The sequence below is a fragment of the Aphidius gifuensis genome, linkage group LG3 (genome assembly GCF_014905175.1).
Source record: "Aphidius gifuensis isolate YNYX2018 linkage group LG3, ASM1490517v1, whole genome shotgun sequence".
In the NCBI taxonomy this organism is placed as follows: domain Eukaryota; kingdom Metazoa; phylum Arthropoda; class Insecta; order Hymenoptera; family Braconidae; genus Aphidius; species Aphidius gifuensis.
The window spans coordinates 23,816,276-23,938,954 of NC_057790.1; the positions used below are offsets into that span (position 1 = coordinate 23,816,276).

Here is a 122,679-nt window from a genome sequence, read left to right on the forward strand (position 1 = left end):
TTATTTTTTGCATGATTTGTTTGTGGTTTAAGGAGAAAACGAACGAGCGACAAAAATTTTCACAATTATAATTATACATAATCTATCAATATTTTTAATTTTAGCATCTTTAATTTTATTTTTTAATTTTTTCATCTTATACTCTAAATAATAATCTTCTTTTTTTTTTTAAATATATATATTTATATATAAAAAGAAAAAAAATAAAGCTGTATTTCAAATTACACGTTAATCTTTTTTTTATGATAAAAAATATTAAACATGAATTTAAAATAAAAAGACGAAATAATAAATTTTATAATTCACGGGTATCTTGTGCTTTATATACAAGGTCCACGTGCAAATAATTATAATCTCTTGAAATATTAATATCTTATTTAAACAGTAAAATAATTTGTTTTTTAAATATATTTTTTTCAGTAAGAAAAAATTTTAAAAACTTTACGATTATTATTTCAAGCCTCATGTTTTTATTGAGATTATTTTTATCGATAAAAATTAGCAAGGGAGGATTCAAAGGAAAAAAAAAACTAAAATTATAAGCGGAAGTTTTTGTTTTTTAATGTAAAATAATAATAATTGTAACAATAAAATGACAAAGTTGCCGTTTGAATTTTAGCTTCATGCTACATTAATTATATATTTAATTTTTTTCGTCATTATTTGATTTATCTTAGGAAAAAAATATTATAAATTGGTATGCACGTGTCATAAATACTACAAGAGAAAAAAAAAAAAAAAATTATAAAATATCGAAATAATAAAGCTGTTAAGCTTATATTTTTGTCGTAAGAAATTTTTAGTGTTAAGAAAAAATTATTATTATTTCTTCTAATCATTTATTATTATTTTTTTTTATGTTATATATTTATTGTGGGCGTTACCTCGACAAATAATTCGGGATTAAAAGAATTAAATAGTATTTATCGTTTTTTTTTTTTGTTTATATTTTTATATATATTCATAGAGGGATATTTATCTTTTTATTTTTTCGATATTACAATATTGAATATTTTGTTAATTTCTTCATTTTCAATATGACTTTTATTTATCTTTGATGGACAATGCATCTATAACATCTTTTAAGAGCTAATTCATTTGTTTTTTTTTTTTTATATAATAATTTTGTCCCAGGTGAGGCGTTAAATTATATGGCAGTAATTAAAACGCAAAATGATAAATTGCTAATCTGCGCAGCAAATAAAGACTTTATTTTATTTAAATTATTTTATTTATTTTTCATAGCTCTGGTACAATTTGTGCGTTAATTTTAAATAAAATACGAAATTTTTTTCGAATGATATTTACTTTAAAAAATCAAAGTTAAAAATTATATATAAAAAAATAAATTTTATAGTCAAAATTATTGATGAATGATAAATCAATATGTCATATGAGTTATAATTTAAAAAAAAAAAAATTTCAGCCATTCAATTTTTACAACAGTCTTTTAGAAAATTAAAATTACAATCATTAATTGTCACGCATCAAGTACAAGAGCTTGTTTATTCATTTTTTTTTTTTTTTTTTTTGATATTGGTATTTAACAAAATATAAATATTTTTAAAATATAAAAAAGACAGTATAAAATAATGAAAATGTAATAAATTACGCTGACCTGGGACAAGATAATATTACATATTGTTAATTTTTTTTTCTTTTTTTTTACTATCATAGCGATATTGCAGCCAAAATATGATTGACTTTTTCAACAAGTCAATCGTTTTTAATTTTTATTTTTTTATGCATTATTTATTTTCTTCATACGAAAGTCAAATTTATTATGAAATTATCAACTTGACTTTGAGATGTTTATGGCCTGGTCGTCTAATTTATTTTAAATATTTTTTTTTTCTTTTTAAATATCTTTTCTTAATATTAATATTAATATTTTTTTATTTAATTTTTTTTTCTTATATTTTCGGTGCTTCTTATCTTGATTGTTTATGTCAATCATTGGAGAGACAGGTTCTTCAGACAAATAATATATCCACTTCATTGCTCCAATTTAACTGAAAAAATTAAAATTAAAACATTTTTTTAAAAAATTAAATTAAATGTCTTGTTTATTGTTCGACTATGTAGAAAAATATGAAGATAATTTGGAGAAATGATTATTAATGCAAATACGATAAATGAGACGATGATAAGCGAGTCATGATTTATGAATAATGAACATAATAATAGTACAGTGATAAGCTAAAAATGATGCATGATACTTGTCGACATCTACAGCAATGAAAAAGAAAAAGAAAAAAAAATCCAAATGAATAACACAAGTCAATGAATTACAGCCAATTTGTTCAGCTTGAAAGAAGCTCAAGTATTTTTTTTTTTAATTTTACTTTCTTTTAAATCGATTAATAAAAAAATAACATGAACTTCATTCATAAAAATAATTTATTTTCTCACTACAACTGGACTTGAGAAAATAATAATATTAAGGAATTATTCTCGCTCAATATACAAATAAATAAATTATTTGCCTGATAAATTTTAAATAAATTAATAACATTTCTTCTTCTCGATATATAAAGACGTCATTCTGCATTCACAATTGGAAAAACATTCCTTTCGCATATAATAAAAATTAACTAAATTGACAATATTAATAGTTCAACTAACAAATATGGAGATAATAAAAATAATAATCAAAAATTAATTAAAATAATAAGGAAAGGTTTATTTATCATCAAATCGTGCATAATATTTACGACGTTAACAAGCTAATATATTAACTTGTGTGTATTTATGCGACTCACCGCATTAAAATGTTGTTCCAATTGTGTAACTTTTTATGTCATTGAGAAGATAATCACTTTCTATTTTTTGGCTTTTCTAAAAATATATGATAAATATGCGAATATGATGCGGGTGCAATGATGTGTGAATGATTTTTTTTTTTCAAATAAATACTATATCCTAATTAAATTAATTTTTTCTTTTTTTAACAACAACAAATACAAATGAGAAAAAAATTTATAAAAAAACAAGCCTGAAAAAATATTTAAATATTATTATTGATATAATGATAATATTAACTTACTTTTTTTTGAGTGTGAAGAAGCTTCGTCTTTTAGTCTCAGCTTGTGTTGGAGCTGGTAGTGTATGTGCTTTCGATGAGCCAGCACCAGATGTACCTTGTGCAGATTGTTTCAATGCTCCAACCCATTCATTCATTTCAGCATCGTCTTTGGCTTGGAACAAGTAATCTGCTCCACTTTGTAGTCTATTGAATAATTTATAAATGTTATTTTTTATTTTTATTAATATCATATTTATTGATTTATGGTTTTTAAAATTTTTTTGTTATACTTACTTAACCCGGAAGACGTGTTTCTTCTTTGTATAATCACTTGCAACGATAATTGTTGAACTTCTAAGATCAAGAGCAACTTCACCTTTGTATGTTTGATCTGGTGCTGATTTATAAGATTTTTGATCTTTGTATGATACCAATGTTTGTCCACGTATAACCATGTAAAGCTTGTCCCATGAACGATTTGATGCTTTTTTAGTTGTACTTTCCCATTCGTGTTTACGAACAAGTAAACCTTCAAATTCATCATCACTTGGACTTCTTTGTTCTGTGAATAATTTAATTCAAAATTTTAAATTAATATTTTCATATATTTATTTTAACATTTATATACAAATATATTTTTTTAGTCACAATGGGTAATAATCTAGTTTTAAAAAAATGTTATAATATTGTTATTTATTTTCTGCAACTCCATCTCCGTAATAATACCTGAAATATATATATATTTTTTTAAATACTAGTATCTAATTTATGATATTTAATAATGATGAATGAAAATTTGGAAAAAAAAAATATATAAGTAAATAACATAACACAATTCATGCAAAAATATTTAAAGCTTTTCTTGCATTGCAATTTTAATATATGGGGTTTTTTTTTTTTCGAGAGAGAGATAATTTAATGGGAGTTGGTTTTTCTTTTTTTTTTTTTTTTTGACATGACAGACTTACCGTGAAAACTATGATCATCATCACTAACACCGCTACGATCTAAGCTCGGTGATTTTGGTGTTTTTTTCCAACGAAAACTTCTGAATGGTGATTTACTGCGACTTCTGGTATTACGTTTCAATGTACCAGATTCAGAGCCACTTCCACCTCGAGGAGCTTTTTTTATATCAATACACAACACACATAATTTATTTACTACTTACTTATTTTTAATTAACAAATATTAATTATATTTATTTCATTTTATTTTTATTTATTTTTTTGTATTTGTCCATTCCCAAACTAAATTATAGTTGAAGAAAAGTTTATATTTTTTTTACTTACATGCAAAACATGCTTACATGCATTTATCTATTATTTTTTTTTCATCTAAAAATACTAATTATACTTTGGGAAATTTTTTAAGACAAAAATTAAATTAACGAGACAATGAAAATAATTTTTTTTCTTTTATTTTTCAAATTGAAAACAAAAGAACATCAAAACTATTTTGTTTATTTATTTATTTAATTATTTATTTATTTTGAAAAAATTTAATAAATTTATTCAATCTTGTTATTTAGGTATTTATAATTTTTTTAATATAAATAAAATGTTAAAAATTAGTGAAGTTTGTTGTGAAGACGAGTATGATTCAATGAAAAATTATGAAAAAACTCCAGTACTAATGAAACGTGCACCATTTTGGTCTGGTGCAGCTGTACAAAATGCTAAACTTGTTAATATATCAATGAAAGATTTTATAAATAAATACATGGTGCTAATATTTTATCCATATGATTTTACAATTGTTTGTCCATCTGAATTGATTCAATTCAGTGATAGATTTGAGGAATTTCAAGATTTGGGTAAATTTTAAAAAATACATGACAATCATGTTTAAATATATTTTGTATATATTTTTTTCTTGTTTAGATAGTGAGTTGATAGCAGTATCAACAGACTCACAGTATACACATTTAGCTTGGACAACAACACCACGACAAAACGGTGGTTTAGGAGGAATGAATATACCAATTTTATCTGATAAAAATCATCGTATATCAAAACGTTATGGTGTACTTGATGAGGAACTTGGTGTACCACATAAAGCAATATTTATCATTGATAATAAACAAATACTTCGTCATGTATCAACAAGTGACATGGCTATTTCTCGATCAGTTGATGAAGTACTGAGAGTTATTAAAGCATGTCAATTTGTTGATAAATATGGTAATGTTTGTCCAATGCGTTCACCATGTGATGATGATACTTGCGAGTCAAAAAATACTAAAGATAATGATTAACAACTTCAAATAATAAAAGCAAAAAAATTATTTTCTTTACTTTTTTTTGTCTCGTTAATTTTTTAATAAATATATTTTCTTTTTTTTTTCAATTAATTTATATATTTTTCTGGACTCATTATTGAGAACTTACTTGTCGGAGTTGACGGGAGAGAGGCTCGAGATTTCGGGGTTGTTGGCATAACACTTTGTATCTTCAATTCATCAGGACGAGATAATTCTTTCTGCCTTTGATCATGCACTATACCATACAAATTAAAAATAATAATTCATGCAACTTGCTAAATACATTATAAACCATTAAAATAGAATAATAAAATTAATTTTAATAGTGAAAGTTTGAAAAATTAATTGTAGAAAAATAAAACAACCAGTTTTTTTTTTTAGTAAAGTTTTAGTGAAAAAGAAAATAAAACGTGCTAACTTACCCTTGACCGCCAACCCATTTTTTGTTAAAAGCCAAACTTATATTTATTTTAATTACAATAAATAAAAATAGCAAACATTTAATGATATGTAAATGATAGAGTATGTAATTTATGTGAAAACAGTCAATTAGTTGAATAAATTGTACGGCAAATTTATTATAATAATTTATCTAAAAATAAAATTTGTTAAATATGTGTCGCCTTCGTTACTGTAAATAGCTCCATCACCTGTTTTTTTTATATTATTAAAATTATAAAATTACAAGCATGCAATGAATAAATTAAATGGTGCACATGTGAGCATAATAATTGTGATAATATTTAGTAAATGGGACAATATTTAGTAAATATATATATTACTAACCAAAGGACACATTTAAAAATGTTTTTTTAATTTTTTTTATTATTTTCTACCGAACACTCACCTTCCTTTGGTTTTTCTTGGGATAGCGGTGTTCGTGTAGAAGCCTTGGACAGTGTCACTGTGCATTCCGTGCCGCATTTATATTTTAATTTATTATTTCAATTTTTGTTATTATATTTAAATTGTGAGGGTAATATCATTTTAGATATTCATGATATTTATTTTGAAGTAGAGCGGAAGATGCTCGTTGAGGGAACAAGTTAGCAAAATAAATAATAAATAAAAATAAAAACGTGCTGTTAGCAATTTCATGCTTCACCGCAAAACCATGTTTTTAAAAATTATTTGTATTATTTTTTCATCTAAGTAAAGTCATCTGTATCAACGAGTTAATCTACTTGTAATTTTTTTTAACTAAAAAAGTGATTTTAATTTTTCAACTTGAGAAATTTGAATAATTGTTATTTTTTTTTTGTCTTTCATTTTTAATAAAAATAAAAAATAAATAATGAATAAATTTGCACATAAATTTGTGCTGATTTTCTATAATAATTTATTATGATGAAAATTTTATTTGTTAAAATTAATAATAAATGAAAAATTATCTTACCGTGATCATCATCGCGGTCACTACGATCAACACCATCTGCTTCGGCTCTAAAAAACCAAAAAATATATTAATTTATTTGTGGTTTATATAAATTAAAGATGTTGATGATGATTAATTTGTTATTTAAAATTACCGTTCGCTCATTGGTTCGTCTGGACTTGTTACAGGAGTTGCTTTAGCTAATCGTGCAGCTTCAGCAGCAGCTGCCTCCTCTTGTTTACGTCTTTCTTCCTCTTCACGTTCTTGTTCACGTCTTTTTAATTCTTTCAATTCAAACTGTAATAATAGAAATGAGAATAAATAAATAATTCATATTATAAATAAATAAATAAATACATACAGTTGTTAAACGTTCCAAGGCACTAAATCTTTCTTCTTGTGCAGCTGCTGATTTTTCAAATGCTTCATGTTTTTTAATTAAATTTTCAACTTCATCAATTGTCAATCCAAGTTCTTGACTCAATAAATATGGTTCTTGTGCAATAAGCCATGCCTCAGCAACAGCAGCATCTCTAGCAAATTGATAAACTTCCAATATTAATTGTAAATTTTCCCAACGTTCTTCCCATCTATGTAATAATGCATTTCTATGATCAGTCAATGATGTTAATTTTTCTTTAATTTGTAAACTTGCATAATGATTTCTTGATAATAAATCTTTACCAAGATTAATACATGCAAGTAAATTATCTTCACGTGTATCAATTTCAGCTTTTAAACTTTGATGATTATTCATTAATAATTCAACACCCGATACATCACGTGGTTTTTCAGATGTATTCATTTGTCTAACAACATCATCCATCCATATCATTAATGTTCTAACCATATTAAAGAATCTGAATAAATCACCAGTATCTTCAAGTTTCATACGTCTACCTTCACACAATGATTGTAAATTATTCCATGCAGCAACAACTTCTGTTTCACGATTTGTTATTTCATTTGCTTTATCACCAGCATAACTTGCTTGTAATTTTGATGATTCATCTTGTATTTGTGATACTTGATTTTGTAATGTTGATAAATCTTGAATAAAATTAATATGTTTACGTTGTAAAGCTGATACTGAACCAGCATCACGTCCAAGTTCATCAGACATTGAATTTTGTTTTTCCAATATTCTACCAAGTACATCTTTACAATCATGGAAAAATTTATGTAATTCTCTACTTGCTGCTAACATTTGTGTACGTGTTTCAATTAATTCAAGTAAATCTTGCCATACTTCATTTAATCCATCTTTCCATTCGGCAATTGTTGCTGCATCTGAATGTTCAGTTGCAATTAATGAATCAGCAATACCATTAACAGCAGCAACTCTTTCAGAACCAATTGTTTCAGTATCTCTTGCAAATTCTTTAAATCTTTCCCATAATAATGTAACATGATCATAATCAGTACCAAGTTCTTGACTACCAGCAACAAGTTCACGTTCAGTTATCCATTGTTCTAAATCATCAACTTCACGATTAAGCATAAATAATTGTAATGCTTCATCTAGCTTGGCACGTCTTTCACCAGCTAAATCTTTTAATCCAGCATATAATTTATCAACTTGTGATTGTTTAACAGCAATTTGATCAGCCAATGGATGTTGATCATTTATTAATTGTCTTGATGTTTCACCAAGTTGACGTATTGTATCAGCATAATCTTCAACAGCATTCTCCAATGATTCATGTTTTTTCATTAAATTTTGAGCTGATATTTCATCTTTACCACGATCTTCAACCATCATATATAATTCTTGTTCACTCATCCATGATTCAGCCTCAGTTGAATCAAAGAAATATTGTTGTGCTTTTTCATTTTGTAATAAATTTGACATACGATCATTTATTGAATCTTTTAATTCACGCCATTTTTCATTCAACTCAGATATAAGACGTTTAAATTCATCACTTGCTTCATGTTTTTCATCAATTAATTTTTGTCCATTACTACATACTGAATTTATTCTAATTTCATGATTATCAATTTCTGTTGATAGTGATTGATTTTTTTTCTTTAACATATGTACATTAAATAATGAATTACCATATTCTGAACTTGTTGCTTGTGGCATTTTTTCAGCAATCCATAATTTTTCATCTTCAATATCACGACGAAATTGAAATGCTTCTTTTTTCTTTTCCAATTGTCTTTGACGATCAATAAGTGGCTCTTTAAGTTGTGCAAATCTTTGTGCAACTTTTTCTTTTTTAAATTTAATTTCTTCCATTTTTTCATCTGGTACAGTACGTTGTAAATGATCAGCTTGTTTATCAAGTTCAATAACTTGACTTGCTTTAACAGCCATTTGTGTTTCAATCATTTGTTGTTTTTGCATTAAAATATTAACAGATGCTAAATCAGTACCAGTATCTGTATTTTCAATTTGTTTTTCAAGTTCATTCATCCATGAATCAATATCATCACATGTTTGATGTATAAGTACTTCACGATTAGCATCAAATAAACGTTCACCTTTATCATGTGTTGTTGTTTCAAGTTCTTCAAATTGATCAGCAAGTTCACTAACTTTTGGTGTTATAATATTCATTAATTCTGGTTTTTGTTGAATTAATTCATCAGCAGCACGTTGTAGCTGTTCTAAACGATCTTTATTTGATGCAATTTCAGCTTCAAATGCTTGATGACGTGTCCATTTACTATGTACTGTTTTAGCACTTCTATATGTTTCATCTTGTGCTGTAATATGTTTTTCTTGTACCCATTCACCAAGTTCTTCACAATCTTGTAAAAACATTTGTAGCTGTAATTGATCTTTTAATTTTTCCATTAATTTATTTGATTTATCACGATTAATATTACGTCTTTCATTAATATTTTCAGCTTTTTTTTTAACTTTATCAGCAGCAAAATGTCCTTCTTCAATTAAACGTGATGCAAATTGTACAACTGAATTAACTTTATCATCATTTGCATCCATTGTTGTCATAAATGCTTCATGACGTTTTATTAAATTTTCAGCTTGTTCATAATTTATTGGTGTTTCATCTTTAGCTAATAAATGTTCTTGTTGTGATAATAATACTTCAGCTTGTCTTGCATCACGATCAAATACTTGTAAATTAAGTGAATTTGATAATAAATTTTGTCTATTAACCCACATTTGATGAAGTTCTTCCCAGCCCATTTTTAATGCATTTAATCTTTCACGTAAAAACATGTATTGTGTATCACCATCACCAGCTTCATTTGTTAATTTTTCACCGTATTCCATCATTTTCAAATAATCATCAGTATAATTATCAATTTCTTCTTTAATATTTTGATGTTGTGTAAGTAATTTTTCAGCATCAGCAAGACTTGTTGGTGTATCTTCACTTGCAACATCTGTTTGTGTTTTAGTTAACCATGTTTGGAAATGATCTAAATCACGTAAGAAACGATGTAAATCACCAGCTTCTTCAAGTTTTGAATCACGTTCTTTTAACATTTGTGTTAATTCTTCCCATATTGTTTGTATTTGTGTTATTCTTTCACGTATTAATACAGCTTCTTCTGGATGTTCATCTTCAATACTTTGTGCTTCTTTTTCTAATGCATCTAGTTTAGCTTGTATTGCTGCTAAATCACGTTCCATACCACTTAAACGTCTTTGTAATGTCATAACACCAGTTAAATCCATTTCTAAACTATCAGTTTGTTGTAATATTCTTTTTTTATCCTCAATCCAAGATACAGTTTCACGACATTCAATATGAAATGTTTGTACACCATGTGCTGAATTAAGTGCTTCTTTTTTATTATCAGCTTTTTCACGTAATTCATTCCATTTTTCATTTAATTGATTATGACGTAAATGTATTTCCTCAGAATTTGGATGTTCAACATGTAATAATTGTCGTGCAAGTTGATTAACAACAGCAACACGTGATGCATTTGCATGCATTTCTTTTTCAAAACCATCATAACGATGTTTCATTATTTCAACATCTTCAATATCTTTTGCTGGTACCATTGTATCTAACATACGATTTTTTTCACCAATCCATTGTTCAACACCATCAGACTCACTAAATAATTTGTACAATGACAATGCATCAAGGAGTCTTTGTTTACGTAATTTTGCAAGTTCAAGAAGTTCCTTATAACGAGAATCGATTGACGCGAGTCTTTCAAGTACTTCTGATGATTTTGAATCTTGTTCACCAAGTGAATTAACTTGTTGATGTAATTGTTCAATAACAGTTGCATAATTTTTTAATTCATCAGTAACATCTTTATGTTTTTTTAATAATGATTGTACATTAGCTTCATCACGTCCAACATCTTCAGATGATACAAGTCTTAATGTATCTAACATCCATATATCAATATCAGCAGCATCAGCAAATAGCTGATGATAATCAACAGCTTCCTCAAGACGTTTACGTCTAAATGCTGATAAATCAAGTAAATGATTCCACATACCTAATATTTCTTGTAATCTTTCTTGTATTCTATCTGATCCAAAATGTTGTTGACGTACTAATTCATCACCAACAGCAGCAACAGACATTAATTGTGGTTCATGTGATGATATTTCATTTTCAAGTGCTTTATGTTTTGATAATAATAAATTAACTGTTGTTAAATCATGTCCATTATCACCACTTGATACAATTTGTTCTTTTTCTTTTGTCCAATTTTCTTCATCAGCCATATCCCAATAAAATTGCCATAATTTACGTGATTCTTCAAGACGTGCACGTCTTTCAACAGCTAAACGTACTAATTCAGAATATGCATCTTGTAATTGTTGTACTCTTTCAACAATAATTGTTGGATCACATGGACGATAACCTTCATCTTGTTCTAAGAATTTTTGACTTTGTTGTACAACAGCTTTAACACGTTCACCAAGTACATTTATATCAGCTTCAACTAATGAATGTTTTTGTAATAAATCTTCAACTCCCATTAAATGTTTACCATAATCATCAGTTAATAATCTTTGTTTAATTTCTTCCATACTATCAAGTATATAAAGCATTTCTTGAAAGTTTTGTTGTAATTGTAATGATAATTCAAGTCTCATTCTACGTGCACGTAATAGCTCAAGTAAATAATTCCATAAACGTAATACATTAACTTTTCTTTCATTAATTTTTAATATATCATGATAATTTTCAGTTTCAAGTTCTTGTGATACAGCCATAACAGCTTGTACACGTTCTTCATATGCAAATATATCTGTTTCAATTGCTTCATGTTTTTTAGCAGCAGCCTCAACAGCAGCAAGATCAAAACCAAAATTATCTTGTGATACAAGACGTTGATTTTCTGATAACCATGTTTCACGCATACTTGCTTTTCTATTAAATCTTGCAGCAAGTTGTTCTAATTTTTCTTGTCTTATTAGCTCTTCACGTAGTGCTAATTCACGTTCATGTTCAGATTTTTCTAATCTTTCCCATGCTTTATTAATATCAGATATCATTTTACCTTCTTTTGGTGTATATGGTTTTTGATTATTAGCACGCATTTTAGATTGTAATGTAAATAGCAATACTTCAAGATTACCTTTTTCAACAAATTTTGGTGGTTTTTCAATAGTACGATAATTTGAAAATTGTGATAGCTGTGATTGTACACCAACAAGTGAATTTGCAAAATGACGATCACCAAGTGATTCAATTGTACCCTCAATCCAACGTAATAAATCACTAGTCATACTTTCATATTCATTAATCATTCTATCATTTTCCATAGCAATACCAACAACTTTACCAATACGTTTACCATGTACTGTTTCTTGTTTCATTTTTGAAAAGTAATGATAATACGTTACGACATATGTTATTATTGATTTTTCATCTGGATGATCAACAAATATATCCTCAGCATCTAATAATTTAACAAGACCAAGTTTATCTTCAGCAACATTAAATGCATTATTTAAATTATTCATTGGATTTGATTTTGATAATTTATCAAATTGTATTAAATCTGGACGATGTTTATGTATTATTGCATTAAATGCTAAACCATCTCTCCATGATGTTGTAAAATTACGTACATTTACATTATGATAACCAGCTGTTTTCATTTGACACCATAATAATAATGCATCTTTTGCTGATTTTGTTTGTTGATTATCTGTTTCTTCAATTGTAATATCTTGTATTTGAAAACGTAATATTATTGTCCATATTAAACCAAGACTTAAACGTGGATTACCATCAACAATATCATGTGATCCCATATTTTCCAAATGTACACGTTGTTCACGTAAAAATTGTAATGCTTTATCAACATTTTCTAAACAATGAATACGCATTTTACCTTTTGTTGGACGTGGCAAACGTTCACCAGATAATATTTCTAATAATTTTATCAACATTTTACCATCACGCAAATCAACATATAAATCACCAATTCTACATGAACAACGTACCAAATGTGAATTAACCCATTTTTGAAATGTTTTTTTTTGTACAGATTCACGTTCACCTAAAAAACAAAAAATAAAATTAATATTTTACTCAATTAAATTTATCAACAACAATAACCACCTCGACGATCCCAAATAACTTTATCATAAAAAATTTCTAAAGAATCATTTACACTCCACAAACTAAGACTCGACATTTTTTTTTTAAATTAAAATTATTATTATTTTATTTTTCGCCAAGTTAAAATCAGTTAAAACAAAAAAACTAGGTGTGCCACTCTCTCATCAAGTATTGATGACGATTAAATTTATTTTTTATTATTGAGAAAAAAAAAAAAGACAAACAAATATCGCACCGGGTGATTATAAAACTGATAACAATATCATAAAATGATAATACCTTTCTTTATTGGTCAAAAATAAATAACAATAATTAAATATAAAAAAATTAATTACCTGCTAATGCTTTGATTCTTGAACGTTCAAATAATCTTGAACTTGAATTTCCACCATCGTATTCGTATTCGTCGACAATCTCCTGTTGTAACGTTGGATCCCATCCTGTACGCTGAACCGAGATGTCGGTCGTCATTTTATTAATTTGACCAACAGCTCAACAATATATTTAATTTATCAACCCTTTTTCAAAAGGGTGTTTATCTAAAAAAAATAATAATAAAACAAATCAATATAAAATATTAAAATCATCATTATAGACAAAGTTTAAAGTCTATACTCAATTATATAACCACACTCATCCTGCTTCATTAATGTACATTTATTTTTTTAAAATAAAAATTCATGAATAATTCATTTTTATTAATTTTTTACTTGTATGGCTTTTTCATATCTATTTTTAAATTTTTTACAATATTATTCAACTGTTATTTTTTTTGTTATCATCATTATCGATTGATAAACATTCAATAAATTTATAATATTATGCATTAAACAGGGCGAGGTCTTATTTGTAATTTTTTTTGTTTACAATTATCATCTGTGTGTGTGGGCAATCCAATATTAATGCTAGAATCATCATCATCATGGGTTACATCACTCGTATGATCTCATGATGATTGAGGAAGAAAATAAAATACCCAGACTACTACTCGTCAACATAAACAATAAATTAAACTAAATTGCCACACACACACCAGAGAACAAGTGTTGTTTTTTTATTCATCAAGTAAAGGTAGTTTTAAAAGATAAAAAAAAAAAAAAAAAAGGAAGACAAATATCATAAGGAAGTGTGCAAATAAAAATAAATAAATAAAAAGTAAAACTTTCTCATTTAACAATTAATTTAACGCTTCCAAGGCACCAAAAGATTTTCACCATCAAAAATGTTAATTACGTTAATTATTTCTACAAAAAAAAAAAAAAAACAATAATATATATAAATTTCTAGATTCTTTTTTTCTTTTTGTTCCAGACAATGAATCTTAAGTTTAGCGAAATTTATTTTCAAGATTATTACTGGCTTTGAATGGTAGACTCTGTTTTGGTACCGAGTCTTGGAATTCAAGTGGAAAACATGTTATCCAAGATATTTCTCAACGAAAATGGAATGAAACAGTTATGGAATTGAATGACTTTACAAGCTTGTAAAAAAAAAAAAAATGAAAATATTTATATTCTAAATTTAAACGTTGATGTATCATTTTGTCTGTTGACTGAGTTTGCTAAAAAAAAAATTGTGATTTAAAAAAAAAGCAACACATTTATCTGGGTTACAAGAATCAACATTTATTCACAGTCAACATTTGTCTATTGATTTTTTTTTTCTTCATCTAGATAAGCTAAGGCACTAAAACGATTCACACCCACTAATCAAGCTCATTTTATCGTTAATTTATTATTTTTTTTTGTCATAGAAAAATCATAAGAAATAAAACAAAAAAATAATTTTTTGAATATCATATATTTTTTACTTTGACGTTAATATTTGATGACTACTGTTCTTTTTATTTTTTTCTATTTTTATTTAATGTTCTAATCAAAGACTGTGTCATTGTAAACATGAATGAAATTTTACCAACGCCCATCATCACTTGCTTTGTAATTTATATCAATTACAGTATGTCATCATAAAAAAAAAAATGAAATATAAATTTTTATAGATAAAATATGATTATTGTTTTTTATTTCATGAACAAAATTATTATTAATGTAACCATGACAAGTTTTAAATTGTCACAGACAACAAGGCACGTTGACTTTTTTTTTTTTAATTTTCTTGGAGTAACTAACAATCAAGGAAGGCGTAGCATGATGAATCATCATCATGATGATGATGTCAATGACACTGAAGCAATGTCAGCAATTTGATACAATTACTGCAATGAAAATAGAAAAAAAATAAACAATTTCTAATTCTCTAAATACTTAATATTAATAAGAAAACGAAGCAGCTAATAAATTGATGATTTAAACAATGCCAATGTCAATTATCATTAAATAAATTGCCAAAAAAAAATTAGCGTTTTAAATTTAGAAAAAAAAGACAAATCAATGATGATTTTTTTTGTTTTTTAAAAAGGGAACAAGGGTTTGATATAAAAAAAATTTTAACATTTATAAATGTTTGGCGTTGTCATTTACCCTGGTGCCAAGGTGAGACAAACTACCCGAGACACACGCACACATAACAGAAATTCAAAGTTATTGATTTTCCGATACAGTCAACACGGCGCCAAGTTTTTTTTTTTTCTCTCGTATATATTACAACAACTAGGTACTACCATCATATAAAGTACTAATTTAAAAATATGTTATATTATCCCCTTGTACTATAGTGTATTTATTTTTATTTTCTTAGAATACGGTTTATGCTTTATTCAATTTTCTCACTGTCATTTTAACTCGCATTAAAACTCGATTCATTTAACTGGCCTCATTTCAACTCGAGTCACATCATCAACCAGCATTATTATCATTATCAGTATAATATTATTATAAAATATATATATTATCAAACATACAACACCTGCCTCGACTCACTTCCTTCCGTTTTAACTACCTCTATTATTTATTTTTATTTATTTTTATATATTCTTTGTTTTATCATCATTGCTTGCTCTTTTTTTTTTTTTTGCTATTCAAAGAGAAAAAATAAACTCAATACCATTTGTATAAATTTTTACAGCTATATATTTTTTTGTAGTTTGTATTTTTTATATTATTGTTGATACAGGTACACCGTTTTGACATTTATTTACAGCATTTTGCTATTACTGGTTACGACTGGAAAAAATGTAAAACAATGTCTTAGAATTCAAATCGAAACGATGGATTTCGATATAGAAATATTTTATAATTTTTAATGAAATTTGGTTTAACCTTTTTTTAATTTATTTAACAAAGTATCGTCAGTATTATTTAACAGCCCAAGATGAAAAAAAAATATTCAAGACGAGGGCAAGGGTTAAGACTATATATTTTATTATTATTATTTTTTTTCGTCTGACCTTATTGGCTTCGTTCACATACACGCCTCTAATTACGAAATTTAACGATGATCAAATCTTTGAATGAAAATAATAAATAAAAAGTTATGGATATAATAATAAAATTATTATTAAAATTGTGAGAATTATTTTTAAAAATATTAATTAAAATTTTTACGATTTATTTTAAACAGTGAATTATTGTTTTTTAAATTTTTTTCTTGTTTTTTTATTATTCAAGATTAGGATTGTACATGTAGTTTTATATATTTTAAAAAATTATTTTTTGTGGCTTTTAAAGTTGAAGTTACAAAAGAAGGAAGAACAGCCCTCGGGTGTTAACCGTTGTATGACGACAACGTCACATCCGCATTTACGTTAATCTACAACAGTCACTTTATTTGCCAGTTCTCTGACTTTATTGAATGCTAAAAGGAAAAAAAAAAAAATTGTTCATTTTCCGGTTGTATTTTCATGTCTTTTTTGAAAAAACATAAAAATTTAAAGCAAAATTTACAGTTAACAAAAAAAAAAAAATACTCTAATTTATTTGAAGTTTAAAATTCATTAAAATAATAATAATTGAATGATTTTATTAATAATAATTTAATTAATTAATAACTCAATTTAAACAGGACATTTAATTTATCAAAAAATAATGTAAATTTTATTTTTTCAAGAAACTTGATACGACTAGAAATTAAAAGCATCTCAAGCAATTCAGAAAATGAAAAGTGAAAATAATAAAAAGCAAAAAAAAAGGGTGCGTATTTGCGTGTTAACATGTTTTACATTTTAAATTGTAAGGAAAAGTAATTTTGTGTAAAAACTAGAACAACTTGACGACTTGATGAATCCATAAAAAAAAAAAATATATTTTAAATAAATAGAAACAATATAAAAAAAGCAAAGAAAAATTAAGGGCGTGGTTTTTTATAAAAAAAATCATTTATTTTTTTTTTTTCCAAATCATTGACGATAAAAATCATTCAAGTATTTTTATCTATTTAAGCTACGAATAGTGCTACGAACCCTCTCGTGTTAAGCATCATATATCTAAAAATAAATATTTTTTTAATTCTCTAAATCTATGCCATCGTCAATAATAACTACCCAACTATTTTTCAAATAAAATAAATATTTATAAATAATTTCAGTTAAAAAATTCATATTGAAATAATAAATAATATAAAAATAAAAAAAAATATATACACTTGAATAAACTCAATCAAGATTTCATTGATTTATTTTATCAACTTTTATAAAATAATAATAAAAAAAATTTAATAAATCACGAAAAGATAAAGTTTATCTAAATCACATAAAACTCAGAATTAATCTTAGCAACAATTTCAAGTCTCGACCAATGAAACTCATCTATACTCGTATAATATTTTTTTATTTTTTTATTGTTTATATATATATTTGCAGTACCTATCGATAAAGCTGACCGGTGAGTTTAACAACACACACACACCTGAGTTATTTTATGGGCCAGACAACTCCCTTGATTAAAACACATAATTAAAACAAAAAATAAAAAACAAAATTATAAATAAAATAATTCTACTCTCAATAGAAATACATTGTTGATATTTTTTTTTTTTTCTCAACAAGAGTCACGTTTCAAATATAGAATAAAGTTACTCCAAGAATTTTCGTTTTTTTTTTTTTCTATTTATTTATACCGAATCAATGTTTATTTAATTTAATTTATTTATTTATTTTTTTTTATTTGCATATATTGTTGTTAGTGTTACTTGTTTTCATTCTTATTTTATTTTTATTTCAAGGTCTTGATCGTGTTGAGACGATCCAAACGTCGCCAAAAAAAAAAAACTTTATTGGTAAAAGTTTTATGATTGATGCAGATGAATAACACGCGATTTTTTATCTGCAACAGGCAGCCGGTTTTTTAAATTCAAAAATACATTGTATATTTAAATCGCAACTTGTGAACTGTTGTCGCTGATGACTCGGTTAATATATTCATTATTCATTAATTCCAAAGATGGAAAATTAAAATTAAATACAAGTAGACATGTCTTCCAACTGACGTAACTGTAAACATAGTTTTTTTTTTTTTTATCTCTCCCAACGCGATTCAACCATTTACGCTTGTCAGTTTTATAATAACAACAATATTATTGTATAATTTAACTGAATGACTTGAAATATATCAAAAAAAAAAATATATTTAATTGTTTAAAATAATTAATTTTTGTTGAATAATTATTTCTTTTTTTAAGCTGGTTTAATTGACAATTAAATTTAAACTTAATCTGACGTGAATAATGTAAAAAATAAATATGACATCATCGACAATAATAAAATAATTTAATATGTCAAGTTTAATTTAAATTTGTCCAGAAATTTATATAAAAATAACTCTAATTTATCATTGTTATTATTTGCGCAGGAGCAGAATATTTTATATGAAAAAAAAATTCATCAATTACATCGATAATTGATTTTAAAAAATATATTTATTACATAAATAATAAATAATAATAATAAAAATTAAAAAAGATGAAATAATAAGAAAATTTAATAAGAAGAAAAAAAGATGATGCTGACAAAAATGGACTTTTATTTTTTTTTATTTCCTTTTCATCTTTCCCATCTTTCAATAGAACAAAAATTAGGTCACCATCGAGACAGGTTGTCACTTGACAGGTGAATCGTCAAAGAAATACAAAATTTATTTATTTTTTTTTTTTCCAGTCGAAAATACACCCCTTATTTGGAGCCAGACTATCGACCAGTTAAAAAAATAAAAATAAAAAAAACTTATCTCATGCTCCAAAAAACATAACAAATCAATTACAAATAACAACAACAATTACAGCATCAACAATTAATAATTAAACTTTAAAATCACTTTGTAAATTAATTAAGACACTATTTTATTTTTTTTTTATTGTTTTTTTTTCTTTTTGTATTTTTTTTTTCACTGAGAATTTGAGTGTTTAAACTTTGATTATTGAAAAATTTAATTCATAAATTTTTGGGATATTATTGATCACCGATTATTATTAGATGAATTTATTATTTATTTATTTTTTTAATCAATATGTTTTTTATTTTTTATTTTGTCTCTCTTTCTCTCTCAATCACTGAACGCCATTTTTACAACGGGCGGAATCTCGCCGCATCCTCTTATGACTTAATGTTATGTTTTTAATTTAAATGATAATTATTGATGAATTATTGTGATTAGTTGATGACTTACTTAGTTTAAATGATGATTAGTTAAATCCTTATCAATGCTGCACAAGACACATACAACCTTCACGTCAATAATATATAATTTACACACAAAATACCGTAATATGAAATACACTCCTTGGGTCTTTAATCCACCGCCTAGGCACTCGGCAAACACCACACCACACACTTTTTTTCTCTCCTTTTTTTTTTTTATTTTTTGACCGGTTTACAAATGAATGTAGTAACAAGGCGTCCTACTACGCCGTTAAAATATAGATCCAACTATTATTATACGCATGCGTTAATAATTTTTTTTTTATTTTTAAATTTTTATTGTTAATTTTTGATAAAAAATATAATCATTTATGAAAAAATTAAATAATAAATGAAATTAAAACAATAATTTATATTCATTTCGAAAATTTTAAATAGAAAACTTATTTTTTTTATAAACAAAATTATTTGTTTACTAATTTCGTAATTTTTTTTTTCATTTTAACAATAAATAAATGAATAAAGTTATTAATTTAAACTAAAGAAAATTAATAATGATAATTACTTAAATTTATGTGATATTTATTTATTTTTTTGTAGAAACTTTTTTGGTATTTGTTAGCTATAGAAACTATTAAAATAAGAGAATAAATTTTGAGTGTAATAGACGATTGATGGATATTTAATTTCGATAATATTAATATAATTAATATAGACTAATTATAAATAAATATAAAATAAAGGTGTGTAGGGTTCGAAACAATAAAGTTTCGTACCTGATAAATTTTATTATTGTATATATTTCTTTGTTTTTTTTTTGAAATTTATTATTTCTACGTACAGTATGTACATAATATTATTACGATAGTGGCGTAGTAATACATGTTATCCTCATGACATCATCAGCCCAGTTTACACACATTACTCTGGACCTGGTCACGCCCCATCCTTCACCAATTTTTTCGTTAATTAATAACAACAAATATTTCTATTCAGTATTCACAAAAACTAACTAAAATTAATAGCAAAATTAATAAAAGATTGATAATAAAATCACTTTTTTTTTTGTCATTAAATACACATTTATTAATTTAAAATAAGAAAAAAAATAACATTGTCTATTTTTAGTTTAATAAATATCTTTTAATAAATTCGGAAATATTTATCTATATATTTCTTTCAATTATTAATCATTATTATTTTATGTAAAAATTTCTAATTAACTATTTTGCAATTTTTACAAAATGTATTTTCGTCATTTTTTAATATTTTATCACTTTTTTATATTATTTATTTATTTAAATGTAATCTTTTTTTTACGCTTTTCGATCTTGACATGAGTAATGAACAATTTCACCATTTGGATATCTCGCAAATGCACTAAAAAAATTAAAATAATTATTAAATATATTTAGTTGATTAGAAAATAATAATTATAAATTACCTTTGATTGCCAAATCTTTTTTTACAAACTGGACAAATATTAAATTCAGTCATAAGAACACTTTGTGATTCATAATGCATTCTTTGTTCTTGAACTTGTAAATGTTCAGCATGTAAAAGTCCTTTTAGTACTTGTGTTCTTCGTCTTTCATTCAACTGATTTTGCAAACTTGCTTCTAAAAAATGACGTATTCTTCCAATTGGTACATTGGCAGGTAAAACATCAAGTGCTTTTATTGGTGATATTTTTGATGCATATTGTTCAAGAAGTTCAAGAGCTGTTTCAAGATCAGATTGAGCAGTTTTTTGTATCTCTGGATGTCCTTCATTAAAAGAAAATATTTATAAAATCAACTGAAATTTAATTTTTTGTTTTTTCTATATAAAATACAAACCAGTCATGAAAATTGCTTCCGGTTTTAATAACTGTTGAATTAGAGTTACATAAACTTCATCAGCACCATCCTGTGTTGATTGTTCATCTTCAGTATTTTTTTGATCTTTAAAAATACCACCACATTATGACAATGAAAATAAATAAATAATAGATATGATTTATCTTTAAAAATACTAACTTTCAAATGTTGAATAAACATTTTTACAATATGTAATAGCCTTGGGTACATCATTCAACAAATTAACATATATTGAAATTGCCTGTTGATGCCTACCAAGTCTTCCTAAAATAATTGCACGTTCTTCAAATAAACAATCAGATGGAAATTGTACAAGTACTGTTTCTGGTGTATAATGAATTGATTTTTCCAAAAATACTTGTAATTTTTGACGTACATGTTCACCATTTTGTTTTTCAGCTGGTGTTGCTGTTGGGCTCATTGATGCTAAACATTTTTCTTTGTATTGATGAACAAGTATATTATGAAATAATGGATTTTCATCTTCCCAAACACGTACAACATACTCCAAGTATGTTATTACAAGATTTTTATGTTGACGTAATAAATAATCCAGCACTTTTGGTCTTGGTAATTGTTCAACTTCCTTAAAATTAAAATATTAAATTTATAATCAAGAAAATATGGATAAAATAAATTTAATTATTACCAAAATATCTTCCATAAATATACGAAGACCATTATCAGGATCCTTGTCCAAAACCCAACAAGAAAATTTAAGAATTAAATCAATATGTTCACGTCCAAGATGTTGAAGATATTGAATTGTTCTTTCAGTACCACGAAGACTTGAGTCACTTTGTTTTGATTGTTTTTCTAATAATTCAAGTGCTTTTTTATGCTGACCTTTTGTTTGATAAAGAATTATTAATTCTGGATATTTTTGATGTGCCAATAATGTTTTTTCAGCTTCAGCAAGATGACAATGATTTAATCTTAATAATGGAGCAACTAACGCATCATTCGTTTGTAAATAACATTTTAACAATGTCGTGTCAATAATTTTTAGTAATTGTTCTGTTGCAACTTGAGTCATGGCTTTTTTTTCTCTGTCTTTTTTATCATTTTTAGAATCTTTATTTTTTAAATCAGTACCACCCATTAAGTTATGTCGTACTTCAGTTAAAAATCCAATTAATGCTAATAATCCATTTTCTAAATCTCTGTCATGTAATTTTGGCATTACACTTACTGGCTCATTAATGTCATTTACATTACCAGATTCAGATACAAGCTGAGGAAATAAACGTATAACTTCATATGGATCTGTTCCAAGTTCATGAAATTGTTTCATAGCTTCTTGAAATTTTTTATTACAAAATAAATAATGTGCATAAAGAGTTTGAATTTTATATGTACGTTTTTCTTTATCATCATCAGTTGCATCAGATAGACTTGTTAATTTAAGAGCAAGTTGAAATTGATTTTGATCTAATAATTTTCTAATTTGTTGTTCAACATCAACTGAACTAACACACCATACTTGACTCATTGATGCAACATAAACTCTACCCTGTTTACATCTACACAATAATCTAGCTTTATTTAATTCATTTAATGTTTGAATATGAAGTGAACCATCAAGTGTATATACTTCTAATGTATCATGAACAATACCAAGTAAATAAGGATCATCCCATGCTGTTGCACTTGGTGAATCACTCCATTTAATTGGATTATGTTGTATTAATTCACCCATTGTATTCATTATTATTGATTGTGAATCTTTACCCAGTGCAAATGAATTATCTGATAATTTTGTTATACTCGGTTTTGGTGGTTTACCAGTTGGAAATAATTCTTTAATTTTACCATCAAAACTAATTAATGTATATGATAAACCATGAAAACCAACAACAAGTGTATCACCACACCATTCAATTTCTTTTGGTACATCTGTTAATGATAATTCATTTTTACCACCATATGCAAGTTCATTAAATTGATTTTCACGTATTTTCCAATAATATAATTGTAATTTTCTTTTAACAACAACACATAATCTAACACATGTATTTTTACCGTCAGTTAAACTTTCAGCATATTGTTTATCAAGTGCAAATAATGTTGCACCTTTTGTTTTTGGTAATTGACTTATTTGTTTGACATTTGGTGTTGTTAAATCATGAATACAAATAATATCATCTTGAATAATAAATTTAAATAAATATCAATTACAATTTTTTTTCTTTTAAATAAATGAATACCCTATTATTAAATATTTACCTGTCAATAAAATTAATAAATCATATTCTGGAACAACATCAATTTGTACAATTCTTTTTTTACTTATATTTTTATTGTAACGAAGTAATTCAAGTTTTCCATACTCATTAAATTTTAATGGAACATTGTAAATTAATAAATGACCTTCTCTTGTTGCTATTAACAAATTGTCATCTATAACAATAATAAAAATAAGTAAACAATTAATTATTATCATGATGACATGTTGAAATGATAATAATACAAACCATATGCAGCCATAGATTCAATTTGAACAGCTAATTTTAAAATTGCATTTGATTCGTAAGCGTCATGCATTTTGATGATTATTTATTTATTTAATTTATCTAATTATAAAACATTTACAATTATTATTAATTTAATGACACACAATGATACACAAGGGGCGTTATTACAATTGTCAATTGTTATTTATTTATTTATTTTTTTTGACATAAGGGTGTTTATCAAAATAAAAACTGGGTGTATGCATTTTCTATGAGACAAACAAAATAGTGCATCAAGAAAAACAAAAATGTGACATCTAGCTTATATCCACGTTAACCAGAAACAAATAAAATAATAATAATAATAAATAAAAAAAATATGTCTGACAGTAGAATTGTTAACCTCAAAATTTATGTTTTGAAAATTTACTCCAAAAATGAGCAATCATTGACAATCATTTAGGTCAAATGATTATTTATAAATTAAATTAATTTAGAATCAAAATTAATAATGTTTTTATTAAATAATTGTTGGAATAAAAAAGTATTATTTTTGTTTTAATTTGAAATTTAAAAAACAAAACAAAAAACAAATGATAAAATTGTAAAATTATTATTTATTATTATTATTTATTTCTGAAAATATAAACAATAAATTTGTTGATAAATTTATAAAAAAAATTGAAAAAAAATATGGATATTAATTATAATCATGGCAAGGTAAGATAATTATTAAAAATTAAATTAAATATTAATAATATTTATTAATAAAAACATGGAATATTTATATATTTATTTGTTTGTTATAAATTTTAGACAACACCAGAAGAATCACCAATGAAAACAAAATTAAAATCATGGCTAAATCGAACATTAAAAATACGAATGACTGATGGAAGAGTATTGATTGGTGCATTTTTATGTACAGACAGAGATGCAAATGTTATTCTTGGTTCATGTGAAGAATATTTATCTGATGAGCACACTGAACCACGTGCCCTAGGTCTTGTGATGGTACCAGGTCGTCACATTGTAACAATTCATCTTGACTGTTGGATGCCAGATGATTTAACAACAAATAAAATTAAATTCCAAGACAATCAATGTTTAGAAAATAAAATTTAATTTTAAATAAAAAATACAATTTAATCATCATTCACATCAACGTTATTATTATTTTCTAATTTTTCTGGAACTGTATGAGCTTCATCTAAAAGAGAAACAAAAAAATAAACATGTTAAATAATTTTTCTTGATTTTTTGTTTTTTATAACTTACTTTTAATAATTTGTTCTTCAAGAAGATAATATTGTTTTTCTAGCTTTATATTTTCTTGTAATTGATGATCTTTATGACGTACTGCATCATCAATTCTTTCACAAAGTGAAATTGATAAACTATCCATACCAGAAAGATAACCGAGTGATGTTACTGATTCAGCCATTCTTTGAGCATTCTCCATGTACCCAATTAATTGCTGAAAAGAAAAATACAAACAATTAATTGTTGTTTTTTTGTTAATTGATTTCTAAATTATAGTTAATTACATTTAATAATTTTTTTTTCGTCTGAAGTTCTGATCTCAAAGCAATCATTGTATCACGATGTTCATCACTAACTTCGTACAGTTGAGTGTCTTCCATCAAATGCATCAATGATGATAAAATTTGCCTAGAAATTCAATTGTTTAATTAGCTCAGATTATCAATTTAATTATTGGTGATTAATTGGACAATTAATAGTGGTACCTGTATTCATTACAAGTACTTTCAATTGCAGAATATGTAACAGTAATTACTTGTGTTGCACTGTTAACTGAATCAATTGTTGATTGTTTAATCATGTAATCAAAACTCAGCTTTTCAATATTAATTGGTTCAAATTTTAATTTATTATCTGACTTTGGAAATTCTGTTTTTTCATTAAAACTTGTAAATATACTTGCTCCAATCTTGAAAATAAATTTTTGGTTATGCATTTTGTTATTTTTGTTTTTTATGTTAATTAATCAAAAAATCTAATAGATATTTGTTTATATTTACCACAGTTGAAATCATATTTTTTCTAATCATTCTTAAACACTGACGAAATGCCATTTTATATATTTAAAAAAAATTTTATTATGTTAAATTTTGATACAAATTTTATTGTTTATATTAGGAAGATAATAAATGATAATAAAGCATGTGTTCACATGCGTTTCGAAATGACATCATGGAGGCGGCCATTTTGTGTGTTTATTTTTATCAGCTGCTTCACGAAAACACTCTCTCAAATATTACATCTATTTGAATATAAAATAATTTATAATTAATGAAATAAAATTAATTTATAAATAACAGAGGAAAAAATTATAAACAATTTAAAAAATGAAAAAAAAAACCTCAGGAGTTATATTTTTTTCAATTTTGTTTTTTGATAATAACGTTATAAATTTAAGCCATCAAAAATCAATAAATGCATTATGTAATTATCAGCATTTCAATCAAATTACATTACTGTGATGATTAGAAAATAATTCTAATCATTTTGGAGTAAAAAAAAAAACGTGAGAGATATTCAAAAATTCAGCCGCGAAAAAGTAATCTACTTATCTTCAATTGATATAAATTTTCAAACTGCCATCTATAAAACATATGCAACTCTATAATTTTTTTTTTCTATTATAAAAAAAAAAAAAAAAAAAACTAAGTCAATGTAAAAAAAAAAACACATACACATAAAAAAATAACGACAAAAAAAAAAAGTGTCCCGTCAAGTAATGTGAAACTAAGAGAGCCAGTTCTCGATAGTGCAATTCTAATAAAATAAAAAAAATAAGTGTCAGGTGTATTATTATAATTGTCATGTTAATTAAAATAAAAATGAGTTTATTAAGTTAAATGTGTTCAAGTGTATCATTGACCTGTAATCATAATCATAACAAAACTTATTTTGTCAAAGTCAAGCTCCAACAATTGTCAAAAAAAAAACAAAGAAAAATAAATAATACAAATCAACAAATAAATTAATTGTCATAACAAGTAAACAAATAACTCAATATGAATTAAACAAAAAAATAAAATAATATATAGTCAAAATAATATATGTATACATATACCCACACAGATAAGATAGAATGACGATGTCTCTAGTTTCACAGTGATTCATGATATATTTTTCATCATCATCATCTCAATGAGAGAAAAATAAATTAACAAGAAGAAAATAAAATTATTATAAATTATATAAAACTAATGAGACAAAAGTTGAGATTATTTAAATTTTTAATTGACAAATAAATATATAAAAATATATTTAAAAAATAGAGTAAAATAATAACAACAAATAGATATTAAAGCTACAAAATAAAAAAAAGAAAAAGAAGAATAATATTGTGATGGAAAGATGTTGATTGTTTATAACAATAATTGGCATGGGTTCACAATCATTGGAAATATTGAGACAGGGTATTTGGGCGAGTTTGACAGGAGGCTGGTTTTACGATCCTCATCTAGATTCATTTTCAAATGTATTTCATCTATATGTTTGGCTCTTTCTACTTTGTTTACCATTCACAATATACGTGGTATGTTAATTAAATAATAATGATTAATAATTAATTATGATTGTATAATAATATTCATGTATGATGATTGAATGACTCATGATGTTTTATTATTTTATTTTATTTTTTTATGATAATATAGTTTTTTCCACCAACTTTTTACGTATGGCTTACTTATTGTGCATCAATTGGTACGTTATTTGGTACAATAAAATTTATAAATCATGCATTACACAATGTTTACGATACAAACGAATGTGTGGAGGAACCAGGACCATGTGTTTGTCAAAAAAAATCAGAAAGCGAAAAACGAGTTACACGTAGTAAATGTCATGATAGATGCCAGGATCAAGTTGATCTTGGTATTGAATTACAAGTTTTAAATGGTAATATATATTTTATTATTTATTGTGTAATTATGTAATTAATATTTATTATTTTATTATAAATATAATATTATACAATTTGTAGGAAAAACAGATACACCACCAGTTGAATGTTCATCAAGAAATTCATATATTGAACAAAATTTACCAAATGGTGATGGTGATAGTATAACATCTGATTATCATCGTGATAAACAAAATTCAACAATTGATTTAAAAGTTGAAATACATAGAAAAAATAGTTCTGAAAGTTCTGAAGAAACTCAACAATTAAATAAACCAACAATATTAAATATAAATAATGAAAATGATAATAATAATGAGTTAGTATCATCATCATCACAAGAACATGAACCAAGACTGAGAAATAAAATGAATGAATGGCGTTTAAAACGTCAAAAATGTGTTGTTATTGCTGAAGAAGATAGAGCTGTATCAAGAAAATTATGTAGACATGCATCTGAAGATTCACAAAGTCGTCATACAAAACAAGGTACACTTGGTAAAACTGGATCAGAAAGTAGAATAAAACAAACAAGTTCACTTGAGCTTGAACAACACAATGAAGATTATCCATATTGGAAATCAAATCAAAGTGTTAGAAGATTAACATCAAATTCAAATCCAATGGATAATAATTTAACAACTGATCATCCACAAAGTTTAGAAGTTATTTCAAAAAAAAGTGATATGAATAAAATTAAAATGCCAACACATCCACAATCACTTGAAGTTATTGCTAAAAAACTTCATCAACAACTTGTACATCCACAAAGTTTAGAAACAATTGGTGCAACAAATAAAAATACAAATTCATCTGATGACAATAATTTACCATTATATCCACAAAGTTTAGAAACAATTAATACTAAAAAATCATTACCACAAAATACATTAAAACGTAATCAATTACAATTACTTCCATATTTAAGTTATGGCTCAGAAATTGTACATCCAATTGCTGAACAAAGTGATGAACAATTTACGAATGATAATGCTGGTGGTTTTAATTTACGTAGTTCATATAGTCCATTATTAAATATTAAAAAAATTGGTGGTGATAATGGTGCATGTTCAAGTCGTGATAGAAGTCTAAGTACTGGTGGTTTTGAAGAAAGATTTTCAAGGTATGTAATTCGTATTTTTTTTTTCCTTATAAATTTTAAATAAATGCTTTTCAATTTTAATACATATTGTGTTTGTCAACAGTTTTAATGGCGAAATTATTATTGATGGTGATTCAGTAAATTCACGTGAAGCACTTATTGATGGTAGTAAACAAAATTATAAAAGACGTTTTAGTAATGCAAGTCAAAGTAGCCATGAATTGTCTGATAATGATAGACGAAAAGATACACAAGATACACATTCTTGTAAATTAGATGATCCAATTAATTCTGGAAGTATTGTTGGTATTGATTGGCTTTTTAAAAATAGTGATTATGGTGTTGAACCTTGGGCAAATAAAAGTGAGTCAAATATATTTTATTATTATTATTATTTATAAAAAAAAAACTTTTTTAAAATTACATTATAAATTTTTGATATAAAATTAAAGATACTTGTATTTCATTGTTTTTTTTTTTTTTTTTTATTTTTAAATATATTTATTCATTCATTCGGAAATATATTATAACGCGAAAAAATATTGTGTGGATTTATTCCTGCTCACAGTAATTTGGACATTCAATCGTTTTGATGATACTGACACATCAGAGAGTCTACAAACACCTAGTACCGATTGTAAGTTACGTTATTAGAAAAAAAAAAAAAAAAAAATAGGAAAAAAAATGGTCAATGAAAATTAGAAAATTTTATAAAAGTAGTACTTGATTATATTTTGAAACTGCGTGATGACAAAAAAAAAAAAATAGAATAGCATATAAATTTATTTTTTCAGTTAATGGATTTAAAAAAAAAAAGAAAATTTCTATTATTAATGATAGCTTCTTTATATATTTTATTCATTTTTTTTTGTATACTAGATTTTCATGGAAAAGAACCAGATTCTGGTTCATCAAGTACAACAACATTAAGTATTGACAACGAAGTTAAACGTACCCTTCTTCCTCAACCAATAGTGTCTGATACAAAACGTAATCAAGGTGCAATACCTAAACAAAACCGTCCAAAAATAAGTAATGATAATTTGCACGATACGCAATCATCAATTATCAATGAACCATCATCATTAATAACGACAACAACCACAACAATACCAACAACACCAACAGCAACAGCAACATCAACAGTATCATCAGTACCACCAATAACATCAACAACACGTTCAACAAAAGTTCGTCGTTTATCAGAAACACGTAGAAATCATAACCGTACAAAAGAACAAAATTATCAAAAACCAAATAATAATAATAGTAGTAATAATAGTAATAATAATGAATTAAGTATATTATTATCAAAACCAGTACCACCATTATTAGAATCGCTAATTAAATCAGATAATCAAGCATCAAGTAGTAATAATGGTATGTCAATTGATACTGTTGCACCAGGACGTATACCAGTACAAAATTTATCACGTCGTAATCGTCAAAGAAGATTAAAACGTCATCATAGACCACATCGTGGTCCACGACATCAACAGCGTGATGATAATTTTGCACCAATTGCAGCATTAGTTGGTTTAATGACAAATGGTGAATGTCATCTTGCAACAAATCATAATGATACAAGTGAAGGTGCTGTACATTGTTTTCGTGATGATAATGGACATTTATTTGCTTATACATTTGATGAAAAAGGTTCTGGTATTGCAACAACAACACCAATACCAATTGGTAATAATGATAAATTAATTAATAAATTATTACGTCAACAAATTAATCATAATAATCATCAATATGATGGTAATTGGGATATTGGTGAATCATTAAATAATAGTTATAGTAGTTTATCACTTAATTCAGCTGGTTTAACTGTTATTATTGATACACCACCACCATCAACAGCATCAGCAACAGCAGTACAATTACAACCACAATTACAACTACAACAATCAGTTGAATCAAGTCCTGGTAATAATAACAACAACAACAACAACAATAATACCAATATTAATATAGCAAAATTACAATCGCCAAATATAGTGCCAGGAAATAATAATAATAATAATAATAATAATAACAACAATAATAGCTATAATGGATTACATTTTACACAAGGTGTTATGCTTGAACCAGAATTTTTTCGTATGATTACTGAAAGATATACTGGTAATCGTAATTTAATTGGTAATATTAATAATCAACAATTAAATACATTACCAATAAGTGGTTTACCAGTACAATCACATCAAGATACTGATATTAATACAAGTTTATCATGGAATCGTTTTATTGATGGTCTAGATGGACAAAATGATATTAAACTAAAACAAACACGTCATTATTATAATTGGAAAATATTAAATAAATTACCAACAATAAAATTGCGTTTTGATAGATTATCATTATTAGCATTACTTGATAAAAATTTAACAATAATTGAAACAATAATATCAATAATATTGGCATTATTTGTTGGTGGTTTGGGACTTAAATTATTACAAGAAGGTTTTTATCGTGATATATATGCATTTTTTTTTTGTTTTGTAACTGCTGGATGTCAATATTCATTATTAAAATCAGTACAACCAGATTCAGCATCACCAACACATGGTTTTAATAGAATTATTGTATTTTCACGTCCATTTTATTATATTATTGTATCAAGTATTATTATAATACTTAATGAAACATCAAAAAATTTTAAAAATTCAGAATTTAAAGTTTATGGTTTTCGTATTAGTGATTATGATACAATAATACAAACACGTAATATATTTTTAATATTTTTATTATCATTTCCAATATTATTTTCACTTGGTTTATTTCCACAAATAAATACATTTATAATGTATATATTTGAACATTTTGATATACATTTATTTGGTGGTACAGCAACAACTGGTTTAGTATCATCAATATATTGTATATCACGAAGTTTATTAACTGTTGCATTATTATTTGCATTTGCATATGGTGCATTAACAGAACCAAAATCATCACAACATATATTATTTTCAATATTTGCTGGTTTATTAGTTGCTGTATCATATCATTTGAGTCGTTCATCATCTGATCCAAGTGTCATATGGGATATTGTTAAAAGAAATTTATTACAAGTTGATGATTTAAAAATTGAAGAATCTGAAGCTAAAATTATTGAAAATACATCAAAAAAAGATGCTGCAATACCATCAACAACAATTTATACAAAAGATCATCATAAAATACGACAAAATAATAATAATAATAATAATAATAATAATAATAATAATAATAACAATAACAATTCAAGAAAAAAAGATGTTAAAATTAAAGTTGGTGAACAATTATCTGATACTGAATTAATTGATCCATTACCAAATAAATTACGTTCAACAGTTAAAGCACGATTAAAAAATGACATAATTGTTTGTTGTTTAATTGGTGTATTATCATTTATAATACATTTTTCAACATTATTAACAATACTACAGCCAGAATTAAATTTAGTACTATGGGGTATTGTTAGTTGTTTAGGTTTTATATTACATTATATTGTACCACAATTACGTAAACAATTACCATGGCTTTGTTTAGCAAGACCAGTACTACGATCAAATGAATATGCATTATTTGAAGTACGTGAACCAGTTAAAATAATGTGGTATGAAAGAGTATATGTTTGTTTATGTTTTATTGAACGTAATATATTATATCCAATAGTATTTTTAACAGCATTAACTGATTGTTCATCAAAAATAATAATGAAATATGGTGATGGTATTGGTGCATTAATAATTGTAATATGTGGATTAAAAAGTATACGTTCATCATATGCTGATTCATCATCACGTTATTTAATATTGATATTTTCAGTATTATTTTTTAATTATGATTTAAAAGATAAAAATATTAGTGAAACATTTCTTGTTGATTATTTTATAACAAGTATATTATTTACAAAAATATATGAATTATTATTAAAAATACGTTTTGTTGTAACGTATATTGCACCATGGCAAGTTACTTGGGGTAGTGCATTTCATGCATTTGCACAACCATTTTCAGTGCCACATTCAGCAATGTTATTTTTACAAACAATAATATCAGCAATATTTAGTACACCCCTAAATCCATTATTAGGAAGTGCAATATTTATATGTTCATATGTTAGACCAGTAAAATTTTGGGAAAGAAATTATAATACAAAAAGAGTTGATCATTCAAATACAAGAATGTCATCACATTTAGAACGTAATCTTGGTGCTGATGATAATAATTTAAATTCAATTTTTTATGAACAATTAACACGTTCATTACAACATAGTTTATATGGTGATTTAGCACTTGGTAGATGGGGAAGTATTGAACAAGGTGATTGTTTTTTATTAGCATCTGATTATTTAAATTGTCTTGTACATATTGTACAATATGGTAATGGTCTTGTTACATTTCAATTACGTGGATTAGAATTTCGTGGTACATATTGTCAACAAAGAGAAGTTGAAGCAATATCAGAAAGTATTGAAGAAAATGATAATTGTTGTTGTTGTGAAATGGGACATTTTACAAATGTATTAAGTATGAATGCTGCATTTGGACAAAGATGGCTTGCATGGGAAGTTGCTAGTTCAAAATATGTACTTGAAGGTTATTCAATATCTGATAATTCAGCTGGTTCAATGTTACAAGTATTTGATTTTCGTAAAGTACTTGTAACATATTATGTTAAAAGTATTATATATTATGCAATTAAATCACAAAAATTAAAAAAATGGATTGATAATATTGAAATTAATGGAGCATTAAAATTAACAATGGATAAAAATTTTGTTGATTTAGATCCAGTATTTAATATGAATATTGATGAAGATTTTGATTATCGTGCAAGTGGTATTACAAGAAGTAGTTTTTGTAATGTGTATCTTGATTGGATACAATATTGTTCAATTAAAAATGATAAATTAATTGATAGAACACGTGATTCATTTTTGGTATCATTATGTTTATCATTGAGTTTATTAGGTAGAAGAGTACTTGGTGCTGCATCACATAATACAGTATCAAGTGTTGAATTTTTTCTTTATGGTTTACATGCATTATTTAAAGGTGATTTTCGTATAACATCTATACGTGATGAATGGGTATTACATGATGTTGATTTATTAAAATCAGTTGTTGCTAAAGGTGTTAGAATGGCATTAAAATTACATCAAGATCATTTTATGAGTCCAGAACAATATGAAGAACCATCAGCATTATTTGAAGCAATTGATAATCATGATCGTCATCTTGTTATTAGTCATGAAGCTGATCCATTATGGAGAAATGCTGTATTAAGTGGTGCACCAAGTTTACTTGCATTAAGACATATATTAGATGATGGAATTGATGAATATAAAGTTATTATGTTAAATAAAAGATATTTAAGCTTTAGAGTTATTAAAATGAATCGTGAATGTGTCAGAGGTTTATGGGCTGGACAACAACAAGAATTAATATATTTAAGAAATCGTAATCCAGAAAGAGGATCAATACAAAATGCTAAACAAGCACTGAGAAATATTATAAATAGTTCATGTGATCAACCAATTGGTTATCCAATTTATGTATCACCATTAACAACAAGTTATGCTGAGACAAATGAACAATTGTGCTCAATTGTTGGTGGACCAATAAGTCTCAATGCAATTAAATTAAATATATTAAAATTTTGGAGAAAGTAAGTTTTTTCTTTTCATATTATATTGTTGATTTTATTTTTAATTTTTTTTAATTTTTAATTTTAGAATGAGAAGAAAATGTGGACAAGGTTGTTCTTCTGGTGGTACTGCTTCTCAGGATGATGGTGGTTTTGGTACTGATGGTGGTTATGCCATGACAACATATAATATTCATTCAGGTAAAAAAATTAAATTACATCTTTTTTTATTTATAAAATTAACGTATTTAATATTCAACAGGATATAGTCAATCTGGACACAATACATCAGCATCACAATCAATGGATTCAGGTTGTCAAATTGGTGGTTCAACTGGACGTGGTTCATTGGGACGTGTTAATACTGGTTCACTTGGTGGTAATCGTGGTTCATTAGCATCAGTTGGTAAACCAACAAGTTCAACCTTAGCAAGTCTTGCTGGTTTACTTAGTAATAATGATATGAAAATTGAGACAAAATGTGAAACAAGTTTTACAAATAAAACAGATAAAGATGATATATCACAACGTGTTAGAATAATGGATCCAAATCAAGTATATGATGCTATTAATCTTGGTCGTAGAATTGATGTTATATGGCCAGATGAAAGAATGCGAATGATGGGTGGTAGACTTGGCTGGCAACATTGGATACCAGAAAGAGGTATGGAAGGCTGTGTTGTACATAGATGGATACCAAATCATCGTGATCCAAATAAACGTTCACATGTTGATAAAGTTATTTTATTAGTTAAAATTGATGATAAATATGTACCAATTGCTGAACAAGGAGTTAGAGATTTAGGTGCCGAAGTTTAAGTTTCTTGTGTGTGTTTGCCTGTGTGACACAAAGATATTTAATAGAAGAACAAAAACATTATATGACTAGAATATTTAACATAAAAAAAAACAAAATAAAAAGGCGTGTGATGATGAATGCTGCTGTGATTGAAATATTAATTAATTAAAAAAAAAAATAATAAAGCGGCGTTATTCCTCTGTAACGAGAATCACATGTTTAACTTTTTATTTTTTTTTATTTCATTAGCTGTGATTCTCGCTCATCTATACCAAAACCAATTGTTGTATATCGTGTATTATAATGTGTATATGTTTAAACGTGAATCTGTGACAAAGTCCGATTAATTCTGTTGTACATAAAAATAAACAAAAAAACAAGCGAAATATTCGTGATTTAAGTTCAAAAAATAATAATTAACAAAACTGTCATTTTTTTTTTTAATTATTGACAATTGATTTAAAAAAATATTGTAAATATATCATTCATGTTTTTCTACAATTTTGTTATCATTTTTTTTTTTTTTCATTATTAATTTAAGTATTGTTTTTTTTAAATTTATGGAGATTTAAAAACGATAAATAAATGCTTGATTTTTAATTGAATAATTATAAATAATTCAGTTGACAAAATATTCCAGTAAAATGAGCAGAATATCTTCCTTAGAAAAAAAAAATAAAAAAATAAAATTAAAAGACATATCAGTTTTAAATAAATTTGATTTTTATATTGTTTTTTCCTATTTGTTAATTGTTATTTTATTTTTTTTCATTATGCCAATATTTGTGCAACTGCTCAATCATTGTCACTGTTTTATTAATTTTTTTTTTGTTTATTATTATAATAATAATAACAATTGATTTTAAAATTCCATTTTAATAATTATTGACTAAATAACATGTTTGTTATTTAATAAATATAATATATAGTTACTTACAATTTATCCAGGTAAATTTTTACAAAATAATTAAATAACCAGCGAATCACAGCATTGCCTTATCATGGTGTATTGTTAAACACCTGACTGATGATGAAAATTAATTAATCATTTAACAAATAAATTAATAAAAGAGAAATAGCAAATTAATAATACTTAGCTAGTCTTTTAATTGCTGGCAAATAAAACTGATATAAAAATTAATAATAAATATTGTGTGTCGAGAGAATGTTTTATTATTATTAATAAATCAATGGTTAAATAGTGTTTTATAAAACAATCGGCCTATTATCTGATGTTTCCATATTTTTACTGATTATTGTAAATTTAAAAAAAACAAAAAAAATTATTATTATTGTTGTCTAGTTGTGTGTTGTGTGTGTCTGTATAAAATGAGAGCTCAAAAATTTATAAAAAATATATATTCTCTCGACTGCAAAAAATATTAAAAATGATATTGAATTGATTATGTAAAAATTAAAAAAAAAAAACATTACTGTATTATCAATAACTTAATGAAAAGAAAAATATTTAGTACATTATAAAGGCATATTTAGTTTTTAATAAAAAAAAATAAAATTTTATTATAAATATTAATAGATAATAGTTGAAAAAAATTAAGAGAGAATGAATGAGCCAGTTGAAATATATAAAAAAAATAAATTTCCAATTTATAAACTCGACTGTATTGTAAAATAAAAGTAAAAAGATAAACAAATTGTGGAAAAAAATAAATAAATATATATATACATATATAAATAGACGTTTTGTAATTATTAATTAATAATTATGTTATATATTCTGCATTAGTTGATTAAAAAAAAAATATATATATTAACAATAATAATTAATAACAATGATAAATTTTTTGATATTGATTTTATTTCATAAATGATTTAAAGACAAATAAATAAAACAAAATTATAAGACAATATTTCAACTAAAAAATTAATATTTTAAATAAAAAAAAACAAAACCTTAATAATTTTTTTAAAATAATAATAATTAATATTATTGTTGATTATAATTTGTAACATAAATGAACACTGATATTTTGTTGAAAATTTCAACTATTATTTTATCATAATTTTTTAGAAATTTAATTCAATTGAATTTAAAAAAAAAATTGACTTTATTGCACCAGTATTTAATAAGTCACTATGGCAAGTTTTCTATTTTCATTTTTTTTTTTTTTTAATTTTATACCAATAATAATAATAGTAAATTTGTTTGATAAAAATTATATTTTATATCTAAGATTTGTTATCAACAACCTCAGGTTTTTGATTTCTCAATTTTTTAATTAAATTTTCAATCATATTTGCATCAACAAGACCAATAAATTTATCAACAACAAGACCATTTGATACAGCAATAACAGCTGGTACTGCTTTAACTTCAAATGTATGTACCAATTCTGGATTTTTTTCAACATTAACAATTGCCAAATTTAAATCATCCATTGGACCAATTAATTCTTCTAATTTTGGTGTTAATATTGTGCATGGATCACACCATTCAGCATGAAAATTAACAATAACTGGTACACTACTATTCATTACCTTTGATACAAATTCCGTATTATCAGCTATTTCAAATTTTTTATAATTTTTACTCAGCAAAGAAATTCCTCTTGCTGATAAATTAACAATATTTTTAACTTTGTGCAACATTTTGATTTTTTTATATTGAATTTATTGATGTTTTGTCTTGCAAAAAATAACTTGAAGTTTATTTATTTATTTTTTTTTTAATTAATGAATCCAAGTTGTTATTCTTTGGGGTTTTTTTGTTTCCATCAAAGCATAATTGACATACCCAACAGCTGCAATTACTGATGATGCAGCAAGTAAAACAACCAGAGAAATTCGTAAAATAAAATAATGATCATAAAGCTAAAAATAAAAAATATTATTACAATTAAATATTATTAAATAAATAATTATTTACCTTTTCTTCTTTAATATTTGGATGCTCCGAATTTTTAGGTAAACAAATTAATATAAATGTTAATAATGTAGCAATTGCAATAGCAATAAATCCAAATTTTTTATCAGTTCTTGATGATATTGAAAATATCAAACCAGCTAATAACCAAATTGATATTAAAATGAACAATCCAATACCAATTCCAAAGATCAGAGTTGTCATTACCCTGTTAATAAATAAAATTAAAAATAGATAAAACTAATTATATTTAGATTTTAAAAATAAATATAAAAAATAATCTAGTATACAACAATAGATACTTAAACTTTATTTTTATTTAAAGCGTAGTTTTAAAGAAATTTATTTGTAATTATTATAATTATAAAAACAATACCTTGTTATTTTTTTTTTCGTTTTGTTTTGATTATTGTTGATGGGGAATTATTTGATTTTGTTAATAAAAACAATATAACTAATCAATCACAAAAAAATTAAATGCAACATTGAGTTATAAAAATAAAAAAAGGTAATTAAATTCACAGTTTGTGTGTTGTTTTATTGGGTTTTTATATTTTTATCATTGATTTATAATTGTAGTTGATTGTAGTGGTAAATAATCTTTTGTATTACTTTTGGAGTTTTGGTATTTGTGATCGTGCCGTTGGAGATGATGATGATGGCGATGTTGACTGTAGAGAGTGAAGTTAAATTAGAATCGATTGTCCACTTCGATATATCAAATGTCAGATGACGACTGTCTTATATTCTGAATCAGCTGTTTATTATTTTTATTTTTTATTTACTGAAGCAAGATTTCACGTGTTAATTAATTTTAACATAAACAATTCAACTATGGAAGACATTGAACATTTTTTGGAGATGATTGGAACTGGTACAAGGTCAATTGATGATCCACTATTTGATGATTCACATAAATTTTGCAAAGTTTTTCAACGTACTGGTGTTACTATTGAAGATGATGAAGATTTGTGTCATCCAGTGTGAGTATATTTGCTAATTTTTTATCTTTAAAATATCATAACAATTAATTAATTTAAATTTTATTGTTATTGTCTTTTAGAATGAAGGAATTTCCTTGTAATGTATCAGGTTGTTCAGCAGTATTTCATACACTTGTTGATTTTGAAATTCATTACAATGGAGCACATCGTTTTACATGTCTTGAATGTGGAAAAATAAAATCAAATGCAAGACTTTTAGAAATTCATATTCAAGAATTACACAATTGTTTTTTTAAATTACTTGCTGAAAAAAAACCAATGGTAAGAAATAAAAACAATTATGATTTATTCTATCAACAAATTATATAATTATTTTAATGTGTTTCTTTTAATTTCAGTATCAATGTTTTGTATCTGAGTGTGAAGAATTATTTTTAAATCCAAATCAACGTAAAGAACATTGTAAAAAAATACACAAATTTCCAAAAAATTATCGTTATGATGAAACATCAAGATATCAAAAACAAAAACAATCAAAAATTGATAATAAAAAAAAATTAGATAATTCAATGGAAATTGATGAACCCAAGATGAATATTAAAAATAATATTACAAAAGAAACTAGAATTAAATTAGATAAAAATCAAAGAGCTAAAACATTTATTCCAAAGATGAAAAATACAACAAATGTATCTCAAGTTGTTGATGATAATAATATTACTAATAATGTGATGATAGAAAAACCAATAATTAATAAATCACTTGTTTTTATTCCTCGACAATTGACACAAAAATCATACTCAAAATTATTAACTAAAAATAAAAAAATGGAGAGAAATGTACTTGAGACTGATAATATGATGGAATTAGCTGATGCACTACCTTCATAAATAAATAATTAAAAATATGAAAATCAATTTTAATGACAATTAACATAAAATTAATGGAAATCTATTTTAATTAAAATCGACATTCAATTATTTAAACAATAAATTTTTTTTTTGTAAATAGAAAAATTATACAAAATGTAAATTTGAATAAATAAAAAATTTTTTAAAAATATATAATTGTTTTCTAGCTATTTATTATAAACAATTATATAAAATTATAATTTTTTAATCAAATAAATAATATTATATATCAGGTGAAAAAGAAATGAATAAATAAACACAAATATTTTTTTTTTTTAAATTGAATTTTCATCATTATTTTATTATAAATATATCATGAATATATTGCAACGATTATTTACATTTATTTATTTATAATTTGTGGTGACTCATATTGTCGATTCACAAGTCGACACTTACACAATATAAAAATAATGTTTTCAATTACTAGAAAATATTCAATTTTTATTTTTTTATTTTTTATTTATCATTATATTTACAATAGCTCATTCAACTTATGACGGAATCGGCGATTTAAACTTAAATATTAAGTACAAAAAAAATTTCTTTATTAGTAATTTTTTAATCAAAATGAAAAGTATATATTCATTTTACGTGAGCCAAAATGTTCATTCAACATGTATTCCATTGTCATTCAACTTATCAACTACTGACTGAATCAGAGATTCAAACATTCATCATCAAATAATTACTTTGATAGTAATTTTATTTCTTTCTCGAAATTCAAATATATATTAATAACATATATTTACGCAAGCCAATCATTCAGTATGTATCCTAAACTTTGGATAAAGCAATAATCAAAATAGTACATAAAAAAAAAAAAAAAAAAAAAATTGAAAATGCATTATTAAAAATAAATATTGGTAGATGTTATCTATCCAAAAAGAAAAAAATAATAATAATAAGAAAAAGAAGCTAATAATTAATTTTTGTTTACAAATTTTAAAGACACTTTTGATTAATTGATTGATCAATTATTCATAGTATCTCATTAGTCACCTGACACCTCGAAAGAAAAGAAAAAATAATAATAATATATTTTTTAGTATAAATAATAAATGAATAATTAATTAATTTTAATTTCTATATGCAATTGATCTTAATTTATTAACTTCTTGTTGTAATGCCATTATTTCAAATTTAAATTTGACATTTTCTTGTTCAAGATATGCAGCACGTATTGCAATTTCATCTTCTTTAGCTCTTCTAGCATCTCTTGATCTTTTAGCAGCTTCATTATTTTTTTTTCTTCTTTCCCAATATGCAGCATCTTTTTCATCCATTGTACTTGTTGGTAATGTTGGACTTTTATTTGATATTCTACGCATTTTAATATTTGTACCTTCATTTGTACGTTTAACTGATTCTAGCATTCTTTTACGAAATGCATTATATAAACCATTTGAATTTTGATCATACATTAATTCTGGTCCCATTGTTAATGATAATGGATCTTTTGGATATGCTTTGAATGGTCTTGGTGCTTTTTTGTTTGTATCTTGTTGTATAATCATTGGTAAATCATTTGTTTTGGCTGTTGGTGGAATTACTGTTGATGCTATTGATGAGGACGATGATGATGATGATGAAGATGTTATTGGTAGTTGCATTTGTTGTACAGTACCACCACTTGTTGTTAATAATGGTCCAATCATTGATGGTACAACTGTTGGTAAAAACATTTGCATTCTTGAATAATGATTATTAATTAATTCATCATTTGTTGAATTTAAACCAGCATAAATTGTATCATTGTATTTATTTATTTTTGGTGAATCTGGTGGTGGTGTTGTAACCATATACGTACTTTCATGATATGAATTTTTATCATCATCATTGAATGATCTATCATGTTGATCCATATTTGATTCACTTGATGGTGGTGATGATGAAAAATTAGATGATGATGGAGACAACATGTATGATGTATTTTTAACATCTGATAATTTTTTAAATGATAAATCCAATGCTGGTGCTGAATCAATGTATTCTTTTTTTGGTGATGTAAAATCAAGAGCCTCTGGTTGTCCATTTATTAAATGATAATTTTCCATTTTTAATTTTTTATAATTAAAATTTATCAATCAACAGGATATTATATAATTTTTATTTTAAACTTGTAAATTATTGTTTTTAATTTTGTCACTTATTTATTAATTATTGTTTATATATATTTATAATTTTTTTTTTTAATTACTATTATAATTTCACACACTGATGCAATTTCACAGACACGTGGTTTTAATATTGAGCATACAATATAACAAACGAAAAAAAAAAATTTTTATTCCAAGTAAAAACAGATGAAGATTAAATCCGATGTCTTCTGTTTGTGAGTTATTGAGCAAGGCACAACCGAACGTCACCAAGTCTCAACGTGAATAGGCAAAAGCAGGCGAAACCGGCAAAACGTTTGTGAGTAACAGACAAGGTGATATAAGCTGAAAAAGGGGTTGGTACAGGTTTTATATATACAGCAACCCTGAATGTATTGGATGTAGGAGGGACACCTAACAATTATGTGTCCAATAGAAGTTGGAGTCTTCTTCAGCACGGAGTGGGGCTGAAAAATACAAAAGAGCTTAAGTTGTATGTGTGTTACCAAAAAACCAATGATGTTTTAGTTGATGATTCTTCATCCAACAATTTTATATGAAAAATAAGCAAAGTGGGGAAAATTACAGCACGCGTTATCCAAAAACAAAAATTAATATATTTTATTTTATATTTATATAAAATATGATAAATTATTTTTAAACATTATTATGATATTGGTCAACTTATGATTTTTATTTTTCACCAGAACTACCTGTTCCACTGATAAGACGAATGCCTGCGTTGAAGAACCATTCTAATCAGAAAAAAAAAAAAAGACACGTCATTCGTTTATTGTTTATTATTATATTTATTTATTTCTTATTTTAAATTTGGTAGTTTACGTCATATTGCCTTGTAAAATAAAATACTTAAAACTAAATTTTTCCCTACCTTGTAAATATAAATTTTCAAGGTGATAAAGAAATAAATAAAATAAAAAAAGAATTCTTCATGAAAAGGAAAATACCTCTTTTTAAAATACGTAATATTACAAGGGTTTTTTAACATTTCATTTTTTAAATGAAAATAATTTTAACACGGATTTTTTTTTTTTAAAAAAAGGTGTAGGTCAAGAGGGAAAAAAAGGTTTATTCCTTTTTTTTACAAAAGTAACAATAGAAAAAAAAAAACATGAAAAATTAAAAAAAAAAAAAAAAACATGTTTTTTTTCTAATGGGTAATAAAAAAGGCAAGGGTCCGTAATCATCAGGTGATTCACAATTTAGAAAGGTATTTTTTTAAGTTTTTTTTTTACAAGTCCATGTAAAAAAAAAAAAAAAAAATTGCAAAATCGACACGCTTTTTAAGTTTTTTGCCTTGAAGAGATGAAAAAAAAAAAAATAAAAAAAGTATGATCGATTGTAAAAATTCCATTGAAAACTAAAGAGACCCAAAAAACAGCAGGAAGTTTCTTTAAACGATCCGTTATAAAGAAATACTATTTCATCATGAGGAAAATTTTAACACGCAATACGGAGAAAAAAAAAAAAATGTTTTATTTACTCAAAAAAAAAAAAGCTTTATTAATGATGCAGCTAAAAAAAATTCTAGTTACATAATTTATTTTTTATTTTTTCAAGCTAATACTATACTCGACCAGACCACCGATAACGAAAAAAAGAAATAAAATATATTTACTCCAAAATAATAAAAAAACATTTTTAAAAAAAAGAAATATAAATTCGAAATATTATATATTTTTGTTTGTAATCTTGTTCATTTTTTTTCGTTGATAAACTTAATATCCGCTGGCAAAAATTTTTGTGTAATTAAATTCTTGGTTTTTCCCAGTAATTTAGTGTCTAATTAAATATCTAACGACTTGCCTGAGGTTAAATAAAAACTATTGATAAATCACAATGTAAATTGAGTTATAATATATTGGCGATTATTTATCAATTTTTGAGCAAGAAAAAAGACAGAAATGTGTTTGTATTTGATTGAGACACACCGACGCATTATTATAAAATATTATATGCTTGTATTTAAATATTTTAGTTGAAAAATAAAATAATCCAACAATATAAAATGTAAATAATAAAATTGACACAATTGATGAAATTGCAAATCTAGCGTACATGGATTTTTCACCGTTATAATTTCGAGTAAACCCTTTTTGAGTGCGGCAGTCTGGCAGATGGAAATTTCAATATAAATTTAAAGATGAAAATATATATAAATTTACACATCTCAATCGTTTTTCCCATATTATCCACGCCATTTGAAAAATATACAAGAAATAAAAAAATAAAAAAAAATATAGTCCCGGAATAACGGGTTGTGGTTGGTCGCGCACCATTCAAATCTGGGTTATGTGGCCAAAAGAGCAAAAATTTGTATACATGCGGGAAAAGAGGCTGTTTTCAATATATATATATAATATAATATATTTTTTTAACAATAGCGATGCACTGGAAAATACTTGAATGTGAAGTTTCAATAGATGAAAAAAAATAAAATAAAATATATCTAAATGTCGCACCTTTTAACGACGACTCAACGAATTTTGAGATATTTTTCTCAGCCAAATTATGAAGGCCGAGAAGACACAACAACACATCACCATTTACCTCAGTATTTTATATTTTTTTTCTTCTTTAATTCAAATTTAAAATTTCGATTTAAAAATTGGTTTTAACATTTTTAAAATGATTTTTTTTTTTACTCCAAAAAAAAAAAAAAATACTAACAATTTATGAAAAATAAATTTAAGAAAAATATTATAATCAAGTTTTAGTTTTAATAATAATTATTATTTTGAAAAATAAAATATCTTTGAGGGTAAAAATCAAAAGACGCAAAATATCAAAGTAAAACACTTGCTGTGAAAATATATTCTGTAAAATGTTTCGCATCAAACTCTTTTCTTTTTTTTTGTAAACTCAAAGTAATACGACAATAATGTCTCATTTAATAATTAACGATGTTAAGGTAAATTTTTAGCATCTGTGTATGAAAAATATGCCATGGGGTAGAAAGAAAAAAAAAAAAAAAATTTCCAGTGATGAACACAATAGAAGAAACTGCGGTGCATGGTCATTGATGTTTCAACGATGACGGCAGCACTTTTTTTCAAATATGTTAAACTTACACACAAATGTCACACTTTTATTTTTCGTCTTTTCTAGTTTCTAATAAACATAATAAATTTAAGAAAAACCTTGAAAAAAAATATGGTATATGCACAATAGCATAGCATGAAAAATTACTTAAATCTTTTCACGTATGTATTATAAAATATAATCTCCTAATTTTTCTTTATTCTGTAAAATATAATGATGAAAATTTGACTGAGCTGCAGTCATAGACAATGTGGTTTTATTTAATAGTCAAACACTGCAGGTTTATGCTGGTTTGAACCGACAAGAAAATCCTGTCAATAATATTCACGGATCCATATAATTACCCTTTGCAAAAGCATTTATCTCAGGGAAATACAAAAGAAGCCGAAAATGTTAGAGATAAAAATGTGAAAGTTAAAAGAAAATAACCAAAACATTTTGCAACACTAATTTATTCATCTTATTTAAATTTAAGAAATGAAAAAAAAAAAGCTTAAAACCTTATCTTGAATGCTTTGAAATGTATGGATTAATTTTTTCACGTGAAATAAGATTATAATATTGTCATGTTTCTTTGTAACTTGATGGTCAAAATACGTCACTGAATTTTAATGTTTTTTTTTTTTTCAATTTTCTATTTTTCTTTCACCAATTTTGCGTCTATTCTTTTTTAGGTTTCCCAGATTTTAGTTAATGTTTTTTTAGTTTGATCTAGCTAACACTCTTCAGTCTTCTTGGAAAAAGATAAAAAAATGTTTGGCAATTTTTTTTTTTTGTTTGTTCTATGACGCCGACTCTAGATAAATCGTGAAAATAGAAAAGGATTAGTTTTTTAAAAAAAGAAGAAAAAAAAATAATAGAAAAAGAGCTACTTAAATATTTTGTATAAACGAGTCAAGTTGGTATATAGAGTGAAAGATTAACAAAATTATCTAATTGCAAAGGGCACTTTGCAGGTCAGATTTAACCTTTTTTTTTTTCCTTTTTTTATTTCGAAGCGTTTGTAGGGTAAATAACGGGGAGGAAAATTGGGATTGTATGGTAAATGCTATGACATAACAAGTGCAACCGGGACAATGAAAAATAATGGTCCCATTTTTCAAGGCCCCTATTGTGCGTAACCTTCTGTCATAGTATAAAAGCATCAGGTAATAAATTTCGTGATCCAAATAAAATGTAAATATTACTACTTGTGTAATACACTCACATCATCAAACAACTTGACTTTTAAAAAAAAAAAAATCAACAGGGGAAAAGTTCCTCTAAATTACTCCAATAAAATATTTTTTTCTTTCAAAAATTTTTCTATTTAATTCGTAAAATACAATAATACATTTTATGAATTATTCGAAATAATTTAAAATAATTTCAACTATTATTTTTTTACCAGAAATAAAATGTATATATAAAAAAGTAATGATCGTTGATGCAGTGTTAAATGTTAATATACTTGACTGAAATTTCTCGTAAAAAATAAATAAAACATTAATATTTATTTAAAAAAATTTGTCAGTAAAAAATCGTCAATGAGATAATTAATGATATATTTCAGAAGCAGTCAATCGAACTGGCGCCCAATAAAAAAAAAAAAAAAATAGTCAAAGAAAAGAAGAAAAAAAAAAATAAAAAGAGGAAGTATCCAATGGAGAAGTCTAAGAATGTCCAGGATGCATGGAAACCATTAGTGGTTCTGTGCTCTCAATAATGTCGAAAAAAAATGCCACAAGTTTTTCACATGCAAAAGATGATTTAGTGTATATTAGTCAAAAAAAAATATCAAATAAATAATAATAATATAATAGAGAAAATACATTTTTTAAAAAAAGAAAAAATATGAAAGGTGATAGTTGTTGGTTTGACTGGACGTTGGCCAACAGAAGCTGTGGGATATATTATTAAGATGTTGAAAAAAAAAAAGAAAAAAAAAATGCTTGCAATCCGCATTGGGACTTTATTATATATTTTTTTTTTTTCATATTTGAATGATGGTCAGTTTTGTGGTATAATTGATTTACAATTTATCAATTTAGCTGGACCACCAACTAGTTTTGCCAACATAAACTTTGGATTTGCGTATTTCCGGTTTTTATTCTTCACGCCTATTTTTTTCTTATAGGTATATATTTTTTTTTCTTCATGTCACAAGGGACATACACAATTTTTTTTTCAACAATTCAACTTGTTTTTCTATTTTTTTTTTTGTATAGATTATACTTGGGTTCATGGGTGGGCATGAGTTTTATATGCACGCCCATCAATTCATCTCTTCAAAATTATTGATAATATTTGAATAATATTTTTATATTTTTTGAGTAATATACACAAAATATATTTGTTTGTTTAAAGTATGACGCTGAAGCTAACGTCTCGAAATCAAAAGTACAGGAAACATAGGGGTTTTCTTGGGCCCGGCTTATCTTTGTAAGTTTTTTTTTTATTAAATTTTCTAGGATCTAAGCTTATAAAGGAAAAAAAATGGGAGTTTTTGAAATGGTCAAAAGGGGGGTAGGGGGTGGATTGTAATTGTTTTTAATTTTTTTGACTATGATACAGTTGAGCTATCCTCGTAATTTTTTTTTTATTAAATAGTCTAGGACCTAAACTAGTTATGGAAAAAAAATGGGAATTTTTGAAATGGTCAAGAGGGTAGGGGGTGGATTTTAATTGTTTCGTCCACCCCCTACCCTCTTTTGACCATTTCAAAAATTCCCATTTTTTTTCCATAACTATTTTAGGTCCTAGACTATTTAATAAAAAAAAAATTACGAGGATAGCTCAACCCCATCATAGTCAAAAAAATTGAAAACAATTAAAATCCACCCTCTACCTCCCTTTGACCATTTCGAAAACTCCCATTTTTTTTTTTAAACTAGCTTAGATCCCAGACAATTTAATAAAAAAAAAATTACGAGGATAGCTTAATCCCATTATAGTCAAAAAAAAAATAAAAAACAAGTAGTCGTCGTAGAATCGTATAAATCCACCCCCTCCTTCTGACCCCCTCCTTTTGACCATTTCAAAAATTATAATTTTTTTTCCTCAATTAGCTTAGATCATAGACAATTCAATAAAAAAAAAATTATGTGGATAGCTCAACTCTATCATAGTTAAAAAAATTATTTAGCCAACAACCCCTGAATTTGTTCTTTTTAAATACCGCATGTAACTTATTCCAGAGGGTTGTTTTTTTATATCTATGACTTTTTTGGGGTATATTAATACTTAATTAATAATTTGTAATAATTTTTATCAAATTTCATATCATTATTCTAATTATTTATTCAAGTCGTGGCCTTGGAACCCGAATCATCCCTATGGATTAGGAGATTCGAGACGCTAATACTTAGACGCTAGCTTCAGCGTCATGTTTAAAGTTAATGTTATTAATTATATTTTTTTTGCTTGTTATAAAATAAAGCTCTTGACAAAAAATTATTTTCCATGCTACAAGATATACACTTGAATATAAAAAAAAAAAAGAAAAATACATTATTTGAAATGTAATGCTCTGGAAAATATATCTACATTGAAAATTTCTTTTCTCGGAAAAAAAGGGTAGAGTGAAAATGTTTGGGCTATTCATTCTTTCAACAAAAAAAAAAAATAAATAAATATATACATAAAATATATCTACTGGCCCAAAAATCTTTGGTGTCCAGTTACTAATCCACAAGGTAAAGAGTTGTGACCATTTTGATGGTAAAAGGAGCACTTATTGTTTGCTATACACACGCGAGCTTTTTCATTCTCGACTGGCGCTATATAAAAACTGTTTTCATTGTCCCCATTCCGTTAATTCTGCAATATAAACATCACGAAATATAAGACGTACGAGAAAAAATATTAGAAAGAAATATTTGACATGGAAAAGTTTTTTTTTTCTCATATTCCTTGTACAGTTAGAAGTATATCAAATGAAAAAAAAAATTCAACTCAAGAATCAACCACTCAAGCATTTGTAAAAAAAAAAAAATTATTTTATTTAATTAATTGAAATAGCCAAGTTAAAAAAGAAAATGATTAAAAATCCATTTTCAATAATTTTTTTAAAATGTAAATTGACCAAATTAAGACGAAAAAAAATAGTCACAAAGATAAATGCAATATGTTTTCTTGACAAAGATGAAAGGAAAAAAAAAAGGCTAACGAACAAAAGTAAAAATCAGTAGCAGAATAGCAAATAATTCGATAATTATTGTGGACAAGGAATATAAAGTAAAATGTATAAAATAACAAATGATTCTATTCACAACAAAACTACTTTCAAGGGCATTATTGTAAATTTTTTTGCCAGGAATCTTTAGTCTCACAGTATGAAACAAGAAAAATCAAAGAAATACAAAAAAAAAAAATTGAAAAATGAAAACACAGGCGGTATAAGCCGTCAAAGTTTAATGAAACTTTACAGGTAAAATTTACGGCTTGTTTGTAACCACTGCGCAACTACTAACCCTTTGAAAATTCCGATTTGAAAGATATTACATTTAGGTGAAAATTCGAAGAATCATATCATTAGCTAAATGTTCTTAAAGACTAGCCGAAAAAAAAGCAAAAGAAACATTTGTGTCAGATTAACTTTCTCTTACGATTTTTGAATGAGTTAATGATAGTCCAAAAAAAAAAAAGAAAAAAGAAATAAAAAAATAAGACGTAAACTAGAAATAAAAAAAGATTAACAATATTATTAATAAATAATGATAATCGAGGGGAAAAACCAGTTGATTTTTGCGACTTTGTTTGACCTAATGATTAAAAAAAATAAAAATAAACAAAAAAAAAGTTTGGGGATTTACGTTGGCTATACAAAGTAATAGCAAATATTTAAACTTTTTTTCTTTTTCGTTGAGCTTAAAGGTCAACATATTAAATTGTTTAATAATCATCAGTTGTTAATTGGTTATTCGGCTGCTTTAAAAAAAAAAAAACCATCTCAAGTCAAACTGACAATGTAAAAAAATAAATAAAAAAAAAAAAAAAACAACTCACCCCTTTATAACTTGACCGGCTTTCAAACTTTACCGAAAATTGCATTTTGCAGACATCAGACGTGAATGAAACCCATTGTATATCTGATATAGAAAATTTGTAGAGTCATCGTTGACCATCGGTTCTCATTTTGAATTTTTCCAAAAACTTTTTAAACAACAAAAGCAATTCTTCCATTCTTGAAAAAAATGAAAATTTCCAATAACTTAAATTACGATTAAATAAATTTTTAAAAAACAACATTTAAATAAAAAAATCGTAGAAATATATAAATATCAGTGGCTCTTAATGAATGTCATTGACGTAAAAAAAATAAAAAATTAATTAATCAAAACTAAAATCCAATCAAGGCTATTTAAAAAAATCCACTCCAATAAATTTGATAGAAAAAATAAAAATTATTAGAGTTGAGAACAGAAAATATTGAAAAGAAAAATAAAATAAAATAAAATATATATTGAATATTGGTCAGCATGTCATATGGTCAATATGGCCAGTGGACATTTGGTTACAGATCAGCCAAAGTTGATGCAGTCTAGGTATATATAATACGATGCAGATGCCAAGTTGAAAAAGAGATCGTCAGACTAGGACAACCCTTTCGTAATAACGTGACAAACTAATAAGAGAGAGGGGGTGAAAAAAAGGAGGGTAGTTGTTCAACAAACTAGAAAAACCCTTCATTTTTATTTTTTTCTATTTCTTTTTGTGGTATTGTGTCAATGCGAGGGCGGTATTACTATTTGGATATATACGTGTTGTATATATCCAAATAAAATGTGACATTGTGACGCTTGGTTCAATAACTAACGGTAGAGTATGCCTTCTGCATCAACCCTTCAATTTTATGTCATTCCACCATATATTATATATATGTACTTGGTAAAATGTGTGTCAAAGAGTTTTAGATATACGTAGCGAATTACGACCACCATCAATGCTCAAATTCATCACTGACACGCTGACATGTCAAACTAATTCGAATGAATTTTCATTTTATTTTTTTCAATTCAGCTAACAATGAATATATAACTGTTAAAATATATATATTTCAATTGATAATCATCAATGTGTTTAATTTATTTTTAAACTATATTTTTTTTTCCAAGAAAAAATTTATTTTTTATTTATTTAATTTTTTTCGTTGATCTAGATAATTTTATAATAGTTTTTTTTTTTTTAGATTTAATTTTATTCTGGTTTTATTACATGAGCCAAGTCATATTTTCCACGTACACATTTTATTTTTACACCATTGCAATCTTTGACTCTTCCAACACGACATAAAACAATATTGTGTTCCTGCAAATTATGTCCAACACCTGAAAAATTAAAAACAAATATATTTTTTATTAAAATTAAAATGAAATTTTTATTTAAACACTAGAAAAAGATAAGATAATCGTTTTTAATTACTACCAAGATAGATGGAATAAATTAAAATTATAAAAATAAATAATATTTATGAAAGATTGATTAATGTAGAAACAAATAAAATGACCCAGGTCAACGTGTTGATAAAAAATTATTAATAATGATTTTGTGAAATTAAATATTACCTGGAACATATGCAACCATTTCTTTTCCAGTTGACAATCTTACAAGCACACATTTACGATTTGCTGAATTTGGTTTTTTAGGTTTTTTAATAAGTGTTTTTAATACAACACCTTTTGCAAATGGTTTACCACCAAGTGGCTGTCTATATTTACGTGGTTTTTGAAAATATCCAATTTTATGTGCACGAAACAATGATGATCCCATTCTTTTAATTTCCATAAAACCAGCTGAAAAAAAAATTATAATAATTATAAGCATTGTGTGGTCAAATCAATTAAAAAAAATCTAAATATATAAAAAGTTATTTTAAATTAATTTTATCAAACTACACGAAAAATATTTACGATGATAATAAAATAAAAAAAAAATAAAAATATCTAATCTTACAAAGACATTACGTGACTGGGTTTTTTCTCTCATAAAAAAATAATCAATATATTTAAAAATTTAACTAATAATATCGATAAATGACTTGGAAGAAAATAAAAAAATAAAAAAATATTTTTGTGTGTGTATTTCAAGAGGCAAACTACCTCTAAAATTATATTTCTATGCAGTTTTTGTGACAAACTAAAAAATAAATAAAAATGACATAGGTTGTACTGAGAATTGAGATATTATTTTGCAAATAATAATACACTGGGAGGATATAAAAAACCTGCAGAAGGAAGCACAACGAAAAAAAAAAAAAAAAAAAAATGAAAAGGACAAAATACCCTGGAGAAATATTGAATATGACAGGCTCTTGACATGTCCAAGAGACGATCCAATCCTCAAGTTATATGGACATTGTAAAGTTTGCGTTATTCATTTTCGTTGGTGCATTGGTAAGCTTATTAAGTAACATTGTTGAAAATAAGAAAAAACCTAGACACACTAGGTGGTAGGCTAGATTTTTAGAAAAAGTGGTCAACTCTTTTGTTAATATCAAGATTTAACATTTTTTTTTTTTTTTTTTTCTGTCATTCTTTTTTTTTTTTTCGCAGGGTTGACATGATGGGCGGAGAAGTATCAAGAGATTAATACTATAGTCTAGCCTCTAAACTTAAATCACAATTACATTTTTTTAACGTAATACTAAAGCTTTTTTTCCATGAAAAATAATTTATCTAATAAAATTTTTCTCCAATATCAAATTGACGAAATAAAAAAAAGAAAAAATAATTATCATCAAATGGATAAAATTTAAATGATGATATAAATAAATTGATATAATAATAAAATTTATTAGAAATTTAGTTGAAAAAATAGAAAGAAAAAGAGTATAGATAAATAATATATATAAAAAAATAAATAAAAATTAAAAGTGTGTGGCTGGCTGTCACTGCAGAAGGTATAAAAATGAAGATGACGAACGACTAAATTCAACAGAAGGAATAACCCCCCGCCCATTGTTGTTCACTTTGAGATCTCTAGTTTTGTCCATATATATCTAGCTGACCATCGTCCGTCAATACGACAGATGTCCATGGTTCCACTGGGTAATCCACGACCTAACTTGGACTTAACTCAACCAAGAGGACCAGTAGAAACTCCATTATCCAGTCTGTTGCCCAGACAATATATATATGTATCTCAAAGCAACCCTTTTTCCTTCTCTTTTCATTTTTATTTATTTTTTTTTATTTATTTCGTTGTCCAGCTAAGATCAATGCCGCAAGATTACATGGCGAAAATTTTTCCTATATATATGGGTACTTATTAGATTTTCTTTTTTTATATTTTCTTTTTTTTTTTTGTATTGTGTTGCACTTATTGCTGGGCATTTGGCGTAAATTTATATTGAATTTCATTGTTAATTTTTTGAGTAGTTTCAATGAAATATGTAACAATAAAAATTCTTGTTATGTAGAATTTGCTGAGTTATTTTGGGTATTTAAAATAAATTGAGGGAATGATTGAAAATATTATTTATATTTTTTTTTCATTCATGGGGTATTCAATGATTATGCATGATTTTAATTTGACAAAAAAAAAGCAGCTTACAATTGTTTTTGCGGAATTAAAATTGGAAAAATTTGTAAAAAAATTAAATATATTTTAAATATTAATAAAATATATATAAATTTATGAAAAAAATTGATAATCAATCAATATTTAAAATACGAATGGAAAAAAAAACTGTGAGAATTTGGATTGAGATTTTTATTTTTTTTTGGTGAATATAGATTTGACAACTGGTCAGCCACAAATGGACATGTCACCCCTTCAATAATTCCCACAATTTAACCAACAATATACTGGATTTTTTTTTTCGATGCTATTGAATATTATTATTATTAAAAATTTTGAGAGTGAAATGTCTCATTCTTTGGCGTGTGACGATGATGGCCAAAGGGATCAAAGAGGTAAGCTTTGCATTTGCGTGGGCCCACACGCGCATTTTGCATGCATATCATTGAACAAATGTTTAGGCAAAAGGATATAATAATATAAATAATCATAATAATAAAATAGATGAAGAAAAAAAAAGAAACTATGAATGTCTCAACGATGGACACACGATGGGAATAGCCATGCATTTATTATTCTGTAGATTTTTTTTTTAAAGGACTTTCTGATGCATGGTCACCCTTTCTTCAAACTTTTACTCATTTCTTAAAAAATATTATTTTACTTTTTCTTCTCATCTCTAGGCTAGATATGTATCTGGTTATTCTATTTTTTTTCCTTTTTTTTTTTATGTCAGTTTAATCCTTGGAAATACGAAACGATGAAATTTAACTGGCCACTGTGTCAGCTACTATTTTTATATTATTATTATTATTTATATTTATTTTTTTATTGTGTTTTATGGGAAACACAAATAAAGACATCTGATTTCGCACGATTTCACGTAAATAGATTGAAATATTTTTTGTAGTTATTTAATCCTTTGAATATTTTCTTCCGGATTTTTTGTCATTTTTTTTTTTCAAATAAATTTTCGAACGATTGAGTTATGAGAAGAAAAAAAAAAATGCCATTTGGATAATATTATTTTCATCATTCTAAATGTCAAGATAATATATTTGATTAATTTATTAATTATTTAAATTGATTATTTTCACCTGTGAATGTATTGTTGACACATTGCTTTGCCAAAGTTGTTGAAGGTACTGAAATAAACATTTGAAAAAATAAATTACTTAAGGATTTATAATTGGTGTTGATATAATTAATTAATTAAATGGTAAAAATATTTAGTAATTGTTTATTTATTTAGTTTAAATAATTAAAGACTTGTTCGGTATTGTTATTGTAAATATTTGAGGTTAGATTTCATTTATTGAAATTTAATTTGTTAAAAAATGATGAATACCTTGCATTGTTGTTCTCAGACATGTCCTTGCAATGCTCATTAACCCTCGTGCAATGACACTCATTTTAAATAACACTAAATAACAATTTTTTAAAATTAATAACAAACAAACTTATTTTTAACAACAAATGTTTTTTCTTTTTTTTTATTTTCGGATTCGGAGCCAACTTGACCGACGCTTGTTCCTCTTTTGGATTTTTTTTAAACTAAAATTTTTTTTAATCAACTGCGTCCTAACTTATCGACAAATTTTTTCACGAAAAATTTAAATTTTAATAATTAACATACGAAAAAGAAAATTTAATTAAATTTAATTAAATCACAATAATATGACAGTAAAAAATTGAATAAGCAATTAAATTTATCAACATGTTAAATTAAGCAATAATTAATAAAAAATTGCGCAACAACTTTCGACGCCATTAAAAACAAAAAAAAAAAAAAAATTATTAGCAAATATGAATTCTTGGAATTAAGAGGGGATAATAAAAAAGTTTAATCTCCAATCAAAATTTTGGAAAAAAGTATTAAAATTAAGAGTGGGAGAAAAAACTTGTGTTTGCTCCGAAAAAAAAACAGTCGAATTACTCCATTTTGTTGAAGTTTATTGTGTAATAATTAATAATTAATTTATCATTCCGTTATATTGTTTTTCTTTTTATAATTAGTGTAAATTTGATTGTGGTGTGTATAATGGTGAATAGTGTATGTGGTGCATATAAAAAAAATAGAATAAAGTTGATCATCCAACAATTTACTGATGATGATGATGATGATGATGAAGATGCTGATAGTTGCTGACAATATATTTGCTGGTATGTTGATCTTAAATGTTTAACAACAAATCTACAATTGAACAAATTAATTTTTAATCATTCAATTGTTTTAAAATAATATTTTTTAAATCACAGAAATTAATATTTTTTTAATGATTTTGTTTCAGTGATGATGCATCTGAATCACCAACGTCGTCAGTAATCAATATAAAAGTGCCAGTGTTAATTTAGTCTGAATCTGTTGAAGTACAATAATGAATAAACCACTTGAATCTACTTGGCAACGATCTTCAAGACTTTACAAGGTAAAATAATTATTACTGCAATATTATAATTGATCACAATTGATTTTGAGTTGTTTTTTACGTTTTTTATTTGTGTATTGTTGCTCAAAGCTAACAATAAATGTGTCATATGAAATTAAGTGTATAAATAAAAAATCCAGTGTTTGATATTGTTGGTAAGTAAATATTTTATTTCATTATAATTATTGAAAATTGTATTATAAAGAAAAATAGCAAGTATAAAATAATAAAATATTTCAATGAAAATTAAAAAAAAGTAAGTATTTATAATTAAAAAATATTAAAAGATTTAACTGTTTATAAATTTGTGATTGATCCTGGATACATGTTGTTTATGTTTTTCGGTTGATGAATTACCAAGAGTTGTAGTATCCCAAGTTGTGAGCAGAAACACCAGCATGACCAAGACGAAGTGGATTGTAAATTGGATTAACAGCATGATTGTAATTGTAAGCAAGAGGTGCTGTATAAGCTGGAGCTGTGTAAGCTGGTGCTGTGTAAGCTGGTGCAGTATAAACTGGTGCAACTCGTGCAACTGGTGCTATTGGAGCGATTGGAGCGATTGGTGCAATTGGTGCAACTGCTCCAGATGAATGACCCAAGTAGTATGGTGCATTAATGTTGTTCAAGTATCCATGAGAAAGACCTAAAATTAGAAAACAATAATTAATTAATTAATTAATTAATCATTCATTGATGATTTTATTTTATTTTTCATACCATTATAACCATAGCCAAGACCATTTAAATAATTGTTGCCATATCCAAGACCAACGACTCCTCTCTTTTCTTGACGTTTAGCTTCAAGAGCTTCTTCACCGAAAATTGGTGTTGCCAAAGCAAGCATAGCAATGAATACCTAAATATAACATAAATATTAATACAATTTGATATTTTATTATGGTAATTTATTTATTATTACTTACCAAAGCGTTCATGGTTGATTGGTTTTTTTTTATTTTTCAATTTTTAATTGAATTGTTGAATGTTCAACGAGTGCTGTTGAAGAACTGATGAAGAATATGTTCAAGCACACCCCTTTTATACTAATCCAACTCACTGTAACACCACTTTTGCTTTTATTTTAATTTACGTTTGTTGTCATTTGACATATTTATATGGCTTTTTAGTTTCCTTAAACAAGGAGAATAAGAAAAAGATTGTATACATATGACGAAATCAGGAATATTCCACCACCCAACATGCGACAATTGAGACAGTCAAGAACATTTGAAACTAGAGTAGTAAAATATAAAGTTACTTCATATGATCATAAAAAAATAGAGTAATAAATTATTTAAAATTTAGAAAAAATAGTTGTAATTATCAAGTCAAATATTAATATGCATCTTGATAGCTTTCTAAATATACCTATTTGTTTTTTTCAATATTCAAAAAAAAACAGAAATATCTATTTTAAAATCATTTATTCAGTGACAATTTTAATTTAAAAAAAAAAAACGTATTTTTATACTTAATTATTTAAAATATAATAGCATATTTTTAAACATTAATTTTTATGATTTTTAAATAGCTATACTTTCACTGCATGTTTGATAAAAAAAAAAAAAAATTGCATAATATGTTTCATATCCTTTTTCATTAGGATTTAAATATTTAAATATTTAAATTTTTAACAAACTGCCAGAAATTGTAGATGCTATTAATATGAAAAATTTCAAGGCACAATTACATATTAAAAAATTAAAATAAATTTTTTCAATCAATTTTAGTATTATTTTGTTGTTATATAATTTTTTTTATAATAAAAAAACCATATTATATAGCCGAAGGATTTGTTTGTTATATTTACAGACAAAGATTTTTTAAAAATGCCTTTGGGCAGTGTAATAAAAATATAACTATTGCGGTTTGTTTTGCTATTCATCTTGAGCGAATAACTATCATGTCTTGAGTCGACTTCATACTTGGCATAGATCTATCGTTTGGTTTTTGTTGTCCAATGCCTCCAGGCTAAATAAATCCTACTGGACAGTGACTACAATTCTCGCTAATAAAAAAATAAATAAAACAAGTAGATGAAACTAAAAAAAAAAAAAAAAACAAATTACAGTAGACAAATAAATAAAGTTGTTTTTTATTTTTATAAACAAGAAAAAATGCAATAAAATTATTTGTGACATATTTATTAAATTAAATATAAATTTATAATTATTTTGTTTTAAAAAAATATTTATTAATTATTACATTTGTTTTTTAATTTATGCAAATATCCTTGTTTCAAATATTTTTTTTTTTATTAAGTTGATACAATTCTTTGATGATATTTTAAAATTTTTTTTTCAAACTTTCATTTTTATTAAACTCGTTTGATTTATATCAAATTAATACAATGTCATTTAGACTGAGTAAGATATTTTTTTTATTTAATCTCGTGAGACCGACAATTAAAAAATTTGTGTTAAAATTAATGTACGATTTATTTTAATAATAAACTTGCAACCAAACTTGTTTTATTTATAAAAAAAAAAGTAATCTAATGGCTTAAAAATTTAAAAAATTTTATAATCTTTGACATTATGGAAAATAATGTTGCAATGGAAATTATATTTATTTTTCTAGTTGTTTTAAAAAACAATAAAATATTATATCTTGATAATACTAGACAATTTTTTTTTTTTTTTTTTGGTAAAAAACTTAACAAATTGTTTCATCTTGATTGTTGACAATCGCCTCGAGGTATTAACAATTTATCATCGTAAATTGAAATGTACAATATTTTTTTAAAAAACATTTATGTCAACATGAATATCGATCTTGATTTTATTCCATTGCCAGAGGCAATTAATTTAAAATTCGATATATTAATTGCATAATGCTCAATGATATTATACATATCTCAACTTTGACAAAGTTTAAAAATAATAATTATTAAAATTAAGTACTTTAGTTATATATATTTTAAAACTAATTAAGTTTATTTTTTCTTAAAAATTTTAAAGCTTGTTTAGCTGCAGCTCTTTTTGCTGTCTCAGATGTTTTACCAAATCCATAAAAAAAATTATTTTCACCTGCTACAGTAATTCTTAATGGTACCATTGTGTTATTATCAATTGCTAATTTTTCAGCTTTATAAAATTTTGGATTAATTGATGTTGTTTCAAATATAACTCGTACCGGTTGTTTTGGTACATTTTTTGAAAATTTATCAATTTCATCGTGCATTAATCCATAAAGAATTTCCCAAACTTTATTTAAATTTTTATTTGTATCTAAATAAATTGCACCAATCAATGATTCAAATACATCAGCAAGAATTTTTGGTACTTCAACTGATTCAGAAATATTACATTCATCTTCTTCATAAAGTACCCATAATAATTCATCATCAATTTTAAAATTTCTTTTCAATTGAAAGTTTACAAACTTTTCAATTGATTCATTGACCTGAATTGAGTACTGTAAAATAGCTGTATGTAAACGATATTTAACACTTAAACAAGCAAATGTTATATTATTAACAAGTGCTGAACGTAAATCAGTCAAATCTCCAGGACTTAGGTTACCACAATTTTCATAAATATAAACAGTTATGAGAAAATCAATAACAGCATCACCAAGAAATTCAAGTCTTTGATAATCACATGTTATAACATGCCCAGAATATGATGAATGTGTAAATGCTTGTAATAAATATATTTTATTATTAAATTTATAACCAATTGATGATTCAATTGAATCAATCCAATTCATGTGTTTAAGTGGATCATCATTTGTAAAACGACCATCAGATGGTTTGTCATTGAGTATTTTATTAATATTCATATTATCTGGAAGTACACCAAACCATTTTAATAATTTCGCTGCACCAGTTAGACCCATTTGATTTAAATAAATAGCTGTTAATGCCTCAACACTATCTGATACACATTTATCTTTAACAAATTGTACACCAATAAATGAGTCACTATCATTTTTTATATTTCCATTACATTTTTCCCATGTTCCTATTGTATTTATAAATTCATCATCCAATAATTTTTCATGATAATTACCACTTTGTTGTTCATCTTGAGAAAATTTAATTTCATATAGCACACTTGATGATATTTTTTTGTCTCTTAGTATTGATTGTAATTCTGTTGGTGTACAAAATGATGGTGTTATAAAATTACCATTTGGTTCAAATCTATTCATTTTTAATTTACCAGCTAACATTTTTGAATTACCACTGTAATATAAATTACGATTACCAACAATACAATCTTTATACATTGTTAATCTTCCCTCACCAGCAGAATAAGTCTCATATAAATGCATACATGTTATAAATTTTAAATATGAATCACCAAGTGTTTCTAATCTTTCTAAATTAAATGTATCACCAGCATATGTCGGTGTTAGGGCATACATTATGTCAACTGGACTTGGTCCAATATTATTATTTTCAATGATATTTATTATTTTTAAAATTGGTGTAATTAAATCTTTTGGTCTTGATGAATATTTAATTGATGTTGATTTTGATTTTAGTATATCTTCATTTGTCACTGTTGTATTTTTTATAAATTTATTATAATACTCAATGTCAACGAGTTGAACTGCATTAATATTTTTTTCTAAATTTATTGGCTCTTGTTCTTTTTGCCATGGTAAATTTTGACATTCAATATTATCAATATTATCAATATTATCACTGATACATGTACTTGGATAAATTTTCATCTTTTCCATTATTGTTAAATTTATTTTTTCATCACAGTTGATTATTTCTTCCTCATCATCAGCATCAATTATTTTTTCCCTCTGTTGTTGTTGTAAATAATATAAATTTTTTTCTTGCTCTGTAAATTCAAGTGGTGGCCATTTTTCAACATCAACTATTCCCATTCCAGTATCACGTACAATTTGACATCTTAATTCATCAGCAACAAGCAGCTGATTGATACGATGTAAAATTGATGGTAATGAAGTTGCTTTTAGCCAATATACTGCTGGAAATTGTATGACATTACACAATTCTGGTATAAAATATTCATTACGTTCATCAATTTTACCTGAATTATATTCAATTTTTGGTAAAATAAAATTCATATTTTTTGAAATTGGCTTAACTTCAAGTAGTGGCTGTTTCATATCTGTAACTTCAACTTGATAACTTTTTTTAAAATATTCAAAGTAATTTGGCACAACTTTTGTTTCGGAAAGAAATGGTGACAATGGATTCATATCATGACATATTTTTGTTACAATATAAACATGTGATGAACGATAACTTGGTTTTACAATTTGCCAATTTTCTTCAAGAGTATTACTAAAATCAAATGACGACACATTGTCATCAATTTTAGTACATTCATTTGCTGGTATTAATACAACTTTTTTATATTTTTCAATAAGATCCCAATTAATTTTCCACTGCTCATTAACAGGAACAATAAAATAATTATTACTCAAATTATCATTATCAAATACTAAAAATTTTTTTAATATATCAAGTATATCATTAAATATAATCCAGTGAAAATTTTTTAATTTATCAATATCACTAGATGTCAGTATTAACTCACTGTGATTAACAGCAATATCAACATTTAATTGACCATTTTGCATGTATATTGGAAAACTTGGAATAGCTAAAAGTTTTTTACTTGATAATATTGCATAGCAACAATCATTATTTAAATAATTATAAAAAACTTTATGTCGATTAAGTGACGGTATTGAATGTGCAGGTTTAACATTAATAACATGAAGAAAAACACGTGAATTTGGTTGAGGTTGAGCTTTAAAAAATGATGAAATTTGATACAACTCATGATGTTTTGCTGTACATGTATCAATAATCATTTTATCTTTTTTCCAATTACGTAAATGAACAGTTATATCTTGAACAATATCATCAACATCACGTGGTAATAATTTATCATTTAATTCACCAATTTTATGAAGTTGTATACATGCTTTCATAGCAACTGAACGTTTTGCCAATGAACGTGTTCTCATAACATCACCATTAATAACATGACGTAATGGTGATACCAGTGGTAATTGCAATGATACCCAATAGGCTGATTGACCATCAGTTGTTTCATCACCTTTGACTTTATGCAAAATAAGTGTTGGTGTACAAGTTACAAATTTTGATGAACGTAATGATGAACAATATCTATTTACTAATGCTATTGCTGATATATCTGTTAATGATGCACGATTACCATTTGATGATACAAATGTATATGGTTTTATTTCACTTGCATATAATTTATTAATAATATCCTCAGGTATTGGTTCAATTCTTTCATCAGCATTCATTGTTAAATGACATTTTAATAAATTTTCAACTTTTTTCCATTTTGAATATGTATCTAATAATTTCGAATCATTCTTTCCCATAAGTATGACAAATAAACAGCTTGAATCTCTAGCACGTCCTTTACTTTGTACATATGATCTAAAATCATATGGTGCATTGTAACGTATTATTAATGAACATGCTGGTATGTCAATACCCTCATCAGCAACATCAGTTGCAATTAAACAATTTATTACACCTTGACGAAAATTTTCTAATGTTGCATTATTCCATTTAGCAATACACATTGATTCAGGCACATTTTTATATGGATCATTTGAATAACCAGTCATATAATCAGGCTTAAGAAAATTAAAATCTTCATTTGATTCTTTAACATTATTTAGTATATGATACAATACTTTTGCTGTAAAACGACGTGCAACAAATATAATGCAACAAAATTTTTTATTAACATCACGATTAATCCAGTATTCTTTTAATAATGACAATAATTGAATTAATTTATCACTTGAATTATCAGTAATACGTTGATAATTTGTTGAATATATTTTTTCATCCATTTGAAATTCCATTAATTTTCTTAATACTGTTATTTTAGTTATTAAATAAGCTATAACAGATGATGTATCACTGTCAGTTTTATTTTTTTCCATAGATAATAATTGAATTAAATGTAATAATAAAACTGTACTACCACCATATAGACCCATTGTATTATAATGTTCTTGTGCTGATAAAACAATTGACATGAGTCTACGATTTGTTGATTTTGGTTGAAAAATAACACTTGATGCTTGATTACAATTTGGTGTTTGTAAATGTGTTACTTGTAAAATTTCAGTCATATCTTTAAATATATTCATGAATAAACTACTGTTACAATTTGTTAATGAATCATCATAAAATACTTGTTTTTCTGTAACTCTAGCATAGCCAATGACTGATACCATTGAATCAATTGTTATGACTTTTGAATGAAATGTTGTTTCAACAAATTCAATTGTTTCATTGATATTATATTCTTTAACATTTGAATTTAATAATGTTGCTGATAAACCAAGTACTTTTGGCTGTTCATGTTTTTCATAGTGTTCAAATTCTTTCATAATTTGTCTCATTGGATGATCTTTAACAGCATGATGACATTCATCAAATATTATTAAATTAACTTGTTTAAGTGACATGAAACTGTGTTGTAATATATCAACAAATATTTGTGCAGTCATAACTAATACTTGATTTTTTTCAAATTCATCAAACCACTGATTTTTACTCCAGTGTACAACACTCATATCACCACTGTAACCTTGACATGTTAAATCAGTATATTTCGATATGTAAATTGATTGTTGTTCAACAAGTGGTACAGTATTTACAATAAATATTGTTCGTTTACCACCTTTACTAAAATCAGCTCTAACATCTTGACTCATTGCTTTGATTAACATTGCAGCAATATATGTCTTTCCAGATCCAGTTGGAAGATAAATAATTGTATTACCAGCAATTGCCTTTTCATAAAGGTCAATTTGATAAGGTCTCGCTGTAAATTCATCTTCCATTTTAATTCTAAAAATAAACCAACATCATTATTATATTTTTTTTATAGTTTAATTAAATAAATAACAATTTTTTTTTTTAATTGATTGATTGAAATAAATTTTACTTACTTGAATTAATTACACTTGTAAAACATATGAAATGTTAATAACGATTTGCACACACTGCACAATCAACTTAATGATGATTCATCATAAAAAAATTTACATCAACTGATATGGTGTCTGGGCAGTCTGGTTCGAGATTAATTTTCATTTTTGTTTTGTTTACAAATTCTGTTGATAAGTGGAATGTTTCATGTACCACACATAGTTTTTGTTTATTTTTAAAAATAGTGTTTGTTATAACTTGTAATTATAATTTAAAATTAATCAACAAAAAAATAACATTTTTTTAACAAGTGTCAAGTCCAAAAATGTATTTATTGTAATTAGATTTTCAAGTGTTGTTGTTGTTATTTTAATCACAAGTATTTAGAGGTTATTTTTACAAACAAAAATACAACATGTTGAATCTCACATGGACACGATCAAAATTTCTCTACCAAATAACAAAATCATCAACAAGATTATTATCAAAAGATGCAAAAATTAAAATAAATTTAATGCGAGAATACAAACAAACATATGGTACACTTTTAGAGACTAAAAAAGAAAAAATTAGAAATTTAAAAAAACTTGAAAAAGAAGGAAATACATTAGCTGTTAATAATTGTCAAAATGATGACAGTGAATTGTCTTGGATGTTAGCACACTCAAATGTCAAAAGTTTAAAGAAATTTAAAAAAAAAAATGACACTAATAATGTTAAGAAATTAGTTGATAAATCATCATCTAAATTAAAAGATGAAAATGTCAACAATAGTAACATAAAAAATACAACAATTGTCAAAGAAAATAATGACAATTTATTGGTAAATAATAAAGGAGAGTTCATCAACAAACTAGGAATTTCAATAAATGACATATTAAATTTTCCAATAAGTAGTAGTTCAAAAGATGACAGTGACAATTGGAATAGTAATGAAATTCTTAAATTAACACCACAAAATTCAAGTGATTATTCACTTCCTGGTGTAACTAGAGTATTAAATGAAACTTTGTCTGATCAGGCCAAATTAATGTTAGCAAGATGGAAAGAAAAAATGATAAAAGAACTAGGTGAAGATGGTTTTAATCGTTATCATCAAGGTAAGCCATACATATATTTTTTCATTGAACAATTAAACTTAAATTATAATTTTTATTTATTTTAATTACAGCACAATTGGATGACAGTAAATTAATGCATTCATTAATTGAAAATACATTGAGAAAGAAGCCAGTTGATGTACCAAGTCATATTAAACCCAGTTATGACAGTGTTAATTTAGTATTAAAAAATATTGACAATGTAAGATGTATTGAATCACAAGTGGTCCATCAAGGTCTAGGCTATCGTGGCTTTGCTGACTGTGTTGCCTTTTACAGGTAATATCAAATTTTTCAATATCAACTTTTCAATACTAGCTTTTGAAATTTCCAGGAGATGTCATTAATGTTCCATAAAAGAGGTGGAATTTTTTTTTTACTTTTAAATTGAAATTGCTTTTTATCTTTTTTGTTTTTTTAAAAAAATTGCTTTTAATAGATAAATTTATTTATAAGATTCAAGTATAATTATATTGTCAATTTAATATTTATTTATTATAAAAATTCAAGGGGAAATCTATGCCTGATTGATTGGAAAAAATCAGAAAAAGCCAAGACTTTAAGCTCATCTTACGATTCACCCCTGCAAATCAGTGCCTACATTGGAGCTCTCAATTCGGATTCAAATTATCCATTTCAGGTAAATCAATTGTATAAATTATCTTGAATAATGCATTTGGAAATGAAAATTCTTTTCACGTTTTAAAAAAAAATTCAAGTGAAAATAATATTGAAAGAAAATCAATATAAAAAAGAAAAAAGTATTTTATTTAAATATTGCATTACTATGCTTTCAGGTAAAAAAGGGTGTTTTGGCATTTGCTTATACCAAGGGTAATCCACCCTCTGTTTTTGAATTTGATTCAACAAAATTAGAATACTACTGGAAAGAGTGGCTCAAGCGTCTTGCAAAATATCACATGATGCATTCAAAAAATTAATTAATTGATGAGATAATAAAGCAATTTTTTAAATATAAAATTTGTTTATTTTAAAAATTATTTTTAACACCTGTTTGAGTGTTGAAGTTTACGTTAATTTTAGACTAAAACTTGACTAAAAGTTTGAAAGTTTTGAGAAACTGATACAGACAAGTTTTGCTATTTATTAAGTATAATAATATTCAAGAGTTTAATAAACAAAAAATAAAAACTCTAAAATAAGTTAAAAAATTAAAATAAATATTTTTTCAAAAATAAAGTTATTTATTTTTACAATAATAATGCTGAGTAACACTCAACAATTATAACTTTTGATACCACACCCTATTTTAGTGGTTTGTGTTTATACCACGAGGTTGTAACAACTTACCCCCTTTACAATGTTATATTCGGCCTTTCTCCATAAACATTTTCCAACCCTCCAACGTTTTAGCCCATGGGAACTGTAAACTAATAGCGATCCTTGCATTTGTGTGTTATACTACGTCTTCCGTGGTTGTCGACCATATAACATATATTTTCTGGAGCTTTAACGAATATTCACATATCTTGAATAACTTTTAACTGCATTTACCAAAACTTTTAAGATGAATAAATTTTCTTATTTTTTTTTTTATTATTCAAAATTAGTTTTATTATTTTATTAAAATTATTTGATTTACATAATTTAATAGTCCAATTTTGCAATTTTTTTTTATTTTTATTATTGTTTTTGGTGATTGAGACAAAAAAAAAATTCATCTTGATTTTTAAAATAAAATAAAACTTTTATTTCACTTTATAAATACCAATTGAAAAAAAAAAATATGTCCGTAGTAAAAAAATTTGTCATTTTTATTTTTATATCAACAGGAAAATTCATTTAAAAATTTTCCATTTAAATATTTTTCATATTAAAAAATGAAATAATTTATTAAAAATTTCTTTTGTCATCGTGTTGAAGTATTTGATGGCATTTTTATATTTGCTAGTTGTTCCCAGTGGTATATTTAAGTATAGTAAAATGTTGCATGGTGTTGTTGAGTATATAGTCAAAAGATTCAACGTGAGTCAAGAGACCAGTACAGAGATATTATCATTGTGTATATACTCACCAACCGGGTAAAGGACCTCTTCATTACTGGACGCAAAACCGAGACCATTACTGATAAACCCAAACATCTTTCTTTATCGTTGTTATTATATATATTTGCTACTAAGAAAAATAAAAATATAAAAAAAAAAAAAACTACTATCTCACTTTTGTGTGTTATATTATTACACAACAAAAAAAAAAATGCTCTCAGTATGTTTCCTACCAAGACCATTATTATCACCATTATTATTATTATATATACACAAAGTAGATTGCATTTTTAATGGTATTTTTGATCGTAATAAACACACATGGTTTATGTTTGATCATAATATTAAATTATATTTTATTCTACTTGTTTCAAAACACCTTGACAACGTAAATAATATTTTACTAATTTAAAAAATCAAACGACATTTGTTTTATCATATTTTTTTTTTCATTTGAATTATGAATTTTCAATTGTTAATGTGATTAAATTATATTTGATACTTGAAATTTGTAGAAATTATAAGTTAAAAAATTTACGTATAAATGTGTTTATTCACAAGAAGAATATTAATGCGAATCAACGCTATTTAGTTTGTCCCCATGTTAAAGGATCATTCTAAATCTTCAGGACTAATCCTTGATAATCCTCTGCAGCAACCAAGGCATTGTTTTTTTTCCCAAATATTTTTTTATTTATTTATTCTTCTTACAGTCACGTTGTGGTAGCTTTTTATAAATTTACAGCATATCCACTCTCTTCATTTGCATCATTATCATCTCTCTCTCTCTCTCGGCATCCCAAATTATTAAAAATAAAATAAAAAAAATAGATAAAAACTGAAGATAATAATAAACTATAAAACTGAATATTTTTCATTCGAACCACGAAGAGGGATGTACCCATCAATTTGCATTCAAAGAGTGTACAACACCCTGCATATAGATCAAAATAAGGGTGGAGAAATTATTAATATCTATATATATATAAATTCTTGATTCAATGCGGCAGAAAGTTTCTGACAAATCCAATCGACTTCATGCTATAAGATGAAAATATCGAGGAAAAAAAAAATAAGAATTAGTCATCTTGGCTTTCAAGAAGTAAATGTAATATAAAAAGAAAAAAAAAAAAAGTTCCAAGAATATAATTCACAACAAGTGCATATAAAAATCATGACAACGAAAAAAAGCTTTATATAAAATTTTTCAGTACTTGAAAAATCTCTTTAAAAATTATTTCAAAATTTATTTATTATTATTATTTTTTTTGTTATTAGCAAGGGTAGTTTTTATGAATTTTTTTTTTTACCTCGTGCATTTTATCAATCGATATTTTACTTGAAAAGTTATCGTTGACAAACGTATAGTTTTTTTTCTATCCATATTATTTATTTATAACAATTTTATTATTATTATTTTTTTGCTATATTTATTTTATTTTTTTGTGTCCAACATTGTAGCTATATCACGTATATAAATATGGCTCGTTGATTTTGTCATTCAACGTTTATATATATATATTTTTTCTTCAATCTATTATTACAATTATTATTATTTTTTCTATATTCATTTCTGTCAAACGAAAGTATTAGTTGATGCATAAATTATTATATATGATAGTGTTGGATCGATGACTATATAAACTTTCGATATTAATTGATAATTACGTTGTGGCCAACCAAGCGTCCAAACCTGACGGTTTTAGTCCCTCATTCACAAAGGAACCGTTTATTTGATGCGGCCAAACGGCCCGGTAAAGTGTTCAGCGCACCGTGTCAAATGATCCACAAATAGGCGCGAGTACCTATACAATATACATCCCTGTCTTGGTGCAATGTACGTATGTACTATCTAGATATATTGATCTACATATATATGCTTGTTTGCATACACACAACCTGCATAAAATTGAGCAACAATATATATCTTATATAGCTTTGGCAAACCAGGGTATATATTGCTAATCATCATGGATGAAAATTTATCGTTTGATACTATTTTCAATCCTATAAATTGGAATGATACTATGATATCACTTTAATTTACCAAGAAGATTCTCCAATTGATCCCAAATTTGTCTTGAAACTTTTTCAATTTTGTCTCAGAGCTTGATCTCTGGATACAAGATTAATTTTATTTTTATTTCTTTCTTTTTGGGGTGATAGGAATTTATATAAATTTGTAAATATCTATACTATTATTATTTTAATGTGCAATAGAATTATAACGCACGATTGAATCAACAAGAATTGTATCGTATAAGAAATAAATAAATAAATAAAAAATTGCGTTGGAATTTTACAGCCATTGGTGCGATAAATGTGCGGTCATGTAAAGTTTAATGTTGAACTGCCAAGTGTTGGAAGCTTGGTACGACTGTTCAGGGAGGCTCATACGTGTGATGCGCTCGAGTGCGTCACACTTTTTTTTTTTTTTTATTTCTTCTCTTTGCGGGTAAAAAGAGATCAGTAAAAAAGACACGAAGGGGTTGGTTGTATTTCAAACTTTTAAACGGTATCCAACAGTTTTACTCTGACTAAAAATAAAAAAAAATGTTTGAGGGAAGAAAAAAAGTCGTTTACGATCTGAGCTTTTTATTATTTATTTTGCGAGTAATACGTGTGTGTATTCTCATGGTTTTTCACTCACTCACTTTCACCTTTTTTCCTTATATTTTTATTTTTTTTAAGTGCAGCATTCTCGATCAATGAAATGGTCGCTTGAAATATTCAAAACGCTCGTGAACGCCAGTTGAACATCGTCGTTTTCAAGTATAGAGGGGTCAAATAAGAGTGAAATAACAACGAAAAATATATACCTATAAAAAATATACCACAGCTCAATTAATAATTTCATAATTGCCAACTTTTCTTGTATAAATTTCTCGGTAACAATTATATTTAAATTCATTTGAGCTTTATAAAAAAGTTTTCTTTTCAATTCATTCAAAAAACATTTGACGTTATAATATTAAAATCCTTTTTTATTATATTTTCGCCAACCAAACAACAATCCTCCCTCGAAACAAAACTTTTTCTTTTTTTTTTTCCAGACGGAAAAGTACGTAATGTGATATACATGCAATGAGCACGCATGTGTACATATATATGCACGCACTCAGTGACGGTGGTTGAGCGCGAAAATACGTATTGTCTCTTTGGGGGTAAAAATGAACAAACAGAAAAATGTCAAATGCAAAAAAAAAAAAAAGGATTCAAAGCGAGCTTTTGCTTGCAATCCTTGAATCGGTTCTAAAAAATTTTGGCTGTGGTTCAAAGAAGGTTAAGAAATAGTTGCATGTAAAAAAAAAAAAACCATGTCGTGGTATACCGATGATAAAAAAAAAAAGTATACATGAATAGAATAAATTGGCAAAGGATAAAATCGACGCACGCATGCAGCACATATATATAAGATGATGTTGAAGCATCTCTTAAACGAGAAGCTATAACTTTTTGGATAACTCGGGGCAATGTTGGGCTTGCCATGGCTGGCTGGGTGCGGCCCAGGGGCAGAATCGATTTTTGGGAAAGGGGGTTAACGTAAAAGACGAGCAAGAAGTTGCAATTTAAAGTGAGAAAAATATAAGAAGGAAGGAAAAGATTGAGAAGAGGATTGAATGAATGAATACGAGAGGAATAGAATGTTGATAGTGAGGAAGAGAATTTGGAGCTTCCTCTTTTTCTTATTGGTAGACAAAGAAAGATGTGATACGGATTACGAACACACTGGACTGGGTAACGTTCGGTAACGTTTGTATACGATATCAGTGTATCAGGAGGTACCAGAACCCAACTATCCTACAGTCCTCTTTTTATACAGCTTTTTTTTCGACTCTCTTTCTCTCTTTTACTTGCTCAACTGGGGAGTTGATTCATCTCCTGCTGGAATAGATATATATATTCTCTTTTTTTTTTTTTTGGGTATATTCTTTTGGTAAAATGAAAGAGGGAAAAGCTGGATATACAGGAGGGTTATACTCTGTTGGGAATTTAACTCACGAGATATATATAGACGAGGGGCCAGTTGCTGAAAATGGACCGTGACATTTCAAAAGTCGTCTCCGCATGATAATCTGCCTAACTAGTATAAATTGTTCTTTTGGTTATTTATTTATTTTAAATAAATAAATTTTAATTATTAAATACTAAATTTAATTATAAATAATTATTGGGTAATAAATTTTAATAGATATATTTTTTTTAAGTCAATATTAATTTTTTTTTTTTAATTTAATGTTGCAGGTGGTTTATGAATTTTGATTGGAGCAAACATCAATTTATAATTTTCATCATCAAATACAGTAACGGTGAGTTGACAAATTTTTTTATCTATTTTTTTTTTTTTATAATTTTCAGATGACTTAACTCTTTTTTTTTTATTGTTTGAAGTTTTTTCTGTCAAATTTTCAAGTCATTTGAACTGTAAGTTTGGCTGTAGCTATACATCTATCGATCGATGTCGTTTCGAACTCGATTTTCGACGTCGAAACGAAATTGAAAGTTAAAATTATTATTATTTTCACTTGGGAATAATTTATATTTTATGTATAAGCTTTAATATAATTAATCACTGAATTTTATTTACTCATTGATATGCTGCATGTGCTTTTTAGTAAACTAGCAAAACATCAAGTGACCTTTGAATATTAATTTGCCAATTTAATAACACGACAATTGCTAAATTCAATTATTTCAAATTAATTTAATGTAAAATCAATAATATAAAATTGCTCAACAGAATAAATTAATTATTATATTTTATATTTTTATATGAAAAATACATCGACGGATTTATATAAGTACCTCTCGAATTTTTTATCAGCTCAATTTTATGATTAGTTTATTATTGATTTTTTATTTATAATTCCAATATTAAAAAATATATTGGCTATCTTTGAATACCATTATCAAAATTATAACTACTCTTGCTAAATTAAATTTTAATATTATAAGAAGTTTATTATAAATTGACCTTTTATATAATATCAAATTTTTTTTTTACTCAATTTATATTCAATACAATTTGTCTGGAAATATATCAGATAAATTTTATTTTTTATTCAGTTATAATCCTTGGAATTTCTAAGATATGAAATTAAAAAATAGATAAAAAATAGTAAGAATATTTTCAAGAGCTAGTGAATCTTGCATATTTTTTAAAAAATATTTCATCTTTTTTTTTTTTTTTCGATGTGAAGTATAGTAGAGTCATTCGAAATATTTGTCATGTCATAAATATTTTTAGAAATGATATAAAAATATAATAATAAAAACAATAAGGCTTTCGAAAAAAAAAGAAATAAAAAAACGAACTGCTCACTTGAGCAGCTGTCTGTTGTGGTAAGGTTTTCCCTCGAGAATACGAAGGAACGTCTCGAAATGCCCTCCCAAACTTCGGTTATACTACTGAAAGTGAAACTCGTGTCACCAACCAATATATATTTTGTATATTACAAAACTTGTTTAATATATTATTTATACACATTGTATAATTAATTTTATAATTAATCTAAAATTATCTTAATCCAATTCTCGGAAAAAAATCAATTTTTATCAACAAAAAAACACAAAAAACGAAATGAAATAAAATCTTCTATTTTTTTTTTTATTTATTTCTCGTTATTAGCCTTCATTAGTTTAATAAAATTTCAGATCTCTTTCATCTCTTTTGTTCCTTTGTTGTTTTTCATTTATTTATATATATTTCTTTTCAACGTTATACGGAGATTTTATCACACTGATATACCAGCGAGGGAAAGAGGAAAAAAATAGAGAAAAACGTGATTCAGACTTGGCAATTTCATCGCTGTAATTTGGCATGTCGGGTGACACAGGGGGAGGTAAACCATAAAATCCACAAACACAATCATAAAAATTTTCATCTCGTTTCTCGTTAAATTACATTCACATACATGAAAATACATTACAATTATTCGTCCGGCACAATTATATTACCCCAATCATTTTTGCATTTTTATAAAATTGTTAAAATTCAATTTCAACAAACAACTGGTTGTATAATTCATCATAAAATATAATATATATTTTTAAATATAAAAAATAATTATAATTATTATTAATTTTATAAAAACATGCAAAATGTAATTAAAATAATTAATTATAATTATTTTAATGACAGTGATAAAAAATAGTTTATCATTTTTTTTTATTTTTTATTTTTTTGTTGCTGTACGTGATGAATTAAATAAAAATATAAACTTATGAATGAAAAATAAGTTTTTTTTAGACAGTGACGTGGATAAGTGTGAGCATTGCATGACGGGGGTTTCAATGAATGTATATAGTGATATGATGGCATGCAATGTTGACGCGTTGCGGTGGTGTCATGCGGAAATGTGGCTTAAATGCGTCAAGGGGTCGTAAAGACTTTGCGGTATTTGCTTTAATTCGTCGTGGATTTACAAAGGATTTATAATAAATATTTATTATTTAACTATTTAACTGTATTTATTTATTTATGTTTATCATTTTTTCAAGTTTATAATGTACCTTACAACAAAGAAATGATCGTTAATCACTTGTGACACTGTCACACACATATCACCCTGCCATTTTTCACAGTTGATTAAATTATTTTATTTTTTATTGACAACATTAAGTCATTATTGTTGAGCTTATTTTTTTTATTTTGCTAATAAAATTTTACTTATATAAATATTTATTCTATGTATATTTTTATATTTTGCATCAGATGTTTTTGTTATTTTATGTTGAAGCTTTGTTATTGCTGTCATGCTTGAAAATTAAATGTAAAAAAATATAACGTGTTTATAAAGATGAGTTTATGATGACAGAAAATATTGGAAAGGCTATATATATACATCTATACTTTGAAAATAATTTAATCAAGCATGTGAGGGTATACGAGAACTTTAGATGAAGGCATGATTAGTTAATTTATTGAACCACGGGTGGACACTTTGGCTGATTCACTTTAATCAAATTCTATTATTACATTTCTTTTTTTTATAACAAATTTATATTGTGGTAGATAAATAATACTGTTATATATTTTGTTAATAATTAAATTAGCCTGTGGACAAAAAATAAATGAAAATTATTTTACAAAAACCAGGAAAATATTATCAATCTATTATAATTAAATTAAATTTCTGTCTGGTTTTTATCTTGAAAAAAATTTAAATATACCAGAAGAATAAATTTACAAGTAAAAATAATAAAAACAAAATTCACAAGAGAATATCGAAAAAAGCGTCGATTAGGTAATTGGTCTAGGTACACCTTTTTGGTAATTTATTTTAATTAGATTCATGATATATATTATGAAGTTTTTTAAATTTATTTTTAGTTTAAATTGTATTTCGATGAAAATTTTACAAGCTCTTTATTTTTTTTTATTCCAAGAGATTTTGATTCTGCCTTTTAAGTAGTATTTTCAGTGTTTTTTGAATGGTAAAAAGAAGCATTGCCATTCTCTTTCTACTCCTCATTTAGCCCTCGTCATCACTCCTTGTTTTTCTCAGTGTAATTCACTTTTTGCATTTCCTCCAACTGTTGTCGAGTGTAGACACGGGTCTTTGTATTAAGATTAAAAAGAAATAAAATAAAACAAAATGCCGATGTTAAGTAGGTAAGAAAAGTGATCTTTTGTATTTCAAAAATAAAAAAAACTAAAAATACTTTTTTATCTTTTTAACAAATGTAAAAAGATAAAAGAAAAAAATAGACTATAAACGAGCTATTTTCTTTTTCTGGACGTATTTTTTTCCGAGCATTTAAAGAGACAAAAAGAATTTTATAAAATAATCATACAAAGAATGGAAAAAAAAAAAATTCTCATATTGAATTTCCAAGATGAAATACAAGCACTTGAATGTTTGCTTTAATATACAAGTCGATTTACAATTCCGAATAAATCCTTAAAAAGAATTTCCACAATTTTCCTGAATAAAAAAAAAAAATACACTTCAAAATGAATTAAAAAAAAAAAAAGAATTATCAAAACTTTTGAATTAAAATATTTTAATGAAGACATGTAGATAAGATATAAAAAAAAAAAAAAACTTTAAATGACTAAGAGATAATCTCTCTTTGTTAAATCCTCCTTAATTCCGGAAAGAACTTAAAAATTACGCTAATGATCGAAAAAAAGAAAAGTCTTAAAGTACATTTTTCTTTTTTACCAAAAGAAAAATTAAATAAAAAAAAAAAAAAAAATAGCTAGAAAATAAAACGCAACGTACATAAAATAAATAAAAGTATTTTCTATCGAAAAAAAAAAAAATCTAAAAGTATAATAAAAAGAAAAAAAAAAAAAACAATAAACACAGTGCATTAGCCACCCTTCGTCAGATAAAGTATACCTCATGCCCCAACCGAAGAATGACATAAAAAAAATGATAATAATAAAAATTGAAAGACAAATCATCATCAAGCTTACGATGAGTATTCACAACATCATGTAGAGCACGTTAACCAATCAATTAACATTGTTTTTACCCCTCTATAAGCCTCCCCATATACGAAAATTCTATTGCCAAGAACAATTTCATAAATCGTGAATAACATTGAGGTCTTTGACCAATGTGTTGAGTCTGATTTTGAGGATTTACACCACCACCACCTCTGCAATGAGCATTAAGGGGATCAACAAATTTACAAAACGAGGTAAAATATATATTTTTTTTTTTGTTCATATTTAATTCTTTGTAGAAAAGGGTTGAGTGTATATACGACTAAAATCTCCATTAGCTGGGTGACTAGAGCTGGATTTATGTTCGATTATCTAGATGATAAAAAAATAGGGGATGATGAAAGAGGTCACAGACGTGGTTGAACACTGATAACAATACAAACACCCTTAAAAATTTTTAAACAAAAAACAACATTCTTTAATTTAAAAATAGTTATTAATTATTTTATAAATTTTCTTTGTAATTGTTTTGAAAAAATCTTCATTTATCTAAATGAAATATATATTATTTTTTTTTCATAATTTTTTATTTATACGGCTTGCTTTGTCACTTAACAATGAGGTTTTTATATATATTTTATTTTACATTTTTCTTTGCGCCAAATTCTGTTTTGTCTTTTATCTTAAAAATGTCGCAGACTCACAGTGAATGCATCAAATTAATAACTGTACCAAGTTGAAATTTTTTAAACTTGATACAAGTTTTGGCTTTATCATTGTTTGAAAATTGTTTGAGAAAAAAAATATCTTAACAGTGACGTCTTTTGATATGTTTCGAAATGTTGAAATGTTCATTTTGTACGAGTGATGTTAGTATCAAAAACTTTTGTTAATATTTTTATTATTTTTTATTTAATTCTTTTGTTGGAATTGTCGTTATTAATACATTAAAAAAATTTAAATTGTTTAGTTTATTTAATTTCATTATTTTACTGTGAAAAAGTGATCACTTTTTTAATTTTACGAGCACATTGGCGCGCTACGCGCGCCTGTATCTATACCTTCTAAAAGGTTCATTGTTCATTGATTTTATAAACACAAGTATTATCATAAAAAAAAAAAAGAATGAATAAATTGACGAAAAATTTATTTACACATAAATCACACATAATTCACACGTAATTTTTAGTCTAATAACATCAAGATTGAATGTTTACTGAAAAAGTTGTGCTACCTTAATATGTCAATTTAAAAAAAAAATATAAAAAATATTTAAAAAAATTTTGTTTTTGAATTATTTCTTCACACATAAAAAACACATAATTCGCACAAAATTTTAAGCCCAATTGCATCGAGATCCGATGATTATTAAAAAAGTTGTGCTAGCTTAATATGTCAATTTTAAAAAAAAAAATATAAAAAATATTTTAAAAAATTTTGTTTTTGAATTATTTCTTCACACATAAAAAACACATAATTCGCACAAAATTTTAAGCCCAATTGCATCGAGATCCGATGATTATTAAAAAAGTTGTGCTAGCTTAATATTTGAATTTTTAAAAAAAAAATTTAAAAAATAAAAAAAAAATTTTCTTTTAAATTTATTTCTTCACACATGAAAAACACATAATTCGCACAAAATTTTAAGCCCAATTGCATCGAGATCCGATGATTATTAAAAAAGTTGTGCTAGCTTAATATGTCAATTTTTAAAAAAAATATAGAAAATATTTTAAAAAATTTTCTTTCAAATTTATTTCTTCACACATAAAAAACACATAATTCGCACAAAATTTTAAGCCCAATTGCATCGAGATCCGATGATTATTAAAAAAGTTGTGCTAGCTTAATATTTGAATTTTAAAAAAAAATTTAAAAAATAAAAAAAAAAATTTTCTTTCAAATTTATTTCTTCACACATAAAAAACACATAATTCGCACAAAATTTTAAGCCCAATTGCATCGAGATCCGATGATTATTAAAAAAGTTGTGCTAGCTTAATATGTCAATTTAAAAAAAAAAAATATAAAAAATATCAAAAAAAATTTTGTTTACTCGCTTTTTTTTGTTGTTTTTTCGTTGCTAACGAAATAAATAAAAAAATAATAGAAAAAGGCAAACAGAAAGAAATTTGTATGAGAGTAAGTGAGAAAAAAACAATGACCAATCAAATGTCCGGAAGACTGATGATGTTTGTCCTTTTTATATTAGGAAAATTTAGTAATTTACATTTTTACGTACTTTTTAATGCTATTAAAAAATAACATGATAATGATTGTTAAAAAATATTATATTTCAATTCATTTACAAAAGCATATTATTTTTAAATTTAATAATAATTTAAAAACAAAATACATCTGTTTAATACATTGTGTAAAATATTAAAATTTTAAATTCTATTTACAAAATAATATTATTTTTGAATAGAATAATAATTTGAAAATTCCAGTTATTATGATAAAATTAATGTAATTTAATCATAATAAATATCATAAAATAACAGATAAAATAATAAAAACAAGAAAAAATATAACATGACTTTTAAATGGAACTATTGTCTACATCTTTTATTTTTTTATTATTTTTATAAAGTTCTTCATTTTGTTGATAGAAATCTCAATGCAATATCCAACTTTACCAAAACATTCTTCATAATAACAAAAAAAAATTGTAAAAAGATCTCCACTTTATTTTCTTTTTATATTACAAACCTTTGATTTTTTTATTTACCTTTTTTTTAATTTTTTTCATACTTTACGGAAGTTAAAATTTTGTCAGCATTGATTTACCTTTTTTTCTTTTTATCTCAATATTTTCAGTAAAGAGCTGTAGACTATTTTTTTTGTTATTATTATTTCTAAATCCATGGAGATTTCGCAAATAAGGTTTCGTGTATATATGAACCGAATATCCCATGGGTGACCCTCAACATGTCATTTTCATTTTATTCACCCTCGTCTCCTTACAACATCACCTTTCCAACTATTTTATTATGTTATTTTATTTTTTTTATATTTTATATAGTTGTTACTTTAACCTTCTTTTCGTCGATGTAATGTTTAAGTACAGTGTGTCTTAAAGCTTCCATCACAACTATTACCTTTTCCACTTTCATCAAAAATAAAAAATGACAAATATACAATAAAACAAAATAGAAATTTAATAAATAATATAAAAAATAAAAACAAGATATAGTTGTATAGTGACTATATATTTTTATTTATTTTTATGGGGTTTCAACTTTTTTACGTCAAAAAATATATAGTGCATATACATTTTTGCGAGATACTCTGAGCTTGGAAACACCCTGTGACGGTTAATGGCGTTATACGGTGTTACCAAGGAAACCATAGAGATACAGAGAGAGAAAATTTTTCACCATATACACAAGAGAGTAAATCAGAAGAGAGAAAAATAGAAAAACAAGGAAAACCCCGTAAAGTTTTATTCAGCAGGAGGCAAAAGACCATTTCTCTCTTACCCTTTTCTCTTTTTACCCCTGAAAAACGTATTTATAAAAAATAATAAAAAAAAATAACAAAAATACATTATAAGAACCTGTCACTATCCCAGTTAGTCGCCCTCATCATCCCTCATTTCTTTTTTATTTCTAGCCTATCGTCAAATTTTAGCATAACTTATTTTTTCTTTTTATTTTTAAATTTATTTTTCACTCATTTATCTGTTTTATATCGACGATGACACATTTCACGCACTTGATCTTGATTCTCGGCACAAAATCATCGAGGGAATCTTTTGATAAATATTTTTTCCTATTGTCTATTTTATACTTGGACTATTATTATTTTATTTTTTGAATTATATAGATTGTTACGCACGCGTGACGCATTATTGGCACGCCCTTTTATGTATTAAAATAAATAATAATAATGTGTGAATGTGTTTGTCTCAGGATAAAATAAAATGAGATAGAAATATCTAGGGTGTTGTTTTGAATGTATCAATATATAGGTAAATCTATGTGTACCTCGGGAATATGTCTGGTGTCCTCATGGAATTAAACTCCGGGATATACCATCACAATCGGATATGCGTATTTTCCAACTAAATTTTTCATTTTATATTTTTTTGTTTCTATCATTCGAAATTTTATTTTTAATAATTTTTTTCTTTTTTTTTTTTTTACTATCATTGGTTTTAAAAATACTTTTTTTATAAATTTTTATTATTATTACTTTTTTATGTATAATCGTAAAAAAGTATAGGATAAAAAACTTTGGTCTATTTTTTTTTAAATATTTTACGACTAAAACTTTGTACTATATATTTTTTTAAACAATTTTTTGAATTTTTTTTTTTTTGCTGTGAGCTTTTGTTGTATATTTATTTTTATTTAAAATCAAGTTGACAGTGTGAATAATGTTTAGAGAGGTCAATGAAACAACACAAGCTACAGTCTTTGTCAAGCGAGCTTCTATCAATCTTGAGTGTCTCACCGAGGTCGGGTTTACTCTATAACATTTCTATATGCCACCCCTCGCAATGTTTGTGCTTGCGTCTCGAAACAGATTGCTGCACACGGTGAGAAAAATACCACGTGAAGTCAGAAATCATGCCACTATAACTACGAAAGCTCTTTCTTGTGTATCGTCTTTTTTTACTTATTTTATTTCGTCCATTTTTTTTTTTTTTTTTTTTTATACACTTACCCTCTTGCTTTATTACCAAGAAGAGAAGTATTCGATTTTTATTTTTTTTTTGCTTTCGTTGTACCCTAACACAATATGAAACTCTTGAAGGATGAGAAATATTTTTAAAATATAGTAGGGTGGAAAATTTTTCGCATCATCCTCACAGAGTGTTGCATGACGAATGATTTTTTTTTTATTTTCACTTTATCACAGATGTATTATCATTTTATCATTATAAAAATAAATAGAAAATTAATAGCTAAATTATAATACATTTTTTGATGTGTCATCAAACTCAATGTATATGTATATTTTACAACAACAAAATTTTTTACAATTATATAAATAATAAAATATGGTTTTTAAAAAATTATAAAATTAATTTGATAAAAAAAAAAAAAAAGGATTACGGTTAAATATAATTTGATAAAAATATTGAGTACATATGCACTTAGATTGAAGCCCACATGTCCAGCATCCATATTTGACACCCCATTTTGCCTGAATAATGATCAACCGATAATCCCATCAGATAAACCCTTTAACATGTTTTGTTCCCCTTCTATTATCACTCGGCAAATCGCTTGTAGAATATTTGCACAATTTACCATCCGAGTATATATAATGAATGATTGTTGTATTTTGTAGATATATATCTATTTTGTTCTGATCAGAGTATATCTAAGCGTTGTCTGCCCTGAAAAAGGGTGAAAACTTGAATTGTATGTATATAGAAATTTTGACAATTGAGCTCCATCAACAGAAACAAGTCGTTATTTTAACGAAAAAAAAAAAAAAATATAAAATGATTGGTCAATGTAGTGACACAACTAAAATTTTTAACAAAACATTGAATTATATTTTTATTATCATCGTGATAAATTTATCTATCTATCGAAATATTTGATGGGATAATTCGCGTCAAAACATTGGACAATTAACCCTCAGGGGGATTTAAAATAGGTATTGAAATAAGTCTAGGACCTTAGTTTGGTTTAGAGGTTTGTGGGGTGTTACACCCCTCTTTCTCTCTTTCTATCTTTAATACCCTAGCATAATTTGGACACCCCTTGCCCCCTTTTTAACTTGAAACTAAAACCTTCAAAATGGCTCGTGGGTTATTTGCAAAACCGCAGGGGAATTACTTTAAAGATTACATGAAAATTCTATTAACGTCTTAGTCTATTTTCAACGACATTATTTCATATACTGCACATAGGTTATCAATAAATTTTAATTGAGTATATGAAATTAAAAAGATAATTTTTTTTATTTATCAATAGAAGATTTAAAAAAAAATATCGAAACAACTTTGAAAGAATAATCGTCAACATTTTTACTGTTTTTTTTTTTTTTTTTTTGTATATAATTTTTTATTATCAATATTACCTTTGTATCATAACACTTCAAGGTAAAAACAAAAAAAAAATAATAATACGACACTCGTCGATTTTCAATATTTTTTATAATTTAATATTTTTTAATTTCAATTAATATAGAAATAAAATTTCATTCATTATCTGAATACAATATAATTTTTCTAATAATAAATAATTTGAATAAAAATAAAAAATATTTAATTATGTAATTTATTGTTTTTTAATTTATTTAAAAAACAAATAAATTTTTATCATGATGATAATATTCCAGTATATTCCATAATATTCAACAAAGTTCAGAAGCTGGAAGATAACGACGTTTGAAATGATGCAATTTAAAAGGGGGTTGGTAAAGCTGTATATGCTGTAAACACTAAACATATACAGAATGTGTATGTGTATGCGGAAGAATTGATGCAATAGTAAACGGCCTGAGGCTTGAAGTTAAGTGCACCGATATGCTAACAGCATTATATGCATGTATATGTATCTCTGGCCACCAAGAATATTACGTTGAGATAGGATATACATATATACATGTATAAAATAATGGGGTGGGTTTAAGAGGTGATGGGAAGTAGAGTACATTGCACGTGTCCACTCTTTGCCACAGCCAATTAGCTCAACTCTACTATTAATTCCGTCAATTAGGGATAACACGAAAATTCTATTACAATCTTATATATACTCAATGGTATTTTCAAAATCTCTATATCTATTTTGTTTTTATTTTTTTGCATGTTAAGGTTTTACTGGTTGTGAATATAAACATTCCAAATATTTACCTGTTTAACCACATTTGTGAAAACTATATAGAAATTACTGACCAATAGGTTTATTAAATTGAAGCTATACACAAATATAAATATTATACTTTATTTTTTTTTTTTAATAATATTATATTGTTGCAAGTACTTTTTTTTTTAATATATATTTTTTTTCTTTTTTCCCTTCACTTATCTTTATTTGTAAAAATAAATGATTTATTATATTGCGATTAGCTAATTTTGAGTTGGCTCATTAACTTTAAAATATATGACAGTTTTAAAATGAAAAAAAATTAAATGAACTTGCTGACTTGACAAAAAAATGGGTTAAAAATTTTTTATAAAAAAATATATATATGAGTAAAGAAGTTTGAATATTAAAGTTAAAAAATTATTTTTCAATGATATTCAAAAATAAATATTTAATAAAGTTACAGTGAATTTTTTTTGTTTGAAAATTATAAATATATTGCAATCAACATGTTAAAATTTAATATTTATAATTAATATAAATTTTCATAACTCAAATAATGCTGTATCAACAGAATCATTTAAAAACAAAATACAATAATATGATTAACTCAGCAATTTATTAAATGTATGTCAATTGTCATGTGAAATTTTGATTCATTTTAAAATCAGTTGAGTATTAACTGTTGAACTGTAATCATGAATTTTTTATATTTTTTAATTACTCTAAATGGGCTTATATTTTTAACGAGTGCTATTGAAAAATCACCAGATATTCGTAAGTACATTTATATTTATTCATTGATTGCAATCGAAAAATAACTTATTCATGTATATTAATTTAAAAATATTTATTGTTTTTTTATAAATTTAAAATGTTTTTTTTTTTTTTTAGCATCATTTTTAAAAATATGCCACCGCAATGATAAACATTTGGATAATTGTATGAGAAAAAGTTTTGAAGCTTTGAGACCTTATTTAAAAAATGGAATACCAGAACTTTTGATACCACCATGTGAACCACTTTATTTACCAAAATTAGAAATTGGTCAAGCAGCTGGTCCAGTGTCTGTTAATTCAACTCATACAAATATTGTAATAAATGGTGGAAGTGATTTTATTCTAAAAAACATCAAGTTAGTAATATTTTAATAATAAAATTATACAATTATTAAAAGAAAACATTGCAATAATAAATTATCATTTTTATATCTGTAGAATTGACACGGTCAAAGATCGAATCAAGCTGAAATTAAAAATACCAAAATTAAATATGAAATCAGACTACAGTGTTGCTGGTAAAATTTTAATGATTCCAGTAACTGGTCGTGGTAAATTTACTGGCAATTACACTGACATTGATACAATAATTATGATACAAGGTGAACAATACATAAAAAGTCAAACAAATAAAAAACATTTTCGTGTTGTTGAATTTTATGTTGATTTTGAAATTGGTGATTCAAGTATTCATTTGGAAAATTTATTCAATGGTGATAAAACACTTGCTGATGCAATGAATATATTTCTCAATGAAAATTGGAAAATTGTTACTGCTGAGATAAAACCAGTACTTGAAAATACAATATCAAAATTATTTAAAAATTTTGTTAATAAAATTTATGATAAATATCCATTGGATATACTTTTACCATTATAATTATAAAAATTTTAAAATTGAAAAATAAGCTTACAAATTTACAAAGAATAAAAATATTTATAATATAATTTTTTTAAAATTTTGTTGTAATTGTAATGTATCAAATTTTCCATGAATATTAAACACAAAGTTTCAAGTAAACAAAACAATGTATACATTTGCAAATTGTTGATAGGGCATTATTGTTTATTATTAACAAAAGTTTATTGTTGAATTGCAAATTTAATTAAGATAATTACGGTATTTATTGAGTAATTAAGGGTTCTCATTTGTATTTGAGTACTAAAGCTGATTTTCGAAGAGACTGAAAGGGAGAAAAGGGATGAAACTCATATAGACTCGCAATATTTTTCTCCTCTTTTTTACTCTTTTACTCTCTCTCAATCCACTCGACCATTCCTCAAAAGCCCCTTTTACCTTTTTTATCTAAATAAAAATATAAAATTGAATTGCAAATTGTTTTTCTGCATACACATATAAATTTAATGAAAAAAAAAAAAGTTTTAAAAAAAAAACAAATTTAATTCATAAGAGTTAAGAGCTCATAAGAGAAATAAATTTTTCAAGTACTAAAAAATATGAAATAAATAAATCGAAATAAATCTAATGAATAGGATGGTTTATTCATTTATTTAAAAAAAATATCAAATTACCAAATGTTTTCATAGATTTTTGTTTATATATTTATTTTTTTTTAAAATATTTTATAGAATTTTATATTGGATCAAATAATGTCTCTGTCATTTATTATATTGTCAAGTATATTTTCTTATCACCATGACTCAACTTTTATTCCTCTCTTTTTGTATATTGTCCCCGTATATTTATATTGAAATTTTTCGTCATATGCGAGTGTGAATATGCGTTTATAAATATATGGCCCATACACTGAGACAAGACATTATGTCAAGTCAGCAAGTTTTACTGCACCATGCTGAGTAACACACGAATTATTTATACAATTTTACTCTGCCATTTTGAACAACCACTTATCTCAAAATGAAATTGTAAAAAATAAATAACGTCAAAATATTTTTCTATTTTTTATATATATTATTTAATTTTTATTCAAACTAAGATGACTAGAAAAATATTTAAATAACTATTATTTCTGGTGGAAAAAAAAATGTTTTGTTATGTTTTTGATTCATCAAAATATTATATACATTTGGTTAAAAAAATATTTATATTTTAAAGTAATTGGAAACTTGTATGTGTGTGCTTTTTTTTTATGGGGTGCGTGTGACTGCGAATGAAATAAATATGAGATCAAAAAAATATTGGGGGGCGTTCAATTTTGAGGGTAAACATTTTACCGATTAGAAAAAAAAAATTACGTGAATTCATTTTATTTATATATTGATCAAAAATACACAGACAATTTTATATAGATCTTATAGAAAATTTGTTGAAAACCTTTCTACAAAAATGTCTCTCCCGAGAAAAATTTTATTTTCTGCTATCTTTTTTAAAATTCTCTTTTGAGTATATACTTATATAAATTTAAAAATAAAAAATACATGCAAACTTTTGTATAAAAATACATAGAACGTTTGAGTTTGAATAGGATATTGGCAACAAGAATGTCGGAAATACAGTTCATAAATCAAAGGGCTCTTAGCGGATGTATGAGAAAGTGAAAATTAAATCAAACAACAAATGTAGTAAAGTGGTTTAAACACAGAATCAAGGTTTGAATTGATGATAAATTTAATTTAGATACAGAGAGCTTTGATGCAATTTGTATGAAAAATAAAATTTTAAAAAACTCGCTGACTGTGAGTTGACGATAAAAAAAAAAAATTATTTAATTCACAAATATTGCTGATATTGATTTGTTATTGTTTCATAATTTGATGACGCATTTATAAACGCACTTTCTTTATTTTTCTTTCAACGCCTCAAGTAGTTATTACCTTTTTTTTTTTCAACCGATGGCCAGACATGTCAAAGTCACGTACGTTTTGGATACACATTGTAAATTTATTTTTTCAGCACGTATAAACTTTACCAAGAAATACACGTTAAAAATTTTTGCAGCTAATACAAAATCAAAAAAATAAAATGAAAAAATTCTCATTGTCAATTTTTTTTTTATCTCCAAAAAAATTTACAAAGGTCTATTCAAGTTATTGACCTTATAAATCCATAAAATACATCTACGGAATTATTTTCTAACAATGATAAATACAAGTTAAATAAAATTTAAAAATAAATATTAATTTTCCAACAAATTTTAATAATCAAAATGAAAAATAAAAAAAAATAAAAAGTTTTTTCATTCAACAATATACAAATATAATACAAGATTTCTTAATTAAAAAGTAATTAAATTTTATTAATGGTCAGTTATCTTTTTTTGTTATTTTTTTTTTAAATTTATTTTTTGTATTGGACGCATATTTCGGTGGGTGGTGAATGGGTTTTAGTCCGTCGGGAAATAAAGAGGTATGTTCTCGATGGTTGTATGTATATAATGGAGGGATGTAAACCCCTATCGTTTGTATATTCTGTTTCTCTTTCACTCATTCATTCTCTGTAGCTTTTAAAACCGCAGATTGATGCCTCGAATTATATTCGTCGCGTGGACCATCCGCTTTACTTCACTTTTGCCTGAATTACTCGCTCAATATAAAAACAGTTGCAACCTTTCGGTCATACGTAAAAAAAAACTACATGCAATCTTCAATAAATTTGAAGATTACATGCAGTCTTTTTTTACGCTTAATTTAAGTATTTTTTTTTTTTTTTGTTATTTTTGATTATGGATTATTTATATTATCAACTTTATTATAATTAGGTCGATAAGATGAATAATTTTTAACAAAACTTGTTGGTTTTATACCATAATCAGCAAGAGCTAAATTCATAATGCTTTTGCTAGAATTTATATCTCTATGTAAGACAGTTTTACAATTTTTACAATATACATACCTGTCTGGTGATATACTAACAAAACATTTTTCTCCACATTTATAACATAATTTTGTAGTATTATATTCATTGACAAATGCAATATCAATATCTGGACATTTAGCAAGTTCTCGAGTTATACGACATAATGGTGCTTGGACATGTCCTTTGATACCTGATGGCATTTCAACTTTTCCAATAAAGACCAGTACTTTTCTATTGTTTTTTGGTAAATTTACTTTTTCTTTTTTATTTTTTTTATTTTTTTTTTGTTTTTTCAATTTACCTTCATTAACTGGATTTGTAGCTGGACTAATTGATACTGCTTTATTTTTATTTTTTTTTTCTTTTAATTTTTTTAAAATATTGTCTCTTCTTTCAATTCTTGCTGCTGTTTTAATTTTACGATTTTCAGCCATTTTTGTTTTCAATATTTTCGTATTTTCAATTTTTTTATTTATTCTTAAAGTTTGTTGTTCTGTTTTTGGTCCATATTTTAAATATTTATATTTTGTTTTGTTGTGTTTTGGCAAATCTTTTTTATTTGGATGATATTTTTCTTGACCATATCTTATATAATTAACATATCTGGCTAATTCTCGTCTATCATTAATTTTAGCATTCCATGATAACCATGCAATTTTTCTTCTTTGAAAAAATATTTGAGCTCTGTCAAACCATTTTAAACGAAATTTTGTAATATTTATATAATTAGATGGATCATCAACATCAATATCTTTAAATTGTTTCATTTCCATTAATTCTTGAAGATATATTTCAAGTTTATCATATCCTAAATTATGTAATTTATATTTATAATGATATTGACCAGTTCTATAACGCCATGATGTTGCTTTTAGTAATATTTTTTTTTCTTTTGTTTCATCACCAATATCATTAATATTTTTAACAAAAATACCAGCTAAAGGATATACAGCACCTGGATCAAATGAATATACTCCATCATAGTCATCAATATTTATTGATTTTTTATATATATCTTTTTTAACATTAGACTCATCGATAGGTCTAGCACAATGAATTGTTACATATATTCCATTTGTTGATATACTGTATGCAAAAGCTTCATTAATACGTTCATGATTTTTCAAATTTGGCAATAATTTATCCCACATTTCATTTGGCTTATCATCATCAAGTGCACCAGTACGACTAGATTGAGCACCCTTATCTTTAAATAATTTACGTAATAAAGTAAATGCACCAGTTGTAGTTATTGTTTGACATTTTAATCCTGGTGATTGTATTGGTACTAATTTAAATTTAATATATTTTTGAAGATCCATAAAAAATTCCAAAAATTGCCACCATTTGTCATAAAATGATTTAAATTTTAAATTTTTATGTTTAATAAATAATTCATGGTTAGCCAATTTTTCATCAATTTTACCATTACAAAATAAGTTTATAGCCATTGTATTGGCTTTATACCATGAAATTCTTTCTTTTTTTACATCATTTTCTTCATTTTTGTTTAATTCTCGTAATATAAATTTTCTAACTCTTGATTCAGCATGCATTTTAACATTATTGGAAAAATTAGTTATAAATATTTTGTATTCTTCATCAAATAATGGTGAACGTCCTGTACAATCATATTGACGTCGTTCTTCATTTTTATTACAATTTAGTTTACGAAATTCTTTAGTCAATTTTTCAATTTCAATTGAATCATCATTTGATGAATTTGGTTTATAATCTTTATGCAAAAATTTACCAATATGCTCTAATCGAGGAAGTGTATTTGATGTAATAATTTTATTTAATAACCACCGGTCTTTATGTCGTAAAAAATATTCAAATTGTATAGATTTTTCTATTGAAAGTCCTGATAATTCTTTGACTGTATTTATTATTTCATTTTTAATTAATTCATTATTACAAAGATTATTTAGACCCATTTGTACTGAATACATTTCTAATTTGGTATCTTTTCCAAATTTACGTTCAAGTGGAGTTAATTTATAATCTTTACAAATTTTACTTCTTCTTGTTGCATGACCAGTTTCATTACAATCTTTACATATTATTGATGATGTTGTTTTTGATGGATTTATTTGTTTAATAATTATATTTGAATTATTTATTGAATTTGTTACATTTATTGCTTTTGATGTATTATTATCATCAATTTTATTTTTTTTATAAGATAAACACCATGATGATCTTTTACTTTTATGTCCTTTTTTTTTACAATCTGTACATGTAATTTTTTGTCTATAATCACTAAATTCACAAAGTTTATTTTTTTTACTTGCATGTCCTATTCTATAACAATCAATACATTTTCCTTTTAATTTATTATTAGACCATTTTCCATCATCTGGTAAATCATCAATATCAATATCTAAAGTATCAGTTGATCCTAAAATTTTTGCATTTTTCATATTTTGACATAATAAATTTGATGTATTATTTAAAGAATTCATATTTATATTATTAATATTATTACATAATGAATTTGTTGTATTATTTGTTATTATTGGAGTTAAATTATTTGATTGATTTGTTTCAACATTATCATCATCATCATCATCATCAACTGATATAATATTATTTCTATGAAATATTGATGTTTTACTTATTTCCAATTTATTATTATTATTATTATTTTTTTGTTTTTTTTCAACAATACAAGAAATGTCGCTATTTTTATTATCGATTTTTCTTTTTATATCTTTATTTGGTTTAAATTTTTTTTTATTAATTAAATAATCATCATCATTTTTTCTTTTTACTTGTTTATTTTTTTCAGGTAAATTAAGATTATCATCTTTTTTTTTATAAATTACCATATATGGTGTATGTGGTGATTTTAAATTTTTAATTTCATTAAATGTTACATCTTTTACTTCTTTATCATCATCATATATATACCATTTATTTTCCGATATATCTTTATTATATGTATAATAATGTCCACTTCTAATTTTTTCACCATTATGTACAGTAACACTATGTATCTCATAATTTTCATTTTTTACTTTTATAGATTCATTCAACTCTACATAATCGTGTATCTTATTAATTATATTATTTTTTATACTAGATCGTTTCAATAATAATATTAAATGTAATGGTGTTTGTATTATTTCTGTAGTTTTTGTTTTATCACGTTCTACCTTGCAATTATCGCATTTTACATTTTCTAAAGTTTCTGATTTTAAACAATTATCAAACATATCTTGTATTGTTAAATTTTTATTTGACGAAAAACACAATTGTAAATTATTAAAACTTTCAATATTTATTATTGTATTATTACAATTTGTACATTTATGTATTATTTTAAATTTTCCTACAAAAAATTTTTCAATTATTTTTTTTAAATCTTCATATTGATTACATAATGCAAATAATTGAATTAAAAATTCTGAACAATCTTCTTGTCTTGTATATTTAAAATTTTTAGTGAAAGTTGAATTTTTTAAACTTTTTATAAATTCTTCTGGTGATTTTGCTATAGGTTCTAAAGAAATAGATAATGATTCAAATAATGTACTCAGTTGTCTAATTATAGAAGAATTATGTTCATTTTTATTTATTATATCATCACGAAAATCTTTTATTGCATGTAAAACTTGAATAATTGAATTTAAATAACAATTAGAACCTAAATTTTCAAGACCTACTCTTTTAATCATTTTGTATATATATTTTTAATTGATCAAATAAATATATTTATAAAGATATTTTTTTTACAGATATTTTTATAGATATTTTTATAGATATTTTGTCAGATATTTATACAGATATTTATTCAGATATTTTTATAGATATTTTTACAGATATTTTGTCAGATATTTATACAGATATTTATACAGATATTTTGTCAGATATTTTCAGATATTTTGTCAGATATTTTCAGATATTTACAGATATTCACAGATATTTTCAGATATTTTCAGATATTTTGTCAGATATTTTGTCAGATATTTACAGATATTTACAGATATTTTCAGATGATATTTGTCCTCTCTTATTGGGTATCTGTAAAATAAAAAATTTTTACATTAAATTATGTTTATATAAATTTGATATTTAAATGGAAATTTTAAATATCAAATAGTTGTTAAAAATAAAAAAATAAAAATTCAACTTACTATTCAATTAGAGAGGACGATGATTAATCTGTTATAACCCGCGGTGATAATGATGTTGATGACGTTGGTGTTGAATCAACGGCACTGAGGGTTAAACAGATTTTCAACAACTGAATGATGACAACAAACAATTTTTCAATAACTTCGTTGAAATCTGGAAAAAGTCAAATAAATACATTATTTATTTTATTGTAATCAGGAAAAAAAAAAATTACACAAAAATTCAATTGTATGCTCTTTTCCTCTTATCCTCCTCCTCTTATTCCTTGCACTTTCTTTTTTTATACCATTATACATTTTATACATTAAATTATGTTTATATAAATTTGATATATTTAAATGGAAATTTCAAATATCAAATAGTTGTTATAAATAAAAAAATAAAAATTCAACTTACCATTCAATTATAGAGAATGATGATTAATCTGTTGAAACCCGCGTTGATGATGACGATAACGATGTTGAATCAACGACACTGATGGTTAAACAGATTTTCAATAACGCAGCTGAACGATTACAACAAATGATTCTTCAAAAACTGCGTTAAAGTCTGAAAAATGTCAAATAAATAAATAAAAACTCAATTATATGCTTTTTTCTCCTCCTCTTCCTCCTCCCTTGCTATTTTTCTATCTATATCTATCCTCCTCCTCCTCCTCTTAATCCTTGCTCTTTCTTTTTTATACCCACTAGCGCCCTCGCCGGCCGCAAGCAGCCACCTCAGTTGTTTCTATGATGAAACCGGCCAAAGAGAGGCGCGACAGCTTTCATGTAAACCATGAACAGAGATATAATTAAGCTAATACTGTACATGGTTTACATGAAACTATGAAAGCTGTCGCGCCTCTCTTTGGCCGGTTTCATCATATATGCTATATGCCTATTCCAATGACATGTCATCATGTGGTGTTATTAACATTTGAAGGTTATGGGCATTGATATTTTTTGACAGATATAAAATGTTGTTATTATCACATATGTATATGCAATTAGCGCCACCTACTTATATCAATTTATACAACATGCACGTGATTAATCTGATACACCAATCAGATTCCAGTAAATTAAAAAATGAGGCGCTAAGTTTGAAAAATGACGCCTATAATATTTTTTTATTATTCATATTTTTTTTATCAACTTGGAATCATTAGATCTTAGATAATCAGAATATTTTGTACTAATTCATTCTACGCAAACATTGAATTTTTACCCTATAAATAACGAAAAAAAAATATATATTTACTCTAAAATGTTTATATGTATATACAAATGTGTGAGATTTTTTAAATTAAATCCTTATCTATTTTAAAGAAAAGAGTAGAGGCTAATTTTCACTCATAAAATCAAGATTCGTACATAAATAATGATGTCGTTGTTACTTAGCACATAGCAACAACTTTGTTTTCCTAAAACGTCATTTGAATTTTTTTACCAACATGGCGTCTTAAAAAAAAAAAAAAAACAAACAAACTGACATGAATGCCATCTATTGAAGAAAGTGCGAAATAAGAATTCAAAAGAAAAAAAAAATTACTTAAATATAATAACATATAAAGGGGGAGAGAGAGCAGACAAAGGAAAAAAAAAAAATATGAAAAATTTAATAAAATCAAAGAGGGGAGAGAAAAAAAAAAAAATTTTTTTTAAATATAATAACATATAAAGGGGAGAGAGAGAACTGACAAAGGGAACAAAAAAAAGTCTAAAAAGTATATTTACAAAACACGTACAAACTCTTTTTTCCTTCTTATTTCTTACTTTTTTCCGCGTATATCTATACTCCTCCTCCCCCCTTTTTCCTTGCTATCTTATTTTACGTATATTTACTCCTCTCTCCTCCTCTTCCTCCTCTTTCACCTAGCCTTTTACGTTATACGAAAACTACTCCGAAAATTATCAAAATACAATTATTAAATTATAAATTACGAATTACAAATAAAAAAATTCAAATAAATAATACGAAAAAACTAATAATATATTATTATTATTATTATTATCAATTGTACAATAAATGAAAATGATGCTATTTATTACACCACGCGTTGGAGACAAAGAAAATGTTAAAATAATGAAAAACGTGAAAATTAGAATTCAAGTTGTATAATTCCCAGGTAGAAAAATAAGGTCGGACGGACGTCTGATCGACGTAATCCCGACGTAACTAAGTCGGAATTACCGCAGACCCTTACGTCGATTCTACGTATAACGTTACGCCTCCCCGACTCGAATCCGACGTAGTGAAAAATGAAAATCCAATAATATAATTTTTTTTCGAAGAATTCATAACCAATAAAAATATTCTATAAATTTGTTCACTTTTTTTAAATTTTTTAATGAATATAATTTATCAATACTTTTGATTGTTTTATTTAAATAAATTATTATATTGTTGAGATGGGAATAAAAAATAAAATTAAGATGATTGTGACAAGCAGTTATACAAATAATTTCAAAAAAAACAAAAAGTCCCTAGATATATTATTCTCGTTCTTATCGACAATCATTATATTTTCATATGTATGTTGATATTATATATATGAACAAAATCAACATTCAACAAACTGTTGAATTCCATTTTGTCAACTTAATTATAAATAATAATTTATATACATAATAATTCAATTATCAATTTGCATAATACCTGATACAATGGAAAAACGCAAGGCAAATTCATTCACATCAGCCGCTAAGCGAATGAGAAAATATAGAAAACGAAAATATTATCAAGTTCATCAAGATCTTGAACCTGTAAACAGTGCTAATGATCTGAATGACGGTGATAATAATTACATTAATGTTAGTGTTGGTGTTTCCAATAATGTTGTTTTTTGTGATAATGGTGATGATGTTGGTGGTGATGATGATAGTGCTAGTGGTGGAGGTAGTGGTGGTGATGATAACCAGGTTGATGATGATGATGATGATGATGATGGTGCTAGTGTCGATGATAACCAGGATGATGATGATGATGATGGTGCTGGTGGTAGTGATGATGACCAGGATGATGATGATGGTGCTAGTGGTAGTGGTGGTGACGATGACCAGGATGATGATGATGATGCTAGTGGTAGTGGTGGTGACGATGACCAGGATGATGATGATGATGATGGTGCTGGTGGTAGTGATGATGACCAGGATGATGGTGATGGTGCTAGTGGTAGTGATGATGACCAGGATGATGGTGATGATGCTAGTGGTAGTGGTGGTGACGATGACCAGGATGATGATGATGATGCTAGTGGTAGTGGTGGTGATGATGACCAGGATGATGATGATGATGATGATCACAGACAAGGAAAAAAAAATTTAAAACGGTGGGCAATCAAACGGCAAGTCCCCCAAGCTCACCTTGATGATTTGCTTAAAATTATGAGAAATGATTTTGGTGTGAAGACTCCAAAATCATCAAAAACATTCTTGAAAACTGCAGAGGCAAAATATACCATCAAACCGATGGATGATCTTAGTGGATCCACTGGAGAATTCGCATACTATGGCATAGCTAAAGGCATAAAAAATTGTATCAATTTAGCTGCACATGAATTGAATGATATCAAGCTACAATTCCACTGTGATGGACTGTCACTGTCAAAATCAAGTTGTCTTGGAATGTGGCCTATATTATGCAAAATTTATTCCACTTCTATTTGTTATGATCCCTTTATTGTAGCTGTTTACACAGGAAGATCAAAGCCCAAAGATGCTAATGAATATTTTGCTGAATTTCTTTTTGAAATTAACGAGTTACTTCATACAGGTATTGTAATATCAAGAAGAAATTATCAAATTAAAATTCATTGTTTCATAGCAGACACCCCAGCACGAGCTTTCATAAAAAGCATAACTGGTCATACTGGAAATAACGCTTGTGAGCGCTGTCGAGTTGAAGGTGTTAGTATAGATCGTCATCGAGTATTTCTTGAAGATAACAAGGATCTAAGAACTGATGAAGCATTCAGAGCATATAATGAACCTGGGCATCGAGTTGGAGCATCATCATTATGCTTTATTGAACCGAAAATAAACATGATAACAACTTTTGTACTTGATTTTATGCACCTTGGATTCATGGGCATAATGGCTAAACTGCTTGAGTTTTGGTTTGCAGCTAAATCAAAATTTAAAGTCAGTAAGAATTTCAAAGATGAAGTTTCACGTCGATTAGAAGTTCTAAAACCTCAAGTACCAGTTGAATTTGCAAGAAAAACCCGAGATTTACACGATTTTTCTAAATATAAAGCAACAGAAAACAAATTCTTTGCTATGTATGCTGGGCCCATCTTACTTCGAGATATACTTCCAGAGAATCAGTACAATCATTTTTTGAAATTTTATCATGCATCAAGGTTGTTATGGTGCCAACAAACTGCACTAACTAGTGTTCCAATTGCCAGGGATTTATTTCGACGTTGCTTCACAGAGTTCAAATCAATTTATGGTGAAAGTTCAGCCTCAATAAATGTTCATAACTTGATTCATGTTGCTGATGATGTGGAAAACCTCAAATGCAGTTTGAGCGAAATAAATGCTTTCTGTTTTGAAAATTATTTAGGACATATTAAAAGACTCCTTCGCTCTCCTGCTCATAAAACAGCTCAATTATTCCGGAGGTTGCATGAACAATCATGTTTGAATGAAAGAGTTCAGTTACCAGCTGATAAACGTATAATAAAAGAGACTCAAAATGAAATTCAATTACTTCAATTCAAAGGCATGATATTGTCAACTAAACGTCCAGATAATATGATTTTACTTAAAAATAAACAGATCATTGAAGTCAAGAGAATTTATCGTTTAGGAAACAACATTTTCATGCATGGAGTTCGATGGAAGATTCAAGACCATATTTATCATAATGAGCTGATGAACTCTGGGTCTCAAAACTCGTGGGAGTTAAAAAGTGTAGCAGAACAAGGTTCTGTTACAATTCCATTGGACGAAATTGAAAATAAAATGGTGAGAATTGATCTCAACTTTTCTATTGAATCACCATTGAGAATTTTTGTTATACCACTTTTACATGGTTGAAAATATAAATAAATAAAAACATGATATGTGCATAAAATTCATCAACAATTCAACGAGAATTAAAAATACTTTTTTTTTGTCAAAATGAATGAAACGTGTTAAATAAACGATATTTAAAAAGAAAATTTTTGTTTTTTTAATTATAACTGTAAATAATATATTAAATTCATGAAATTTTGTTAATTTACTTATCACATATCAAGTATTTAAAATCATCTCTACATAAGTATTTAAACTAATCAACACAAAAAAAATACAACATCATATTGAATAGTAACAATTAATATTTTTGATAAAGTTGGATCAATAATAATAATATTTAATAAAAATGTGTTTATCAATCATAATGCATTTAGTATTTGTACATCTTGTTGTACTTGTAATAGTTGTGTTGTTGAACATCTTAAATAAATAAAAAAAAATTGTAATTGTATTTTTTGTTTACAGCAAATAGTGTATCAAATGAATGAAATTTAATAACATATGGTTGTTGTGGACAACGTGTATGAAATACTTGACAATCAATTTTACTACTTGTACAACGATGTTGTTCATCAATAGCATCAATACGTAATTTTTTATTTCTTGAATCACGCCATTCACGTTCATTACGTGATCTACTTTTAACAACTATCATTATCAAAACTAACTGGTTGTGCAAATTGTGCACAGCTCCAATTAACAAATTGTGTTGTTGTTAATGGTGTTTCATTACATGCTTCTTCAGTTATTAAATTTGGTATTGGTTTTCTGCCACGATTTATTCGGGGTAACATATTCGTTGTGCGTAATACATCAGCAGCTGTTGAATGTAATGTTGATGCTTTTGTTGGTAGTGGTTGTATCGGTGATGGTGAATCATTTTTATTATTTAAATAATTTGTGCGATTTGATGGTGATGGCGGTAATGACAATGATGATAATATTTTTGTTTTGTATAATCTTTTATTTGATTACGTATATGTGTTGTTATTTTTTGTGACATATTTGCAACACCTGGATGTGGATCATTATCAAGTACACATAAACTATGCCATAATTTCATATAAACACTACCATATGATAAACTTGGTAAATTTCCCAATGATGGATGACCTGAAACAAAAAATTAAATTAAATTAAACGACAAAAAAAATATTTCAACTATTTAAATTGTTAATAAAATAATTATTGTATGTTCAAGAACATAAAGTAATTAAAATATGATAAATAAATGCGTTGTCAACAAATATTACCAAGCGACTCGCAAGTCACGAACTTCCAATTATTATACCTAGTGTTCAGAATGAAACAATCAATCCACCATAACACAAATAGAAGATAAGACAAGACAAAAATCCCAACGAGAAATAAAACTATAGATAAAAAAGACAAATAAACATACCAAGACTACTTATTGATCATGATAAAACTCTTTTAAGTCTATCTGATCCAGCATCACTCGATGTACCACTACCACCAGTATAATTATTACCAATTTTTAATCTATCTCTTGAACTAATCCGTCTCATACTCTTGAATGGTGATAATATTTCAACAATAAGATCTTTCCTTGAATTTTTTTCAGTAATAGCAAGTGTTACAAATGAATTTTTAAAATGTAATATTATCCATTGTAGCGCGACAATAAGTTCTTTTGTAACTAGATATGCCATACTATGTGTTGATATTATTAGCATGTTCACTACGTTTTTGTACACTATTTATAAATGTACCAAGTGCAAATACACATGCTGTACGTACTTCTGGTATCGGATCATTTAATAATTGTGATAATTCTTCATGTGCAATATCACGTACACCACAGCATCTTGCTTTACCATAATTACTCCATAATCTACCAAGGCATAAACATAACTACATACGTAACATTAATTGTTCAAGACATATTGATACAATACTACCTTGTAATGCTGCTTCTTGTCCAAGTGTATAATTATTTATAATACAAGCAAGTACAAATGTTGCTAATGTTCTATGTTCACTAGCCATTGTTGTATCTTGTAATACAGATAAAAAATATTTATGTCCATTATCACGTACTAAATCAGTTTGCCATGTATTATCAACAGCAAGTATTTTAGCCAATATAAATACAAGTAATGAACGTAATTCACGTGCACTTGATTGTAATAGATTTAAAATATACCAACACTAAGAGCTAAATTAACAGTCCATGGACCAAGATTTAAAAATTTACCAAGTAATTTCAGTGCACGTAAACGATGTGCTTCACTTAATAATACTTGTAATACAATTGGTAATTGTTCTGGTGGATTACGTGTTTTTGATCCAAGTGTTAACCATACTCCAAATGCTGTTAAATGTTCTTAATAAAATGGTGAATGTATAAATTCATAATCATTATTTAATACAAATATTAATTGTGATAAACATAAATCAAGTGCTAAATCCCCTGCTTGCTACATTGGATGCTGATATGTTGATGGTAAACGTGGACATGATACTGGTGTACAATCATATGAACGTAATATTCTTCCAGCAAATAAAAAATTTCTAAATAAACTTGCAACTAATAAATCTTGTCTACATAATTTTTGAAATAAATCACGTGGTAATGTATTCCATGCAATTGTATTTGTTATTGCTGTAAATATCCAATTTAATTCACCTAACATTGTACGTCTATCTGATAATTGTCCAGGTATTTTATCAATTAAATCAAGTGATATTTTTGGTACTAATTTTGATGTATTTTGCATGACAAACCAATGTAATGCTATTTTAATTGGTGTTGTTAAACATGATGTAAATATATCAACTGGTAAATCTGGATTCATTGGTAATATTTGATTTGCAGCACATGCTGCTAGTTGTATACAATTTTTATATGATGGCATTGTTATATTACAATTACCACCAATGCCACCAATGCCACCAACACCACCACCACTTCCAATATTTTGTTGTCCACCCTTATTTGTACTATTAGCATTACTAGTACGATTTTGTTTTTCATTTTCATATTCTTTTTCATGTTGTTCAGCAAATTGTTTAAATGAATCAACAATACTACCATCATTCGAACAATCATAAACATATATACTTGGTGCACCCATCCATGTTTGTAAATCATACACAGGTAATGGAATGTATTGTGTATATGTTCAATTAAATACCCATATTTCACCATTACTTGTTGGTTTTGGTACACCATGACCATTATAATGAAATAAAACACGTTCTTCTCTAGCATTTCTACGTAATGATGTACATAATTTTTTAGCTTTTTCAACTGTTGAATCTAAACTGTGTTTATAACGTGCACGTGGTTGCCAACGTTCATATTGTTTTTGTAATGATGCACCAATTATTTCTAATGCTTTCGATGGACTAACTGCTGATGGATCTGAAACATAACATTAATCATCATATGTTGTTTTTCTTATCGATCGAGTTTTTATATTATAAATTTATATAATACCTCTTGATAAATTATTCAATGTTATGTAATATTAAATTTAAATCAAAATTAACTTTTTTGTTTTCTATTTACAAAAAAAAAAAAATAATTACCAATCCAAGATTCAAGGCGAGCCCATGGTTATGTTTTGACAATATCTAGTTATGTTTGAATGAAAAATTAAAATGAGTAGGTGTTTTTATAACTTACCATGCAAAAATATTTGTTGTTGGATGAACACAAAATGCTGATAATCCTGGTGTTGTATGAATAACATTTAATGATGAATTTTTACGTAAATCAAATATTCTAACATCACCACTTGATAACCCAGTTATCAAGCGTGTTGAATTATTTGTTTGTAAATTTATATCAAGTACTAACGTATTATGTTCATGCCATGTCATTATTCTTGATTCATTTTGTGCTAATCTACGATCAAATAATCGTACAGAACCGTCACCACAACCAACTACCATCAAAGATCCTGTAAGAAAATTTATAAAATATTTAAAATACATTTTTATTATTTTTATTATTTATTCATAGCAAATTAAGGAAGAGAGAAAAATAAGATTTAAAATTATAATTGCAAATCGAAATACACAAATTGGTAAGTGTTAAATTATAAAAAGAAAAAAAATTATTAATTAGCATTGTGAGGTTTAAATAAATAAAAAAATATTTTGATTTATTTTTTTTTTTTTCAATAAATAAATTATATAATGTTGTAAAAATTATTTGAATTTAAAGATTTCTATGTTTCATATCACAAATGTCATACCGGAAATAACTAGATCATTTTTTATTATTTTTTTTTGTTCTTAGTCATATAGATAAATAGAGTTGACGCATTGGATGCTGAAAGAAACACTTTTTTTAATCATTATTTCAAGACATTATCTGTCTTTAAAACGTGCAATTTTAAAAAACTATTTATCTTGTTTTTAAAAATTTCGTAATAATGTAGAAATAATAAAAATGAAATATATATTTTCTATAACCAATAGTAAAAACATCACTCATTACGTAGAAAAATATATTCTGATAAAAAAAAAAAACCAAGATAAAAGCTAAAATAAGTTATTTAATTTTAAAAAATTTATTGATAATATTAGTTAGAAAAAAAAAATGTCTAAACCATATAACGGAAAAATAAAACGAAAAAAAAAAAAAAAAAATCTTATATAATATCTAGAATTTTTGGTTGATAATCTTTTCAAGTCGTAAAAAAAAAAAAAATTCCAAAGCAATAAAATAAAAGAATAAAAGAAATATCTATGTTATAAAAAAAAAAAAGAATAAAAAATTTATTTAATCTACCTGTCCCATCAGTATCTAAGCAGATAGAACAACAATCAGCGCCAGTTGGTAAATCTTGTTTTCTAAGTTCAGTTTCAGCATCCCAAAGTCTAACAATTCTAACATCACCAGTAACAGCAAGTGTCAGAGTTTTTTGTTCCCAAGATGTTACAAGACCAGCTGATGCAATTGATGCTTTTGATACAGGCTGTAAATCTGATAAACCTTGCCAAGCAGTTAATAACATTGGTTCTCTACCAAATGTATTATAATAATTTTTCCATACTCTTATTGAACCATCATCACTACCAGTCATTAATAATGAAATATCATGTGAATTAATATATTGTATTGTTGTTATTTTAGTATTTAATTTATTACCACGACTTGGATAATACGTTAATTTATTACCACTATTCCAATCCCATATAGCAAAATAATCTTTCACAGCAACAGCAATATGTGTATCAAATGGATGAAATTTAATAACTTCTGGTTGTTGTGGACAACGTGTATGAAATACTTGACAATCAATTTTACTATTTGTACAACGTTGTTGTTCTTCAGAAGCATCAATACGTAATGTTTTATTTCTTAAATAACGCCATTCACGTTCATTATGTGATCTACTTTCAACATCCATTTGTTTATTATTATCATTATCAAAACTAACTGGTTGTGCAAATTGTGCACAGCTCCAATCAACAAATTGTGATGTTGTTAATGGTGTTTTATTACATGCTGCTTCATCAGCTTCTTCAGTTATTGTATTTGGTATTGGTTTTCTGCCACGATTTATTTGTGGTAACATACGTGTTGTACGTAATATATCAGCAGCTGTTGAATGTAATGTTGATGCTGTTGTTTGTGGTGGTTGTGGTGGTGATGGTGAATCATTTTTATTATTTAAATAATTTGTACGATTTGATGGTGATGGTGGTACCAATAATATTGATAATATTTTTGTATCATTTACTTCTTTTTGTATTGTATAATCTTTTATTTGATTACGTATATGTGTTGTTATTTTTTGTGACATATTTGCAACACCTGGATGTGGATCATTATCAAGTACACATAAACCATGCCATAATTTCATATAAACACTGCCATATGATAAACTTGGTAAATTTCCCAATGATGAATGACCTAAAATATAAAAAAGTAATTAAATTAAACAAGAAAAATATTTCAACTATTTAAATAATTGTTAATAAAATAATATTATTATCAATGTTAAAGAAAATAAAGCAATTGAAATATGAAAAATGAATGCATTGTCAATAAATATTACCAAGCGACTCGCAAGGTTTCTTCACGAACTCCCAATTATTACCTAGTGTCCAGAATGAAACAATATAATATTATATTATCAATCCACCATAACATAAATAGAAGACAAGACCAGACAAAAATCCCAATGAGAAATTAAATTAGATAATAAAGACAAATTAACATACCAAGACTACTTATTGATGATGATGATGAAACTCTTTTAAGTCTATCTGATCCAGCATCACTTGATGTATCACTACCACCAGTATAATTATTACCAATTTTTAATCTATCTCTTGAGCTAATACGTCTCATTCCACTAAATGGTGATAATGTTTCAACAATAAGATCTTTTCTTGAGTTTTCTTCAGCAATAGCAAGTGTTACAAATGAATTTTCGTAATGTAATACCATCCATTGTAGAGCAACAACAAGTTCTTTTCTGACTAGATATGACATATCATGTGTTACAGTATTAATTAATGTCATTGCAATAATTTGATCAATATTATTAGCATGTTCACTACGTTTTTGTACACTATTTATAAATGTACCAAGTGCAAATACACATGCTGTACGTACTTCTGGTATTGGATCATTTAATAGTTGTGATAATTTTTCATGTGCAATATCACGTACACCACACCATCTTGCTTTATCATAATTATTCCATAATCTACCAAGACATAAACATAACCACATACGTAACATTGGCTCACTGTCATTTAATTGTTCAAGACATATTGATACAAGACTACCTTGTAATGCTGCTTCTTGTATAATTATTAACAATACAAGCAAGTACAAATGTTGCTAATGTTCTATGTTCACTAGCCATTGTTGTATCTTGTAATACAGATAAAAAATATTTATGTCCATTATCACGTACTAAATCAGTTTGCCATGTATTATCAACAGCAAGTATTTTAGCCAATATAAATACAAGTAATGAACGTAATTCACGTGCACTTGATTGTAATAGATTTAAAATATACCAACACTAAGAGCTAAATTAACAGTCCATGGACCAAGATTTAAAAATTTACCAAGTAATTTCAGTGCACGTAAACGATGTGCTTCACTTAACAATACTTGTAATACAATTGGTAATTGTTCTGGTGGAATACGTGTTTTTGATCCAAGTGTTAACCATACTTCAAATGCTGTTAAATGTTCTTCATAAAATGGTAAATGTATAAATTCATGATCATTATTTAATACAAATGTTAATTGTGATAAACATAAATCAAGTGCTAAATCCCATGCTTGCCACATTGGATGTTGATATGTTGATGGTAAACGTAGACATGATACTGGTGTACAATCATATGAACGTAATATTCTTTCAGCAAGTAAAAAATTTCTAAATAAACTTGCAACTAATAAATCTTGTCTACATAATTTTTGAAATAAATCACGTGGTAATGTATTCCATGCAATTGTATCTGTTATTGCTGTAAATATCCAATTTAATTCACCTAACATTGTACGTCTATCTGATAATTGTCCAGGTATTTTATCAATTAAATCAAGTGATATTTTTGGTACTAATTTTGATGTATTTTGCATGACAAACCAATGTAATGCTATTTTAATTGGTGTTGTTAAACATGATGTAAATATATCAGCCGGTAAATCTGGATTCATTGGTAATATTTGATTTGCAGCACATGCTGCTAGTTGTATACAATTTTTATATGATGGCATTGTTATATTACAATTACCACCAATGCCACCAACACCACCAACACCACCAACACCACCACCACTCCCAATATTTTGTTGTCCACCATTATTTGTACTATTAGCATTACTAGTACGATTTTGTTTTTCATTTTCATATTCTTTTTCATGTTGTTTAGCAAATTGTTTAAATGAATCAACAATACTACCAGCATTCGAACAATCATAAACATATATACTTGGTGCACCCATCCATGTTTGTAAATCATACATAGGTAATGGAATGTATTGTGTATATGTTCTATTAAATACCCGTATTTCACCATTACTTGTTGGTTTTGGTACACCATGACCGTTATAATGATGTACATAATTTTTTAACTTCTTTAACTGTTGGATCTAAACTGTGTTTATAACGTGCACGTGGTTGCCAACGTTCATATTGTTTTTGTAATGATGCACCAATTATTTCTAGTGCTTTTGATGGGCTAACTGCTGATGGATCTGTAACATAACATTAATCATCATATGTTGTTTTTCTTATCGATCGAGTTTTTATATTATAAATTTATATAATACCTCTTGATAAATTATTCAATGTTATGTAATATTAAATTTAAATCAAAATTAACTTTTTTGTTTTCTATTTACAAAAAAAAAAAAAAATAATTACCAATCCAAGATTCAAGACGAGCACATGGTTGTGTTTTGACAATATCTGGTGGATCAACACCAAAATTGAGGCAAAGTACAAGTGCAACACTAACTGTTTTCATCTGTAATAAAAACATTTGTTTATGAATTTTTCGAGCAGCTGTTGATGTTTTAAATAATAAAAAATTATTAATTACTCGTTCTTTCATTCTCCATGATTGTGTTAAACGATTGATACCCTCAATATTGGTAATATGTCGTTGCTTGTTGAATGCAATTGGCATACTTCAATCTTCATCATTCCATTTATCAAAATGATGTATTTGTTTCTTTTTAATATTATTATCCGTTTCACTGTTTTTATGACTATGACATGTTTTTATACCAATTAGTAACATTTTTCAAATAAATTATTAAAAATTGAAAATACCTATTTATTTTTTATAGATACTATTATTATTTAATTGTTGATATTATTATATATTTATTTTTAAAAATCACTACTACTTGATAGATCTGGTTCACTAATTTTAACTGAAGATTCATCATTTGATACGTGTGATAATCAAAATTTATGTTATAAATGAAATTCTTTATCACGTTCTTCATTTCTGTGTGTTTTATTCATTAATATATTTTTTAAATTTATTATATATACCAACTTTAAATAAATGTATACAAATTAGTATTTCAGGTACAGGTCAATTCTTTGAGCTTCCGTTTGCTTTTTAAAATCATCAAAATCAAATAAACGTGGTGTTAGTGATTCTCTGTCGTAATTAACAATACCAGTAACACGGTGTGATTATAACAAACATCATATTGCCAAACGTCAGTTGGTACATCAACTAATGACGGATAAACGACTTGTGTAATAAATACATGGCATTTGTTATTAAAAATTCAGTTAAAGAAATTGATATGAAACATGAAGGTCAATGATCACTATTGCAACGGGCATATGGAATTTGAATTGACATCTTTATTTTTCAATAAACTTTTGGTACTTTTTTCTCAATTTTTTTATTTCTGATAATTGGCACATACTTTATCTGAGTAGACAACCATGACGTTATGCTGTTCATACTAATATATTAATAATTAGCATCATCTGTGTATATTTAAAAAAAAAAAAAAATTAATATTTTAGGTTATGTTTTTTGTAAATATGAAAACTGAAGAGGTCACTTACCACGCGTTATGGATTATAAAAATTTTTATTCGTAAACAAACACAAATAACACTGAGATACAATAAATACTGATTAAAGTATGTTATCACTTTACTTGTAATGTTATTGATTAAAATTATAATAATATGCTTTTCACGTATGCGAAAAAATGCAAGCGTATAATAAAATATATATACATATATACATAATTTTTATGGCTGTTATTAACAACCGTTAGCCCTTTTGACTTCTCCTCCTGCAGTTATATTCAACCACTCAAGTGCCCATTCATCCCACGCAACAAATCTGCGCCGTGAGACAAGGACATGTTTATACTTGTTTTGGAAAATAAAAAAAAACACTGATGTCACGTTACCTTTGTTATATTCATAAAAAAAAACAGACTGTGCATATTGTAGTTTGTGATAAAAAAAAAAATAATAATTGAAAACAGGAAATATATAATGTCAGTATTTTGTTAATTAAAAATTAATAAACAAATCATAACTGAATTAAAATTACATCAAAAAGTGAAAAAATATATATCTATATACAATCATACAACAAGTATATATATATTAAAAATACATTGCCAGTATTTCGTAAATTAGAAATCAATAAAAAAATCGAAATTGAATTAAAATTGCATCAAAAACAAAAAGAAATATATACAGTTATACATCAAATATATATCTCAAAAGAAAATATACAGTGCCAGTATTCTGTTAATTACTAATTAATAAATAAATTAAGGTAACTGAAAAAAAAATATATATATACAATATTAGGGTTTTTTTTTTAACATAAAAAAAAGTTGATAGTGCTTGTTTTTTTTTTCGTTTTCTTTTATAATAAGAACGTTAAAAAATAAAAGAATTGAATTTTTTTAAAAATTAATTATGGATCAACCAACACTAAGAAAATATTTGCTTGTCGAATGGGTAACTCGTGGACCCAAACCATCAATAAGGAAGATTGATATTATCCTTTCTTCATGGCTTCAATGTGTAAAAGAACATGGCAAAGCAGTAGTGAAAGCATATTTTCCACCTGCACCATACGATAAATTAGATGAATTGTTACAAACCGAATCTCTCCCAGTTGATAGTTGGAAGTTATACACTGCAACAATCATCGGTGAAGCAGGTAAGCATTTTATTTATATATATGTATGGATATACGTTAGAAACTATTTTAAAAATTTCCTGTTAATTTTTTTATTATTTTTATATAAAAAATATACATATCAATTTTATAAAAAAAATATATATAATTAATAAAATAAATATGTATAATTTTATTGTTTTTTTTAATAATTTTATTTGTTAATTCTTTTTACTAATTCCTTTTTTTGTATCAGATTCTTTAACAACTATAAAGGATCATTTTAAAAAACTCGAAGATGGGAAAAAATATGGATTTTCAAGTGGTTCAGACAATACACAAGCTGAAAGAGCTGTTAGTCTTGAAAATATGGTTAAAATTTCACAATGCAAGAAACAAGAAGAGCAAATATTAGCCAGACAAAAAAAATTGATGGATCAACAAGTTCGTGAGAAATCAGGTAAGATGAAAAAATACGTTAAATATGAACAATCTACTGTTTAATATATTTATAATATAACAATTGTTCCAGATCACGGTTTTGGAAACAGTAAAGCTCCCAATATTTCACCTGGAAAACAATTAGTTGGAGCTATTAATGATAATGTTATACCTGGTCAAGATGTTACTAACAATTATTCATCAGGTAATGAAACTGATGAAACAATTGATCATGAAGATTTAAGACGTAAAAAAAAAACCAAAAACGTTAAATCCATCAACAAAAGATCATCAACAGGTAAACCATCACAGTCAGTTGTTGATGATCAAGATGTTACTAAAAATTATTCATCAGGTGATGAAACTGATGAAACAATTGATAATGAATACTTAAGACCTAAAAAAAAAAGCAAAAACGTTGATTCCATCAACAAGGAATCATCAACAGGTAAACCATCACAGTCAGTTGTTGATGACCAAGATGTTACTAAAAATTATTCATCAGGTGATGAAACTGATGAAACAATTGATAATGAATACTTAAGACCTAAAAAAAAAACCAAAAACGTTATATCTATCAACAAAGGATCATCAACAGGTAAACCATCACAGTCAGTTGTTGATGATCAAGATGTTATTAACAATTTTCCATCAGGAAATGAAACTGATGAAACAATTAATAATGAAGATTTAAGACGTAAAAAAAAAAACAAAAACGTTAAATCCATCAACAAAAGATCATCATCAGTTAAACCATTACCATCTGCTTCAGTTGGTAAAAAAATTAATCAGTTATTTGAGATGGTTAAAGATATAAAAAAAAATGTCCAGGAGTTGAAAAATGGTAACCATGAAGCTGACCATGTTGACATTGAAAAAAAGTATAATATTATACTGCCCATAAGAAACTTTTCCAGTTTAGTTTCATTGGAAAAAAAATTGATGGAAAATAATGACGGTCGTAAAGACATCGTAAGTACATATTGTATCTAAATGGTGTAAATTTAGTTACAAAAAAAATAAAAATAAATTTAATTTTAAAAATATTAAATTAAAAAAAATTAATTTTTTAATAATATTGAAAAATTTTTTAATAATATTTAAAGTATTAGTTTTACTATTTTCAATTTATTGTTTTATACAGGTTGCTTATATGAAGTTTATAGGTCAAGATGCCAAAACTTTACCAGATTTTACCAGACGTATTTTGAAGAGTTTGTTTATTCAAAAAGTAGCTGTAAAATTGTCAGCAGCACGACAAAGAGACGATAAATTTTGTATGGCCAAAGTACTACCTGCCACCAGGAAATGTATCTTAGGTAATGAACACATAATATAGAAAAATTACAACACTTAACATACGAACTATTATAATTTTGATCATTAATTTTTTTCTGTAACATTAAAATTTATATTTTCTTTTTTTCAGATGCAATCAAAGGTAAAAAGCTGACACTAAAAGACTCAACCACCAGTGAATCTGTTTTAAGCAGTTGCTTAATAAGAGCAACTGACTGGAACGCTCAAAGAAAAAAAAAAAAAACGACACCAAAAAATATCATAAGTCTTGCTGAATATGCAGCAACTGAAGACATCGACAACTGTGAGGATGAAAATACTATTTAAGAAAAAGAAAAATCAAAATAAAGATAGTAAAATAATTGATAACAATAAGAATGAGATAGTGAATCAAAGGAAAGTTTTATTTCAAATTTTATGTGCTCAGTTATTTTTACATATCTAAAGTTGATGATCAGAAAAAGTTAAATAGACAATCGAGATAAAATTTGATTTGATATTTTTTATAAAATGTTAAATTCGTATTTAATATTTTTTAATATTTTAAATTAACACATTTCAAATGTTAACTTTTTATTAAAGTTTACACATTGTTTTGTGTTAATTACAAATAAAATAAAATAAAAAAAATGTTAATTATCATTTTTTATTACTTGCATTCTTTTTTAACATTAACTTTTTGTTCAAATTAAATAAATGTTAAAATATTAGTTGTAAACATTTGAAAATGTTGAAAAATTAAATATTTAAAATGTCAAAATGGGTCTGAATTTTTCATTAAATGTTACGTGATTTAATATTTAGATAAAATTTTGAAGTTTAATACTTAAAAATGAATAATAAAAACGAAACATTTGTTTTAATTTTTATTCTATAAATATTTAATGATAATTTTTATTAACAAATTCAATTTCATTAGAAAGCGATGTAATAAATTAAATTGAATACTATGACACCTGGTACACTCAATGCTTGTGCACCATCAATCTGGTTTAATATTTCGAAAATAGGTAAAAGAATCAATAAATAGATATGTTATACAATCTAAAAATTTAAAAAATTCTAATTCAAGATTGTCGTTCTCCGTCATGTGTCGATAAGAACGAGAATAATATATCTAGGGACTTTTTGTTTTTTTTTGAAATTATTTGTATAACTGCTTGTCACAATCATCTTAATTTTATTTTTTATTCCCATCTCAACAATATAATAATTTATTTAAATAAAACAATCAAAAGTATTGATAAATTATATTCATTAAAAAATTTAAAAAAAGTGAACAAATTTATAGAATATTTTTATTGGTTATGAATTCTTCGAAAAAAAATTATATTATTGGATTTTCATTTTTCACTACGTCGGATTCGAGTCGGGGAGGCGTAACGTTATACGTAGAATCGACGTAAGGTTCTGCGGTAATTCCGACGTAACTACATCGATCACGGACCGAAAATTTCTACCTGGGTTATACAATAAATAATTATATCAAAAGATTTGCAAATAAAAAAATTTAAATAAATAATACGGAAAAACTAATAATATTATAATTAAAAAACAACAAGAATAATGCATTAATTGTACAATATTAATGAAAATGATGCTATTCATCACCACGCGTTGAAGACAAAGAAAATGTTAAAATAATGAAAAAAAAAATGAAATAATAAAATTATTGTTATTTATTTGACTTACCTATTTGTTGATAATAATTGATCACTTAAATTATATAAATATTTATAATTTATCAATATGATTAACAAAGATACAAATTTTTTTTTATTTTATACGGAGTGTATATGCAATAATTAGAGTCGACGACCATATCTCACAAGGTAAAACAATAGAAGAGAAAATGTTAGCTGAGAAAACTTGAAAAGTAAATAATCGGAAAAATTCGGTCATCATCGGCTAACCAATGAAAATTTAGACAATTGACTATACACAAAAAAAAAAAAAAAAAACCCATTTGAAAATATACTTTGAAACGTAATCACGTGATCATTACATAATCTGCTACAAACATACACACATGTTAATATAGTTGAAAAATATAAAATGTCAATTTATCATTATTATAAAATATTGTTTATTTATAATAAATTGTTTATTTTTTTTTTTAATTTTTATAATTATTATTTTTACAGCATCATTTGAAAATTATAAATTTCTCCTCTTGCACTTGTGATTTTTCTATCTATACCTACTTCCTCCTCCTCCTCCTTCTCCTCCTTTTTTTCTCATTATGTCGTGTAAATAACAAAAAAAAAACAAAAATGAAATTTTCAATTAGACAAAAAATTAATTTACAAATAATATTTGACAATGCGCCTAATAAAGTTTATTAAAGATTAATAAAGAACAAAAAAAAAAATTTATAAATAAATATTTAAATATAAAAAAAAAAAAAAAAATTAAATAATTTACCCGAGGTATAGTTGTAATACTCAACGGACCTTTACCTACGTTCAATTTCGTATAGGCCTTTGGGCCACACCTCGTTGTAACATTATTATTTTTACTTGGAAAATACATTAAATTCAAAAACTCATTAACAAACCTTCACAAATCACTGAAATTTTTTTCTACCAAGAATTTTAAATTTACAAAATTACCATACTCTATTAGTATTATTTTTTTTAATTATTTAAAACACATTTACTGTATATAAATATTTATAAATAAAAAAAAAATAAATAAAAGAAATGTTTATAACATTTTATTTGTTAATTAAAGATATTTTTTTTCGATAGAGATAATAATTTTCTATTATATTTTTGACTGGTATGTCTGTTGAAATTTAAAATAAAAAAAAACAAAATATATAAATAATGAAGAGAATTTGTTATTTACTTTTGAAGTATATATAATTTGAAATTTCAAACTGAGCATTTGAAATTGTTTGAATACAATTGTGATATTCGAGGTGGAAAAACTTTGTTCACTTCATATGTTCATTCGAAACATTCGAGTTTGTCTGATTTTAGTATTTACTTGTTTATAGTTATTTGTTTTTTTATATTGTTCTTTTTATTTTGTCTGTATCTGTCTTTCACTTGTCACTGATATATATATGTTTATATACACTCGACAAGGGCTTTACCGATTCACTTGGTGTACTTGATTGATATTTTATTGTTGTTATTGTTGACTGAGGTAAAATAAATTGAGACATTGCATGTCACACGAGAGGATATCTAACTGATGTTGTTAAAGCAACAGCTGATTTTTTAGTTGATCGTATGAGACAAAATATAGACATAAAAAAAAAAAAAAATCTGACGATACAAACAAGTTTATGTATGTAAAAAACATGATTTATTGGTGGATTGAATTTTTATGCTAAAAGTATTTTTAAAAAATTTATATTGACAATAAATAAAATGAAATTACAATGTCAATAACGAAAACAAAAATTTTACATAGCGTAACAACATGAAATGTTTTTTTCTTGTTATTTTAATTTTTGAAATACTACTTGAGTGCAGAACTTTTTGACAAACAATTGAGAAAATATCTTGAGAATAAAGGGGGAAGAAAGTAAGCAATTATCATGACTATATTCTAGTGTCGAAGTAAGTTTAAACTCACTACGAGTAATACATAATAAAGTTGTCTATATACAAATGTACTCTCATCGGAATCTTGTCGATGAAGAGACTGGGTTTCCTTGATGAATTGTGTACGACAACAAAATTCGTTTTGTACCGAATTGAATAGAATACTATGGTATATATATTTAAATTAAAATAGAGGGAGAATATTGCTGAAAAAGGGATCGATTATACAGCCTCGAAAATTTTGTTAACCAATAAAAATTTTACGTCATGTTAGTTTTAAAATTATTTCATGAAATTATAATTATAATAATTAAAAAACAATAAAATACAAGTGTCGTAAAATTTTTAGAAATTCATTTCATTTATTTCTATTTTTCTTTTCGAAATTTATAATTTTTTAATTTTTTGTATTTTTGTTTGATGTCATAGTCGCTGGAAAATATATTTCTAAATCGAAATTTAACGAAATTGTTCTTCCAGTATTTTAAACAACAACAACAACAAATTACAAGTATCCTAAAAGTTTTAGAAATCAATTTAATTTATTTTTATTTTTCGAATCTATCTGTGGCTTTTCACAATGTAAAAGATGTCAACATTTTACACTGTGTCTCGTCAGTGACGTGTTTATACTACTAGCTTTAAATTTTTTTTTATTTTTCCAATGGTTTCAAGTTCTTTTTGCCCTTGTGTATATTGCTAAACTCACTGACCCTAACGACACTCAAGGGAGGCGCCTCTTCGACGTCTGGACGAAAAAAAAAAACAATATAAAAAGTGACTTGAAAATTTTATTATTTTCATTTTTTATTTAAACAGTTTAATTTTATTTTAGTTTTAAATTCATTTCTTTTTTTATACTGCGTGAATAAATGTTAAACGATTTTAAAAATAAATGACAATTAATTTATTCTCTTCAAAATGATATTATATATTTATTTAAAAATTATTTATTAAAATTTAACTTTACGCATTTGCAAATGATAATTTCCATTTAATATTCAAATAATAAATTGATAATTTCATCATAGAAAATTAAGATGAATAAATTCATGTCAATACTTAATATATAAATATAGACTATATGTTTTCGATATTATGAATTTAAATTATATATATATATGAGAAAATTTTTACTCCATATGAATTATGTATATTTCCATGATATGCGTATCTGAGTGATAAGGGTGCACAATGCTTTGACAGGCTGTAAATTACAGCTAAAAAAAATGAATATCCCCTTCTCTCTCTCGTTAAAATAAAAATATAAAAAACATAATAAAAATTTAAAATGAATATAAATAAAAATGAAAAATAAGGTAGGCAATGTAGTTCTATTTTATGGACCATTATACGATCATGTTGTATTTAATTCTCTTCGGCGAAAAAAAAAAAAATTTAGACTATATGAAAATGCTTGGGGGGTTTATCAAAAAATAATATATACAATTTTTATTATTTTTTGAGCTACTTATACGTGATTTCATGGATTGAGACAAGGAATAAATAAAACAAACACACCTCTGTTTTTTTTTTTTTTTTTATTATACATTTTTAATATGATTTTTTGTTTAGAAATTTATATAAAGCAAAAATAATATATGAAAAAAATCATGTAAAAATTGGGGTGATCAGTCTCGGTGGTGGAAATATATATGTATTTTTTTTTCATGAAAAATTGTAGCCCGAGGGAAAGTGAAAATGGTTTAATGACACGGAAGTCATTTTTTGCGCCATCAACCGGGTATTTTACTGGCACAACACAATAACACACTATAATATCCTAATGCTCTATATATAATACAAAAACAAATATGATACACAATTTACATATATATATACACACACAAAAATACGCTCTAGATTTTTTTTTCTTACCCTACAAATATTTTTGGCCAATAAGTGTATAAAGTGTGAAATATTGCTGATCGGTTTTGTCGGATTTTCAGGGAGCCCAGACAAAGACAAGTGATAAATAAAAAATAAAAAAAAATCGCATTTTATACACGATGAAAGTAAAAATATAAAAACACATATACACACTGGTATTCATGAAATTTTATTACCCCAATATTTATAAAATAACAATAAATATGCAAAAAAATATTGAAAAATTTACATGATTAATTTAAAAATGTAAAAAATATCAATAAAATAAAAATGAAATTAATAATTTATATTGTTTTTTTGTTTTTAAATTTATATTTATAAAAATTGAACAACATAAATATTATTTACCATTAAAAATAATTTATTGAAATATATTTTTGCAAATGAAATTTATAGTTTTTGTTTTTTTTTTTAGATTTAAAACGTCATGTTTAATCATAGTATTTGAGATGTCATTGAAGTATCAAATCAACGTGATAACAATTGGTAAGTTGATAAATATATACAATATAATTTTTATATGAAAAAAAAAAAAAAAAAAATAACATATTGCATTTGTGTCGGTTGGCATTTGATGAAGTTATAAATTATACCTGTATATACATAATAAATATATGCATCGATGCATGTAGTATATATCTCCACCCACTGATCGATTTGATATTCCCATTGCATATGTCAAATTTAAAACCCCTTCATACACCGCGCGACCTCCATTATATTCGTCTACACTCAAAATTTTTTAATACAATTTTATTTTTATTTTTTAAAACTCCCCTATATACCTACCTGATGTCATTGTATTTTGTGTTTTTGCATTTCGTGTTTTGAATAGTGACTATTGCCACTCTATGGCAATTTTTTTTTATTTTTATTTTTATTTTTACCACAAGAATATAATGAATAGCTTTGTTTTTTTTTTTTTAATATTTTTATTGTTTATTATCATATATGTTATATTCAAAACTACAATTTTTAATTTTTTTTTTTTACACGTTTTTAAAATGTAATTATTTATTTCAAGTGACAATTATATACTGATGATTAATTCAGCTTTCAAGTGACTGTTGATGTGATTTATTATTAAAGTCAAGGCTTGTTGCCAAATTGCGAGGATGATATAATTTTTAGGGCAAGTGTTTAGCACTAGTTGAGGATTAAAAAATATAAAAAAAAAAAAAAATTGAAAAATCAATATCCTTACGTGCACAGTAGTATAGCTTTAACCTAGATATTTTTTATTGTTTGCTGACATTATTAAAATTATTTCATACGATGCCAACTAGATTTTAGCGATTTTTCTTTTTTCATTTGTCGCAATAATAAATATCAAAATAAGGTTAATTCATTTTTGTCTCGGTTTTATTGATTATTTTTTTATTATTTATAAAAATATATTTAAAATAGATTTTAATGCTGGTAGATTTGAATTTATTGAAAGACATTTAATCAGTTGACAACAATCGAATTAAATTTTAATATACAAATGGATATACAGTTAGAAACATACTCACTAACATACGATAATTACATTAGTAAAGTAACGCATTGTCGATTTGGGATATAAATTTACAAGAAAGCCCGTTTTGTTGCTGAGAATATATATAAACTTGAGGGTTGAAAACCATGCGATTGTGATGGCCACTTTATTTCCTTTTGTTCTGTAACTGCTTCACTATAGATTTATCTCGATATAAAAAAAAAAAAACATACCCTTTAGAAGCTTGGAACCTTTTTTTATTAATAGACATTGTTGGTTTTTTTTTTTTGCTAATTTAATAATAAAATAGAGGGATGAATTGTAACGAATATTTTTAAAACAAGTATATGAGTGTATAAAAATCTAATTGAGCCAGCACATGAAAAATAAAAAAAAATATATATATAAGCTTGTTTATTTATTATTGCGAATTTTTATGTCCCTTGTCTCTGTGTTGGAAATATTACCCTGCAACTTTGTCAGTTGCTCGTAAAAAAAATATAATGAAAAAGATAAAAAAAAAATGTTACTCTGAGTAATAACTTGTTTTAGTTGAAAAAAATAAATTTATATATAATTTAGTGATTATTTTTATTTATCTATTTTTTGAAATGTTTATTTGAAATAAATGAAAAACAGATATCACCAGTAATTAAAAATTATTCCGAGTATACAAAAAAGATGAAAAAATATGGCAAGTAAATTTACTGAGGTAAAATAAAGTTTACACAGTAAAATTTCATCATTGAATACACAAAAGTTTATTTAATGGCTCAAGTAAATTAAAAGTAAAAAACTTTGAAGTTTTAAAATTTATATTTGTCGTATATTATAAATAAATATAAATATTTATTTGTATTTAAAAATATTTTTAAAACATTTAATGATTGTCAATATTATTTTTGCAACTGCTATCAAAAAATAAATTAAACAACACATAAAAAATAATGAATTAATAATGAAATTTTAATTTAAATAAAATAGCAAAAATTAATTATTACAAATAAAATAAAACTACTATCCTATAAACACACAAAGTAATGCTTCAAAGAAAAATTATTCGCTGAAAATACAGAAAATTTAATTACAAAAAAATTATATTCAAAATTTTCTATTATAGAAGTACAAAATAATATAAATAAAAAATAAATTTAATAAAATTATTTCATATATAAAATTAAAGAATTTAATTAAATGAGATAATATTTTTAAAGAGTATTTTAAATTAGATTCGGAAGGATGATAATTCCTTTGAGATTTGTATATAAATATACAAATTTCGAAGATTAAAAATGGTTGTATTTTCAAACTAGATAAGAGAGAATGCAAAAAATTTATACAAACATAAAATGACAATTTTTTTTTTTGAAGAGTCCTCGTAAATAAGAGAAAAAGTCAAAACGAAATAAAAAAAATTAGAAATATTAATAAAGAGATAATAGAAATATACCCATTTACAGTTGAAAAATAATAAAAAAAAATTGACTGGCTGATGTCAAAGATGAGTAATATTATTAATACACACGTATTTTTTTAATATATATTCATTCGGTTGGTGGTTGATGAATGTGTGTGTCTATGGAAAGGGTAGTATAACGAGCTTGCCGCGAGATTATCTATCACCCTATTGACAAAGACCCTGATACATGGTTCTCATTTCAACTGTAGCAGCTTGAATGCACTTCTATACGTCAATCCAATTCTCTGCTGATGGCAATGTCTGTTATTTGCAACATTTATCGATTTTCATATATGTTTTATAATGTTTGTTTATAACCAATATCAAATAGAAATAATACACAATAATATAATACTGATTATTATATTTATTACATAATGGCATACTTATAATTATTGTTAATATATATATTTTTATTTTGAAGCATTGGCATTGCATGAATGGCATCATTCGACCATCATTACTGGTCTATCTATTAATTCTATAGTGCACGTTGGTTGAACCAATGTAATATATTAATCGGATTTAAATATACAATTAGAATGAAAAATATATTGATTTTATATTTTTATTGCAGCAATATTTTAAGTCGTAATTCTAGTTAAGTAGTAATTCCTTTTTCGTCGTTTGATTTTAGTATTATTTTTGAAATTCTTCAGTAAAAATAAAATGAAAATAAAATATTTTAGCAGTTGTTAAAACAAGCAAATTACTTGAAAATAAATAAAATTAAAATCGATAAGAATGAGAATACTACGGGGAAAACATCCCCTTTTTAAAAAAAATTATTAAAAAGTAAAAAAAAAGAGATGGCACTTTTGACTTCAATGGGCTGTGTAATCGGATTAAGTATGAGTTGTTCACAATGAACAATGTTAAACTGAAGTACACGTTGTGTAACCGTTTCAATTCCATCTGGCATTGTGCTGAATGGAGAAAGCCTACATGCCTACATGCCTACATACAGATATGTCCACTCTTTTCATTTTGCACCAACTTATTAGTTGGTATAAATTCTTTCATTCAATTTACGTACGTGATAATAACACTCCTCTTGAATCCACGCTCATCTAAATCCGATTATCACATATATATACATATTGATTTTCATCATTCTCATATTGTCATTGTCAACCTACTCAAAAATTTTACAAATGGATTTTTGAGTGTGTAGATTATGTAGGGAGAACAACACCTTTCAAACCAAAAAAAAAAAAAAATATCCTCAATATATAATGAATAAAAAATTGAAAAAAAAAAAATAGGGGATAAACAGTGGTAAAAAGTGAAACCAGTTGATCCATATGATAAGGAAAAAAAAACTTTTAAAAAAATTACATAAAAAATTTAGGGTCTAACAATGAAACTAGATAAAATTTTTGATAAAAAAAAAATAATCTCAGGTAAAAAGAATATTTTTCATATTGTTAAAAAAATATTTATAATAGAAAAAAATTTTTTGAATAATCAGCCATAAATGTGCTGTATAAATTTTCTTGAAAATATAATATTTTGCTTTCTATAAATTTAAAAACAAAAAATCATAAACCAATAGCAATATAATTAGATAAATGGAAAAATGAAATTCCAAGTTTAACAAGAATAGTTTTTTCATTTATTTTTGTATCTATTTTTTGAATATGAAATCATGGCAAAGTAAATCTATTCAACTGTATATATGGTTGCTATTTTGATTCATAAAACTTTTCTTTTTCTCACCCCCTCTTGGAAAAGTTCAAAAAAAAAAATACAATTTATAAGATGTTTCTTTTGTGTTTGCTAGGATTTCTCTCATCTACCTATATGTACAACAAAATATATTATTATCAAGTGAAGAAAAAAAAAGAAAAAAATATGAATGCAAGAAAAAAAATAACTTTATATATGGATACATACATTTATAGTTAGATATTTACATTTATAGATGGTTATAAGGGGAACGACAATAGTACTTTCTTACTTTATCCATTTGCCTTTTTTGTTTCGATTTATTTTTTCATTATTTTTTTTTTGTTTTGCAGTACGACCCTTCTGTATATATATACCTTGTAATAAGTCTTCGATTTTATATTTTTTATATTTTTTAAAAGATATATTCGACAGCCACCTTTAGCCTCCAAGTGCTGCGAATTTTGTCCAATTCACACGACAATGTCGTCGAATTATCGATTTGTCCTTTCTTCCGGTTGTGTTGTTCCATCCTCCCTTTAACTTGTCTTCTTTATACTCCACTCTCTTCAGTCTTCTGTACACACCCGCACATTATTTCATCGTTTTCTTTTATTCTGCCAACATAACACTCCACTTCTATTCGCAATAATGCGACACTGCAATACTTATATTGCTAAAAAATAAATAATAAAAAAAAAAAGCATATATTGGATATTTGAAATTCTGATGGTTAAATTTAAAAACACAAATAAAAAAAAAACTTGGAATAATATTATCTCAGATGTTATGTATATTTTTATGGCAAATATAAAAAAATTAAAATATAAATTTGCAAAATTTTAAAAATATATATTTTTCTTTCAAATAAAAATATTATTAAAGTTTATATATATTATTATAATTATATTTATTTATTTTTCAATTGAATAAAATATATTTTCTATATTGAATTGAGAATAAAATCGATTTTAGGATGATGTGGATTTGGCAGTTTCAATTCTACTTGACCGGATAGGAGGATTTTTTTTTTTTTTTTCAAAATGTCTAGAAAGATGGTTGCTTGCATTTTTACGATGGAAAATTTTGTCAGTGTAAATGTGTGTGTGTGTATGTATAGTAAAATGTTATCGTCGTTGTCGTTGACGTCGTTGCTTTTATTTCTCTTTACCCTTCTCGACCCCTTTTGTCCTCAATCGCAGTATCTTGTGTCCATGGACCATACCAAGGCAAATCCCAGCTTTTGCAGAATTGGCGCCCGCCAGGCTGTCGTCCAGGCGCCAATAAACCTGACCCCTTTTTCTTCAACACCCTCTCAAACCATTTTCATCTATCTACCATATATATATAAACTTTATATATGTGTAATACATAGACACTTGTACACTTTGAATTATCAGGGCGTAGTACATTTTTTACGACAATTATATCCAATGATTTTGCACTTTAATTATTTGATTTATTTTAAAGCTTTTTGATTATTTTAATAAATAATTTATTATTTATATTTTATTCTTGAATTTTTTTTTAAAAAGTAATTTTCATTTTGTTGTATTTTTATTTTAACTTGATTTTCTAATATAAAAAGTTAAATTTAGATGAATGAAAATTTAGTTTAATTATTAATAATTGGTTTTTTTGTTTTATTTTGATTTTGTTAATTTAATCATAGAAAAAATATGTTTTAAAAATTTAATTAAATTTGAATATAAGCTGATTTCAAGATTAATAATTTTTATGTAAATTTAAGAATATATATTTTAAATTTTTAGAATTTGAATATTAACTTTTTGTGGAATTATTATTTTTTATTTTCTATTTTGCTTATTAATTTTCTGCATGTTCAACGGATCATCAGTAATGCGGATGTTTGATAAGCTCATTTTGGAAAACTCTCTTTGACTCAAACTTCCAGTAAATGCTCATCCCAATTTATAATAATAATTGTTTTTTTTTTTTTTTTTTTTGTTTTCTCGTATAATCTTGCCCAGCCGTTTCTTGCGATTCGATTCTCATTTATACCCTGTGTATATATTTTAAAATCTCGGCTTTTCTACTTTTCATCAGGACTTAAAATTTTCATATACAGTTGAAGAATTTATTTATAAAAAAAAACTTCTTTCATTCATTCAGCAAAATCTACTTCCCGGAAAAATCATTTTTATACATCTTTTTTTTGCCATCAGAATGAGCGGATATTAGTCATCGTCAGCTCGTGTTATTTCTCGAAATAAAAATAAATATATAAACACCAATAAAAAAAAATAATTAAATAACCAAACATACAGATATAAAGGAAGGAAATAATTAAATAATAACATATTACAAAATCAATAAAATTAAATACAAATAAAATTCAAACAAAATACAAAAAATCACAAGCTTATCCTGTATTTTTTTTTTTGCAAAAAACCACTGGCTAAAAGTACTTGTATTTTTTCATTTCAAAAACTATAATAAAACCTTTACCTTACAAAAGAAACTTGACATTAAAAAAATTGATTCTTCATGCCAAAAAAAAATAAAAGCATGCATAAAAAAAAGCCCAACATAATGGTTGTAATATTTTTATTACTTGATTTTCAATGTGACAATGAGATTACTGTTAAAATCAGTGATGAAAAATGTTCATGAAGGTTCATATCGACTTTCGTACACGACACACACAATACTTGAGCTTCCAAGAATTATATTGTCTTTTTGTTCATTTTTTTTATTTATGAAAAACGTGACATGGTTATACTGACGAGGCCTAGCGGTATACAACTGTTTGCACGATAAGAGTATAAACAAAATGTATATGTAAAAAAATAATAAAATATAATGGTAAAATATGAGCACTAGTATATACACCATAGTCCGAAGGATTCCTTGTAAACAAGGGTTGACAAACTGCAAACAAAAAATACATATAAGACACTTTGGATGAATCAACTTCCCCTAACTTTCAAAAATGCCACAGAGCTTTTTTTTTTTTTTTAAACCACCTCACACTTTTTATTATTTTATTCGCTTCGAGCACTTTTCTCGGCTAGAATTTTTTTGTATTTTATTTTTTACACTTTTGTATATTCTTCTAGAAAAACAAATATATGTCTACACTAGTTTTGTGACACAGGGATATCTTGGTTTGTTTGAAGAAGTGAGATGGATCACTGTACATGTTACAATATTATTTTCCGACTCACAAGTACTTTCGCTGATAATATACCTATTTTTATTTATTTATAAAAAAAATAAAAGGCAATAAAAAAAAGAGCAAAGAAACCATAAAAAAAAAGGTACACAAGGCTTTTGACTGTTTTTTTTTTGCGTGTAGACGAAACCTTTGTGATTGAAAAAAAATAAATATAAAAATGTGTGCGGTTTATTTGCATAGATAACATGAGATTGTGCTGAGTGTGAATTACTTTTGTTGATTTTTTTTAACGTTTTTTTTATAAATAAATAATGAATTTTCAATGACAATAGAGTCTACTATTTTTATGAGTCCGTGGTAAAATTAATTTCTCTTTTTTTCTTGACGTACTCCAAATTAGAAAAATTTTAGAAAATTGTGAAATTATATTTATTTAATTTCACTAGGTGTATATTTTATATTTTTTAAATGTTTAAAATCATCAAGATAATTTTATAATGAATTTTAAGTGTTTAAAAATATGTAATTACATGACAATTTTGTTGAGGTATAAAACCATCAGTGTGTATTAAATTTTAAATGAATTTTTTATTTTAAAACATGTTGTTGAATTTTGTCATTAACCCATAAATTGCTTTTGTGTTATCAAATTATATTATTCATGCTATACTGACTTTTTTAACAAATATTTTATCATTATTATTTTCTCAAGTGACATTCTACAGAAATATTTGCTCGAGCAACGTCTCTTCGGATCATCAATCTTCTCCAAACGGAAGAAGCACACAAAATAATAATCATAGTAATAATATATAATAAAATATATAAAAAAAAAAAAAAAAATGATGAAGAAAATAAGAAACGAG

The 122,679-nt window shown here is 25.5% G+C and overlaps 16 protein-coding genes and 2 pseudogenes across 22 annotated transcripts; 7 read left to right on the plus strand and 11 right to left on the minus strand.

Annotated features, from left to right (window-relative positions):
- Positions 1–1,641: 1,641 nt before the first annotated feature.
- Positions 1,642–19,948, minus strand: LOC122853057 (spectrin beta chain). Of its 5 annotated transcripts, XM_044153284.1 has the most exons (11): positions 19,748–19,948; positions 13,526–13,729; positions 7,025–13,128; positions 6,818–6,960; positions 6,685–6,731; positions 6,136–6,192; positions 5,416–5,523; positions 3,994–4,149; positions 3,320–3,587; positions 3,047–3,229; positions 1,642–2,012 (listed from the first exon to the last, which is right to left on the minus strand). In XM_044153284.1, exons 2-11 carry the CDS (start codon positions 13,659–13,661, stop codon positions 2,009–2,011), a joined length of 7,206 nt encoding a protein of 2,401 aa, XP_044009219.1. In that variant the 5' UTR covers positions 13,662–13,729; positions 19,748–19,948; the 3' UTR covers positions 1,642–2,008. The 5 variants fall into 5 exon arrangements, with proteins under 5 accessions (XP_044009219.1, XP_044009220.1, XP_044009221.1 ...); XM_044153285.1 differs by lacking the exon at positions 6,136–6,192; XM_044153286.1 differs by lacking the exons at positions 5,416–5,523; positions 6,136–6,192.
- On the plus strand, positions 4,520–5,409 carry LOC122853059 (peroxiredoxin-2-like). The gene is made up of 2 exons (XM_044153291.1): positions 4,520–4,841; positions 4,909–5,409. The coding sequence occupies exons 1-2, from the start codon at positions 4,586–4,588 to the stop codon at positions 5,280–5,282; spliced, it is 630 nt and encodes a 209-aa protein (XP_044009226.1). The 5' UTR covers positions 4,520–4,585; the 3' UTR covers positions 5,283–5,409.
- A 558-nt stretch (positions 19,949–20,506) lies between the features above and the next one.
- On the minus strand, positions 20,507–24,333 carry LOC122853060 (vam6/Vps39-like protein). Its single transcript, XM_044153292.1, has 7 exons — positions 24,053–24,333; positions 23,805–23,978; positions 22,228–23,723; positions 21,738–22,164; positions 21,558–21,662; positions 21,164–21,485; positions 20,507–21,099 (listed from the first exon to the last, which is right to left on the minus strand). Exons 1-7 carry the CDS (start codon positions 24,120–24,122, stop codon positions 21,036–21,038), a joined length of 2,658 nt encoding a protein of 885 aa, XP_044009227.1. The 5' UTR covers positions 24,123–24,333; the 3' UTR covers positions 20,507–21,035.
- A 130-nt stretch (positions 24,334–24,463) lies between these two features.
- Positions 24,464–25,278, plus strand: LOC122853062 (N-alpha-acetyltransferase 38, NatC auxiliary subunit). Its single transcript, XM_044153294.1, has 2 exons — positions 24,464–24,751; positions 24,848–25,278. The coding sequence occupies exons 1-2, from the start codon at positions 24,725–24,727 to the stop codon at positions 25,154–25,156; spliced, it is 336 nt and encodes a 111-aa protein (XP_044009229.1). The 5' UTR covers positions 24,464–24,724; the 3' UTR covers positions 25,157–25,278.
- LOC122853061 lies at positions 25,128–26,250 on the minus strand. The gene is made up of 5 exons (XM_044153293.1): positions 26,074–26,250; positions 25,780–25,982; positions 25,579–25,702; positions 25,310–25,508; positions 25,128–25,241 (listed from the first exon to the last, which is right to left on the minus strand). The coding sequence occupies exons 1-5, from the start codon at positions 26,125–26,127 to the stop codon at positions 25,177–25,179; spliced, it is 645 nt and encodes a 214-aa protein (XP_044009228.1). The 5' UTR covers positions 26,128–26,250; the 3' UTR covers positions 25,128–25,176.
- Positions 26,251–26,719: 469 nt separating this feature from the next.
- On the plus strand, positions 26,720–36,673 carry LOC122853063 (pecanex-like protein 1). 2 transcript variants are annotated; one of them, XM_044153296.1, is made up of 8 exons: positions 26,720–27,599; positions 27,721–27,964; positions 28,050–29,091; positions 29,174–29,433; positions 29,639–29,707; positions 29,950–34,732; positions 34,800–34,912; positions 34,974–36,673. In XM_044153296.1, the coding sequence occupies exons 1-8, from the start codon at positions 27,447–27,449 to the stop codon at positions 35,528–35,530; spliced, it is 7,221 nt and encodes a 2,406-aa protein (XP_044009231.1). In that variant the 5' UTR covers positions 26,720–27,446; the 3' UTR covers positions 35,531–36,673. The 2 variants fall into 2 exon arrangements, with proteins under 2 accessions (XP_044009231.1, XP_044009232.1); XM_044153297.1 differs by lacking the exon at positions 29,639–29,707.
- Positions 36,674–37,700: 1,027 nt separating this feature from the next.
- LOC122853065 (thioredoxin, mitochondrial) lies at positions 37,701–38,120 on the minus strand. Its single transcript, XM_044153299.1, has one exon. The coding sequence runs from the start codon at positions 38,118–38,120 to the stop codon at positions 37,701–37,703; it is 420 nt and encodes a 139-aa protein (XP_044009234.1).
- Positions 38,121–38,201: 81 nt separating this feature from the next.
- LOC122853066 lies at positions 38,202–39,144 on the minus strand. Of its 2 annotated transcripts, none has more exons than XM_044153300.1 (3): positions 38,771–39,144; positions 38,398–38,602; positions 38,202–38,342 (listed from the first exon to the last, which is right to left on the minus strand). In XM_044153300.1, the coding sequence occupies exons 2-3, from the start codon at positions 38,596–38,598 to the stop codon at positions 38,202–38,204; spliced, it is 342 nt and encodes a 113-aa protein (XP_044009235.1). In that variant the 5' UTR covers positions 38,599–38,602; positions 38,771–39,144. The 2 variants fall into 2 exon arrangements, with proteins under 2 accessions (XP_044009235.1, XP_044009236.1); XM_044153301.1 differs by having other exon boundaries at positions 39,007–39,102.
- Positions 39,117–40,299, plus strand: LOC122853064 (zinc finger protein 511). Its single transcript, XM_044153298.1, has 3 exons — positions 39,117–39,377; positions 39,458–39,659; positions 39,737–40,299. Exons 1-3 carry the CDS (start codon positions 39,124–39,126, stop codon positions 40,226–40,228), a joined length of 948 nt encoding a protein of 315 aa, XP_044009233.1. The 5' UTR covers positions 39,117–39,123; the 3' UTR covers positions 40,229–40,299.
- A 1,029-nt stretch (positions 40,300–41,328) lies between these two features.
- LOC122851078 (protein giant-like) lies at positions 41,329–42,306 on the minus strand. Its single transcript, XM_044150129.1, has one exon. It carries the CDS (start codon positions 42,304–42,306, stop codon positions 41,329–41,331), a length of 978 nt encoding a protein of 325 aa, XP_044006064.1.
- Positions 42,307–51,475: 9,169 nt separating this feature from the next.
- Positions 51,476–55,428, minus strand: LOC122853067 (40S ribosomal protein S12, mitochondrial). Its single transcript, XM_044153302.1, has 4 exons — positions 55,259–55,428; positions 55,008–55,055; positions 51,957–52,184; positions 51,476–51,719 (listed from the first exon to the last, which is right to left on the minus strand). The coding sequence occupies exons 1-4, from the start codon at positions 55,320–55,322 to the stop codon at positions 51,589–51,591; spliced, it is 471 nt and encodes a 156-aa protein (XP_044009237.1). The 5' UTR covers positions 55,323–55,428; the 3' UTR covers positions 51,476–51,588.
- Positions 55,429–56,556: 1,128 nt separating this feature from the next.
- LOC122853071 lies at positions 56,557–57,394 on the minus strand. Its single transcript, XM_044153305.1, has 3 exons — positions 57,266–57,394; positions 57,060–57,198; positions 56,557–56,985 (listed from the first exon to the last, which is right to left on the minus strand). The coding sequence occupies exons 1-3, from the start codon at positions 57,275–57,277 to the stop codon at positions 56,693–56,695; spliced, it is 444 nt and encodes a 147-aa protein (XP_044009240.1). The 5' UTR covers positions 57,278–57,394; the 3' UTR covers positions 56,557–56,692.
- Positions 57,395–58,957: 1,563 nt separating this feature from the next.
- Positions 58,958–64,602, minus strand: LOC122853068 (endoribonuclease Dicer-like). Its single transcript, XM_044153303.1, has 2 exons — positions 64,290–64,602; positions 58,958–64,188 (listed from the first exon to the last, which is right to left on the minus strand). The coding sequence occupies exon 2, from the start codon at positions 64,179–64,181 to the stop codon at positions 59,268–59,270; it is 4,914 nt and encodes a 1,637-aa protein (XP_044009238.1). The 5' UTR covers positions 64,182–64,188; positions 64,290–64,602; the 3' UTR covers positions 58,958–59,267.
- Positions 64,583–66,350, plus strand: LOC122853070 (mitochondrial genome maintenance exonuclease 1-like). The gene is made up of 4 exons (XM_044153304.1): positions 64,583–65,369; positions 65,441–65,648; positions 65,880–66,009; positions 66,167–66,350. The coding sequence occupies exons 1-4, from the start codon at positions 64,685–64,687 to the stop codon at positions 66,308–66,310; spliced, it is 1,167 nt and encodes a 388-aa protein (XP_044009239.1). The 5' UTR covers positions 64,583–64,684; the 3' UTR covers positions 66,311–66,350.
- Positions 66,351–83,241: 16,891 nt separating this feature from the next.
- LOC122851079 (protein takeout-like) lies at positions 83,242–84,202 on the plus strand. Its single transcript, XM_044150130.1, has 3 exons — positions 83,242–83,320; positions 83,438–83,678; positions 83,761–84,202. The coding sequence occupies exons 1-3, from the start codon at positions 83,242–83,244 to the stop codon at positions 84,200–84,202; spliced, it is 762 nt and encodes a 253-aa protein (XP_044006065.1).
- Positions 84,203–96,670: 12,468 nt separating this feature from the next.
- LOC122851080 lies at positions 96,671–99,647 on the minus strand (annotated as a pseudogene).
- A 250-nt stretch (positions 99,648–99,897) lies between these two features.
- Positions 99,898–105,003, minus strand: LOC122851081 (annotated as a pseudogene).
- Positions 105,004–106,675: 1,672 nt separating this feature from the next.
- LOC122851082 lies at positions 106,676–108,947 on the plus strand. The gene is made up of 6 exons (XM_044150131.1): positions 106,676–106,922; positions 107,137–107,340; positions 107,413–107,932; positions 108,059–108,293; positions 108,466–108,640; positions 108,751–108,947. Exons 1-6 carry the CDS (start codon positions 106,676–106,678, stop codon positions 108,945–108,947), a joined length of 1,578 nt encoding a protein of 525 aa, XP_044006066.1.
- Positions 108,948–122,679: the final 13,732 nt, after the last annotated feature.

Excerpts from the sequence above, each read along its gene's own strand:
- LOC122851079 (XM_044150130.1), top strand. The coding sequence starts at position 83,242 with ATGAATTTTTTATATTTTTTAATTACTCTAAATGGGCTTATATTTTTA. Across the intron at positions 83,321-83,437 it reads TGAAAAATCACCAGATATTC|CATCATTTTTAAAAATATGC; the intron begins GTAAGTACATTT and ends TTTTTTTTTTAG. Across the intron at positions 83,679-83,760 it reads TTTATTCTAAAAAACATCAA|AATTGACACGGTCAAAGATC; the intron begins GTTAGTAATATT and ends TTATATCTGTAG.
- LOC122853066 (XM_044153300.1), bottom strand. The coding sequence starts at position 38,598 with ATGACAACTCTGATCTTTGGAATTGGTATTGGATTGTTCATTTTAATA. Across the intron at positions 38,343-38,397 it reads CAAATATTAAAGAAGAAAAG|CTTTATGATCATTATTTTAT; the intron begins GTAAATAATTAT and ends TTTTATTTTTAG.
- LOC122853067 (XM_044153302.1), bottom strand. The coding sequence starts at position 55,322 with ATGAGTGTCATTGCACGAGGGTTAATGAGCATTGCAAGGACATGTCTG. Across the intron at positions 55,056-55,258 it reads TCTGAGAACAACAATGCAAG|TACCTTCAACAACTTTGGCA; the intron begins GTATTCATCATT and ends TGTTTATTTCAG. Across the intron at positions 52,185-55,007 it reads TGTCAACAATACATTCACAG|CTGGTTTTATGGAAATTAAA; the intron begins GTGAAAATAATC and ends TTTTTTTTTCAG.
- LOC122853070 (XM_044153304.1), top strand. The coding sequence starts at position 64,685 with ATGTTGAATCTCACATGGACACGATCAAAATTTCTCTACCAAATAACA. Across the intron at positions 65,649-65,879 it reads GACTGTGTTGCCTTTTACAG|GGGAAATCTATGCCTGATTG; the intron begins GTAATATCAAAT and ends TAAAAATTCAAG. Across the intron at positions 66,010-66,166 it reads ATTCAAATTATCCATTTCAG|GTAAAAAAGGGTGTTTTGGC; the intron begins GTAAATCAATTG and ends CTATGCTTTCAG.
- LOC122853063 (XM_044153296.1), top strand. The coding sequence starts at position 27,447 with ATGGGTTCACAATCATTGGAAATATTGAGACAGGGTATTTGGGCGAGT. Across the intron at positions 27,965-28,049 it reads TGAATTACAAGTTTTAAATG|GAAAAACAGATACACCACCA; the intron begins GTAATATATATT and ends TACAATTTGTAG. Across the intron at positions 34,913-34,973 it reads AACATATAATATTCATTCAG|GATATAGTCAATCTGGACAC; the intron begins GTAAAAAAATTA and ends AATATTCAACAG.
- LOC122851082 (XM_044150131.1), top strand. The coding sequence starts at position 106,676 with ATGGATCAACCAACACTAAGAAAATATTTGCTTGTCGAATGGGTAACT. Across the intron at positions 107,341-107,412 it reads ACAAGTTCGTGAGAAATCAG|ATCACGGTTTTGGAAACAGT; the intron begins GTAAGATGAAAA and ends CAATTGTTCCAG. Across the intron at positions 108,641-108,750 it reads CACCAGGAAATGTATCTTAG|ATGCAATCAAAGGTAAAAAG; the intron begins GTAATGAACACA and ends TCTTTTTTTCAG.
- LOC122853062 (XM_044153294.1), top strand. The coding sequence starts at position 24,725 with ATGGATATTAATTATAATCATGGCAAG. Across the intron at positions 24,752-24,847 it reads TTAATTATAATCATGGCAAG|ACAACACCAGAAGAATCACC; the intron begins GTAAGATAATTA and ends TATAAATTTTAG.
- LOC122853065 (XM_044153299.1), bottom strand. The coding sequence starts at position 38,120 with ATGTTGCACAAAGTTAAAAATATTGTTAATTTATCAGCAAGAGGAATT.
- LOC122851078 (XM_044150129.1), bottom strand. The coding sequence starts at position 42,306 with ATGGAAAATTATCATTTAATAAATGGACAACCAGAGGCTCTTGATTTT.
- LOC122853064 (XM_044153298.1), top strand. The coding sequence starts at position 39,124 with ATGACGACTGTCTTATATTCTGAATCAGCTGTTTATTATTTTTATTTT. Across the intron at positions 39,378-39,457 it reads GAAGATTTGTGTCATCCAGT|AATGAAGGAATTTCCTTGTA; the intron begins GTGAGTATATTT and ends ATTGTCTTTTAG. Across the intron at positions 39,660-39,736 it reads TTGCTGAAAAAAAACCAATG|TATCAATGTTTTGTATCTGA; the intron begins GTAAGAAATAAA and ends TTTTAATTTCAG.
- LOC122853057 (XM_044153284.1), bottom strand. The coding sequence starts at position 13,661 with ATGACGACCGACATCTCGGTTCAGCGTACAGGATGGGATCCAACGTTA. Across the intron at positions 3,588-3,993 it reads TGATGATCATAGTTTTCACG|AACAAAGAAGTCCAAGTGAT; the intron begins GTAAGTCTGTCA and ends AATTATTCACAG. Across the intron at positions 3,230-3,319 it reads AAACACGTCTTCCGGGTTAA|ACTACAAAGTGGAGCAGATT; the intron begins GTAAGTATAACA and ends ATTATTCAATAG.
- LOC122853060 (XM_044153292.1), bottom strand. The coding sequence starts at position 24,122 with ATGCATGACGCTTACGAATCAAATGCAATTTTAAAATTAGCTGTTCAA. Across the intron at positions 23,724-23,804 it reads TTTATTAATTTTATTGACAG|ATGATATTATTTGTATTCAT; the intron begins GTAAATATTTAA and ends TTATTATTCAAG. Across the intron at positions 21,486-21,557 it reads GGAAGCAATTTTCATGACTG|GACATCCAGAGATACAAAAA; the intron begins GTTTGTATTTTA and ends CTTTTAATGAAG.
- LOC122853071 (XM_044153305.1), bottom strand. Across the intron at positions 56,986-57,059 it reads TCTTGGCTATGGTTATAATG|GTCTTTCTCATGGATACTTG; the intron begins GTATGAAAAATA and ends TTCTAATTTTAG.
- LOC122853068 (XM_044153303.1), bottom strand. The coding sequence starts at position 64,181 with ATGGAAGATGAATTTACAGCGAGACCTTATCAAATTGACCTTTATGAA.
- LOC122853061 (XM_044153293.1), bottom strand. The coding sequence starts at position 26,127 with ATGGCATTTCGTCAGTGTTTAAGAATGATTAGAAAAAATATGATTTCA. Across the intron at positions 25,509-25,578 it reads CGAAAAAAAAATTATTAAAT|CAATTAATTGGGTACATGGA; the intron begins GTAATTAACTAT and ends TTTTCTTTTCAG. Across the intron at positions 25,242-25,309 it reads TGAAGAACAAATTATTAAAA|ATGAAGCTCATACAGTTCCA; the intron begins GTAAGTTATAAA and ends TTTCTCTTTTAG.
- LOC122853059 (XM_044153291.1), top strand. The coding sequence starts at position 4,586 with ATGTTAAAAATTAGTGAAGTTTGTTGTGAAGACGAGTATGATTCAATG. Across the intron at positions 4,842-4,908 it reads TGAGGAATTTCAAGATTTGG|ATAGTGAGTTGATAGCAGTA; the intron begins GTAAATTTTAAA and ends TTTCTTGTTTAG.